Source organism: Cupressus sempervirens, chromosome 7 (genome assembly GCF_028749045.1).
Source record: "Cupressus sempervirens isolate cs-2001-9-10 chromosome 7, ASM2874904v1, whole genome shotgun sequence".
Taxonomy (NCBI): Eukaryota; Viridiplantae; Streptophyta; class Pinopsida; order Cupressales; family Cupressaceae; genus Cupressus; species Cupressus sempervirens.
The window spans coordinates 418088933-418222716 of NC_143124.1; the positions used below are offsets into that span (position 1 = coordinate 418088933).

Consider the following 133784-nt stretch of genomic DNA (forward strand, 5'->3'; position numbering starts at 1 on the left):
TAATAAGTAAGAAACCATCAATGATATAAAGAAAATTTAAAAGTCAAGAACATTTATCTAGTCTTTGACACATCATCGAGACAAGCACATAAATATAAAGCAATATTTTTTTTATGTTATAATTTCACCTTTGTTTTAAGACTTTGTGTAATCCATTTGTGAATTTTTATTTAGATGCAGTGTTGGGAAACACTTTTTTTTAAGGTTCATTTCTTAATTTAATTTAATTAGAGTGTTAAGAAACACTATAGGTTAAAGTGTTGAGAAATACTAGTTTTCAATGTCCAATATAAGAGTTTGGTGTTGAAAAATGTTGTTGTGTGTTTTGTGGGGGTATTTGTGATAGTTTTTTTCATGTTAGAGTGTTAAGGAACACTTGTCCCCTTTATCAGTGGAAAAATCCCCTAGAAAACAACCTAGGCACGACCAAGTTTGGTGGATCAAACCCAACTAACGAACTAGTCCTGATAATTGGATTTACCAGGAGATAGGTGTATAGTAAGATACATCATCCTAGGATTGAGATTTAATAGTATCTCAATTTTTCCAGTGATTGTGTTGGAAAAAAACAATAAGAAAAGATAACAAAGCTCAGATGAAACAACTAACATGTGAGACTTGACTGACTCACTCTAGAGTAGGGATTAATGTCAATTAGATTCACCTCTACAAGATGACCAAAAATTTGTTGATAGCAAGACATGATTGTCCAGAGGATGAGACACAAGTTGATACAAGATCTCACATAGCTAATATATTCAGGGAATAGGCCTCAGATTTGTAGTTTTTGAGATTTTAGATTTTTTGATTTGTATGGAATTTAGAGATTTTGATGTTTTTGGAATTTATCTGAGATATTTAGACTTTTTTGAGATTTTTAAGATTTTAGAATTTTTTTGAGATTTTTAAAATCTTTAGATGTTTTTGGATTTTTCTAGGATATTTTTCAATTTTTAGAGATAACTAGTTCTTAAGAAAGATTATTTTACCCCTAGTGTCTAGCAAGGTATAGTTTATGAAGGGTTAGCAAGATGATATCCCAAATGGATAAGTAAGGATACATGAAGAAGGTGAATGTGATCCTCAAAGACCATCTCTTCAAGATTTCCCAAGCTAGGAAAATGTAATATAGCAATATGGAACATGTTTTGGATTAGCAATGGTAGTTAATGAGATAGATAGCATATAGGATAATAATATGGCATCATGAAAGCATGTGGTCCACTAAAGATGGACATGTCAAGAGTTTTATTTGAATCTTATTTTTATGCTTCTTTCTCTTGTTCAATGTGATCAAGACCAAGGGGTCAATGGTATAAGATAGTTGATTGATAGAATGTTTAGGATAGAGCTTTTTTTGGAGACTATGCATGAATGACTTGGGAAAATAAATATTATGATAGGGTAACTGATAGATGAGGTAGCCAATGCTTACAGATAGCTCAACTTTGTCAAGATCAAAGGTAAAAAAGTGGACATGTGAATAATGGAAGAATTATGCATGAGGCATTTTTACCAGGTTTTCATCATGGTACTTGTCCAAGGTGCCACTATAAGTGGTTTTTTCCATAGGATGAATTCATTTATCTTTACTTTTTCTACCAAGGTGCTTGTTTTCCAAGTTTTCACCAAGGCACTTTTTCTCCTTTTTTCTTTCTTTTCTTTCCTTTTTTTTTGTTCTAGATTTTTCAGAACTTCAAGTATTTTTCTCTTTTAATAGTTCTCCTCCTAAAAGGATATGTCATAATGGGCCAAGGAAATTTAAACGTATGCTCAAAGATGTTGATAGGGTAGTGGAAGGAAGATAATAGAGAATATAGAGGAATATGAAGGATAAGCTTTTATGCATTGTCTATGATAAATAGAATGGAAAGATAGAAAGTAGAAAGATAATAGGTAGTGTAGGATAGTAGATAGGACATTGAAAGGATTCCTCAAGGATAGATGGAAAAGTAGCCAAGATCAACATTGACACACACTAGCTTGAAGGGTGGTGGAATAATGGAGGAAGCATGAATGGAATAGCCTATGGTTTTGATGTAATTTGGGGGGGGGGGGGGGTGAATAAGTTATCCAAGGTCCAAATGTGCAAATAATTTTTTTTAGTATTGCAACTTATTCTTATGTAAGCATGGACCATTCAATATATTAAACATATGCATATTTTTGTCCTATGTCAAAATAACTTTGTAGAAATGTAAACATGAAATAACACAAAATCAATCACACGTTTTGACACAAGGATTTTATGTGAAAACCTGATTTGCAAAAAACCACCAATAACATGATACCAATTTTCACTCTTTTGAAGTGAGCTTTGTGAGGATCAAACCCTGTTAAAGGTTACACTGCACACTATTATATGTGACCTGGTTAAAGGATTTCAATCACCCTATTAGGAGTGAGCCTTATAAGAGGACTTTAGAACATTCTATTAGAATGTCACCCTGTTAAAGGATTTACTAATGACTATTAGGTCAACCTTAACCCAAAGGATTTATCCAGACTAATACAATTGTTAGAGAGTAACATCATGACTTGATTTAATAACAATAACAACTCACTTGCAGATTACAAATCTCACATTTAATCCTCCATTCTACTTGGCATTTATTCTCCTAATCTTAGACAACTTGTTCACCCTTGAAGTGTACATCCTCTTAAGCCTTCTTGCTTTGTATGCCAATGTCAGACTCTTCTATTTGGCCACCATATGAAGTAACACCCTAGACTTCTTGTCTTCCTTAGGTTCACGCACATGACAACTGTTGCTTCTAGCTTCCTATCTCCTTATATAGAGAATTTAGGTCTTTTGTTGCTTAACCACAATTGTCCATTCTACGGTTAGGTAAGATTCGATGAATCTACCAACTTTTCTATTTTATCTCTTTCTAGAAACTTCCTCTACAATCCTCTTTGAATTCACCTCAAAATGGTTTATCTTTAATTATGTGCCACTAGCTCATCATATTAATCTTCCACACACTTTACACAATTCAAGAGATCATCTTTGTTGGCTCAGATTCATTAAATCTTTGATCTAACTCATTTTACTAGCACTCAACAATAACACTTTGTTTTCTCGGCAAACATTGTCTTCTAATGCTTAACCAACACTGGGTTGCTTGACATCCACTAAGCCTTTATTGGTGGTCAACATATGCTAACTTTCTTCACTTAGAACCAACTAGATTTATCTTGCTCCACTCATACTAACTTTCTTCACTTGATAGATACTGCACTTATTGCTCAACTTCAACTAATTTTCTACTCGGCTTGTACTATTTTTTCAATCAGGTTTGGAAAACACATTTCTTTACTTATCATTCTTTTAGCCTTTTCTCAAGTATCCTTTCATTATAGCCTTAAGTAGATAATCAATACACTATATCATTAATGTCTTGCTTGGTCTTAGAGTTTCTCTAGTTTCTCTTGTTATCCTTTCTTTTCAAATTCTCTTCATCAATCAAAAAAATGATAGCATTCAGACCAAAGTAAGCAATTGTCTGACCAACAAGTAGTAGGTTTGACATTAGTGAAAAAATAATGATTGTTCCATGATAGGTCTTATCAATCTTCTTCACTTCAATAATCTTTTTTCAACAATATCCCTCTCTGGCATTGATGGAAAAGCAATACCAACAAAAATACCAAAAATAAACTTAATAAATTTTATTGAATTCTCTCCCTCTATCAATATGTGTGTCTTCCTTTGTATATTTTGACCTTAGATTTCTCCCTCATCTAATCTTTGTCCTTCTTTGACAATATTTTTGTTGGAAATATAAGAGGAGTAACTGAGAGGGGAGGGGTGAATTAGTTACTAAAAAAATAAATCCCAGATCCCTTAGATGTCAATAAGAAAAAATAATCTCTAAAAACTGAACTCTATTGATGCTCGATAAACACACTAAAATTGTTGCAACTTGGTAAATACTGAGAATGCTCAACACACACTTAACATGTAAATCTAAAGATGTTATCTATGATTACCATTACTTTAATTTAGTTGCAAACACATAAAATAAATAGCATGAACACATATGACACCAAGATTTAACATGGACATGTTAGAGAAAAAGGATAATTTCATTTTATTTATTAAATTACCTTTTCTGCCTTCTTAAGATTTCGCTTTATGCATTTTTTAGCTTTCTCTGTTTAATAATTATTTTATAATTATTAAATAGCTTTCACCTTTAGGTTACCCTTTTTAATTTATCAGGTTACCATTTTCAAGTTTTGATTTCCTTTATAAGGACAATCTCTCATTTTAAACATTAACTTGAGATAATTCATTTTTTGCTCATCAAGAATGTCTCATCTATGGATCTAGCTATTCAAGCCTCCATAGTTTTTTGCTTCTCTCTTCTGTAATAGGTATTTGCATGCAGGTGATTCTTGGGAGCTATGGGGTTGATTGTTTATCAACTTCAACATGGTATCAGAGCTCCAGATCTTCATGCCCCTATTTTGTTTGTGAGAGATTTGGCTTCAGATCTGACATTGATTTTCAGATTTGAGCTTTCACAGGATTTATTATTGGATTTGGGGGGTCACTATTTTTTGAGGCACTTTGAGAAAAAACGGGCATCACTGTTGAGCTCAGAGCACTTGAAAACTCCTATTTCCATATAAAATATGTCCGATTTGGATGTTGTTGACATTTGAGGCAAAAAAAAAATTTGCACCCAAGGCTTTTTTGTTTTGGGATTGACGCAATTATCTTGGGTGTGTGATGCCCATTCTTGGACTCTCAATGTTTTTTCCAATAGAGTTTATTGGTGATTTTAGCCAATGTACATGCGATTTGGATGATTGGGACTATGGCGTGGAGTGTTTTTGGGCAGTGCATGGGAATTGGATTGATTTTCAAGATTATTTTGGGCATGTTTTTTTCAAAGCACTTGAAAACTCCTATTTCCATATAAAATATGTCCGATTTGGATGTTGTTGACATTTGAGGCAAAAAAAAAATTTGCACCCAGGGCTTTTTTGTTTTGGGATTGACGTAATTATCTTGGGTGTGTGATGCCCGTTCTTAGACTCTCAGTGTTTTTTCCAACAGAGTTTATTGGTGATTTTAGCCAATGTACATGTGATTTGGATGATTGGGACTATGGCGTGGAGTGTTTTTGGGCAGTGCATGGGAATTGGATTGATTTTCAAGATGTTTTTTGGGCATGTAATCTGCAATTTTGGTTTGATCATTCAATCTTTTTTGCTGCTTTGCAGGGGGTTCTTTTAGTCTTGGATTTTTTCCTAGTTACTACTTGCCTTAGCTTGTTCATTGGCACTTTGGCCTTGGTCTCTTCCTTGGCCATTGCTCATTTTCTTGGAGAGCCCGGTCTTCTTCCTCCATCCGCTGCTTTGCCATGTCAATGGAGGCCCGGGTTGCATTTGACTCACAACCCTTTGGGACCTACTGTTGTTCACACCCTATGTGTGTGCTCTTGTGGCCAGTCTATAGTTCCCCCTACCCACCATGCTTGTTGGTTCTGTGCTAGCTTGGCACCTTTTAGTACCCCTGATGACCTCCTCCACTGGTTGTTTCTTCTCCCACATGGTGCTACTCATTGCGAATGGGCTTTGGCCCTGTGTGGACATCGCCCCTTGTGGGTTTTTTTTGCTACCCATGGGATACCCTCTAGAATATAGTTCTCTCCGCCCTCTATGTAGTTCATTTGTGTGGATGCCAGTTTCAATTCAGCTTCCCCAATTTCTCGTGAGTAGTTTCATCTTGGTGGTTTCTAGTTTTTAACTTGGTGGATTTTTTCAGAGTTTGGCACTTCCTTTTGTAAGGGATTTTGTAATACATATGAGATGTTTGGCACCCTATTTGACTTGCTGACTGTCCATCCTTTGTATGGCAGAATTCGATCCATTGGCAGCATTTGCTCTATATTTGATGCTCCACCTTGGACTTTTTCCTAGCTAAAAGTGGTTTTGGGAAATATATTTGTAAGCACACATGGATTCCTTCCCACGATTCGTGGTCTTCATAGTCACACTCAGTGGTTTTGCCCAAGTTTTGGCATTTTTTATTTTAAATGCATGTGCCTATTGTAATTTTTCTTCAAACTGCAACCTGTGTTGGCATCTAAATTGTTTTTTTGGCACTGGCCCTTTGTCCGGCATTATGTTTCTGATGGTCAAATATTTTTTTCGATAGGGGTCATTTTATGGCATTTTTCGCCTCGATGACCATTTGACCATCAAATTTGGGCTCATCATCTGTTGATGTCAGTGCCATGTTAGCACTGCATCACTACTTCCTATCACCTCCTTGACCTCTTTTTGGACCTCTCTTCACTTTTTTGCTCATAACTCAGGCGTATAGACTTTGTTTTATGCAAAAGAGATATCACCAGAAAGTTGGTTTCAAGCCCGTCACAGTGGTATAGTTAGTATTCAATTTTGATAGCTTTTTCTACTGTCAAATTCTAGAGTTCAGTTTTGCACTCTAAGAGGTATATCTTGAGCATCTGATATTCAATTTGGGAATTCTTTACATCATTGGAAAGATCTTTCCAAGATCTTTCTAGTAATGCTAGTTGTTTTTCTAGATCTTGCTCTAGGCACATTCTATTTAGTCTTCTGCATTTTTGCATTCTGGTGGATAACTTGGTTGTTTCAGGTCTGGAGATCAATTTCTTTTCTTCAAATGATTTTTCATGACTTTTAATATCTATTGTATTACTTGTATGTCCTTTATAATTATTATTGACATCATTAGTATGCATTCTTGCAAATGCACTAAGATAAAGTGCCATACTGCGTCTATATTTTCATTTCAATTGTTTTCCTTGTTTTGTCTTCTAATTCGAGTAGTGTCATTTGAGGACACTCATACAAATTATTATCTTCTTAGGTTTCATTATGTCTTGTGCCCTATTGTACATGCACTACTCTGATAAAGTGCCATGGGGGGTTAATGTTTGCCTTTTTTTGTCATCTTCCTTTGTCTTGTGAGTGTCCCTTCTATGCCATTAGCCTCCTGACATGTCTAAAATAGATCACCTCAGTGCACACTTATGTACTCTTTCATGCATCTTGATCGTGGTTCCTTGACATGTAGTTCCTTTTCGCCCACTTTCTTAGATGCCTATCACCTCACCCTGTCTGCATTAGGGGGGTTCCTTTGTTGTTTCTAATGATTCCTTGGTTCATTGGAGTGAGCTATGTATTCAGTATTTGATCCTATGTACTAGGTGATTGTAGTAGCTAGATACCTATGCATTTCGGTGAGATGGATCATCTACCATATAGACACTCTTCTTTTCATTCCCACTTTGGTTGTAGCCTACCTTGGTTCTATTTTAGACGAGGTTCTAGAGATCAACAATTTCTTTTTTACAATGTTTGTAGCTTCTTCATGCTTCAGTGGTTTCCTTCACGCTCACTCTTTGTTCCTATTTTCTGGAACATTCCTCTAGTTAGAGGCTTTTGCAGTCCTTCACTAGATTTTTCAGCTCTCTTTTTGGAGGAGATATTTTCCCACTGGGTTTTCTCTATTTCTCCATTTCACAAAGATTTTTTTGTGATTGGGTACCTCATTAGGCCTTATTGCCAGGACCCAAGTTTTCTTTCAACATTACATTGTAGTTCCTTACTCTTTTTGCATTGTTTGTAGTTGCATTGTTGCTCATCTTAAGGGGGGTGTTAGAGAAAAAGGATAATTTCATTTCATTTATTAAATTACCTTTTCTCCCTTCTTAAGATTTTGCTTTATGATTTTTTTAGCTTTCTCTATTTAATAATTATTAAATAGCTTTCACCTTTAGGTTTCCCTTTGTAACTTATTAGGTTACCTTTTTTTAGGTTTCCATCTCCTTTATAAGGGCGATCTCTCATTGTAAACATCAACTTGAGATAATTCTTTTTTTTTTCTCATCAAGAATGTCTCATCTATGGATCTGGCTATTAGAGCCTCCATAGTTTTTTGCTTCTCTCTTCTATAACAAGTGTTTGCATGCAAGTGATTCTTGGGAGTTGTGGGGTTGATCATTTATCAACCTCAATAGGAAACCCAATTTGGGATATATTACTAATTGCAACTAGTTACTATTTTTCACTCTTCTAAAGTGAGCCCTGTTAGGAGCCAACCTTGTTAAAGGTTACAAAATACACTATTAGGTGTGACCCTATAAGTGGATTTAATCACCCTATTAGGAGTGGCCTTGTTAGAGGTCTTTAGACACTTAAGTAGAAATGCAACCTTGTTAGAGGATTTAAAAATAGCTATTAAGCCAACTCTGTTGAGAGATTTAGACCATTGCTACAATGGCTAGAAAGTAACAATGACATGACCTGATTTGAATGCAACTAAATTGTTGATTACAGATCTCAATTCTGGCTTATATAGTTGATCCTCCTTGATTAAATGTATCTTTTTAGCTTCTCAAGGATATACTTCTTATCCTTCTTAATTTTCTTCCTCTTAGCATCATAAAATCTTCAATTATCTTCCATGCATTCACACACTTTCTAACCCTCAAGTTGACCTTATATTTATATCTTTCCTATAGTCAATTTGACTAGAATACAACTTACAATAATTAATATTCATCTTCTCAATCGGCTAGAACCAATAAATAAATCAATTGAACTTAATATGTCAAAACAAAAAATCCTTTGTTAGCTAACCCTACTCGGTAGACACTAACTCAGAAATGATTTTTCTATGTTAACCAAGTGAACTCGGTCAACACTGCATACTCACAAAGTTCATTTAGTAACCAAGTGAGCTTAGTTAGCACTGGTTCCATCCAACATTTCCTTCATTAACCAAGTGAGCTTGATTAACACTCATCTTTCGCAGACTTTCCTTTGGCACTCGAGTGAACTCGGTAGACACTATCTTCTGAACTAGATAAACTCTAGAATGTTCAGTAGACATAAAAAATTGTCTTCAATGCCTGAGTGAGTTTGGTATACACTGACAAGTAATTACATGAAATTTTGTGTAACATCAAAGATAATACACAATTAATTAATTGTTCCAACAATCTCCCTCTTTGGCATTGATGGTAACACAACATGTCATAACACAATGAAATTTTGGAGCAATAATAAAGTAAGGAATATATCCTTAGTTTCATTTTGATTCTCATCCAAGAGAATGCCCTCTATTAGTGTGAACTTTTTCTACATTGTGTTTCTCCCTCTATCAAAAAACTTATGTCTACTAGCACTTCTACCAAGTTTATTCTCCCTCTTTGACAACTCTTTCTCTTTACAAAATTTCTATGATAGCAAACTTCTCCAAAAAATTTGTATGAGATATGATAGAAAACTTCTTCCTCTTTTACATCTCATGCCAAAGACAATAATCAAATAATATCAATGTACCTCAAGTATTGATTCATTTGAAATATGCCCTTGTTAATATTACACTAAGTGAACAATCTTCAATAATGCTCTTGGTTGATGCATCACTAAAATTCATTTAGTGAGCTAAAGATAGGGGAATGACCCCTAACTTACCTCTTAGATATAAAAATGCATCCTTAGGTAATGGGTTGGTGAATATGTCTGCAATTTGTTCTTTTATATTTACATTTTCCAATCTGACTTCTTTATCTTGAACCAATTCTCTTAAGAAATGATATTTTATAGTAATGTGCTTTGTTTTGGTATGTATCACTGGATTCTTTTATATATTTATTACATTGGTGTTGTTACAAACTATTGGATCCTTGATTTCTACCTTCATACCTGCCAACAGTTGTTTGAACTAAACAATATTAGAACAATCTACTACTCCTACCATATATTTTGCCTCTGCAGTGGACTGAGAGATACAATTTTATTTCTTGCTTGTCCAAGACACTAGTCGAAGTTTTTTTCTTCTCTCTCTATTCTATCTTTTCATTCATTTCTTCAATCTAACTTTCATTATCCAAAGCATCTTTAACATTTCTAAGTCCAAATTTAGCAAGTAAACATGTACCTTTCAATTTGCTTCTTGTCATTGTTCCATTTAATTTGAATCCAATGATCTGATTAGGTGCATGATTCCTTCTGACCTATCTTGCTAACACAGGTTCTTTGGATTTGGAATGAGTTTCACTGATTTCATCATGAACTTTAGTATCAAGATTGGGTCCCATTATCTGTGACTCGGGTCTATCAAACTCAATTTGCTTTGGCTCGATAGCCTCTAACTCGGGTCCTTTAGACTGTGACTTGGGTTGTACTATCTACAACTCGATAGCTATTGAAGATTTTAGGGACTCGGGAGCTGAAGCCTCATTTCTTTCAAATAGATTTGGTAGGGTATTAGGTTCATAGTAAAGAAATCTTCTGTAATCGTCAGGCTCTTTGTTGCTTTCTTCTTCACTCCTTTCTGCAAACTCATCAATTCTCACATGTGCACTTTCTATGATTTTATGAATAAACAAATTCAAAAACTTGTATGCTTTACTTCTACAAGAATATCCTAGGAATATGCCTTCATCACATTTGACATCAAATTTTCCTTTTCTAGATTCTTTCAAGATATAACATTTGCTACCAAGTACTTTAAAGTAACTTACATTAGGTTTGTAGCCATACCATAGTTCATAAGGAGTTTGGTTTGAGTCTTTCTTCAACTGTACTCTGTTTAAGGTATGAATTGTAGTACTAATAGCTTCCTTCTAGTATTTTATTGCAACATTCTTTTCTATCATCAATGTTCTTGCACAATCCATGATGGATTTGTTCCTTCTTTCAGCTATACCATTCGGCTCTAGTGTACCGAGGGCTAATACTTGTCTTTTAATTCCTTTTTCAATGCAAAATTCATTGAATTCATTGGAGATGAATTCACCACCTCTATCTAATCTCAAAAATTTTAAATTCTTTCCTGTTTCATTTTCTACTCTTGCCAAATACCACTTGAATTTTTGAAAAGCTTCTAATTTTTCTTTTAGATACATTACAATCATCATTCTAGAATAATCATCAACAAAAAGAATGAAAAAATTTTCTCCACTATAACTCTCTATTCTAATAGGTCCACATAAGTCTGTATCACAAACTCTAAGACTTCTTTAGAATGATAGTTCTTGCTTTTGAAACTAGTTTTTCCCATCTTACCAATTTGACAATTTTTGCATGGACCTATATTAGGTTTCCTCAAGCTAGGAATACCTCTTACTCTTTTCTTCTTACTTATTTTAACCAAGTTATCAAAGTTTATATGACATAATCTTTGTTCCATAACCAACTTTATTCTACTTCAGCAATAAAACATGAACTTTCACTGGGATCAAAATCGAATAGGTTACCTTTTGTTTGTTTGCCAGATCCAACTAGATTTCCTTTTCCATCCAAGAGTTTGGCCTTCCCATTCATAAATTCTACCTTGAATCCAATGTTATTGAACTATGCCACATTCAGTATATTATGCTTTAGTCCTTCAACCCAATAAGAATTATCACATATAAGCTCATTGGTTAATGCAATACAACATTTTCCTTTTATGCAACAAGGTTCAATGTTTCCAAATCTCACACTACCACCACCATAATATTCCATGTGCTCAAACTTTGTTTTGTCTCTAGTCATATGATGTGAGCAGCCCATAGACACTTAAAATCGTCCCAAAAAGACTATATTAATTTATTTAATATTGCCCTTGACATTATAATTAATTAATTATTAATTAATTATATTTGTCATATTCTTCTACTTATTTAATTAATTAAGTTCACTTCCCTTATGTATTTAAATTTAATTTAAATACTTCCATCCCTAATGTGTTAAATTTATTTAATACATGATCCTCCATAAATCCCCTTTTAAATAAATCTGATTTAAATCGCCTCCATCTCATTAATTTCTCTAAACCTATGATTAAATTAAATCTTATTCAATTTAGTCTTACACCTAGCCTAAAGCCTAGTCTACACCCATCATTTTCATCCTTCTAAGCCTATCCATTTCTTAATCCCACTTAATCACCCTAATCACCTTGTTAAACCCCTTTCTTAGCCTAAGTGTGTGCTCACACATTTGTGAGGACCACTCACACCTTCCACACCCCTCACACTTCTCACACCTCTTACAACTTTGTCCCCCACTCCTCTCTTCAAGTTTTCTCACACATGTGTGGGAAAACTTTGAATGTTGACCACTTGCATGGCTTGCTCACATGTCTCCTCATGTGGCACCTATGTGGATGCCACATAGATGCCACCTCGCTAAGCCCTCTCTCAAGCCTATAAATAGAGCCCTTGTTTCAAGCATTTTCCATCTCCCTCACATGCATTTTTATCATGCTAGTTTGAGTTTTGAGCTTGTTAGTGATCTTCTAGAGTTGCTTGCGTACTAACCTTTGGTAGTTGATAGCTTGAATTTGCATTGTTAGATTAGTTTGTTCATGCATTTACATTCTCATTTCACTTGCATACTAGCTTAGTTTCTCTATTACATTCCATCTCCATATCCTTGAATGCTCTCAAATGTGGCTTCCTCCATAGCCATTGTTTGAGGTGTTCTTCATTCATATAGTAGAGTTTCATCATCACACTTGCATTTTCACATCAAGAGATTCACCATAGTTGTGTTTGGGGAGAGCACACCAACATCCCTCCATTCTAAACACACCAACAATGCCTCTCATGGGTGCCTTTGTTGAGTTGTTTGAGGTTGCTTGAGGACTTGATTTATTGGTTGCTTGGAGTTGCAAAACTCAAGCATAATGTTAGTTGTGTTTCATTTTGTCTTGAATATCTTAATATCTATGTGCAACTAATGTTTGTTTGTTTGCTCTTGCTTCCAACAGGTCAAATTCTCTAGTATGCAACCATTGTCAATAATCCAAGTATCATTTTTACTAACATGAGAGATAAGTGCCATCTCATCTCTTTCATCATAAGATTCATCTTTTACAATAATATATACCATTTCATCTTCACTGTAATTAGAATCTTTAGCCATAAAACAAGATTTCTTACCTTTGTACTTATTATTTTTCTTTTCATCCTTGTTTTCTCTATTTGGATACCTAGCAGCAATGTGACCAACTTCTTCACAAGAAAAATAGATTAGAGAAATCTTACCTTTGTACTTTCCTCTTCCTTTGGAATATTTTCTTGTAAGTAGGGCTTCAACAACTTCAAGATCACTATCAGAACCTTCTTCTATTTCTCCTTCAATTCCTAATTGATTGGCCTTTTATTTCTTTTTCTTGAGTGAAATTTTGGCTTCAAATGTAGACTCAATACCTTTGGAACTAGGAACATAGTTATCATAGTTATCCAACTCAAAAGCTATCAATCTTCCAACTAGAGCATCAAAAGTTATTTTTCTATTTGGATCACATCTCATCTGTTGAATAGTAGACACTCTAATTGCATAAATAGGAAGAAGAGTTCTGAGTACCTTTCTTACAAATTTTTTATCATCAATGTCTCCTCTAGATGCTTTTATTGCACACACACTTGCAATATTTTCATCTTCTCTCATTTTAATTTGATCAAATGATCCTCTGAGGCTTTCTACTTTAGCTCTTCTTACATTGTAATCTCCTCCATAAATGTCTTTCAGCTTGATCCACATTGCATGAGCTGATTTGCAGTCTTTTACTTCATCAAATTCAGCATAACTAAGAGTAGATACAATATCAATCATCATGATGTGATGATTTTTCTTTTTAACAATATCTTCAACTAATAATGTTCCAGTAGGAGTCTGTATTCAGTATCAAGATACTTACAACCTAAATCACTGATAGTTTCTAGATGCAACCTCATAAGTCCTTGCCATGGTACAAAGTTATCTCGGTTCAACCTAGGAATCTTCTTTTGTAAGACATCCTAATCTTTAGCTTAGGTCCTTGAAACCTTCTCTGCAAGAACCAAATGCTTTGATACCAATCGTTGGAAATACAAGAGGAGTAACTGAGAGAGGAGGGGTGAATCAGTTACTAAAAAAAAAATCCCATATCCCTTAGATGTCAGTAAGAAAAAATAATCTCTAAAAACTGAACTCTGCCAATGCTCGATAAACATGCTGAAATTGCTATAGCTTGGTAAATACTAAGAATGCTCGGCACACACTTAACATGTAAATATTAAGATGTTATCTATGATTACCATTACTTTAATTTAGTTTCAAACACATAAAATAAATATCATGAACACATATGACAACAAGATTTAACGTGGAAATCCAATTTGGGAAAAATCACCAATTGTAGCTAGTTACTGTTTTTCACTCTTCTAAAGTGAGTCTTGTTAGGAGACAACCCTATTAAAGGTTACAAAACACACTATTAGGTGTGATCCTATTAGAGGATTTAATCACCCTATTAGGAGTGTCTTTGTTAGAGGTCTTTAGACACCTCAATCGAAATGCCACCTTGTTAGACAATTTACAAATAGATGTTAAGCCAACTCTATTGAGCGATTTAGATCATTGCTATAATGGTTAGAAAGTAACAATGACATGACCTAATTTGGATATAACTGAATTTTTGATTATAGATCTCAATTTTGGCTTATATACTTGACCCTCCTTTATTGAATATATCTTTTCAGCTTCTCAAGATATACTTCTTATCCTTCTTGATTTGCTTGCTCTTAACATCATCAAATCTTCAATTATCTTTCACTCATTCACATGCTTTCTAACCCTCGACTTGACCTTATATTTATATCTTTCCTATAGTCAAGTTGGCTAGAATACAACTTAGAATAATTAATATTCATCTTCTTAGTCGGTCGGATCAACAGATAAATCAATTGAACTTAATATGCCAAACAAGAAAATCCTTCATTAGTCAACCTTGCTTGGTAGACACTAACTCAGAAATGATTTTCTTGTGTTATCCAAGTGAACTCGGTCAACACTACATACTCACAAAGTTCCTTTGGTAACTGAGTGAGCTCGATTAGCATTGGTTCCATCCAACATTTCCTTCATTAACCGAGTGAGCTTAATTAACACTCATCTTTCGTAGACTTTCCTTTTGCGCTTGAGTGAACTCAGTAGACTCTATCTTCTAAACTAGGAAAACTCTAGAACACTTGGTAGATATAGAAAACTTTCTTCAATGCTCGAGTGAGCTTGGTATACACTGATAGGTAATGACATGACATTTTGTCTAGCATCAAAGACAATACACAATTAATCAATTGTTCCAACACTTTCTCCTTCCTTCTCTGATATGATCACTGTGATATCTCTATCATTATATTATATCTCCCTCAATATATTCTCAGTAAACTCTCCCTCTTTGAAAACAATTCCAAAGACTTGTCATCTATACATGTAGTTATAATCAATTTAGGTTCTCCTTCCATCACCTTGCATGTGACTACAAATCTTCTATTTTCAACTGCTTCCTTACTCCAGGCAGGTCCTAAAGTAAGATCCACTACATCAATTTTTCAAATATGTCATTCAACTTAGTTGATTTAGGGAACTACTCTTGCTTCTTAAGTAGCTTTGGATAGGGGTATCACCCCTAGTTTACCTCTAAGATATTCATGTGCATCCTTAGGTAAAGCCTTTATGAATATATTAGCTATCTATTCTTTTGTATTCACATATTCCATTCTCACTTCTTTGTTTTTAACCAACTCTCTCAAGTGATGATACTTGATTGCAATGTGTTTTGTCTTTGTATGCATCATATGGTTCTTTGATATGTTTATATCAATTGTATTGTCACAATATAGTACCATTGATGCAGGAGCATCCTAAGTGTAAGAGTAATCTTGCATGATCTAGAAAAATATTTTATTTTCAGTCTTTTCTATTTTAATAAGGACTAGTAGAGAGGGTGGTTACTATTTATGGGAACTTGTAATTTTTAGTAATTTTTTCATACAAGCTCAGAATGTTCTCATTTTCTATATGAAGGTTCATTTTAGAGTTATAAGCCTACCATAAAAATCTCGTTGCTCTAGCTTAAGTATTAGAGAATTTATTATTGATTTTTAGTGGACATATTTGCAGAAAAATCTTTAGGCTCACCATTGGAGGCTTTAGAGTGTCTGGATAAGGTCTAAAAACTTGACAGAAGGGTTATAATAGCCAATCAGAGAAACGGTTCAAGAGTTATGGTCTTTCAAAGTTGGGTTGCCTAAAATATCTAAAATAATTGTCAAAGATGTATTTGGCCAACTCTATATGTATTGTTAGGGTCTATCGGACCTAGGTATTAATTTTCAATGTCTAGAACCTTCCCAGGTGACATAAAATTGCCTATTTAAGAAAAGCCCGAACATTGTCTAGAACAACTCTAGGTGATAGTTCACAACTTGTCTTGTAGATTAGTATAATGAAGGCACCCAAGTGGGTTAGCATATTGTACTTGTGAATTCTATAATTCTACATTTGCAGTGCAAATAAGAAGTCCATATTTTATTCTCACATTTGCTATTGTTTCTTTATTTTTGTTATGGTTTCTAGTATTAAGGGGAGCATCCTTTGTCAACCACAGGTTTAGTATTTTCCTCCTTCATTCCTTTGAGTAACTATTTAATCCATACGGAATTTGTGCAATTGACTGCAACAGTCGGTTGATCCCACAATAATGGGTTCCACTTTTTGACCAATTTTGACACTGAAATCAATATTTTTGCAACAAACGTTACGTTCAAGTGACTATATCTCCAAAACTATAAATAATTTCAAGATGACATAAACTAGTGATTTTGAGTACTTTTTTCCTACTTTGTAACCATATTTTTTAATCTAAAAAAAAAATTTATTTATGTCAATTTTTTTTATCTCCTCCAAAAAGTGGTACATAATAAAATTCAATATTTTAAAAAGTGACAGTCTGTTTGAAACACATAACTTTTTTTCTAGAAATGATAATGGAGTAATTCTTTCGGCGTTGGATTTGTAACATCAATATCCAGTGTCTGCATTTGGTTTGATTTATTTTTGATGAATATTGTATAGTTTATGAAGTTTTGAAGTGACATGAACCGTAATTCAAACATACGTTCCGTTTGACATAGATAATTTGAAGTCAATTTATCATAAACCATTTTTATTTTTTTTTGAATAGAAAGGTATCTCAATAAGCCAGTGCCTCCATATTTTTCAAAAAAAAATTGACCTAATTTACTAATTTTCTTAAGGTGTCAAAGTCGGTTGATGTTTAATCGATAATGAACCTATAATGAGTTAAACTCATATTTGAAAGTCTTAATGATTAAATTACGTAATAAAATTATAGTCATTGGAAAGCTTGCTCCGAGCAGCACATTTTGAAATTTTTTATTTTACAGTAGGAGATCATTCTCTTGCAATTATGGCAGTCAAAAGAGAAAAAAAGAAAGAAAAAAGAAAAAAAGGTTAATTTTTTTGTGATTTTGCATGTTCGTGCGAACATGGCGTTCGCACGAACACTTTTACCATGTCCGCGTAAACGTATGTTCGCACGAACATACAAATCATGTTTGCGCAAACATATATATCACATATGTTCGCACGAACATACGAAATATGTTCGCGCTAACATGATTAAAAAAAAAGTTCGCGCGAACATATGGTAATCTAAATTTCTCATTTTGCAATTTTTTTCATTTTTGTTCATCCCACTGAAGTGGAACCCATTATTGTGGGTTCACCTAGTCACATATTCAGCTTCAACAATAGACTGTGAAATACAATTTTGTTTCTTGTTGGTCCAGGTGACCAATCGTTTTCCTAAGAAAAATGGTCTACCACTTGCACTCTTTGTGTCATCAATGTTTCTAGCCCAATCAACATCTATATAGGTTCTCAATTCAAACTTGTCATTTTTCTTGTAGTATAGAACATAGTCTTCTATTCCTTTCAGGTATCTCATGATCCTTTTAATAGCCATTAAATGATTCTCCTTAGAATTTGTAGAAAACTTTCCACCAATCCCAACAACTAATGCAGTTTTAGGTCTTCTATGAACTATATATTTCAATTTGCCAATCATATACCTATATGATGTTTGATTTACCTCAGCAAAATCATCAGTTTTGGATAGTTTCTATTCTATCACCATAGGAGTACTAATAGGTTTTGAATCCTCCATACCAAAAAAATTCAAGATTTCCTTCACATACTTGAACTGAGTGATGTAAATACCATATTTCATCTGATATACTTGCAATCCAACAAAGAACTTTATCTCTCCAAACATAGACATTACAAACTCTTCCTTCATTTCATTTGCAAATGTCTTACACAATGTATTTTGTCTTCCAAATATGATATCATCAAGAAATATTTCAGCTAGTAAAATTCCTTTACCTCCTTATGTCTTAAAGTACAGATTGTTGTTGTCATCAGTCTTATCAAAACCAATCTTCACAAGATAGTTGTGAGGCCTTTCATACTGATGCTCTAGGAGCTTGCTTCAAACCATATAAAGCTTTGTGCAATCTACACACCATGTTCTTGTTGTTTGGATGAAAAAATACTGCAAGTTGTTCTACGTAAACCTCCTCTTCTAGTATACCATTTATAAATGTTAATTTAACATTTATTTGATAAAATTTAAATCCTTTTTATGCAGATTAAGCAAGAAAAGTTCTTACTCCTTCCAATCTTACAACTGGGGCAAGTGTCTCTCCATAGTCTATTCCTTCTTCTTGTGCATATCCTTTGAAAACTAATCTTACCTTATCCCTTATGACTTCACCATTCTCATCCAATTTGTTTCTATACACCCACTTGGTTCAAATAACATTCTTGTTCTTCGGTTAAGATAGTAGATTCCATGTTTTGTTCTTCTTAATCTAATCAATCTCTTCTTTCATGGCTTTACTCCACTCTTCATTTTCTAATGCATCCTTCACTAACTTAGGTTCATACATGCTTAACAAAAATATGTCATTTCTCAACCTATTCCTTTTCATTGGTCTATCTTCTTTATCTCCAATAATTTGTCCTAGAGGGTGATGTCTTTTGATATACTTTGACAACCTTGACTCAGCTCTTCTTTCCACAATGGGCCTTCAATTTCAGATTTACTGTGCACTTCTCTATCAAGTAACTTGACATTCCTTTCATGTAAACTAATCTCAATATTAGAATGTACCTCGGCTTTTGACTACAACTTAGCTCCTAAGTGCAACTTGACATCTGAATGCAACTCTGCATCCATTGTATGTGACTCAACAGTCACTGAATCTTTTTTATTAACAATTTAGTTTGCAAAACTATCAACATTAGCATACATGTCTTCATAGTAGTACATAAGGGTTCTTTAATTTTCAGGTTCCTTCTTTGGTTGATCTTTATGCAATTTTGTATATTCATCAAAATTTACATTTGCACTTTCCACAACTTTTTTAGTGTTAGTATTTAAACAACTTTCTTATGGAATAACCTAGGAATATACTTTCTTCACTTTTAACATCAAGTTTACCATTTGTATTATCCTTAAGAATGTAAAACTTGCTTCCAAATAGCTTAAAATATTTAACATTGAGTGAGTATCCATACCATAATTCAAAAGGTGTGGAATTTGTACTTTCTTGACTTGTACTCAGTTCAAGGTATAGACAATTGTACTAATATCTTATCTCTAGTATTTTAAAGCAACATTCTTCTCCATCATTAGTGTTCTAGCACAATCCATTATAGATATGTTCCTCCTTTCAGCAATCCCATTTTGTGGAGGGGTCCTAGGTACATAAATTTTTCTCTTGATTCCTTTGTCATTATAGAAGTTTTCAAACTTATATGATGTAAACTCTCTACCTCTATCAAATCTCAGACATTTCAAGCTTTTACCAATTACCTTTTTAACTCTTGCTACATACCACTTAAACATTTGAAAAGCATTAGACTTTTATTTTAAGAACATTACTATCATCATTCTTGAGTAATCATCAACAAATATGATAATGTACTTATCACCTTTGTAGCTTTGCACATTAATTGGTCCACATAAATTAGTATGAACTAATTCTAGAATTTCTTTTGAAGTATTAGTCTTACTTTTAAAACTAGACTTTTTCATCTTGCCTAACTCACATTGTTTGCAAATCACAGTATCAGATTTCTTCAATTTTGGAAAACCTTTGGCTCTTTTCATCTTACTGATACCGACCAAATTGTCAAAATTTACATGACATAACCTCTTGTGCCATAACCACACATCATCGAATTGTACAAAACGATAAGTAGCATCATTCATATCAAGATAAAGTAGATTACCTCTTATTTGATCTGCATTTCCAATTAGTTTTTCATTAGTGTCATATATCTTAGCCTTTCTATTATCAAATTCAACTTTACAACTTGAACTATTCAATTGTGACACACTCAACAAATTATAGTTAAGTTGTTCCACATAATAATCATTGTCACACATGATATTATCTATCAATATTATTGATCCTTTTCCTTTAATCAAATAGGGTGCATCATTGCCAAATCTAACACTATTTCCCTTGTAATTCTTAAAGGTAATGAACTTACTTTTGTCTCCAGTCATGTGATGTGAACATCCACTATTAGCAATCCGTCTATCACTTTTGTTCACATAAGATATCAATGTAGTTGCCTCATTTTCATCCTTCATAGAAACATAGACAACTTCATCATCATGATCTTTACATTCTATTGGCTCCTGATTTAACAGTGTTCAATAACCAAGTATATAGGGTAAGATTGCATCTATGGGCAACTATCTCCAATAATGGACACAATTCACCAAGAACCCAGGCCAACTATAAGGCTACACTCCTTCTTCACTTTAGGCTCTGCAAAACCTAGGTGGGTATACCTGTTAAGATATGATTATGTGACCAATGCAATGAGCATAATCAGGATCTAGAATCACAGATGAAGCCCCTAATTCTTCTGTACTTAACCAAGAAATCATAAGCATGAAACAACTAATAACATGACTCATGAAACTGGTAAGCTAAGTGAGGGTTAAACTTTGAATAGCTTTCAGCATAAAAGGGAAAATGATCAGCAAGACCCAGGTATAAGCAACAAAACCTAATGATCCTATCGCTGATCAATGCCTTATCTATTGGGAAATTAAATAAATTACAACTGTACATGTCATTGAAATATTTGACATAACTCCTAGATTAAGATCCTTGATTTATCTTTCACCTTGTGAATAGACATCTACTTCAGATTTGAATCTCATACTCAAATTATCCCATCATGAAATTTTCAAACCCTGTGATAAACACCAAGCAATTACATGGCTCTTTGTTCCACCAGCAAGACATTTTAACCACATACATTCCAAAATGAAATGCAATCTAATTTATGCTCTTGGTTCATAAATTAGAAAATATTACATATCCATGAGCAGGAGACAAGATTCAAATTGAACTTAAAACCCTTTGTTGCACTTTATTCATTCTCCTTGAAAACAAATACATGAAAGATGCATAGAAACTAACTCACAAATCGCCCAACAAACCAGAATTATCTGCATAAAACATAAATTAATGTTCAATACAAGAGAGAATGTTGGGTGTGTGGTTTTCACAGCCTGAGCAGAGCTCCTAGAACTGGAAAATGAAAACCAACCAATAACCTTTTTCAGAGAAGAAGAAAGAATATGTATGAAGAGGGCAATTCCCAAATTGAACTTGCAATTGACATCTATCCTTTTAGAATTCTCCCTCAAGAAGCTAGAAAGAATCTCTCTACCTTCTCTCTATAACTGAATATCAAAATCCCATCATTTGGCCACTACAAGGCAAAAACATCTGAGATATTTGATTCATTGTCATAATTGATTTTGGTGCTAAAGTGAATTCATGGTAAAAGTGAAAAACTAGTTACAAATAACCTCAAGAAGCCAATATAACCTTTTCAAGATTGTTTTCTCGACATTCAGGCTTCAAAAGGTCTTCAAATCTACCCTCTAACAAACTTTGATGCTTAATGATCAAATCTTCTTATTCTATTGCCAAACCTCAGATTTTACAAATTGACCTATACCACGAACTGGTGAATACCTGTGCACAATCTGACCTCATATTCGAAAATTTTGTCTCATTCTGGTTTTGGTGCTATATTGGAACACCCATTTTCAATAAAAATAGCTCCAGTTATGGCCCTCTGAAGTTCTCAATCCTGGCTTTGCATTCAAAAATAAAAAATTTGAAAAATTTAAAAAAAGTTCTATAGTCAAAACTATAGGATATTCACTTTTCAACATTAAATTTTTTCAAATCTTACATGAACGTTCAAGTAAAGAGGACATTATTTAATCCTCTAAAAATTGGTCCTTTTCCTCTCAACCAATCATATGATGCCACTTGTCACCTTTCAATTAGCTTTGGTTTGCACATCACCACATGTCACACCGAGATTGGCTGATGACCTCATCCTTTGCTGCCATGTGTCATCACCACCTCAATGCTCGCTATGTCGCTAAGGTAATCATCATGCATCTTTCCTATGGAAATTGAGTGAATACCCTCATATCTGCCACATGGTATGATCTGGTGCATCACGAGATCTGCTTGCCACATCATCCTGCCTCAAAATTTGTGCCATGTGGCACCTTGTGACTAGTTCAAAAATCCACCTCATCATCTCGTCATTTCCTTCACTGTCTAGTTGCCACTTGTCACTCCTTGGTTCGTTGCTCCGTATCTAGGTGGGACCCACATTGCTTATTTGACTTTTGCCAAATTTTTGAGTTTTTTAGTGATTCACTATGTCGCTAGCCAAAAAACCTGGGATTTTCTAGCTAGCAAGGTGGTGACTAGCCAAAATTTGGATTTTTTTGGTCTTGGTGACGTCATCAATTCGTCAGGCATGTTAGTTCAAAATTTTATCTTATCACCTCCAGCTGATTGGAACCCACGAAATCCACTACTCATCAAACAACTTCCAAAATATGCATTGTCTTAAGACACTAATCATATTGAGTCTAAAAGTATTTAACGAATAAAAATACTCCCCTCCTGTTATATGTGGGATATTGGCCCCAAAACACTCCACGCATCTACTCCGTTATGCTTTGCCATGACTAGTTTGATCTGCCTTTTGCTTTGAAAAACATTTTTCTTTTTAATATATTCACTAAACCTCCTTTTAACGTATTGCCTTCAACCTGCATTTGGTGTGGGCTTCATCTTTTCTTTTGTTCAGGGTCTCCTTTAGAAATGGCACCTTTCTTCGCTTTGGTGTGGGCGGTTTATTTGTTCTCTTATAACACCTACACGGAGCTTGTTGTCTAACGTGGAGCCCCTCCTCATTTTGGCATGAGGCCCTTTTATACTTGATCTATGGCTCCTTTAATTTTCTCTCTTGCATGAATGCAGGTTTCTCTTGTTAGCTGCTCCTGCGTGGAACTTTTCTCCAACTCCCCTGCCATTTTGTGCTTCCCTTTCAACGTTTGCATTAAGACTACGGCTTCTATTTTTTGCCTTTGCTAAGTTGCCTAGGACTGGACTTTGACTTGACATGCTCCATTAGAAATCAGACTCCTCCCTTTCTTCAAATCATGAGCATCTTTGTTTTCTTCTTGCCAACTTATCGTGAGCTTTCCTATGTTTATGCATGACATTTTTGGACATGGATCTATACTTCCCTCACCAACAGCTTCTTCATTGTTGGGTAGACTCCTTGATATGCTTATGCATCGACTGCCCTTACCCTTAGCATGGAGCTCCTTTGTTTCAGCGTGTTGCTTGTCTTGTGTAGGGTCTTTCTACACAATGCATGTATGGATTCTTGCCTTTGACTGGCCGCTTCAAGTTGAAGCTCATCCTTATTGCTGCTTCCATCTTGCATAGGCAGGTTCTCTTTAACATGTTGCCCTCTTTGCTCAACGTGGGTTGATTTACTACTTTAAATGGTGGCTCCTTTCATCATCATGCCACGGGTTTCTTCTTTACGTGTTGGAGACTTAATCTTCCTTGCTTCTAACTTCAACGCCCCTCTTTCTATGGCTTTGAATGGCTCTTTTTTTGTTTTAACATGGGCATTGACCACTATTTTCATACCTTTTTTTAAGCAGACTGTGGCATCCCTTGCTACTTGGAGCTTCCTGCATGTTTGACTGCCTCAGGCCTCTCTTCATCAGTAGCACTTCGATACAATCCAAAGCTTTGAAATGTTTTTCTATAATCAGCAATGACTGGAGACCTCTTGACCATATCCCATATTCAAGCTGCATTTCAAAGCCAGTCATGTTCACTGATTGGCCTTGCAAATGGATAGTAAGGCATTGAGAGCACCTGATCACAGAGTCGCCTCAGCATGGACTCAAAACTTTCATTGTGAACTTTTACATAATCATCCGAGACCTTCAAGGGGAGAATGAAGAAACTCACTCCATAGAACTTGATCTATTGGTAGGCATCTCATGATATCTAACCTGTGAAGTGTTAAACATAGCATGCCCTGCTAAGCAATTCTCATCCTTGGATGGGCAAGAAAAGGCTTCACTCAGAACATCCAACTGACTATCATATTGGAGTTGTGATGGAAAATACTAAACAACTCCATTCCTCCTGAAAGATGATGTATTAAAATAAAGAGACAAAGCTTTCTCCAGACACACAACCCAAAAACAAGGAAGAGCTATGCATGATGAAGGGTCAAAAATAAGGACAACATCCTTTTATAATCTTATGAATCTGGCCTTTGACTATCCTCATTAAAGTTGACGCTTTCCCAATTCTAGATGTTGATGACATATAAAATATTTCACTTGACCTTATAATGATTATATTCATCTTTATTTTCTAATATCTTATCAGTCTGGTGGAAATTAGTCTGGCCCTAAAGTAAGTCTGGCTAAAAAAAAAATTATTTTCGAACACTTGAACTGCAAAACTATTTCACTGACCTTCTTGACTTATCTAAATTCCAAATTTGAGCACTAAAAATGAATTTGCAACTCATTTTTCATCTCTTTGCAAACTGTAATTTTTTGCTAACAGGGCCTGTCGGCTAGCTTTAAAAACTGACTCAAACATCTGACCAAGCTTTGAAATCAACAACGTTGATTCTTTGTTTCGCACACTTGCACCCCATCGAATCTCGTCCTATGACGAATTCAGGGTCAAAAGATATTCACTGTCAAAGTTGACCTCTCAGAACTGCCTGCAAGAAAACATGTCAAAAAACAATAAATTACGTTCAGATTTGGCTTTGAAAACTAGGTAAACAGACACTTGGGAAAATGAAAACTAGGATGTTGGTTCATTGTCATGAGGAGAACATGGATTTATGATTTGGGTTTATGACGAATAACATGATGAAAATGGTGAATGGTCAAAGTGGGCTACTTGGATTTTGCAGACTGGGAACACTGATAGAAAACATTTTTTGCACATGGAATTGACCTAGAAAAGTGTGCAAATGGATTCGTCATGACTTGCAAACTAGCACACTTAGAGTATTTTTAGAGGACAATTCAGTGGTATAATCCATTTGATCTCACCTATCATGGATTATGAGTTATGACATCACAAATAGGGGTCTTGACAAATCTGCAAATGCCGACACTAGTAAAAAGATAAAAATTACATTTGGAATCGCATTTGAAAACTAATCAAATGAATTCATCATGAGCTAAAACTTGAAACATAACAAGTCTCTAATGTCTGCAATGCAATGCAAAAGGAAATTTAGCATTTGGGTCAACTGGGTCAAAATTATAACACGTCAAACAGGGTCTTCCAGAATTAGGTGCAAAGTGCATCAGCATGAAAATAGTAAACTACCAACTTTGGAGGATTCAAAACCTAGTCAAACAGATTCAAAGCAACACAAAATTTGAAACATAGGCTCTTAGGTATGGACACTAGATACTCCCAAAGTGGTAGGTCATGACACATTTCTAGGTGCGAGATATTCAATTGCAAACATAGCCTCTTGTCGTTGTTTGACACAAGTGAAAATGCAGATTTGACAAATGCTCAAAATGAGACTTCATGAAATGGCTCGAAATGTCAATTTATCATTATGGAACACATAGATGCACTAAATGAAAGGTGCTAGAAGCATTAAACACCTCACGGGGCTCAAAGGTACAGCTAGGTACATGCACATTTGAAAGCTTTTATAGGACTCAATTTCTTCAATAGTGCTCAAATTTTGGGCTACAATTTTGAGCACCAACACTTTCGTCGTTGGATTCTTCTTTAGTAATGTAACAAGCCTTCTTTCCCTTGTCCTTGTAGCCTTTGTTACTGTCATCTTTTCTACCTCTACATTTGTCTTCATTCTTGTTGTTTGACTTATGAGGACATCTTGCTGCAATATGGCCAACCTCATGACAATTAAAGTGTATGATGGGTTGTAAGAATTTGGTATAGCTCTGATACCATATAAGAATTTTCCTTAGACAAAATGACGCCAAGATCAAGAAGCTCAAGAACAAAGCACAATATGGACCAAATAATGTATGATCATGATAACAATATGAAAATGAATAATGTTTGAATCTTTGGATATCAGATCATTCAATAATTGATGGTGTTGTTGTACATGTACGCTAGAAGTGCCTTTATATAAAGGCCTCTAGAATGACTAGGAGTTAGCAAAGTGATAACCTCACAACTAAGCACATGTCCACCAAGAGTGGATTATCCTCCATTGAGCACAGGAGTTAGTGCATTGATGAGAGGATAAGCCTACATAGGTGTGTCACTTAAAATTATGCTGTAGACACCGTGTGCTTAATTATAGTGCAAACAACTATGTTGTCTACATGACAACTCAGTTGATTATGCAAACTCTAGTTTTGTAGACACCATGTGCTAAAATGAGTTCCTTACTCTTGTGTTGTCAACAAGAAAACTCGTATGAGTATGCATACTCCTAGGTGTCTAACTAATAAATAATAAAATAATGCATTAACCTAATTAAAGTGTGATAATAATTAATTATTTACACTAACACCCCCCCTTAAGTGCAACTTAGGGGAATGCACTTAAGCTTAGGAAAGCTATGATGAAAATGCATGCTCGGTCCCAACTACGAGGCCATGTTAGGTACCCATGTACAAATGCAATGCAATCTCTCTGAAAACAAAGAAAGAGGGAAAACCTCATGGGAAAAACCCTCCCCCAAAAAAGAGAGATGAAAAACAAGATGAATGGATGGATGGAGTAATCAAGATCCCCCCCATTATGACATACATCATGCATATACAATAGAGATTTCCTCCATGAAATTTCCCCTTAGTGAAGGATCTCATAATGATAGGTGTTTGAAGACAAAAGAGAATCCAATGCCTACAAACAACATTTCTCCCTTTAGGAAAAAGATACACCAAGTATAGGTGCAAGTATACTTCCCATTGTGGATAGGAATATGGAAGAGGGATCCATATGTAGTATGTTGTGGATTCTTCCTGTTAAGGCTACTCATATGTTGACAAGTCCTTGATGAATGTAGATGCCATGAACCAATCTAGTGTATGTTGAAAAGAAGGTGGCAAACATGGTAGCATGTCCATGTATGAAAGTGAATCAACCTCTAAAGATAATGAAGCATCTTGATAGGAAGATATGGGAAAAGAAGCAATGTAGCCTCCCCTCAATGATGAATGCATACCCATGAAAGAAGCTCCTTGATGATTGAAGAAGCTACACCATGAAAATTGAATGATGTTCCTCCTTATAGGAAGAAATGGTGCCATAGTTGTAGTAGAGAATACTCCCCAACTAGGAGGAAGAATCCTCAGAAGATATGATTTCTAAGGAAAGTAGAATACAATCTCCAAAGACTAATATGTGTCCTATGAAGTAAAAGAGTTCTTCTCTATCTATTGTAAAGAAGTACCCACAATCATGTCAGTCTCGAAAGAAAGATCAAGTGGGTGAGGGTCGGAGTGTTCCCTTGCAACAAGTGAAGAAGAAGTCTCCTCAACAAAGAGAAGATGGATGTCATCAATGATGTCTCCCACATCTTCAATGTAAGACTCCACAAACAACACTGCAATGTTTGGAAGGAAGTCATCCCATGAAGCTGAAATAGGAAGACATGGTGTTTCCTGTTGCACTGAATCAAGAGCATCTATAGCTAGAACTGGATCAGTAGGAGCAACAAGAGCATCAAGAGGTAGGATCTCAACTGGAGTTGTAGGTGCCATAACTAGAGTGACTGGTGGTAGAATGTCCTCTACAAATGGAGGAACTATTGGATCTCTATATGCTTTCCAAAGAGCCGTCCAAATATCATAAGGGTCACTAAACTTTCCAATGACATCAAAGAAATAAGCATTGATACTAAAAAAATGGCTGACCCAATTATGTGATTAGGTGTTGGATCAGTGTAAGAGGGTAGTTCTTTGGAATATAGAAAAGGAAATACTTCCTTATGCTTTCTTAGATGATTAATGATTAAAGCACTCCATTTGTGATAGTTCCTCTTTGTCAACCTTGGTCTTATACCAAACTAACATGTGTGACAAAACTCCATGAGATCAATAAATGTATGCACACCCCAAAATACAAAAAAGAAATCAAAGAAACCCCCCCTAATGCATGATTTGGCACTTTATATTTATTGCAATTGTAATGGGCCACTTTCCAATTTAGAGCCTAAGTGGACTTCTGATTTTTCTGGTTACAACAATAAATATGAAGCTATATCAGACTCAACAAGATAAGACACAAGACCTCTCAAGGATCTAATTAATTACAAGTGCCAATAGGCCAAAATGAGACCAAATTCTAAAAGTACTGTGTCTATGAAGAATTAATCCGAACTTATACTAGATCTGGAAAGTAGACAAAAAATCTTGCACCCTCAAAAAAAATAGCACCTGAATATGTGTCCAGATGAGCCCGAACTAAGCCTTTGAAATTGCAAAAATTGGAATTTGCAAGTTGTAGAAAGATTCAGGAATAGAGATCTCAAACAACCTGCACCAATGTGTATATCACAAAATTCTACCCCAAAACAAAAAAAAATTCTCGAAAAAAGGAGTCCATACGAGGGAGATATCATTGTTTGAAAATCACCTCTGTAATTATTTTTCCTGAATCGCTGCCATTACACCTCCAAAAATCAATTGACTCTAGATTTCACCTTAGATGTCTAATTTTGATGAAACAAAATTCGATTTGGCAGTTTTTTGACCTTTTGAATATGATGCCAATATTTGATTATAGATTTGAAAATCAATTGCACAGATCTGAAGAGATCATACCAATTTTGCAAATTGGGCCTTTAGGTTCCAGTTTGCAAAAAAAAATTTCCTCAATTTTGACTATGGCCTAAGGTAGGGAAATTTATAGTCAAAATTCACCGAATCAACGCTTCAGATGCAATGGTGAGGTCCACTTTGGCTCTAGATGCTCCCAATGACTACGAATACTCTAGATCTGAATCGAGGTCCTCTGAGAGATGAAACAAAAATGGTCTCCAATGGCTATGAATGATGCTCCTATGACTCTGATGCCATGTAAGAATTTGGCAGAGCTCTGATACCATATAAGAATTTTCCTTAGGGAAAAATGATGCCAATATCAAGAAGCTCAAGAACAAAGCACAATATGGACCAAATGATGTATGATCATAATAAAAATATGAAAATGGATAATGTCTAAATCTTTGGATATTAGATCATTCAATAATTGATGTGGTTTTGTACATGTACACTAGAAGTGCCTGTATATAAAGCCTTCTAGAATGACTAGGAGTTAGCAAAGTGATAAGCCTCACAAGTAAGCACATGTCCACCAAGAGTGGATTATCCTCCATTGAGCACATGAGTTAGTGTGATGATGAGAGGATAAGCCTACGTAGGCGTGTCACATAAAATTATGTTGTAGACACCATGTGCTTAATTAGAGTGTGAACAACTGTGTTATCTATGTGATAATTTAGTTGATTATGCAAACTCCAGTGTTGTAGACACCATGTTCTAAAATGAGTTCCTTACACTTGTGTTGTCAACAAGACAACTCATATGAGTACACATACTCCTAGGTGTCTAACTAATAAATAATAAAATAATGCATTAACCTAAGTAAACTTAAGTTAAGTGTAATAATAATCAATTATTTACACTAACATGGGTAACTTACCTTTGCATTTTCCTTAGACTTTGTGAAATTTCCTAGCCAACATTGCTTCCAATTCTTCTAGCTCTTCATCACCTGTATCACTCTTATTAGTAGCGGGTTTGACCTTTTACTTTTTCTTATGTTTAGGTTCTTTTAGTGCCATCTTAGATTTAAAAGTATATTCAACATTCTTAGATTTGAAATTATCAAAATTTGAAAGTTCAAAAGTAGTGAGTCTACCAACTAGTCCTTCAAGGGTTAGATTAGTACTAGGGGTACACCTCAGTTCTTGTATAGTAGAAACTCTAATAGCATAGATAGGCAACAAGGTTCTCAATATTTTGCTGATCACAGTCTCATCTTCAATCTGTCCATTAGATCTTCAAATTGCATTAACAATATATTTGATCCTTGCACAATACTATATTGTAGTCTCAACATCTTCCATTCTCATTTCATCAAATTTTCCTCTTAGGCTTTTAGCTTTGGCTCTCAGCACATTCTTGTCTCTTCCATAGATCTTCTATGGGGCATCCCACATCTTCTTAGCATAATCACATCCTTTGATGTCATCAAACTCTAAGTAGCTTAGGGCACATGCAGTCTCCAATATTTCCTACTTGTGTTCTTTCCTTTGTTTCAATTGTTCAATAGTTGAGGCTCCAGTTGGATCAACATGCTCAATGGTGATAGTTGACTGTGCATAATCTCCAACACCTCCTAGATATAACTTCATCAGACTTTTCCAAATAGGAAAGTTTTTCTTGTTTAACTTGAGCACCTCCTTTATGTACATCTTGATCTTTATCTTTAAGTACCTTCAAACTTTCTCTTCACAAGCACTTGGTGCTCTGATACCAATTGTTGGAATACTTTAGAATAATTGAGAGGAGGATGAGGGGTGAATCAGTTATCCACGGTCCAAATGTACAAATAAAACTTTTGAGTATTGCAACTTATTCTTATGCATGGATTGACCATTGAATATATTAAACATATACATATTGCTTTCCTATGTCAAATTAACTTTGCAGAAATGTAAACATGCAATATTAAAAAATCAATCACACATTTTGACACAAGGATTTTACATGGAAACCCAATTTGGAAAAAACCACTAGTAATATGCTACCAATTTTCTCTCTTCTAAAGTGAGCTCTGTGAGGATTCAACACTTTTAAAGGTTACAATGCACACTATTAAATGTGACATGGTTAAAGGATTTCAATCACATTGTTAGGAGTCAGCCTTGTTAGAGAACTTTAGAACATTCCATTAGAACGTCACCTTATTAAAGGATTTACTAATGACTGTTAGATCAACCTTAATCCAAAGGATTTATCCAGACATATACAATTGTTAGAGAGTAACAATAGGACTTGATTTGATAACAATACAACTCACTTGCATATTATAGATCTCACATTCAGTTCCATGAAAGGTTTTGTCAATCTTATTCACTGTAAGAATATCCTTTCAACAAGATGGAGTTGAAGTATTTGGAAGTTTTGATATCAACTTTGATTTGTCTTTACTAATATTCAAGTCTATTAAGAGAGACTTGGGAATCCATATATCTTTTGATTTCTCTTTTCTTTTGGATGCTTTAGGAAGCATTTCTTCGATGATGGATTAAGGAACCCATATTTTCCTTGATTTTATTCTTTGCTTCATGGTCCTTTGTGATCTTTTGAATCTTTCTTTCATTTTTATATTCACATGTCTATTATATAAGACATGGTGATTTTTATTTGTAAATGGATTCTTGTATTTTTTGTTTTTATGGTGTACATCCAAATTGTTTCCAAAAGACTTGGGATTTGAGGATGAATTAGATTTATATGGAAATTTTAATTGGATGGGTGAATGAAAATTTCTCAAGGATGAATTTCATTGTTGATCTTGAGGTATAGGAGATGGAGGAATATAAGTTCCCAATATGTATGGAAGGTTCGAAGGTTTTAGCTTTGAGTTATAAGGACCAAGGATGGATTTACAAGATGCAAATGGATATTGCATGGAGATATCAACATATTTAGAGTGAGAAACATGATCAAGGTTCTCATCTTTAGGACACATCTTTATATCAATGGGCTTATGAAGAGCTTTTATAGGAGAAACTTTGATAAATCTAGCTGAATCTTGGAAGCATTTATAATTCAAATTGGTGATACTTAGTAGCCTAACTACTAGGTGAATTTTCCTCTACAATACCCTAGTTTTTTATTATTATGTGATATGAATTGGATTTTTGTTCATTTGCAAATTAAAGAAAAAATCAAGTACATTTGCACAAATAATTAGATGAAATAAAAGGGCATACTGAAAGAAGATGAAGAGCAACATGTGTAACTAGAACATTGTGCATGTATTCAACATAATATGAAATGTACATAATGAAAAGTGCATGTAATAATGATAAAATAAGGTTCATGGGCTCACATAGGTTGTGAGCATAGCCAAAAACATACATAATTCCTTAAAGATGAGTACATGAATACATCAAAGAACGAGAAAGATACAAGGTATCATACATTGCCTGAGTTGGTATGCAAAGATTGATCACTAGATGCAGTTTCCTTCCAACACCTATATTATCAGAATCTGCAAGGGTTACAAGAAGAGAATGAGTGGGATTAGATCTAGAAAGATATAAGAAATATTTTATATCTTTTAAATCTCATTCATACATATGGTCAAGGAAATGCTTAGTGACTATGCTCAAGACACGCACAGAAGAGACCATCAAAAGGATTGTGCACAAGGAGAGAAGCTCATGTTTTATCTAATGTGTTTGTTCTATGTCTAGTTACACTAAGTTAAATGGATTAAAAATTGCATATGTAGCATGCAAGAAAAACTTGTAGAGGAGACAAGAACTAGACATTATTCTTGTAGAAAAAATAAAAATGCAAAATGCAGGTCTGTTATCAGCGACAGGAGGTACCAAAAGTAAGGAAAAATAAAAAATATCAAGGCATTTTAAACCTACATTATTCATAACCTTAGATGCAGCAAAGAAATCCCCTACAAGCATTAATGAAGTATATTATAGTTATAAGTGCTCATGGATGAGTAAAAGGAATCATGCAACATATAAGCTAAGTGTAATAGAAACTATGATATTTTGAGTAGAATGCTAGGAAGACAAAAATGGAAATGTAAATCTAGCATCAAATAATGCATGCATCTTGTTCTCTGTTTCATCAAGACTTCATAAATGAAAATATTTTTGCATGCTATTATGATAAGAAAAAGAAATAATGATCATTGGCTTTCACACATGTATGCACATATACAAGTTACAGAAGATGCATACATGCATGCATGTCTGAAAGCTTAAGTATGTACATAATGGTGATATTGTTGCCTCTTGAGAATAATAGCATGCTAGTAAATCAAGTGAAATGCTAAAAGTATAAGAAATAAATACATATGCAACCATCATCATTGAACCAATAGAATATAGAAGTGTGTGCATATAGGTCATGACCATCATAATCTATAAGTGGATTCATGACACACATCTAACAAGTTCAATATGAAACCATGATAAAGAAAGTGCAAATGGATGTGCATCTAATAAAATCAATAAAATTGACATAAATCGAAAAGGAGGGATGAAAATAAAATAACATGTAGGCTATCTTTTTGCAAGGAAAATCTCATGCACATATGCATAAAGTTCATATACAACCATGGCCTGCAACATGGGGATATGACCAACACAAAAGAAAGAGAACAATAGATACATCCTCAACATGAAGATTCATGCATGTAGCCCCTACTGAAATAAAAAAAAATTCATATTCATTAGAGAGGAAACATCAAATAAGGTTGCAAAAATAAATATACAACCATGGCCTACATTTACATCAAGATAGAAGCACCATATCAATGGTGATGCCCTACCCATATATGCATCGTAAGGCCACAAAGATTCAAACCCTAATTGCATGCAGACATGTGACATGAAATAAAACATATATAGATTTCTTGTAGTTGCAACAAAAATAAACTAATATACAATTGCAGCCATATCAATGCCATTCATGTAAAGCAATGAAGAAATACATGAAAACTGAGTTGCAGGTCATAGCTATAAAAAATGTAAAGCCGTACAAGTAAAAATGAAGGAAAAAATCAACATGAATCATGTAGCCCGTAACCTTTATTTTTATTAGATCAATAAGTGTGATAGGAACAAACCATCCTTCTTGTAGCATGTAGAAAGCATAAATATTTATGTTGCTGCAACCTCCATAGAAATTCTATAGGAGCATGAAGAATGTGCATAAAAATAACAACATAAAGAAGCAAAATGCAAGTTGAGGCTTAGTAAAAAACTACAAAAAAATTTCTCAAATGAAGAAATGAAATAACATGAAGCTTACTTTCTGCAAAAATCTACTATTTCTGATTCCAATGCTATAGGAAAGTTGATCCAACTCACTACTCTAGGAAACTTTCCCTCTTTCTCTCAGTTCAAGTGCAAGTGCAGGCTAAGTTATTTTGTTTTCTCTATATATTTCCCTTTGGATTGATTTTTTCATGTGACTTTAGGCATTTCATGTTGTATTTGGGTGAAATGTTTTAAAGTATTAAAAGACATATTTTGAATATTGTTAAAAGAGGAGAAATTTTTTTATTTCATAAATGCCTAAGTATTAAGGGGGAAATTAGTTTAATCACTATTGTAAAGGGGAATGTTTTATTTCCTAAATGCCTAGAGGGGGGGTTTTATTATAAAGGCATTATTTTTGGGAAAATTGAAAGTTTACAAGGGGGGTTTAATTTTGCATTTGATGTTAAATGTAAATATTTAAATGGTTGATGTCAGTATAAATCATTTCATTTAAATATAATTTTAAAATGCAAAAATTATGGAGTTGGTGGAATTTAATTTTTCCAAATTCATGGGTACAAGGATTTTCATAAAAGGGCAAGTTACGTACACCTACCAACTGAATTTGGGGAAGATGTTAGATTTCAGATTTCAGCATGATCCATGGAGATGATACATTTCACCTACCAACTAATTTGAGGGGAATTATGGATATGCTTCCATTTTTAGGGGATAATGAAGATTGTGGGTTTTGGACCTATTTAAACCCCATTCTTAGGCATTATTATAGCTCTTAAATTCTACCTCCTTGTGAGTTCTTGCATCCTATCTCATTGCAGAGCCTTTGTTCTTTCTCCTTGCAAAGATAGTCTTGTAGCTCAAGTCCTATTTTGTGATGCAATTTTTGAGCCTTTCTCCTTTTGAATATGATATGAAAGTGATCCTCTTTGGCCCTATTTAAAATTTTTCATTGTCTCTTAAGAATTTCTAGCTTTAAGTTGGTGTGTTTTCATGAAACCTTGGCTTAAGTGTTTGAGAGGCATTTGAGAGATAGTTTTGAGTTAAGTGTAATTTGTGTGTAATTTTGGTTTGAAAGTTGTGAACAAGTTTCCTTCTTTTGAACCTCACACATTTTTAAATTTTATGCACCTAAAGCTAGTAGGATTTTTCTTTGATCAAGTTGTTATATTCATTTTAAGTTGTGGGTTTTCCATTCAAAGCTGTACCACTCTCATAATTTTGGTGGATCACTTTCATTTCAAGTTAAATTTATGTTATTTGTTATCTCTCTCCCCTTTTCCTACCAAGTTCAAGTCCAATTTCAATAGGCAATTCAAGGGAAGCTAACCCTTTGTACCAGAGGTTGATTCTTAACATGACATACACATAGACCAAGGATCATCCCACATTTCACTAGATTGCTGAAAGTTTATTTTCAACATAAGGGTGCAATCTAAGTGACAACAATACCAATTCCTCAAAATAGTTCATTGAGTTTTCCTTCAAGCTTTCCCATTACAATTATAATAGGATCTCATTAGGATAAAACAATACACAACACATTACATCTTTTCACAGTTACATAATAATGTTGGCTCACAATCTTTATAAATATTTCACACATGCAACCTCATACTTCACACACTTGCTAATATCATCATGATGATTTCTTCTATCTCTATCTAACTATGCTCAACCAGATTTAATGCCTATTAGGAGATATAACTCAATTACTAGAAACCACTTCGTAGGAACTCTATTTATAAACTATCTTCTATAAATCTTGAATAACTACTACTTGTGTTTTAAATTATGTATATTCTCATAGCCATGTTATTAGAATAGTCTGTAGAACATTTCCTCAAATTTTCTTGATCTCATCTTCAATCTTTGAATCATACAATATTTATCTATGTTTGCTACTCTACCAATCTTCTTAGTATGTTGACATCAATGACAAACATAGTCATGAATGCAATAGATAGTCATGCTACCAATCTCCCCAATGCTACAATAATGCTAGGATACTCTCCCATAGGAATATCATCAACATTCATGCTAGCAATCTCTCCCTTTGGCATTGTTGGTAACATAGATGAAAAATATTTAAGTTCCAAGAATACCAAATACAACGCTACTACTACTAGAATGGATAAAGATTGTGTTGAACTGAGTCCACATACAAAGATATGGTTAGAGGGCGGATCTATCAATATTAACAAGGTAATCATTCACCAAGTTATTGGTTACCCTACTTTGGATATACCAAAGATGATGAGAAGTGTCGCAAGGGATTTTGTTGAGTAGAAAACTAAGGCAAAATAAAATAGTCATGGCATGTTGATCAATGGGATTACAGATCTAGTTATTGAATTTTCAGTAGGTGTGATTGCACACAAATTCTATCAGTTGATCTAATTGAATAACATGCCTTGCATTGTAGTGGTCCTAGGATACAAGATTGTAAAGAAAGATCATAGTTATGATCTTGCTGAGATGCAATTGTAACAATTATGTGAGAATGTTCGACCAATAAGGAAAGAAAAGCATATTTCATGTAAGTTTGGTTCCCTACTTGTCTGTGTATTTTTCTATGTATACAATTCATTCCCCATTGTAGGAATAATTTTATGGGATAGGAACAGACCGAAAATTGAGCAAATAAGTAATTTCATCAATCAATTGGGAGAAAAATTTGAAGCGAAAATGGATAATTGTTTTGAAGAATTCAAGAATAAGATGGAAAACATGACGATGATACCTAAGTTAGTGGTAGAAAACTATTTTGATGATATATGTTTTATGGTACATACAAATTTCATCTATGCACATGTAGTACTACCAAGGGTTACGTGGCTAAGGCCGATGCGATATAAAGTTAATGTTGATGAAGTGACAACAATAGTGACTACATTGTTATTTGAATAGATTGACATGAATGTTGAGCCATTCAATACTTATGACACAACCAAGATTAAAATGATGATGGAAACAAAAGTGCCCAAGATGGATAGGAAAAGAAAGAAGATGATTACAGATCTTGAGGGAAAAATAGGTGACGGTCAACTTTAGATAACTAAAGGAAAAGGAGAGGATGATGAATTTGAAGATGAAACTAAAGCTGAAGAGTCTAAGGGAAAAGAGCTAGTTTTTGCCGAGCCCAAGGAAATAAAATAGAAGAAAGTAGTGGTTGTCAATCCAAAAGTGAAAGAGGATCTAAAGAAAAGTGTGAAGAAGATTGTTACACCACCATAGTGAAAGAGAAGAGTGATCATAAGGTCAAAGGAAGCTCAGTCTCCAGCTGTTACAGAAAAAGAAATCCCAACAAAGGAAGCTGACCAAAGCAAAGAAGCAAAACCTTCCTAAGAGGCTGAGGAGAAAACTGGTCATAACACCTGAAGAAGAGGAAGATGAAGAAGAAATAGAGTATGATGATCTAAGAAAACTTTAGATTGTACCCAAACTGCCTCTAATGATTGTTGACCAAGTATGTGAGACAATTAAAGAATCAGATAGTATAGCAACATTGAAGACAATTCATTATGATTCCTTAAATAAAGATGATCAAGTGAAGCTTGAAAAAGATAAGATAGATATAATGATAAGATTTAAATATATAACTATAGAATTAGGTGAAGGCATTCTAAAGGATTTATACAATAAAGTAGATGCTAAGTGGAAGTGGGCATTATCCACTGAAAGACAAATAAGGGAGACTTTAGCCTAGACAATGCTTGATTTGGGAAAGAAACATACGTTTATAGCCCTAAAAGATATCATAAAGAAATTCTTACCTAAAGAGATGACATACAATTTTCTTAAGAATAAGGCTCATGAATGTTGTGAAAGAGAGCATTATTATATGGAAGGAAGCATTTGGATTTCTTTTTCCATCAGCTAATGAAGAAGAAGAAGGAATAGATGAAGAAGAGCTAGAAGGTCAAGATGATGATGAAGAAGTTTCCAAGCTAGAAAAATAAATAAGGCAATTGGTAGAAGGGTGTGAACAACAAGATGTTGGCACCATTGAGGACATTCCTAATTCATCATCAATATGTGTTAACTGAGGAAGATTTGACAAATGCTGCACCAAATACCTCAGATCCCTCTCTACCATGCACCAATCTAGTTTTATTACAAATACAAGATTTTCCAAGGATTGAAGGTGCATAGACTGATGATTTTCAAGTTACATTAGTTATAGATATTTCTAACATGAGTGGCAAGCAACAGGACAAGGCAATAATTGTGTTTCCACAATTTACCCATGTCACAGATGGCACCACCAGAGAGAAAAATGAGAAAAAGGTAGAAGAGGAGAAAGATATGGCATAGATAGAGAAATCAAAAGAAAAAGAGGCTATTAAAGCTCTTATACAATTTATGAGTGCCATGCCAATAGAGACATTAACTACTACACCTGTACAATAGGTTAAGTCAACTCAACAAGAGAAGACACCTGGATCAAGTGAAAGGGGAATGAAACTGCAGGTATCTCTACCTTGTGATAACACCCTCAATCGAAGATAATGGTACATCAAGATGAAGCAACATAGGAGAAAATGAGTTTAGATGAGGTAATTGCATTGCCTATGTATGACTTGAACAATATGACACTAGAACAGATGCAAGAATTGTAAACCTTGTTGAGTTGCAAGACAAAGCAAGAACATTTGAGAAGAGAACACAAGAAGAAATGAGTATTAAAAAATGTCAAAGATATTTTTGTGATGCTTTTGATATTTCTAATATTAATGAACAACATCAAATTTTGGATCAATTAGTGTATATAGTTGATAAGGTTTAGATTGAAGATATTGAGACTAGTGATAAATTAATGCGATGGTCTAAAAAGAAATTTGAGCACAAATTTTTGGAGAAAGTCTCAATAGAACTTGCAATCAGGCATGTTCAGCTTCCTAACCTTGCCACTCAGTTAGAAGGAATTTTTAAAGTCAGCCATTCTTTGTATATGGAACTTTTTGATATTGAGTTCTTCACATTGGAGAATCAACGTTCTATTGAATTGATATAGGCAGATATGAAGGCATGTACAATTAATTTGAGCAAGAATGTAAGTTCAAGATCACCTTTATACAATAAGTTGACATTTGATTAGTAGAGATTAGCTGAGTTAATGGCTAGAGACAATGATATAAGGAATAAATTAATTTCAATTAAATTTATGCTACTACCCTATTTGGAGATAATTCAGAGGGAATTATATGTGGGTCAAAATCTTACAAGGAAAGATCCCCATCTTTCAACAACAATGAGCCTAATTGATCTAGTTGCTTAGCTATAAATTCACTCAACAAGAGACGGATAGAATAAAAGACTTGAAGAAATTTTGTCTAGTCATTGAAAACATTTTTAGACAAATATAAGCTAACTCTTGCAAACCCCAAGCCATAAGTGACAAAAACAAGGGGGAAATATCTTCATGACAGACACAAAGGGGGAGACAAACATCATAAACAACATTATTAGATGAGTTAGCATTAGAGTTTACAAACATGTATATATTGTACAGTAGAGTAAGTTTTGAAGACCGAGTTATAGTCTCAGGAGGAGTACTATTTTTAATATTTTGTATGGATTGCAAAGTCATGACAAAGTGTTTTTGCCACTAATGTCAAATGGGGAGATTGTTGATCTCTAAGCCCAAGTTTCCTATTAGTGTCTAACACTTAGTCATTTATAAGCAACATTGAATGATCATCACCATGACCGAGCCATCTAGAGAAGACCAAGTTACAAAGAACTTGTTTATATTTTATTAGATACCGAACAAGTCAAAGATTTCCAAGCACCCTAGTAGAGACCGATTCAACATACATGCTAAGTAACACAATGAAGATCAAGCATTTGGAAAGTTAATTAATGCTGAGTGAATCAATATATGTCAAGCATATAGAAGCTGAGTGACAACATGAATGTTAGTTATATGACCGAGCGTCATAACATTCAAATGCCAAGTGAAACTGTTTTGACATATGAGTTTGTAATGACACAAACACTTATGTATATCATTTTAGCCAAATTCTACACAAAATTTAAAGATTGCAGAGATAGTTAAGGAGAATATTATGCATTTTTTTAGATGGTATTAGTCCCAAGAACAATAGATTAACCAATCAGAAAATTAGAAGGGTGAAATGGTAAAAGGGTGAAATATGGATCATTGATTAATACTTAGAAATTTATACAACTATCAATTTAAGAAGGGTTCTAACCCTAAATCATTCTTAGAGAGTTTTTGTGAATGGAAGTGAGCATGAAGGAGTAAACAAGCTTAGAACATAGCAAGGAAGACCAAGTCAAATAAGAGATCAAACAGAACAATCTAGCAGTGAAGGACATAAGAGAGCATATCATATAAGGAGACCAAACTGAGATAGTGAAGAGGGGAGATCCGTAAACAAATTTTAGAGAAAATTGAAGGATCAGGTATTGAATCAATTTTGACAGATTCAATCAGGGAAAATCTCGTAACATAGTGGTTTTAATAGACTTAAATATTCTAATAGAGTCCTTACTTCATTGTAACTGTAAAATCCCTTAATCAAGGTAAGACCTAATATACTTGTAAATATTTTAATAGAGTAGACCCCTCACAAGGTAGATCATTAGAAGTGATCAAATTGTATCCATAACAAGTGAACTTTGTTGTTGTAATAGTAAAGATTTATGGGTTTTATCTTCATCTTAAAGTGTTTGTGGGTTACCAAAATATTTTTGTTATGAGTTTATATTTTTATAGATGTCATGCTTAGATAGATTTCATTTCAGCGTTACAAGTTTATAATTATATGGTATGAGATCTAAGATATGAGATGGATTAGGAGTGAATACAATTAATTATTTTAATAGTACAAAGTTTTATAGATCCTGATTCACCTTGCCCCCCCCTCCCTTCCCCCCTCCATGATCTTGTTTCCCAATAAGACTTCCAACAACTAAATCATACATACTAATCCATAGAGGAAGGATCAACATTCAAACTAGATAAACAATAGTGCTTTGTACCACTAGACTGTTGCAATCTCTACATTGTCTACTCTAAAGTAGGTAGTGACATAACCCTAAGCATGTCTCACAAATAATAAAATGTATTCTTAGGTAAAGTATTTGTAAATATATATGTGCTTCATCTTAAAATGTAATACAAGACTCTTAGACATACTTACTGTACTTGTATCATAACAATGTATTACAACAAGTTTAGTAAACTCAACTCCAATATCCTTCAACATCTATTTCATCCATATGATCTAATTACAATTGTTCACTACTGCTACATATTCTACTTCTACTGTGCTTTGTGAGATACAATCTTTTTTCTTTCTTAGCCAAGAAACCAATCTTCCTCCTAGGAAAAATGCTTCACCACTTATACTCATTCTATCATGCATGCTTCCTACCTAGTCTGCATCACTATATGCACATAGAATAAAGTCATTTGATCTATCATACCATGACCCTAAATCAGGTGTGTTGGTGTTTTGAAACAAAGATGGTTCCAAATTACCCTGATGAGAACAAGATACATCTAGGGGTAGCTAACTCCCATCTTTAACATACCCTTTTAGACATCAGGCCAACTATAAGGCTAGACCCTTTGTCTACTTCAGGCTCTGTAAGACCTAGGCGAGTGTACCTCCGATTCAAATTATTTGGTACCAGTGCTAAACATATTCTTGAATCTAGTAACAATAGATGAAACCCTTATTTCTCCTATTGACTCATGCAATAACATAAATCTATAGTAGCTAAATGCAAGACAATGCAATTCATAAGCTGAGTGAGGGAAACACTTTTCAACTCTTCAACATAAAAGGAAAATACAATTGATTAATGATGTTGAATATCAACACAACCCCAAATATGCAGCAGTATCAACAAGTGATCCTATAACTGATCAGTGCCTTGTCTATTGGGAAATTCCATGAATCAAGCAAATACATCTATGATATCAAGGACATATTTCATACACCCAAACATCAGATCTATCTTGTCACTTTGTGGATTAGACAACGATGTTCATAAAAACCTCATTCTTATGAAGTATCCTTCTCAAAATAACCAACAATCCTGTCAAACACATCAAGCATTTACTTGGCCCTTTATTCCAACAACAAAACATATCAGACATACAACATTAAAGGAATGCAAATGGGTCTAAGTTCTTTGTCCTTAAACCACATAAGATTGTAGATTACAGAGATAGGAGATGAGAATCAGAATGAAACTAAAAGATTCTTGTTCATTTGTATTCATTTCTTTGAAACTACACATTCAGATGCATGAAATCAAAACATAAAAACACCTAATAAATCTGAACTTTCTATATTATCTTCACTACTGTTGTTTTACAAGAGAAAATATGCTAAAGAAAATGGTATCACAGTCATGAAAACATATCAAGAATTGGAACCAACCAGTTTCACAGTGGAAAACTAGAACCCCTACAATGAATGAGAGAAAGAAAGATATAGAAGAGAATGAATTTTTGGATCTATTCTATGTCTGACATGTGTCCACTTGGAAAACGTCTCCTAGAAGTGACAAAACATCTCTCTAATCTCTTTCTGCAACTAGTAAATCAAATCCTCTATCATTTTGCCTCCCAAAAACATAAAGTAACTTAGATATTTGATGGAAAAGATAACTGATTTTGATGCTAGATCTAAAATCAAGGTAAAAGCAAAAAAAACCAGTTAAATGATCTCTAGAAGCAAAATAAACTTATCAGAATCACTTTTCTCCACATCTAGGCTTCAACAAGCTTTAATATCTGCCCCCTAACCAATTTTAATGCTCAATGGTGAATTTTTCCCATTCTATTGAGAATGCCCTAAAAATAGAAATCTGCTAATAGAGTGAACTATTGAGAATATGTACAAAATCTGACTCCATATCTAGATTCCTTCTCTCGATACCTTTCCAATGATATATGATACTTGATATTTTGGATAAAAACAATCCCTTTGGTGATTGTTTGAAAATTCAGGCTCCAACTCCAAACAGACCAATTAAAAATATGAATTTGAAAAATTTAAAATATTTCTATAGTTCAAACTATAGAAAACCCATTGTTTAAAACCAAAATTTTCAATTGCAAATTTGGACAGGCACAAACTGAGAAAGATATTCAATATTTTAATATGAAACCTTATATCTCCCTCCAACATTCAAACAACTCCATGTGTTGAATTTTGATGGCCTAGAATGCCAGGTGTCGAATGGTGATAGGCCATTTGTACCCAGGAGGGCCCCACAACCTTTACAACCCCTCACTAGATTTCTCAACTTTTTGGAAGGTCGCCATGTCACTACCGGCGAGATCCTCCCATTTTTCAGTGGTGACATGGTGACCACCAAAATCTGGTGACTTTTTGACGAGCCTCCATATCATACCTCCTGCGGTCAAAATAAGTTTGACTTCGTGCCAGTTGGTCATAGAGGGCTCCACCATATGCGGTACGACTTCTAAAAGTTGTTGTCTTGAAGACAACAAACATTGTGTGTGCTTTAGTATTTAAATGCTCAAAAATACTCACCACAATGAATGTGGGATTATGTATTTCCCATTGTTTTTGCCACTACTTCCATGGTGCTTTAAACTTTGACATGGGGATCCCTTCTTCCTTGTATGTCATAGCTCCTCATTAATTGCAGCCTTCTCCCACTCACGCCACTTCTTGCCTCTGACGTGGGCTCCTTATAATTTTCTATAAGTCTAGCTTCACCATTTTGACGCCTCCCCATCCCCTGCATGGGCCTCCTCTGTGGATTGGAGAAAAGGGGCTTCTCCACCTTTGTGTCTCTACCTCACAAACTTGTGCCTAGTACATGGATCTCTCCCCCTCTTACCATTGGCATTGACTCCCATGCCAGATCAACTTTATGCTATTCCGTGGCATCTTCCTCTACACGTGGGCCTCTTTGTTCTGCCATTGGTTTTCATTCCTTGCTTTGATGTGAGTGATTATCAACATGGAGCTCCCCTTGCATTTTCTTCCTTTACACTTGACAACACTCAGAACTATCATTGGTTGCTCCTTTGAAAACTCCTCTTCCATGTGTGGCACTACAATTTCAATGAGCTTCTTCCAAGCTTTAAAATGTTCTCTACATTGGCTTGGCAATTATTAACGATAAGTTCACTTGTGACTGTCTAAATCACAAGCTTGTTCAAATACTTCAAGAAAGGGTAGAAGTCAAAAGTCTTGAAAAAGATCTAGGAAGTAAAATGGTAGAAAAAATGAAAGATGAGGGATTCAAGTATTGGGCTATAGTTCGTGGTTGTCAGCAAGAGTTTTGGTTAGTTAGCTCTGCATTTACTCCAGTTGTAGTAATGATTGTGATGTCATGTGTTGTATTGGTGGCAGCCAAAGCAATATCCCACCAGTCTCTTCTATAAGGGAGTAGTAATAATGTGAAGTAGACATTGTGCTTTCAATGTGTCTTAATTGTCATGGGATGGGTTGTTCTCATCTAGAGATGAGCAGTATTTCTCTCAATACTATAATCCTTTACGATTAATTGATGCATCTTTACACATTTCATAGCTTAATTATTTAAGACTTACATCTTAAATTTGTGAATTCGCCAACATGTTGAGGATGAGACTTCATTTAATTCTTCTCATTTTCAACAAGAACTTGCCTAAAATGGAAGATTTTCAACTCTTCCCCTACTATTAATCAATTATGCAATAAGTATCATTCTATCCATTCTTTATTCATGTCACACAATTTTCAAACCCTATAATAATGAAGGCCTCTTTTAAAATATCTTCAAGTCCCTGGAGTTTGATCAATCTAATGCAATTAGTCGGGCCCGAAAGTGGGTCCGGCTAAAAAAACATTTTCATTTTCAAAAAATTGATTCCTTAAAATTGGCCTATTGAACATTTGGCATTGATTTGAAACAAATTTGAGCACTGGCAAAAAACTTTGAAATGCACTTTAAACCTGTCCACAAACTGTCAACTTCATGCTAGGAAGTCCTTTGATTGGCCTTAAAAACTGACCCAAACATATGACCAAGCTCTGAAATCAAACACACTGATTCTCTATTCCACATTCTTGAACCTTGCCAAATCTCATCTCATGAATAACTCTCAATCAAAAGATATTGACTATCAAAGTTGCCCTCTCATAATTACTTGCAAGCAAACATGTCAGAAAACCATAAATTACGTTTGGATTTGGCTCTAAAAACTGGGTAAACTGACACTTGCAAAAACCAAAGCTGGGTCATTAATTCACTATCATGAGGACAATATGAATCTTTGATTAAGGCTTATGACAAATAATGAGGTGAAAATGGTGAGCGTTCAAATTAGGCTACTCAGATTTGCAAATTAGAAGCAATGTCAATAAAGTGATTTTTGCAAACGGAACAGAACTGGCAAAGTGTGCAAACGAATTCATCAAGATTTGAAAATTGGCATTCTTGAAGTATTTTAAGAGTAGAAAATAGTGGTACAATCCATTTAATCTCACCTATCAACTTTTTTGAGAAATGACATCACAAACAGGGGTACCGACAAATCTAGATTTCTTGACACTAGTAAAACATCATAAATTGCATTTGGAATTGTTGGTAATCTGATTGAAAATATCATTATTGAAGAAGAGAGACTACTAAAAAGAAGGAGATTGTTGAAAAATAATATTTTCATTCATTGTTTTGTCACTGATGTCAAACCTACTATTTGCTGGAATGACAATTGCTTATAAGATCCAAGTACTATCACTTAGTTGATTGATGAAGATGATTTAATCAACAAGATGTAACAAAAGCACCTAAGGGAAAGGTTGATTTATGATTTTTTAATGAAGTACTAGGATAAATTAAAACAATGGTAAAATGATGTATTGATAGTATACTTGAAGATACAGATGTTGGCCACAATTAGAAACACTGGAAGAATAAGTTGTAACAAGGCTATCTGCAAAGCTCAACTAAGTTCATTAGTGAGTGTTGAGCGTCAGTAAAATGTAGTTGGTGTCGAGTAACATAGTATGTGTTGAGCACCATAATTTCAACAGTGCTGAGTTGCTACATTATTTGAAAAGTAAAAGATTCACCAAATTCGAGTCGACAAGGTTGTTACCTTGAATTTTGTGAACCAGATGGATGATAAGGATGATGAGTTGGAGGCACAAAATTTTAGATAAATCATTTTAAAGAAAATTTAGGAGGATTCTTCATGATGTTTTTGGAAGGAAAAAGATATGGGTTAGATTCGTTGAATCCAACCTAATCCATTCAAACAGAAATTAGAGGAAGGAATTGAGTGGGAAAAGCAATTCAAAACTTCTATGTAAGAAGTCATAGCCCAAGAATTTAGAGTGGCTGGTGTGCCAAAAATTGTGAAGTGGTTGAAGGGTGTCAAGGAGAAGGCATCAAGGTGAAGAAAGAACATAGCACAAAGACCCTACTTTGATAAGTGGTCATATAGAGATTGCACTAGTATATCGAGCATGGAGACTCAAGGAGACAAAGCTTGAAAGGAGGACAAGCTGTCAGAGCTGTAGAGACTGAAAGCCAGGAAAATTGTGAAGACTTGAACAGAGATCTGAAATATGCAAGTGAAGTTGTGAGTTGTATTAGATCAAAATCCCTTGTTGTTACTCTCTAACAATTGTATTAGTTAGGGTAAAATCCTATGGACTTAGGTTGGTTTAACAACCATTTGTAAAACCTTTAACAGGGTGGCATTCCAAGTGAATGTTCTAAAGTCCTCTAACCAGGTCCACTTCTAATAGGGTGGTTAAATCCTTTAACTAGATCACATTTTATAGTGTATTTTAGCCTTTCACAGGGCATAACTTTAGAAGAGTGAGAATTGAGTAGCATGTTATTGGTGGTTTTTCCCAAATTGGGTTTCCACGTAAATTATTGTGTTATGTGTTGATCTTTCATGTGTTATGCTTGCATGTTGATTTATAGTAACTTGTTAAGTAGGGAAATTTAAGCTTGGATGCATGAAAAATTTAATAAGGCTTACTTTACTTCATGAACAAGTTTTATTAGGACATTTGGACCTTGAATAACTGATTCACCCCTCGTCTTAGTTATTCTAAAGCATTTCTAACAAGAATCGCATTCGAAAACTTATCAAACAGATTCGTCAAAAGCTCAAAATTGAAACATAGAAAGTATCCAACCTCTAAAATGCAATGCAAAAGGAATTTTAGCATTTTGGTCAACTAGGTCAAAATTATAACAAGTCAAATAGGGCTTCCCAGAATTATGAATAATTCACATCAGCACAACATCAGTAAATGACCAACTTTGAGGGATTCAAAACCTAGTCAAATAGGTTCAAAATGACTCAAAATATGAAACATAGGCTCTCTGGTATGGAAAATAAACACTCCCAAAGTAGCAAGTCATGAAACATTACTCGGTGCAAGATATTCAAATGCAAACACGACTTCCTATCATTGTTTAACACTTAGGCAAAAATGCAGATTTGGACATTGCTCAAAATAGGACTTCACAGGATGACTTGAAATGGAAATTTATCTTCATGGGACACATAGGCATACTAAATGCATGGTGTTAGAAAAATTAAACACCACATAGGCCTCACAAGTATAGTTAGGTATGCATGCATTTAGAAGCGTTTGTAGGACTTGATTTTTCAATGGTACTCAAAATCGGGGCTTCAATTATGATTCCCAACAAGGTGTATCCTTTAAATATCTAAAAATCCTTTTTACTACTACATAATGTGCTTCCTTAGGATCATCTTGAAATCTTGCAACAATGTCAATTACAGTAGCTATGTCTAGTCTTGTATGAGCCAAATATTGTAAACCTCCAATCATAGATCTATACTTCTTAATAATAGGTGTCTCATATTTGCTAGATAACTTATGACCAGTTACCATTGATGTACCAACAAGCTTGCAACTCTATAAACCAAATCTCCTCTATAATTATTTCAAGTACTTATTTTGAGAAATACAAATACTGTCATTGTCCTACACAATCTGCAAACCCAAAAATTACTTCATCTCATTAATCATGCTAATCTCAAATTCCTTCTTCATCTCATTAGCAAATGCTTCACTTGCTTCATATTTTCCTCCAAAGATTATATCAGCCATAAATACTTCAATAATCAGTAAACCATTCTCAATTACTTTCAAATACAAGTTACTATATGTAGTACCTTTAGAAAATCTCAATTTCACCAAATATTTATCCTACCTTGCATACCAAGCTCTGGGTGCTTGCTTCAAACCATATAGTGCTTTCTTCAAGTTGCAGACCATGTTTCCTTTTCTTGTCAAAGGAAACCCTTTAGGATGATCAATATAGACTTGTTCTTCAATTTCTCCATTAAAAAAAGATGAATTCACATCCATCTAATACACTTTGAATTTATTGTTATCCGCATAAGCCAAAAATATTCTTACTACTTCAATTCTAGTAATAGGTGCAAATGTCTCCTCATATTCTATACCTTCTTGGTGTGAATATCCTTTGCATACCATTATATCTTTGTTTCTCAACACCTCTCCTTTTTCATTTATTTTATTTCTAAAAATTCATTTAGTTCCTATAATGTTTTTGTCTAGGAACTAATTCCCATGTATCATTCTTCCTAATATGATCTAAGTCCTCTTTCATAGCTTGAATTCAAAAGTCACATTTAGTAGCTTCATTTGTATTTTAGACTCTACTTGATAAATCATACACAAATCTTCATGTACTATGTTTCTTGCCATAAATCCTCTTATTGATCCCTAAGTCATGTTGTCTATTAGTGCTAAACACTTAGTCATTCACAAGGTAGGATTGTTCAGTCATCATTATGACCAAGCCATCCTATATAGGTCTAGCCAAGTATTGTAGACTTGTATATATTTTAAGTCATGTGTTAAGTAGTAGTCACTATTGAGTACTCTAGTGAGCGTTTATTTTATAAATGACAATAGTTGAGACTGAGTGATATAGAGGCTGAGTAATTGTTGACACAAAATTTTGCACCCTTTCCTGAGGTATGGCCCTCAAGTGACCTTGTGTAACATTGAAACAACCTCCAAGTGTGGGACTTGCACTCTAAGGTTGAATCCTTAGATAAGGTAAGCTTTCTCACTATTAGGGTGCACCTAAACTACTACTTGAGAGGAAAAGGGAGAAGGAGAAAAAAAATTAAAATGATGAAAGGGAAAGGGGTGGTGCACCAGGATCAAACTAAGATTACAACTGTGCCTATGACTACACAAAACATCAATGAAAACCTAGAATACACTAAACTTGATTCTAACCTATATCCCAAAATGACACGCAGGTTCAAAACTGATAAAATGCTAAAAGGAAAGATAATTTTTACTATGCAAAAATTGCCAACAAATTATACACAATATTTAAATCTAAGAAAATAGAACGGAAACATCCACAACAAGGAAATAACCATGCACAAATAATGCATGGCAAGAAGAGGTAAGAAGTAAAGCTATTTCATTAATGGAAGGCAAAAGTTACAGAGTATAACACTACTACAAAATACAGACAGAGAAGAACCTAGAAAACATATTTGCAACTACCTTTTATAGAGTTTAGGCATAAATTTGATGTTTAGATTGAGTTAAAACCTCAACCAAGGTGGAGTCAAATTGAAGAGGAAGCAATAACTAAAGAATTAAAGAGAAATGTGATCGTGAAGTGCAATCAGTATAGGAAGTGATAGGAAGAGCTAAGAACAATGCGTCTAGCTGTAAGAGGTCAAATCTCCAAGGATATGATCATTTCATGCATTAAAGAGGCATGGAGTGCATTGGCATTGTTGAAACAAGGCCCAAGAAGTCACTGGGAATTGAAGAATATGCCCTATTAGTGTGTCATGGCTACAAGAAGCTAATCAACCTACAAAATGTAGGGTTGACCATTGGGGGGGTGGGAATCTCATTTTCTCAAAATTCAATGCTAGTCGTCGATGAAGGTCTTCTCAAAATAGATGACCCATATGCATCATGAATCCTCCCCAATGAAGGATTAAAACACAACCATTGATAGAGATCTTCCCTTCTAGATGGACGACACAAATGCGAGAGAATCTCCCTTAATGAGAGATTAAAACACAACCATTGATCAAGATTTTCTTTATTTCTAGTAGATGGCTGAAATGCAACAATGAGACTCTAAGATGAGCTAGATCTAATGGCTATCATGCAATTCCAAGCTTCAGAGCCTTGTAGAGACTCTATGTAGTAAAGAAATGTTAGAATGGTGATGTATGGTAGCGTGAGAAAATTTTGGGCTTCGGAGTATTGAAGGAACAAGACAGTGTGAGGAAAAGCCAAAATGATGACACATGGAAGCATATTGTACCTTTCCATTTGACAGGATGAACAAAAATCTTATAATCTTCCATTGAATCTCTACCATCAATCTTCGCAATGTATGTTGTGTAAAAAATAACCACTGGAGATGGGACCCTCCACCACGTGGTGCAATTCTAGACTACGGAACCCTGTGGAGACTCTATAGAGTGAAGAAATGCTAGAATGGTGATGTGTGGCAGCATCTCATCTACATGTGTATGAAACTCTGGACCCTGCTAGGTGCTGATATGGAGTTTGTGGACCAATCACAAACAACAAGACTCTGTCACCCACAGGCCCACTAGAGAAAACTTTTTTGGAGTGCTCAGCATACATGGTGCAATTCTATGCCTTAGAACCTTGTAGAGACTCTGTAGTATGAAGAAATGCCAGAATGGTAACGTGTGGTAGCATCTCACATTTTTGGGAGGAAGGGAAAATGTTTCATGAAAACATGAGATCCATCATATCTTACTTGCATGGGTCAACCCAACCAAGAATAAATTGAGTTCACTTGGTCAACGAAGAAAGTAAGCTAATACAAAATATTAGCCGCTAATCTTAGTGGGTTAAACCAAAACAAGAGTCCAACCCATTGAAAGTTTCTTAGATCAGTTATCTCCGATGGACTGGATGGGGGGGACAATTGGCCAACATTCTTGGAGATTCAGAGGAGATGCTTTCTTGCTAAGCATGGATCAATCGCCTAAGGCAATCCATGGGGCATGGAGTCACCAAAAGGATAACACGATGTCTCGTTTACAACTTCACAAAATATGCCTCTGTAACTAGAAAAATAACAAAAATGCTATATCCAAGAGGGAAGAGTTGTGCTCATGCACTTCTTGGAAAGAAGAAAAATCACCTACTCTAATATGTACAAGAATTTAATAAAATAAAAAATGAAACAAAACCATTGATTGGATTGTTGAAATAGTTTCCCTTCCTCACAAGTTGATTTCTTCTCCAATGCACATGGGCAACTAGATAGATCAACAAGGATGACAAGCATATCAATGCACTTTGAAACACCTTTCCAATGCTGAGAAAAATGAAGCTCTCCAGCACTGGGACATTGTCTTCCTGTAGAAGAGATGCTTTCTCCTTCTTGTTATCTTCACCCTCATGCTCTAGAATGAGCATAAATGGGGACAACTTGCATTGTTGCAAAGATAGATGCCTAATTGGGCATCCTCTTGATGGAACTAGATCTAAGGAATCATCCTTGATCACGTTGTTCTCTACAACCTCCAAATTGTTATGGCTAGTAGGGGCTGGATTTGATGTTGTGGCTAGTGGTGTGTGTGTTTCTTAATGTTGCAGCTACAACATATGTTTCTCCCCAAGCCCATGCAAATCCTTGCAAACAAGAGGTTGCACCTCCTGCACTTGTGTAGGCTCTTGTGATGTGGAAGAAAGAGTAGGTTGTGTTTCTTTTGATGTCTCTATTGTAGTAGATAACATGCTCATCAGCTTCACTTGTAGTTCTTTCTCACACCTTTCTTTTTGTACAACCAACTCCTTTTCAAGAATTGTTGCATGCTCTCGATGTTGGGCATCCAACCACTTTGCAAGCTCTGCCTCAAATTGCCTCCATTGTGCTTCTAGCTGTTGTAACAATATTTCTCCTTTTGGAGTATGTGTTGGCTCATGACCAACAACTTATACCTCATGTACTTGGGGTATTTTAGGAAATGTTTTTTTCTCTATCATATCATGGTAGACCTCCTACTACAACACATGGTCTGGCTCTTCTTCTTTTTACAACAGGCCCTCAGGTTCCACCATAGGCTCAAAAGCCAAATTTTGTTCCTTAAGAATAGGAACAACCTCAATGTTCTTTTCCTCCATTACCCCTTGTTGCAACACATGCTCTTCAATTGGTAGTTTCTCCCTTTTTTTCTCTAATGTGGGTATAGGCATGTCCACTTCATCAATGATAAAGAAGGGACAGTAACCATTTGGGGTCTCATCATCATCAACATGGGGAGGCATCTGAAGTGTAGGATGAGACTCAAAGTAGATTGAAATGGAAATTTGAGGAGGACTGCTTTTTTTGAAGCTAGAAAAATTTCTTCTTGGGGGCTCTTGTGCTTTAGCTTCTTGCATTTGGGAAAGCTTAAGCCTTGCCTCCTCATATTTCTTCTATCTTAACTCTTCCTCCTACTACAAACTAAGGAGGGCTTGGTGAGCCTCATTAAAAATATCAACGGCCTAAGAAACCATGCTATAAACATGAGGATCATTCTTCCATATCTCCTTCTCATTACACAAATCATTAAGCCAAGAACTCATAATGAGCATAACATAAGAAAATTCCCTATAGTGTGTATCCTCGTAAGGATTATGAACATATTCAAAAATGTTATCTATCTCAACAAATCTAAGGCCCAAATTATTTATGTGATCATAAATCTCTCCTACCTTAGCCTTGGGATCATTGTAGGGTTCTATGGAAGACTTAGTAGGCTGATCATTTGATGTTGCAGGGGAAAGCAGACCTAAGGAGGGATCAACATATCGGCCTAATTTTTTCTTCCTCTCTTGTTGCTCTTGAAACTCCTGGACTAATATGAACTTGCAAGGGGAAATCTCAACACATTCATGGAAAAAAATAATACAAAGATTTGTGGTAAAACTAGCCTCTTCATGATATGGTGGAAAGTGGGAGGAATCTCTATGAAGTGGGTCCATGATAAAGCTTTTAAAAAACAATTTCATAGAAATCCTAAAGAAACATAAAAACTTGAAAATCATACTAGCACTTGGTCTATTGAACCAATAGATGCATAGAGTCACCATAGTGTTAGATGAATGCCTCTAAAACCTAATTTCACTAAGAGTACCACCCAAATTCTCAATGGATAGAGATCAACTGGCTAACCATCAAACTTATGTAGCTAAAATCTATCTCACCGAGTGTGCCCAAAATGGTGGTATGACTGGTGGAGGTTCAAGAAATTTATTTGAATCTTTTGATTATTTTCCTACTAGGCATGCCAGAAAAAATTGACACAAAATTATGTAGCCTTGCTTGAGGTATGACCCTCAAGTGACCTTATGTAACATGGACACAACCTCCAAGTGTGGGACTTGCGCTCTAAGGCCGAATCTCTGGAGAAGGCTAACTTCCTCACTATCAGGGTGCACCTAAACTACTACTTGAGAGGAAAGGGAAGAAGGAGAACATAAATTAAAATACTGAAATGGAAAGGGGGTGATGCACCAGGATAGAACTAGGGTTACAACTCTACCTATGACTACACAAAACATCAATGAAAATCCATAATACACTAGACTCTAATCTATATCCCAAAATGACATGCAGGTTCAAAACTAACGAAATGTTGAAAGGAAATATAATTTTCACTATGAAACAATTTCCAATAGATTAAACACAACACCTAAATCTAAGAAAATAGAAGGGAAAAATCCATAATAAGGAAATAAACATGCACAAATAATGAATGTCAAGAAGAGGTAAGAAGTAGATTTATTTCATTAATAGAGGGAAAAAGTTGTAGAGCATAACAGTGCTACAAAATATAGATAGAGAAGAACCTAGAAAAGATATTTACAACTACCTTATATAGAGTTCAAGCATAACTCTGATGTTTAAATTGATTTAAAACCTCAACCAAGGTGGAGTCAAGTTGTAAAGGAAGCAACAACTAAAGAATTAGAAAAAGAACGATGCATCTAGCTATAAGAGTTCAAACCCCCAAGGATTTGATCATTTCATGGATTTAAGAGGCATGGAGTACATTAACATCATGGAAACAAGGCCCAAGAAGTTGTTGGGCATTGAGGAACAAGCTCTATTAGCATGTCATGGATGCAAGAAGCTAATCTGCCCACACAATGTAGGGTTGACCGAAGAGGGAATCTCATTTTCTTGAAATATAGGGTTGACTAAAGGGGGAATCTCATTTTCTTGAAATTAAATACTAGCCATTGATGAAGGTCTTCTCAAAAATAGATGGCCTAGATGCATCATGAATCTTCCCCAACGAAGGATTAAAATGCAACCGTTAATATAGATCCTCCCTTTAAGATGGATGACCCAGATGCAAGAGAATCACCCTCAATGGGAGATTAAAACACAACCGTCAATCAAGATTTTCTTTATTTCTAGAGGACGATTGAGATGCAACAAGGAGACTCTAAGATAAGCCAAATCCAATGACTGTCATGCAATTTTGGGCTTCAAAGCCTCATGGAGTGAAGAAACATCAAAATAACAATGCGTGGTTGCATGACGCAATTATGGGCTTAGGAGAGTTAAAGGAACAAGGCAACAAGAGGAAACACCAGAATGATGACATGTGGTAGCATCTCATGCCTTGCCATTTGATAGAACAGATGAAAATCTTATAATCCTCTTTTGAATCTCCATTGTCGATCTACGCAATGCATGTTGTTTTAAAAGAAGCACCAAAGATGGGACCCTCCAACACATGGCATGATTCCAAACTTCACAGCCTTGCAAAGACTCCATGGAGTGAAGAAACAATGAAATGATGACGTGTGGTAGCATCTCATCTACATGGTATGAAACTCTAGACCGCACCAACTACTGATACGGAGTTCGTAGACCAATCGTAGACAACAAGACTCTGTAACTCTTGGGCCCACTGGAGCCAACTTGTTTGTAGCGCTCAGCATACATGGCACAATTTTGGACCTTGGAACCTCTTAGAGACTCCACAATATGAAGAAATTATGGAATGGTAATGTGTGGCAACATCTTGCACATTTAGGAGGATGGGAAAATGTTTCGCAAAAACATGAGAGTTATCAGATCTTGCCTCCATGTGTCAACCCAACCAAGAATAAATTGAGTTCACTTAGTCAACAAAGAAACCTAGCTAACACAAAATATTAGCTGTCAACTTTAATGGGTTAACCCAAAGCAAGAATCCAACCCATTGAAAGTTTCTTGGATTCGTTATTAGCGATGGGTTGAATTGGGGGAAAAATTAGCCAACAATAATTTAGTATATGTTGAGTGTAGTTGTGGTCAAGGAATAACATAATGAAACAATTTAAGCCAAGTGTTAGTATGGTGTTAGTACTGAGTAATACAAATTTTCATATTTTTTTGGAATGAAACTAAATATTATGTAAACATTTTTTATCAAGATGAAAGCTTGTTTTGAAGATCAAGGAGGTAATGAAGGAGTTGATTACAAATCAAATGGAAGATCATTAATCCCTATGTGAGGCAATCCACCAATTAGAAAATTTCAAAGACTAAGTGGCAAAAGGAATGAATCTAGATCATTTATTAGAATCTAGAAGGTTAATCCAAATGGTTATTTAAGGAGGGTGTATAACCTAGTTTGCATGTGTGAGTATGCATGAATGAAGAGTTTGGTTGCATGCAAAGTTTTGAAGGTGAATTAGAGTGTTAAGGATAAAAGAAACTGAGTAGTGTAGTGAATAGTTTTGTACATAGATAAAGAAGATCAATTATAGTGAGGTGATAATATATTATATTGATGAGATCTGATACCAACATTGTGATTGCATACTGAATGATCACGTGTTGAACATTTTAATAGGTGTTTCAGGGTTTAAATCTATTAACAAAGTAGCTTTAATAGGATTTTGTAAATTTTCTAACAGAGTACTCACTTAGCTATGATATAAATATCCTTTAATCAAGGTAGAACCTAGCAGTTCTTTCAGCCTTTAACACAACAAAACCCTCACTGGGTAGATCATAAGAAGTGATCAAACATTGTAGCCTTAACAAGCACACTTTATTACTATAATAGTGAAGATTTTGTGGGTGTCATCCCCACCGTAGTTTGACCTTCACTTTGAAGGGTTTCTATGTCACCAAATCTATGTGTTCATGTGTTATATGTCTATGAGTTTTCATTCATGCAGTTAAAAGTTACATATGATATTATGTTAATGTGAATGATTATGTTGATGTAAGGTTAATGATCAAATGAGGGTTTATGAGAAATATATCAAATATGTTTCATGTTTGAAGTGAGAAATTTTTTATAGATCCTAATTCATTCCCCCCCTCCTAGTATTGCAATTTCCCTATTAGATTTTAAAAAATTGGTATCATAGTAGTGTACTCTTGACAGAAGTCTAACCAAATAGGAGTTAAGGATCTTGAAGATGCAAGCCTACAAATTGGGAAAGATCATTGAAAACTATAAGATTGATATTTATCTTGCATATGGACAAGTCAAGGATGCAAAGGAGACATTAAGGCAATGCTTTAAAGGAATGAAAGAGATGGAAATACAACAAAATGACACCTAATACAAAGAACAAGCTATTGAAGAACTATTTGATGTAGGAAGTTCCAATAAATTTGATGTAGAAATAGCAGATCTATTGGAGAGGAACAACATTTTGAATGAAGAAGTCAGAGCATTGAAAAGAGAACATGAAATACAAGCAATAAGACTATGTAAAGTGGCCAAACAAAAGAAAAAGGCTGAGGAAGACAAAGGAAAGGTTGAAGAAGACAAAGAAATGGCAAGTGAAGACAAAAGACATATGGTTATATGACTTGATGAAAGGATCACTAAAAAGAGGCCATTGAAAAGAGATAGTTTTATAAGCTTAGTTCTTTCTGTTAAAAAGATCTCATCTATTCAATTATTTTGAAATGAAAGAGATTATTGTTCATCATTTAAGGAGGGATTTGTGCCTCAAAACATAGTGAGTTCAATCAAAAGATCTCAATTGCAGTGGAATTTTTCCTTATCTTTCTTTTTTGTATCTTATTGATATGAAGGAAAAATAATTCACTAACAGTTTTTGGTGACTCTACTAGGGAACCCTTTAGGGTTCAATATTGTCACAAAGAATGGTCTTACCTCATGTAGACATTTTTCCTGTTCTTCAATCGGGATTAGGATTTGTCAATACTCAAGAAGATATTATTTTAGACCTAAACACACAAGCCTGGAAATTCAAAACTAGTATGGAGTAGTTCTTTTAAGTCAGTCAAGTGCTTGAAAGAATAGAAGAATGAGTAGAGCTCATTAGAGGAATTCCTATTTCTCAAGAAGAAGTCATGGTTGGAAGATTAGCCCAACAATCACTTTGAATATTAGTAACCTAGAATCCTTTCAAATTTCAACAAACTAGCTAGCAGTAAATATACGCAGAGTGAAGAGAGGAAAGGATTTTTGGATCAATCCTATGAGTTTGCTAAAAGACAAAACTTTTCCCCCGATTTGACTCAAAGGCAAAAAAGGTTTGTTAAAAGTAAAAGTAGACCAACCTCTTCTGAAAAAACACCCCCTATTGTTGTAAATTTGTAAGCCTTAATCTTACCAGAGACATTAATACACACTTACTTCAACACCCTGCCTCTGAACCTCATTTTACCTCAAATGGCCACAAAACCTTAAGGTACCCAAGTTGGTCCTCTTTCTTTAGGACCTAATCCATACCCTCTCCCCAAGGGAGCCAAGGATGTCTTGCCTAGATTCAATGGAGATAGGAAGAAGTCTACTGATGAACATTTGAATGCCTTTAACAGTGCCTGTGGAGTTCTTATAGTTTCCACAAAAAATGTAGCCATAAGATTATTTGTACAAACCCTAATTGATGCTGTCGTAGATTGGTTCCACCATCTCCTAAATGGAGCAATCACTGGCTGGGCTTCTATACGAAATGCATTTGAAGCTAGGTTCAAATCAATAGATTATGAACATACTCTTTTGATACAATTGACACAACTTAAGAAGGAAATGCAAGAAGCAATGCATGATTTAGTGGTGAAGTTCAATAAGATACTTCATAAAATACCACTACTAAAATACCTAATGCTAAAAATTGCAAAGGCTTTTTTGTGAATGCAATGCCACCAGATATTAGTTTTCACCTAAGAAAGGATAGGGTAGCTAATATAGATATTGCTTAGAGGTTAGTTTTCAAGTTAGAGGATGATCTTCTATGGCTACTCAACTTTAAAAAATTATTCATATCACTAATCATATGAAATGAAAAACCACTATCTATGATCCACTTAGCTTTATTTTCAACCTATGAAAGTAGGGTTTCTCTTCTCTGACTTCTATTTTAGGATTTTCTTCTTTTATAGCTACAAATCCTAACTCATCATGACTTTCACTATAAACTCTTTCATTATACTCATCATCTTCATTTGCATACAAACAATCTCTAGGCCTTTTAGACTTGAAATTATTCTTATACTTTTTCTCTCTTTTAGGAAACTTAGAAGCATAATGAACAAATTCATTGCAAGTCCAACATTTAAAGATTCTCTTATTGTCTAGTTCTCTCCTTACAAGCAAGAAAATTCCTTCTTCAATCCTTTTATCCTCCTCAGATCTAGATTTGTTGCTACTAGCATAGTCTCCACTTGTGATGAAGGGTGTCCCCCTTAATACCATAAACACATAACAGAAACAAAGAAACAACAACAATTGCAAGAACAAAATATGGGCTTCTTATTATTGCCGCAAATGTAGAATTACAAAATTCATAATTACAATAAGCTAACCCACATGGGTGCCTTCATTACATTAATTTGTAAGACAAAGCTGTGAACTATCACCCAAAGCTCATATGCCTGACTTACTAAGTAGCAAGTCTCCATAGACAAAAGCATTGCATTAAGACAACCCTTATTAGAACAACTGAAAGGAAAAAAATTTTGGGTGATGCAAGATTGGATGCTTGATTTCTCTTACACCCAGTGTGCTCCTACATCAACTGATGCTTGCACTTCTTGATAAAGTAGGTCTATTCTTTTGTATGAAAAAAAAATATTATGGATTCGAAAACTCAATGTTTTGTTCTATACATAATTCTGATATCTCACCGAGAAACTCCATCTTTTGATACCAAAATTAACTCCATAAAACTTAAGACTTTATTTTATGAAATGACATGCCAATGAAATAAATTTAGTACATATTAGTCCCTCTTAGGAGACTTTGAATCCTTGTTAGGAGATTTCAACCCTATTAGAAGTTTTACCAACCTTGTTAAGAGTTGTAGAAGGCTAATAGACCCACTATCCAAACAGCTTCAGGGGCAAGACCACCAAACTTAGTGTCCAACTAACTTGTATATTATTCCTTTTAGAACAATACAAGTGAAACTAATCTTTGCAACTCTTTCTATTTCTCTTTCCTCTTACTATGCCAATACCGCACCAAACACTTTCTCAGATATCAATACTAGATCTTCAAACTCACAACACACTAATCCATTTGATTGCTTACACATATTTACCAACTTCGCATATCACTTGTAAAATTACACAGATCCACACTTCATCACAAGGGAAATAACCTTCCTTTGTATCATATCCTCAAAATAATTTACTAAGTTGTCATTGAGACTTTCTCAATTAATTATAATAGGACCTCATTAAGATATTACAATTCATCACATCTTTTTGCAATTACAAAATATTGTTAGCTCACATTAAATACAATTTCTCACACCTACAACCTCAAACCTTCTGCACTCGCTGCCATCATTATCAAACTGATTACTATCACTGTCTAACTTTGCTCATCATGATTCTATCCATGTTAAGAGATATAATCCAAACATCAGAAAGCACTTCTTAGGCACTCTTCCTACATAATGTCCTCTATCACTCTTGAATAACTCTCGCATGTCTTTGACTCTCTACATGCACACTTTTCCACATCATTGGGACATAATGTAAAACATATGCTCAATTGTGCTTGACCTCATCATCAATACAGAGTTTTTATGAACTCGTTCTTTGTATGCTACTCTCTTAGTCTTTACAGAAATAATACTATGTTGACATCAATTAAAAACACAATCACTAATGCAACATGCCAATCATGCTAAAAATCTCTCCAACTTTTCTAGCAATGCTTAGGATACTCCCCCAAATGCATACCATCAACATTCATGTGAATAGATAGTATTGTCAAAAAACTACAAAAAAATAGAAGGAAGAAAAGTAGTGGCCACTTTGACTCCCTATAGCTCCCAAAAATTGATCATATTTGAAAGCTTCATCCCAAATAATTCACCAAGCATAATGAATAGATAAGGTCAAAAATGGTCACCTTGTCTAATCTCTTTGTCAACTTTAAAGAAACCCTTGGGGACTCCATTCACTAAAATTGAGAATTAGACAATTTATATACATTCACATATGTAAAAGATAAGTTTATTATTAAAGCACAATATTTCAATAACTATAAAAAGAAAATCTCATCTAACCTTGTCATATTAGTTCAAGATTGTGATACTCTGAAAACCATATAAATAAAATATGAAATTTCTCCATTGAGTGAATTATCTTAGGCATGGACACCAATGCATCAATAATAATATTTCTTCTACGGACAAACCTTTTTTGGCTATACTTCATGAAATTGCCCAAAAAAAGGTGTAAACTTGTTCACCAAAACCTTAGAGAACACCTTGTAAATTGTATTGCAATGACTAATAGGTCTAAAATAAATCATTATTTTAGGCTCTTGGATTTCAGGAATGAGAACAATGAAAGCTTTATTTAATTTTGTAGTAGAACTCCTATCCTAAGAAAATTTCTACCAGTCATTGTAACATCATAACTAACAATTTCTTAGAATTCTTGGAAGAAGTTAGGGGCAAAGCATTCTAGTCTAGAGGCTTTGTAAAAACCCATGGAAAGGATAGTTGTCTTGACTTCTTTAGAAATGGGGGCCAAATTTGGGTTATTATCTTCCTCTCTTAGAGCATGTGGAAAATATCTTAGGAGTATATTCTCTAAAGCACACAATCTGAGATCATGAATTTCACTATAAATTTGTTTAAAATATAACACTTCTATCTCTCCATATGAGAATCATTAGTAATTTCCTAGTTGCAATCATCTATCAAACTCTTTGTAGTGTTCCTATTTTTATGTCTACAAGTCAATTTGTGAAAGACACAAAATTTATATCTTCTTTAAGCCATTAGAACATTGATCTTTATTTCCAATAGACCTCCTCCTTGCTTATACTAGCTTTCTGCTTTCTTATCCAATCTTCCTCCTCATGAAGGATCTGAGAGTACTTACCGATAATTATTAGATTTTGAATATTTTTTAATTTAGTATTTATCTCTTTTTTTATTAACAAAATTGTTGTCGAATGTAGATTCATTATTTCCTCTTACCTTATTTCTCATTAACTCCAATTTCTGAGGAACTTTGTATATGGCCAATTCTTGGATAGGGGAATTCCACCATCTCTAGATACAAGCTATAAATTTTTGGTGTGATACCCACATAATTTCATAGCAAAAAAAGATGGGTTCACAATGGAGTTTGTCTAATCAACTCAAAAGTATAGGGTTGTGGTTCTAGAAATGTCTAAGGAGAGTCTTAAAGGAGACGTTGAAACCAATGCCTTACCTTCCTGAAACAAGAAAGATATCAACATATCCTAAATAAGATGGCCACTTTTCAAATTGTTTTACCAAGTAAAAGAATGCCCCAACAACTCTTTGTCAAAAAGACAAGTCTTGCAAATAAAGTATGACATATTAGTCATGTTGGAAGAGTAGTACTCAATTAGACCACCCATCTTCTGAAGGGGGGTAGAAGAGGGATAAATTTACCAACTACCATCCAAAAAAAATTAGATCATTTAGGATAAAAGAGGAAATCTCATCCTAAATGACCTTCCTACAGGTGTCAAACACATTTCCCCAAAGTGCAGGTCATAGGAAGGAAATTATTGCAAAGGATAAAGATGTAACCTTTTATCTTGTTATGATTCCACGTCATTTCAAAACCTCTTGAGGGTCATGTAGCTTCAATAATAAAGTGAGACATGTTTGGCTAGATTATGTCCACAATCACTAAGGTATAGTTAGTCATTTTCACATCTTGGACTAAAATAATATCAATTCTCAACTCCATGACATAACTTTTCAAATAATTTTTCTTTTGAGGACTCTTTATTCCTCTCATGTTTCATGAAAGAGCTTCATTTCTTATTTTTTGAATTGGCATCGAGAGTCAATTACCTACCATTGGAATCTTACCTAGCAATTTTCCCTTTTCCTTGTTAATTTTACAGAAGGCTTTGTTTCCTTTCTTTCAAATCTTGCATCCACCACCTTATAAAAGGCTTCTTTTTCTTGGTTAACCATTCCTCTTCCTCAATGTTAAAAGTACTATTTGAAGCTCTATGTGAAAGATATGATTTACAAGCTTTTGGGGTAACATTAACATTTTTCACTATAGCATCATCAACATCCTATTCAAATGAGATTCATGTTACAATGGGCTCAAAGAAACAACCATCATAGCTCCTCCATTTTCCTTCTTTAGGGTACCATCCTACAGAACAAATACCAAGTAGTAGAAACTTTTGTCCTCCAAAGGGCCATTAGGCACACTCTACTCTTCAAAACTATTAATAATCTCATTGTGCATGTTATTACTCATTAAAGGAACCAAACCATCAATTGAGTTCTGTAGCGATTCTATATTTCCATGATCTTCACCTTTTCGTGCTTCCTTAATCTCACAAAACCCCATATCGGGAGGGCGGGTTATCATTCACATAAAGCTAAAGTTGGTATGCCTTAGGAAAAGAAAAAATTTCTCCTTCCTTTATAGAACTAGACTTTAATAGGTTCAACAAACCCTCTACGAAGGGATAATCCTCAACCTCCATGGAAGCACCAACCTCTTAATGGGTTTTATGTTTCAACTAAGTCTCCTTGGCCATAGTAACCTTATAGTCTATATAAAATGGCTCGATATAGAAAACATTTTGCAATACAATGTAGCTCTCTCATAAACTAGATCTTGATTCCACTTCCCCCAATTAGATTGGAAAATGATGAAGTAAAGGAGAATCTCATTGATTACATCATTGGTATAGAAAATCACAAAGATTGACTTGGAAATCACTTGTGTAAAAAAATTAGAAGTTAGATAATGTCCAAAGGTGTTATGCACCCATATGAATATTTACTTATCTCATACTTCAAATTGGAGACCAAGTATACAAACCCACATTAGTGGCATTCTATTGAGATTAGTCATTGGGTCAAAATTTGATTTCCATCTACATAAGGCCATATAGTGTTACCCATAAGACCATTAACTAGATAGAATCTTTGCCAGATCTTCTTCTGTTGTGAATTTAGAAAAGAATAGAATTCTAGACATAGCACTAGTCGATACATTACCTTTCAACTTCTACCTACAAACTACCCATCTTCTAGTCATATCTATAGTTAGTCTAAAGGGAAATAACTAACCCACCAAAGCATTGCTCATGGATGAAAAAATAAGATCCATAACTACATATGATAGTCAAATTTTCATTCCTTCTTATGCTCTAATATATTATGGCATAAAATTGTCTAATTCATTCTTGTGGGTTGTAATGAGCAACACACTTTTCTAGTTGCTTTTTTATTGCTCACCTTGGTCTTTCTTGATCCCATGATTCTTCAGAGAATCCCCATAAGGTTCATTTGGGGCAACCAATAGAATTCCATCTTCAAAATCCATAGCAAGGGTGCCAAAGGGTGTTTCCTTGTGTTTGGAGGAGGGTCAAGTTTGGGGGACATAACCCTCCCTTTGAAATGAGAATTTCTATGAGGAATTGTAGAACACTAGTCTTTCTTCAAGTAAATAAATTATTTTTAAAAACATATTTACAAATAAATACAAGAACATTTTAAAAAAGGAAAAACTAAAATAACAAGATTACAAATAATTACATCTTATAAACGAAGTATTATGAACATCAAAATAACACTTAATTTAAATCTTTTACAATAAGAAATTTATGCTTATATTTTAGAAAAATATTGATTCTAAATATTATTCTTAAGAAACCAAAACATAGGATACTTTTCCCCTCTTCAACCACTTAAACAAAGCGTAATGTTTCTCTCGCATAGGGCCACTTAAATTAAATATTACTTATGAATTGCAAGTTACTCTTCCACTATCAAAATCCTTATGCATGCATTTCCCATCAAAATAAGTACATTCATAATCAAGATCTACCATATTTTACACGCGTTTGCTCATCCCTCCTCTTTGGAAATGCTTTCGTCAGCCCTAATAATGACATTGCTAGTGACAAAGATGATAAACATACGTGTCATGTGTATTGTCACGTGCTCCCCACATCGCAGGTGGACGGAAAGAAAACCAAAAAAATGGACGTTGAATTTTGAGAAAGTTTCTTGGAGTATCAATCACTTGATAAAAGCGACATATGAAAGGGAAATATTGGATGGCATGTGTTTTGGTGTATATCCCAAACATTATCCATTATATTATATTAAGGATAGAATTGTCGAAAATCCACCCATGATGTCTAGGGAAGCGAGCCACTGACCACACGTCCTTAATATCTTCTCCTACATTGAATGTGAACAACCTTTGTTATATGTGCTAATATTTCGAAAAGATTATTTTTTTAAAATTTTTTTAATAGGAATAAGAATCTAAGAATTACAGAGCGATTAAAAGCATTAATGATATAGAAAAGACAACATTGTTACAGCACAATCACTTGACTATGCTCAGCACATCAGACTTGACCATCACTACAACAATGCTGGAAGAAAATGAGTCAGCCAACAAAATAGCATGATATGACGTTATGTATCTCTCACATCCCCCACAAATCCCTAAATTTCTAAGGAAAAACAAAATCCCCCACAAATCTCATGGGACCCTGCCTTAGTTCACATTTAAAGACAAGACCATGATGCTCAAACCATGGGAATAAATTGTTTTTTTTCATATTTAAAGATTTGCGTATACTTTAGAAGTATATAAAAAACATTTATTATGAATTCTCAATTTTCATTAAATTGTCATTTAAATACATTTAAATTTTTAATAGTTTTCTTAGATATTGTTTTAATATTTTATTCATTTTAAATAAATATATTTATTGTTTAATGTCTTTAAAAATTTTGGTTATTGAATATTTATATTCAACCAAAATTTGAGTCAATTATAATTTGGATTCATTTAAATTGAAATAAAATTATTACTAAAGTAATAATAAATATAAAAGAAAATATAGTGTAACATAAATTATATTTAATTATTTTAAGTATAGTGCTCATTTGTTTAAATAAGCTTAATATAGGACAAAAAAGAGATTTTTTTACTTACTAATTATAGAATATTTGTTTGCCTGTGTTAAATCTTACTAATTTCATACAATTTAACTTAAAGATGGTTAGCCAACCCATAAAATGCATATATAAGCTACTTTCACGGACATCTCTTAGGGACATAAATTGTTAGGATTAAACTTCAGATAGAAATAACAATTACATGCAAATATAAACAATATCAGAAAATAATAGGTCACACAGAAGAGAACACAAGACAACAAGATTTAAAGTGGTTCACCCAAACCCTGGGCTACGTCCACCAAATAGCAAGTCCAATATTTTTACAATCCAGTGATTACAATCTGTAATCCCTAACAGCTCAATACTGCCGCAAGAAACAATTTTTGCACCACATATTATGAAACAATCCCTAGCCCTTTTATACAAATATTTTTGTCGCTTTAGGGTCAAAACATATTGGCCATAAATTGGCGAATAATAGCCAAAAGAATTTATGAAGTATGTACAATACTTCCCTAATCAGTCACCACAAACTAACAATCTCCCACTTGGGGACTGATCAGACTCCACACTAGACAACCGTCTCCCACTTGGAGACTGATCTTGTACCTATGCTACTACTCCATGGGTTCCCACTAGATCAAACCACCCTGGACCATGTTATTTTTTATTTTGTTCAGTCTAGAAGACCAACTGAAGCTAAAGAGTTCAACTTCTCCCTTGTCACTACCTTTGTAAACATATCTACTGGATTGTCATATGTATGTATCTTGTCTAGCTTTGACTGTCCATCATCCAAAACTAACCAAATGAAATGATACTGCAACTGTATTTTTTTTGTCTTTGAATGCAGAGTTGAATTCTTGGCAAGATGAATGACACTGTGGCTATCTGTAGACAAATAATTATCCTGCTAAGGGTGTCCCAATTCTTCTAGGAAGAACTGAAGCCATGTCATCTCCTTGGCTGCCTCTATAGCAGCAACATACTCTACCTCTATAGTGGATAACACATTAACCTTTTGCAACCAAGAAACTCAGCTCACAACTGCCCCACCAATAGTAAATACATAACATGTAGTACTCCACTTGGTATCAATAACCCTTGCCAAATCTAAGTCAACATATCCTTGTAAATTAGTAGTAGAGCCCCCAAAATGTAGACACTTGCTGGATGTTCCTCTCAAATATCTGAGAATCCATTTAAGAGCATTCCAATGCTCAAGCCCTGGATGACTCATAAACCTGCTAATGACTCCCACTGCATGTGCAATACCTAACCTTGTACACACCATAACATACATCAAGCTTCCTATAGCTAAAGCATAAGGTACCTTGGACATCTTATCCTCATCTTCTTGTGTCTTTGGACACATCTCCTTAGTCAATTTCAAGTGACCAAGTAAAGGTGTGTAGACAATTTTAGCATTCTCCATAGAGAAATGTTTCACCACCTTCACAATATAATCAACCTGAGATAATGCCAATTTCATGTTCTTCCTATCTTTACAAATCTTCATATCAAAGATTTGTTTTGCTACCCCCAAATCCTTCATAGCATGCATGTGCTAACTGTCATTTCAACCCCTTAATGTGATCCACGTTAGACCCAGCTACAAGCATATCATCAACATATAAACATAAAATAATGTAGTTGTCATCATCCAACCTCTTAAAGTAAACACAATGATCTAAATAGCACGTACTATATCCATGCTCATGCATAAAACTGTCAAATTTCAGATACCATTGTTGAGGTGCTTGCTTCAAGCCATATAAACTTTTCTTCAATATGCATACTAAGTTCTTCTTACCCTTGACCTCAAATCTCTCTGGCTATGCTATATATATATATATATATATATATATATATATATATGTATATATATATATGTATATGTATATCTATATATGTATATATATATATATGTATATGTATATGTATATATATGTATATCTATATATATGTATATATATATATGTATATGTATATATACATGTATATATGTATATCTATATATATATATACATATATATAGATATACATATATATACATATACATATATATATATATACACATATATATATATACATATACATATATATACATATATATATATACATGTATATGTATATGTATATATATATATATGTATATGTATATATATATATGTATATATATGTATATGTATATATATGTATATGTATATATATATATATATATGTATATCTATATATATATATATATGTATATATATATATATATATATATATATATATATATATATTCATTCATTCATCCAAATCACCATGAAGGAAGGTTGTTTTAACATCAAGCTGCTCCAAATGCAAATCTTTAGCAGCCACAATACTTAAAATAGTACAAATGGAGGTCATTTTTATAATAGGAGAGAATATCTCATCAAAATCAATGCCTTTTTTCTGTGCAAACTCTTTTATCACTAACCTGGCTTTAAATCTTTTCTTACCTCCATCCTCTTCTTTCAACCTATAAACCCATTTATTCTATAAATCATGTTTACCTGCAGGCAACTTGCATAAATCCCAAGTCTTATTTTTCAGCAAGGAGTCCATTTCGTCTGCCATTGCAGACTCCCACTGAATCTTAGTATCCACCTACACAACTTCATCATAATATTCTGGTTCACCAACATTAGAAACTAAAATAGAATACAAAGAGGGAGAAAATATTTCTAGAGGTTTACTTAGCCTTGTTGACCATCTAATATTCACTGGTGTGTGTGGTATTTGTTGTTGTGGTTGTTGCACATCATGAGAAATTTCTAGAACATCATCTTTTGGAGTAGCATCCAACACTACATAATCATCTTCTTTCGTCTCATGTTGCTGCAATAGATCTTTGTACAACACTTTCTCAATGAATATGACATCCCTACTTCTTACAATTTTACAATTTTCAAAATCCCAAAGCCTATAACCAAATTCATCAATGTCATATCCAACAAATACATATTTTTTTGACTTATCTTCTAGCTTAGTTCTATTTTTAGAATCTATATGAGCAAAGGCTTCACAACCAAAGGTCTTAAGAAAAGAATAATTCACCTTCTTACCAGTCCATGCTTCCTTTGGAATACCACAACCCAAAGGAGTACAGGGACCTCTAGTAATCAAATATACAACAATATTGATAGCCTATGCCCACATGTTTAAGGGCAACCCAACATGTAACCTCATGCTCCTTGTAGGATCCATTATAGTCATGTTCATGAGTTCAACCACTCCATTTTCTTGTGGAGTCCTTGGAATAGTTTTCTGTCTATGAGTACCAATAGTGGAGCAAGAATCTTCAAATTCATGATTGCAATACTCACCACCATTATCAGATTTGAGACATTTTAATTTCTTACCAGTCTTGTTTTCAACCAAGCATTTCCATTTCTTAAAAGTTTAAAATATATTAGATATGTCTAAGGAAATAAACCTATAGTTTCTAGTTGTATCATCAACAAATATAACATAATAATGAGAGCCACTAAGGAAAGATACCTGAGCTGGTCTCCATACATTTGTATGCACAAGCTCTAATCTATCACTTGTATTTTCCTTCCTAGTCTTCACAAAACTCACTCTCTTCTATTTTCCATACACACAACTTTCACAAAAATCCATATTAACACATTTTAGACGTAGTAAAACTTTCTTTAAATGAAATAATTTCATACCTTTCTCACTCATGTGCCTAAGTCTGTTGTGCCATAGCGCTATATCAGAATCAACAATAGCTAAATGTTCTCCTTACTCAACTGCAACAACTGTTCCTGAACATTCATTCTTCTCTAAAATAATCAAAGTAGAGGGAACAATATGACCTATACAAAGATATAAGGTGCCTACTTTCACACCTTTTGCTACTACAAGGTAACTTTTTGAAACCTTCCAATTTTTATCATTAAAAGTAACTACACAACCCTCATCATCGAGTTTCCCTGCTGAAATTAAATTCTTACTCAGCCTTGGAACATGTCTTACCTCAAGTAGTAGCCAATCATTCCTATTTTGCAACTTAACCTTAACTTTTTGCTTTCCAACAATCTGATAGGGTCCATTATTCCCCAAATAAACAAGCCCAAAATCCCCTTGGACACAATCAATGAAATAACCTCTATGAGGTGTAGCATGAAATGAAGTGCCAAAATTTAAAACCCATGAATCATCAATACTTTCTAAAGATAGAAGAAAAGCATCCTCTTTAGATTTTCTACTTACCACATTTGCCTCCTTGTTCCCTTCTAGTTTATCTCCTTCATTTTTCTTTCAAGTCCAACAATCTTTTTTCTTATACCCTAGTTTCCCACAATACCACTAGTCCTTTGCTCCTCTTAATTGAGACCTCTTCCCCTTTGACTTTCCTCTTGATTTCTCACGATTTCTAGAATTATTTCTTGTCTTAGACGTTCTGCCTCTGCTTTGTGCATTCAAAACACTGTCTGGTGTAGATCCACCTGAGGTTTTCCTACGAGTTTCATTACTCAAAATAACATTGATCACATCATCATATTGTAGGGTAATAGATCTAGAGATATAATTATTCATAGTCATTACCAAGCCATTCCAGCTTTCAAGAAAAGAACACAAAATCAAGAGAGACCTAGTTTTTTCATCAAAATTAATACCCACAGAAGATAACTAACTAGTAATAGTATTAAACTCATTTAAATGATCTGCAATAGATCCACCTCTTTCCATTTTCATATTAAATAAATGCTTCATGAGAAATACCTTATTTGAAGTCGAGGGCTTTTCATATAGTGTCACCAGGGTTTTCATCAACTCTTTTGCCATCTTCACTCTTTTAATGTTAAATGTCACTGATGGTGCCAACCATAACTGAATGCTTCCAGGTGCCTTTCTATCTAAAAGATCCCATTCCTCATTTCATAGTTCCCTGGTTCTTGGTTTTTCCTTCCAATAGTTTCCATAAAACCTTTTGATAAAGATAATCCTCCATTTGCATTTTTCATAATTAAAAGCTCTGCCCATTAAACTTGTCAACCTTTAGCTTACCCTTGTCTACCATCACTCCCACTCAACCGTGAGATTTTCATAATCAACAAAATGCACAATGTCACAATCCTATTCCGTGACATTGTGTTTTCACAGAGCAAAACAATGATAAATCGATAAAATGCACAATGTCACAGAATAGGATGTCGCAAATAGAAAAAATGGTGTACCAAATGCTACTTGCTTCTTGGAATTAAAAGATTTTAGTGCAGGAAATCTAATGATATCTTCACTTGCATCAAACCTCATAATAGTTCACTCGTGTCAAGGCCTGCCACCCCAAACACATTGCTAACATATCATAAAAGTTAAACGTCAAATTTTAATATCTTTAATTTCCTTAAAGAAATTATGATGTAGTTATGGAAGGACATATCAGCAAGCACATGATGGCATTCATCTCATAAAAACAAGAAACTCAATGTTTACATGCAAAATTGAAATTTTTGAAAATAGAATATCCCCCTGCCCCCAACTAAGTAAGGGAATGGTTCCCACCAGGCAAAGAAATGCAAGAGTAGAAAATTAAAATGACACAAATTTCTAATAAAGAATGAATAAAGTAAAATATGTATGAGAGTATGTGGCATGAACCTAGAAAGTGTTGCAGGAAGAGTGCTCTAAAAAATATCACCTGCATTAATGGAGTGATGGGATGGTATCAAAAGATGGTTGAGAGAAGGTCAGGTAGTGTATTATGGAGAAATAATTTCACAAAATATGAAATGTTTATTATGGAGATTTTGAATGGAATCAAGATTTGACAAAAGTTTGGGTAGGAGACACAAACACTTCGGCTGCAGGAACAAATGTGTCTTCACTGTGATGGAACTATTGTAGGAATTCATCGCGACTGAATGGTTTATTATAAAGTTTGATTCTATGATCATTGACAAGTAGCTTGAACCGTACAGGATCTATGGTTGAAAGTTAAACTATGACATTATAAAATACTAAGATTATCTCATAGGGCCCGAGCCATCTGGTTTGAAATTTACTTGGCATGTGTCAATATTCATAATCATACAATAGTACCTAATCTCCCAAAGAAAATTTGTTTTCTTAGATGAATTTTTCATGCCATTGTTTTCTCTGTTGCTAGATCAATTCAATGTTGTGGAGTGCAAATTTCATGTATTCATCTAATTCATTCAATTGTAATAACCAATCTTCTTGTGCTCTAGTAAGATCAATGTTTAAGTCCCAGGTTGTTCTAAGCATCTTATGTTAAATTGAATAGGCATGGATGTTGATTTTCCATACACCAGCTCAAAAGGGGTGAACCTATTTGTGTTTTTCCACATTGTACTATAAGAACAAATGGCTTCAAGAAGACAAGTAGCCCAGTCTTTTTGTGAACAACAACTATCTTGGTTTAAATGGATTCAATCTCTCGATTATTTATCTCAACCTAACCATTGGCCTGAGGGTGATATCGTGAAGATTTACCATGATGCACCATGTATTCGTTCATCAACTCTAAGATAAGATTTGAGGTAAACTGTGCTCCTTGATTCGTGACTATTTCTCGGGGTACTCCAAATCTAGTGAATATACATTCATAGATAAATTCAACAACTTTATGATCCCTAGCATGCCTCATTTATTTAGCTTTGACCCACTTTATGACATAGTTATTACATACTAAGATATACAGCTTGCCATAAGAAGATGGTTCAATGGATCCAATAAAGCTGATACCCCACTTGTCAAATAACATGACCACTATCTGAGGATCGAGGGCATTTCATCAAGCTTAGTTGGGTGCCCCATGCACTAGCATCTATCACAGTGCCTAGTATGTTTTATTGCATCTTTATGCAAAGTAGGCCAATAGTATCCAGTTGTCAAAATTGTATAGGTTGTCCTCTTTGCTACAAAGTGGCCTCCACACGACTCATCATGACATGTCCACGAAATATCATAAGCCTCATCCTCTTGAACACATCTTTGGGTAACCTAGTCTAGACCTGTATAGAACATAAATCTTGAGATCCATGAGAAGTTAAAACTCTTCTCAACCAAAAGTTAGTGTTGCTTAGGTAAGAAGTGAGGCGATATTTTTCCCATAGCAAGGTAATTGGTTATGTCTGCATACCATGGATTGAAAGAATCAATATAAAATAGGTGTTCATCAGGGAAGTTGTCATCAACTGCTACAGGATTGTCTGGCACTTGCAATCTTAATAAAAAAATCAGCCACCACATTAGCTTTGCCTAGTTTGTCAATTATCTTCACATCAAATTCTTCCATGAGTAGTAACTAGCGTACTAATCTACCACTAATGGTAAGTTTTTTCATTAGGTATTTGATGGTGAAATGATCAGTGTAAACAAATACTTCATAACTTGTGATATAATACCTGAATTTGTTTAGGGCATAGATGGCTATTAACAACTCTTTTTCAATAACAATATAATTTAGCTCAGCACCTTGCAAGTTTTTACCAATATAGTAAATAGAATGTTCAACAATACCTTCCTTCTATCCTAGAATTGCTCCACTGGCATAGTCAGATGCATCAATGGTGCTAATCCTCAACAAAACTTCCCTATTCATGACATTGATTGATGCCCTAAAGTCAATTAGGACATTTTTTACTTAGAAGCCATTAATATGAATAGTGACTATTGGACTCCTTAGATTAGAGTACTTGGGCATTAAGACTTTTCTTAGCATGAGATCATAAAGTTGTCCCAAAACATGTACAATACCAACATCTTTTTTCTTCCTTCCAGACTACTTAATACAGGCTTCTTTTCTAGCTTTGTTATAAATTGGGACTTCTTTAAGGGCATTCAACAAGGGAGTTTGCACTATCATTTTCTTGAGTTGGTCCATTAGATCCTCTACAATAGGATTTTCTTTGGGTGGAGCTGATTGAGCCAATCTTTACGGATAAGGGGGAGTTGTAAATACTGGTGCAGATTGAGGAATATGTGGAACAATAGTAGGTTAGTTCATAGGTATGTCCTTAGTATCATCAAATTTAGTTATTATAGGCTCTTTGGGTATAGGCAACATAGTTCTTAATCTGAGATGGATATCATTTACTTGTATGGAATAAGCTTGTTGCTTGTTATTAGGATTTGGAGTTGATTGCATAGGAAGTTGTGTTGGCTTTTGAGGGTTATTAGTGGATACAAGAGGGGGAGGCATAAGAGCTTGTTTTTGAGGTGGAGGTATGAGAACTTGTTGTTGACTAGGCTGGTTAGGTCCCCACTATGGTTGTTGCTTCCAATTACCATGTGGTTGCCATTGGTTATTCTATTATGGTTGTTGATAGAAGTTAAACTATTGTTGGCATGGATTAAATGGTGTATTTTGTTGGGAGGCTTAGTTATAATGTGACTGTTGATTAGAACAATTATAATTCCAATTATGTCCTTGAGGGGTAGAATTTTGAGGGTTATGGTTTGGCCATTGAATACTATTATTATAACCAAAAGTATTCAAGGGGTCTTGAGGCATTCCTTGTCTTTGAGCCCATGGACACCTTTGAGCAACATAGAAAACTTCTCCATTCTCCTCATCTATGGCTTTAAACTCAGTGGGCATTGGATTAACGTCCACAGATGCAACTAGCTTGCACCTACAATTTCTCTTATTTTCTCTACAATGAGAGCAGAATCTGGTCAACATAACATCAACATCCTCCTACTTTATTCTAGCTTGGATACTATCCAATCGAGTGGCGACATCATTGATGATGTCTTGCTTGAAGTCGGATAGAATATTGGATAATTCCATCTTAGATACTCTTGAACCACCATTGGACCTATGTGGTAGGTCTCTAAATCCCCTACCTTTCTTCACAATAATCATTGAATAATTTAGACATATATTCTTTATGTCAGCCTAGTTTTTCTGAGTAATGTCTCCTCATGCCATAAGATCTAAGGATTCAATACTTCCATAACTCACACATTTCAAAAAATGATTTTTTTGATTTCTCATTCAGTTGGTGTTGTGTATTACACTGCAAGTTGAACATGAACCTTGAGACATAATCCTCCAAGGTTCCACCCTCCTTTGGGACATTTTGAAAATGTTGTCTCCTTTCAAATCTCTTCCCCTGCAATATTCTTTATATTTTGAAAGGAACATATTTCTCATTGTAGGCCAATCTACTACAGTGTTGGCACCTAGCCCCATGAACCATCTTAGAGCAGCTTCTTTTAGAGTAGATAGGAATAACTTCAACTTTTGAAAATCAATTGTATAGTCATAACTTTTGCAAAGGATTTTAAACTCAACTAGGAATGTCTTAGGGTCTTCTATGATGAGGCCATAGAATTTAGGTAATGTAGTGGTAGGTATGTTCTTCAAATTTTCGTTACCTTGATGAGTGGGAATAGGGAAATAAAATGTAGGCTAAGGTTGAGCTTCAATCATTCTTGGAGGACCTAGTTGTGGTGATTGATAGATAACAAGGGCAAGTAGTTTGTCTTGGTATTCAGGCTAAGTAAAAAGATCATTCAAATGCAATGATTCTTCAAAGGATGAGGGTATTCATACTTGAGCATCAGCAAATGAATTTTCAAAGGGTTCTTCTTCTTCATTCTCATTATGAGGTTCTTCAAGCTCAAGATTAAAAATACCCAATGGTTCTTCTTGATTATTACAAGAAAGAAATCTCCCAAGGAGGTCTCTCCTTCTATGCATAAAATGCTTACTTAAGACTAAGCTCTAGATCATTAGAACTGGAAATGCAACTACTAAGATAAGTTTAAACTAACACCATCCTCGACAATGGTGCCAAAAATGTTTGGCTAAATAATCGTATCAGAAACCTATAGCAATGGACTTCCTATTCAAGATTGGACACCCTAATTAGTTTCTAAATGAATTATTCAGTCTCATTTAATTATTGACCAAAGATGTAAACTTGGAATGGCATTCACAAAGTACATGCTTTAAAATTTCTCAATCTTAAGACTAATCCTACGAAATTAAAATGCTTGAGCTTTAGGAAAACTAAGCTAAAACCAGTAAATGAAATTACTCTAACAAAGAATGTAATCATGCATAAGACTTACTCTAACCTCCTATGTTGCAGAAACAATCCACTAATTTTGTTATCAATGGTTGCAGGAGAAACAGAGTTCTACCTTACTTAGAAATGAATAGGAAAATGAATTCTACTCTAACAGAATAATTCACTCACCAAGTAGAGACCCCTTGGATGAGTCAACAGAAAATACAATCAAGATAAAAGATATAGACTTGAACTGTGCATTCTATTCATTCATGGAGAAAGATTACACTTGATTGAAAAATACTATCACAATAATTCTATTATGAAAATTAATTCATTCAACTTCTTTCAACTCTCCGTAAAAGTTACAATAGTCATTTATTTGAAGGAAAACTTACAACTACCTCCTGAATCTAAAATCACTCCATAAATGAGGATCAGTTACAGACTCCAAGTTTCATAACAGAAACAACATTAAACATGAATAAATCCTCCAAGAATATAGCATGTTGAGAAAACTACATGATTCTTGCATTACATGCAATAGAAATTGATTTTCCCCACTTGTGAAGGTCTTGCAATCCACAGTTAGCTTTGACTTATTGCAATGTCGCAATGGTGGTCCTTGAATGCCCACAATAAACTCCTACAAAATAATCAATGTGCACACAACTTTCTATATACATATATATTCTTATCATCAGTATTAGGAAAAAGGTGTAAACTTCCAATTAACACTCTTACAATTCCTATGGCTACAGGAAAAAAACTACCCAAAACATAGCATAGACAGGGAAACGTTTATCAACATGTATAGCTATTGCATTATACCATTCGTGTTCATGAATTCAAGCAAATCTCTCTCTCTCTCTCTCTCTCTCTCTCTCTCTATATATATATATATATATATATATATATATATATATATATATATATATATATATATATATATATATATATATATACCATAAGTTCATATGCTTGAAACCCATAAATTCATGTTTGCTTGCAAAATAATTATTTGAAAAGAGATAAAAAGAACTAAGAAAGATGGCCTTTTGGAGGCCCATCAAAAGTATTGTAATAGGTCATATTTAAAGAATGAAGAGGTGTGTGTTTAATTCCTAGCCTTACAAAAAAATACTCCTTGTTGGAATCACAAAATCATCTTCCTTAACATTTACTTAGATCTTAGATAATTTCACATAACTTTATGTGATGGACTTTTATTGTCTTAATTTATAAAATTTGAACACAATTTCCCAAAGAAATATAAAAAGGGAGGAATGTGGCACAACAATTTGAGAGTTGAATTTCAATGTCTTTGTCATTATTTCATAAATGGTCCTTGATTCATTTATGTTTCACCTAATCTTCATCATGGGTCTAATCCTCTATTTGAACATATGATGGGTAGTTTTGCCAACTATAATAGAATAATATGATTGCCACTAGGAAAACAAAGTTGGACACAATAAGCCATAATATTGTCATTACTTATGCTAAAAGGAATTCTTGATCAAACTTACTACATTCGTTCAACCTTTGTAAATCTCTTATTTTTGCACAAGACATAATACTATTGGAATCATTTTATTCTCTTTTTTCATTAATTTAGCTAATCACAATAAAGAATTAAACTTTATTTTACCAAAATGCTAAACACTGGGTAATATGTTTATAAAAGATGTGCATTAATTAGTCGATAGGCTATGTTTTCTCATGTTGGGAAAAAAAATTTGTTGACTAGTTTCCATTAGACTAAAACAAAATTCTAAATTTAGGTAGAGCAATTTTACATTGTGAGTAGTCAAATTTTCAGTAAATGCAATAGAATATTTATCAAGGTGGTTGTATCTTATGTTTTTTATATTAAATTGCCTAAAAAAAGAAGTTGACCCTTGATGATCAAAATAATAGAAACCTCATTAACAACAAATGTCCAACTACATAATAACCAATACAATCGCAACCCTAACATTTAATTAAATCGTCAAATATTTCAACTTATTTTAGATTATAGAAGTATTTTTCTATATTTCTATTATTTGATTAATAGTCTCCATGTCAAATTAGTAAAATGTTCATTCCATATTTTCTTAATTTTCATTATTAAATTTTATATTAAAGTCTTTTAAAATAAATATAGTTTAAAATATATTCAATTAAACATTTAATTATATTAATTTTTTTGGAAACTCCTTTTTTAATCTATTAAATGTTATATTATTAATTTTGTTGATACTATAAAATTATTTTTTGTGTTGTATAATTTATTAATAAATTATAGTGAGAATATAAATGTAAGAAATTAATTGACTTAATCTTATTTCATGTGTTATGTAATGTCTTAAAATGTTCTTCAAAACATATCAAATAATTTTTTACTTACCCAAAATAAATAGTATTTATTTTACTACTATACACCAAAAATTCAAAATTTTCAACAACATAATAATAAAAATTCAAGCCTTGCCACAACAAAAAAAGAAGCTATCTAGTCACCTTGATAGTTATATCTATTATAGACCAGATAAATGACAACATATTATACATAAGTTTTCCTCTTGAATAATGTGACATAACAAACACGTTGCATGACATCACATGGGTATGGGGGCATTCAATTTAAATAACTTGCACCATAGTTATTTCAGAGTTTACTACATTCAAGAATTTAGTTTCTCTAAACATCTTTCTTCTTGCATAACCTTAGATTTCGAATGAGAAACTAAATAGTCATTTGACAATAGGAAGGATCCCCACACAAATCCATTGTACACCCTTCAAGAGGCTCCCTATGTCCAAATCTAACAACGATAATAACCTATTTTAGAGCTATTTTGGTGCACACTCCACCATTTCACACTAGCATATGGTATCACATATTACTAGATAAATAATGACAGTTACATTCTTAGTTCTTAACGTACATCAATTTTCAACAAAAAAAATGTGTTGTTGTCTTTTTCTCTACTTGATTCCATATAGTTATTGTTCTAGATTTTGGGTAGTAAAGTTGAGTGTTTTGGAATTTATTGTGTGTGCAAGAGTCAAGAATTGGTCATTGTAATGTGTATTTCTAAACATATTTTGTATTGCCTCATTACTCATTCACTTTCACAACTAAATATTTGTGTAATTGATTCAATACTTATGCACAAATTCCCTAGTAATTGTGTACTATTCATACAAAAAAGCCACAATTGATCTAAGAACTAGCTTCTTATTTGAAAATAGGTAGTTTTCGGCCTGCTAGATAATTTTTTTGGTCATATTTTAATCTACATAATTTAATAAACATGATTGAATCAGAAGTGGTAAAATGATCTTCTCCTAATGCTTAAAAATTTACTAAATGAAACTTATAATTTTAAGACATTTCCTAGAAATAAACTTTAACCTTTCCTTCTTCTTAGACATTTGTTATGAGTTTTAACTCCAAAAAGATATAGAGGATGTGATGAGGTGAAATTTCTATTACTGAATATCAAAGGACATCAAAGTATTACCATTTTAAGACATAAAAGATCTCACACACTCCTCGAATAAACTATCACCAAATCATATTTTCAAAATTAGTTTATGATGATGGTAGAAGCTTCCCCTATCCTATTTTTAGTCATTTATAGCTTCTAGAACCTTTAAATAAAATAAAAAATTCCCTCTTCCATTTTTATTTCTTAATTCCTTCATATTCATAGACATACAACACCATCTTCTTTAATGTGATTTGGTTGGAGATTTTGTTTTCTTTCATGATTATACTCTAGAACTCTCTCCCTTCACAAAGTTTTTCCTCAAAAATGTCTTAGCGTAGTTGTGTTATGTCTTGCATAATCATTCCCTACATTTTGTCTAGTAAAGTGTTGGATCCCACTTATCTTTTTTCTTTATCCCTTTTTCTAGGCTGAGTTTTATTTTTCTTTACTCTCCTTTGAGATCTAGGATCCCAGAGATCACTTATTGTTACCTTTGATTTGTTACATTTAATGATTTTTCCCTAATTGCTTTGTAAAAGTTCATGGATCATTTTGACCACCAATCATTTAGAAGTTATTTCTAAGAGCACCTATGCCATCAGATGTTTGACTCTATAATTTTTTGTGTTTTCTTGTGAATTAGGACTTTTGTTGGGTACTTTTGGAGAACCTCTTGGGTGAACTAGGACTTTTGTTGTGTGTTTTCTTGTATAGTGATGCGTAGTTATGGACATGTTCGACACTATGTCTTGATGACATGGTTGAGTGCGCATTGTTTGAGTCAAAGATGTATGGAAGATGTACCTAATTTATAGAGAGTAGTTCAAAGACAAAATATTGGAAAAGTAATTCTGGATGTTTTTTGACTATCTTACATTTGAGATGTAATGAAGAGATGTGCAGTCAAGTAGTGATAGAGGGCAGTCAGTTGATGATGTCATTCATGTGCTGAGAGAGAAAGCAACAAAAAGGAGATAATATTGGAGTATGTAAGCACTAAATATCAAATTGTAGATATCTTTATGAAGTCTTTGCCTAAAGGTACTTTTGAGTACTTGAGAGGTATGCTTGGGGTTATGCCCCTACCTACTTTTGAGTAGATGACGATGAGAGTGCATCAGTCCAGTGGTACACATCACTATTATTAAGCCTAGATTGAATGTTGATGCTTACTTAATGGGGGATTATCTAGTATGTGCTAAGTAAATTGAGGACTCTTGGTATTGGTATTGAACGGTATCTTTGACCACTTGAGTTGATTGAAGAGTTGAAGAAGTAGTTATAACACTCGGTGTATAACAATTCATATTTTTGTATTTTTTTGAAGTCTTTGATATTGATGTCAATGGGGGAGAATATGCATGAAAAATATATCTCCTAAGTATGGTGGAGAGATATCTCTTTAGAGAGATTTAGAAAGATTCATGAAAGGAAGCAGGAATATGCACCTGATGTATTGTGAATTATTTAGTGTGAAGTAAACAATTGATGTATAAGAAGAAGGAGTATGCACCTATGTGCATCTCTTGTGTTTGAGATTCCTTTTAGCGTGTGGACAACTAATGCTAGTCTCAAAATCCAAAGGATTTTAGACTTTCTTGATGGAGAGGATTCGAGAAGACGAGGATAGAAGTAGTAGTAGTAGTAGAGTATTACTTGGTATTCTTGAAACTTAGATATTTTTTCATCTATGTTTCCATCAATGCCAGAGGGGGAGATTGTTAGCATAAATGTTCATGATACTATATTTGGGGAGTATCTTGAGCATTGGAGAATATTGACATGTTGCATTCATGACTATATTTGTCATTGATGTCAATATAGCATGGTTTCTGTAAAGGTTGGTTGAGTAATAGATAGAGATCTTGATGGTATAGACAATGGTTTGAATGTCTAGTGATGCACAATTATGGACATGTTTGACATAGTGTCCTAATGATGTGGTCGAGTGTGCATTGTCTGAGTCAAAGACGTCCAAAAGATTTACCTAATTTACAGAGAACGGTTCAAAGCTAGAGTATTACAAAAGCAATTCCTAATGTTTGTTGGCTATCTTACATTTGAGATGTAATGAAGAGATGCACAGTCAAGCAGTGATAGAGGATAGTCAGCTGATGATGTCAGCGAGTGCGCAAACCCTAGTATCACACATGTGAAGTTTTTGTATAGACTATGAGCTGGCAGTGTTATTGTAATTGTAATTAATTAATTATCTTATTATAATTAATTGGGAAAGCCTCAAGGCCGACTCAAGGAATTATTATGAAGATATGGTATAAAGTAAAGATGTTTTTCTTGATTGTAAGTGTATTCAAGTATTGTGATCGATGATGAAGTGTGAAGTACGAGAAGGAGTAGAATACTTACTAAATGCGAGTAAGTGATCAAAGGGATTATTGGATGTGAGATTCGTGATTTGGTTGCAATATTAGAAGAGGTAGAGAGTCAGTTGATAGGACAGAGAAAGAGGGAGGAAGAATACAATACCATTCTATTATTCTACAAGGGATAGTATAGAGATCATTTGGATAGTGGGTTCATTGGTCAGCCCTTGAAGCTATTTGGGCAGTGGGTTTAGCTATCTTACACAACTCCTAACAGGGATTCAAAGTCTCCTAATTGAGACTCGTATGTATTGAATGTTGTAACAGACTCCTAACAGGGTCTATCCTCTAACAAGAAATATTTATATTAGTACATCATCTTGTGGGTACCATCCCCACCAGGGTTTTCCCTCTGATCAATGGTTTTCCTAGTTGACATATCTTGTGTTATTGTGTATGAGTATCTTGTTGTGGTTTGAGTTTATATTACTCATATGGTTAAGTGTGTTTAAGGTTGATAATTTTGATATTAATTGGATAACTTATTCACAACCCCCCCCCCCCCCTCAATTATATCAATGGACTATGTATTCTAATACAGGGTTGTAGTTGCACCAAAAGACTAACCTTTCAATGCCTGAAACAACCAATAAGCTTATTCCATCTCTAAAAACTTAAGATTGCCCAATTGTCTTTTATAGCTAGCTAGTAGCCATGTTTGACTGATTATGACTTTGACCAAGTTGACCTAAATGAAGAAATCATTTTTATGTTACATTCTAGGGGTAAGAGATATGTAATGTTCAAGATTTGAAATTTTGATGAATCTATTTGATTAGTTTGCAAATATGATTCCATTTGCAATTTCTAAGGATTTGTTGGTATTCAAATTCACAAATTAATTAGAGGGCTTGTTCAAGATGTTATAACTTTTAATATGTGATAGATGAGCTTATAAAAATCATGCCACTATGTTCCATCATGAAAATACTCCATGTGTGCCAATTTTCAAGCCTTGACAATTTCATTTTCACATTTTCCTAAGCACATTCCATATGCAAAAATCTAGTATTCGTCAGCATGCCCAATTCTGTAATTCCCACTAGCCAACATTTAATGGTTACCAATTACAACCAGATTATTATCATGAGCCCAAATTGTATCCTCTTATTCTCCACATATAAGTTTACAAATTCCCCAAGGTGTAAGTTCCCAATTTGTCGTTTGACTTCTTTTTTTGAAGTCAACCAAATGTAGTTTATTGTTTCTAACAAGTTTGTAGGATGTTTTTTAGATAGTCAACTTCAGTGGCTAATATATTTTCATTCAATAGTTTTCTTGAGACAAATTTTGATAGGAGACAGTACGTGGGCCAAAGAGTAATTGTGCCAAGTATCAACCCCACAAAAGATGATTTTATTAATTTCCAAGGGTTGTTGTGAGGCCTCCCAATATAGAGTTGACAGTTTGCAGAAAGGGTTGAAATTGAGTTTTAATGTTAAACCACTTATCACTCTTGTTTATAATAAGTGAAAGGATATTGTTTGAATGAGTTTGATAATCTAGTTGATTGAGTTTTATATTTTTTAGTTAGACTCGTCTTGGGGCTTGACTTAGCTTATCACAGTGAGTCATCAAAATCAACATGCATAATAAGACAGATCTGATATGTTGTACATTGCATTGAAGCATGGGGTGTCCCACTTTAAAAAAGGGATTCAATGCTAAGTACTTTAAAGACCATAGAAGGAATACCATTGTCCCAGCATGGGCATGAGAAAAGAAAACAACGGCCAGGAGGTAGATCACAAGCCTACGCACAAGTAGGGCATTTTTCTCTCAAACACAGTTAAGTTTTGAAGTGTGAATAGTGCCCATTTTGATCATCGAGGAGATGGAGAAGATCCATGAGAACAAGTAACAAATTCAAAAAGGGGTTAAATAGAGGCAGAGATCATGTAGGCATCTAAGATTGTATTGAGGAAAATTCCAAGTTTTATTTAGATGGCATTTTAATGTAATATGGGTTTATGTGATGTGCCAAGTGATGGTCCATGCTACGCAACATGCTCTAGCTCTTCATTCATTAGTATTAGTTGGTTTATGTTTTCACATGGTTGGGAAATGCTTAAGTACATCATCCCATATTTGATGTGCATTTATACTCAAACATATTTAAATATAGAAACACTATATATTTTAGCTGTCTACAAAAATGGCTTATGACACAAGGCATGTGGATGCTCGCATGGGCCTTAGGTAGTTAAGTACATGCAAACCAAATTTTGACAAAACGTGTAATCAACACAGTGACGACTATGCAACCAGATCAATGAACATAATGGTGCCACATGGCATAATCGGGATGCATGTCTGACTTCATAAAAGATGGAAGCTTAACTGGAAGGTAAGTGTCTAGGCTACAATATCAGTTGGTTGTGACATCATCAGTCGGAATAGGTGGTCAACAAGAAATACAAAGAGGTTATGTTGAATGGTGAGTGAGTAGTTATCAGATAGGTTTGCAAGGTTGCGCTAACCACTAGTGGTTAGTCACAACCTCATAGCAGTCAATGAAAATTCATGATTAATGGTTGTGAGCTTGCACTAACAATTTGAGTGTGACTTCTCTAAACACTAGGTAGGCCCTAACACATGAGATGCAAAGTTGCATGATTCTGCCACGTGGCAAGGCAATTTATGGTCAAATCAAAATGTGGCAAATAGCAATGAGATGACGATCAGGTGTTAAGTTATGGCTAGTCTAAATTTAATTAAGAGTTAAAATGTTAAAATATTTAATTTCCCAATCTAAGCGCTCAAGACGAAAAAGTTTCAAATTTGAATGGGGTCCACATTTTTTAAATGAATTTTATTCTATTGTAAAGTTTTGACTTTATAATAAAGTTATATGTTTTGTGAAGAGGCTTGTACATGTAATTTTTGGGCATGGTTTCCTTTCAAAGGAGAGTTGTCTACCTCAAATGGAGCTCGAACATATCAGTGTCATATACTGTTGGAAAGGGGAGAGAATGGAGTTTCCATTTGCGTAGTCCAAAAAGGTGCAAGTATTAGTAGTAAAGAGGTGTTCCAAGGTTTTTCCAGAAAGGGTATTTTTTTCAAGTGCATTGTCATGGTTGTTTTTGACTCATCAATGGCAGTTAAAGACCTCTATTTGCAAATCCACCATCTGGGTATGGACCTAATTTGGAGGAGAACATAATAACACTATTGTTTTTTTGTTGTGACATTTTGGAGGGTCTTTTGCCAGTGATTTTAGTATCAGATTTAATATTCATCCGAAAAGGGTTTTCATCATTTGAAGAGATATTTCTCAATTTGTTGTGCAACATGAGGAAGATTTGATTTTCAGTTGAAATAGGAGAGATAAGAGAAGATTTACAAGAACATTAGATGAAGAATAAAGATGAAAAGTGGTAGCTATAGATCAAATCCAACCCATATTCATTCTTCTACTTATTCTTTCTTTCTCTCATTGTATAGGGTTGGTTCTAGCACATTTGAGAAAATCTCAAGAAGAGAGAAGTGGTGAAAGTGATTATTCTTATGCAAGTGAAGGTATGAGCTCTTCTTCTAAATCTAAAAACAAACTTCCATTCTTACATTCTTCAAATTAGGTTGTAATTGAAATGTTGGAAGAGGAATTATCTACACAATATGAGGATAAAGAAATGATAAATGAATGCATTACTCACAAGGATGATTCACTTGATTGTGTAGAGGAATACCATGAGGTTACACATGAGATTCATGATATCAAATTATTGGATGAATCATGTCCAACATGTGATAAAGTTTCAAATAAGTATAATTCAATTTTTCCCTTGTGTGATGCATTTCTACAACAAGTGATTGTGACCTTCAACATGTTTTGATTTAAAGTAAAAATACATCAACACCCAGTAATCATTTTAAAGAAGACAATGTAAGTAATGTTGATTTAGATTCCACATGCTTGATTGATGAAGTCAATATAGTGTCTTCATATAGTGATGATTTTGAGATTTCTTCTTTTTGTGTTGAAAGTATTCATGACAGTGATGTTAAAATGGCTTCAAGATATTTTATAACCCATTATATGATGAAGACATTGATGTTGACCAACCCACCCTTTGCCACAATGTTTATAAAGGGTCTCTTCATGGTATTGTAAATCCTCTTTTTAAAGAATATGTAGAGGAACATGGGCTGAATGACTCTAATTTTAATGATGATGATATGTCTATTTTTAGTGAAATATAAGATTATACAACTTCTTATGTTGGTAGTGACAAAGATGTTAATGACACCTTTTGTGAGTTTTCCAATGAGTTACACAATGTTGATTGTGATGAAGGTCAACTTTATGGTGAATGATTTCATGTGATACCTAATTAGTTGTTTGAGGATTGTGTAGACATGTTGTGGAACCTTGGATTGGTTTCATATTTTGAGGCTAACAAAATTTGTGGTTAAAAATTAGCTTGCTCATTCACATGCCAGTCAATTACACAAGAAGTTTTATTGTATGTCTATTTTCATTCATGAAGTTGAGTAATAATCTTTTGCTTTTAAACTGGGTAGCTTGCATGAATCATATGAGGAAGAAGAGTTTCAGATTGGTTTTGAAATTCATGAGCATGTTGATCCATTCTTTCATAGTAAGCAAGATTTTGAGGCTATTTCTAGTTGGTCCATGCACTATGAAAGTGAAAATGAAGAGGTTGTTTTCTTTTTGCTTAATGGATTAATGGAAAGTGTTGATGTATTTGATGATATTGATGGAAATAACACTTTTATCTTACCTCGGGAAGAAAGAAATGAAAATCAGATTTGTCTATGAAGTTTTGATGGCCCAGGTCTATTATTTGTACAACTAGACATAGATTTATTGCTTTCAATAAAAAGTTGTTCAAGAGAGTTTGTTGCAATGATCAACTTCTTCTAAGAGATATAAATTCTTCCAATGCCCGTAGGGGCCATGCATCACTAGGAAAAGCTACTGTTGGGATTAAAAATTACAAGAGGATTTTGAGTACCATATTAAGTGTTGAAAATAGATTGATACAAGTATGAAAAATTTATTTCAATCATTATTTTTCCACTAATGTCAAATGTGCTTTTAACTAGTAAGACAAGTGCTTATATGATTTAAGTACTATCACTTGTTTGATTGATGAAGAGGATTTGATCAAAAAGATGTAACAAAAGCACCTAAAGGGAAGGTTGAGTTATGATATAAAAGAAGAGTACAAGAATAAATTAAGATAGTGATATCATAGTGTATTGATAATCTACTTAAGGTTACAAAGGTTGGTTACACTAAGCAAGTTCAGAAGAACAAGTCAAACAAAGTTTGTATGAAAAGCTTGACTGAATGGATAGTAGGTGCCAAGAAAAGTTAGTGCAAACTGAGTAGAAAATTAGTTGGAGCCAAGTAAAAGTTCATTTTAGTGTATGCCGAGTAAAGTTTAGTTGATGTCGAGCACCAGTACACTTTCGTTCTTTCTGAGTGATTTTTTAGAGGATGTCGAGCAATGGAGTATGTGTTAAGCATCAAAAACAAGTTAATGTTGAGTGATGACATTATTAGAAAGATCATGAATATGATTTATGTGAGTTGACAAGTTTGTTTTCTTGGATTGTGTGATTCACCAAGTGGAAGATAAGATTGATGAGCTGGTGACACAGAATCCATGGTAAACTATTTTAAGGTGAATCCAAAGAGGATTGAAGGAGAAGTTTCTAGAAGTAATATGGAATTATGGGTATATTCATTGAATCCTACCTAATCCTTCCTAACCTTAAATTGGATGATAGAGAATGAACGACAAAAGATCTTAATTCTCTATTTATAGCTATGGTTGGTCAAAAGAAAGGGTTGTCATGTGCAAGAACCTAAGGAAGATAAGGAGTCAAGGGTATTGCTTCAACAAGTGACCTAAGTGAAGAATTTGCATTGGCATGTTAAGTAAGAAGGCTTAAGGGTATGAATTCTTAAAGGGTGAACAAGCTATCAAAGCTAAAATGTGTGAAAGCCAATCAAAATAGAGGACTAAAACAGAGATCTGTAATCTACAAATAGAGTTGTAAATTGTTTTCAGATCAAAGCCTTACTATTAATTCTCTAATAATTGTATCACTTTAGGTTAAATCCTTTGGATTAAGGTTGACCTAAAAATCATTCGTAAATCCTTTAATCGGGTGACATTCTGAGTGAATGTTCTAAATTCTTCTAACAAGGCTCACTCCTAACAGGGTGATTGAAATCCTTTAATAGGGTCACATTTAATAGTGTGTATTGTAACCTTTAACAAGGTTGGCCTTTCAAAGGGCATCACTTCAGAAGAGTGAAAAAGTCCACATAAATCATTGTGTCAAATGTGTTGTTGAATCTATTATGTTTCATGTTTACATTTCTACAAATTGATTTGATAGTAACCTACAAGTTTTTAGTGATCACATAAATCTTATGGATGCATGCATGATGATAAATGTTTTATGGGTTCACTAAGATGTGAAAAATTTTATTTATACATTTGGACCTTAAATAATTGATTCACCACACCCCCCCCCCCCCCCCAGTTATTCTAAATAATTCCAACAATTGGTATCAGAGCCATCTTCTTAAGAGGACTAGTTTCAAGATGTCAAAAAGAAATGTACCCAAGCTTAATAGAGATAACTTCCCTGCATGGAAAAGTTTGATGAAGCTACACCTTGGAGGACTTGAGATCATGTACATCTAATATTACTATTGATCATGTTGATCCTGTTGGAGCTCTAACTATCGAGGATATGAAAAAGAAGAAAGAACACAGCCAGGCAATGTTGGAGATTGCTTTTTTCCTAAGCTATGTTGAATTTGATAATATCAAAGGTCTTGATAGTGCAAAAGAAAATGTGGGATGCTTTAAACACCATTTATGGAGGAGACAAGAATGTTCTAAGAGCCTAAGCTAAAAGTCTAATAGGTAAGTTTGATGATATGAGAATGCAAGAAGGTGAAAATATTGCTCAAGAATAAAAGATGTTGTTAATACAACAAGAGGAGATATTGGTACAATAGATGATGATATTATACTGAGAAAATTTTTAAGAACACTACTACCTATATATGTTATTAGAGTTTCTGCAACACAAGAACTAAGATGTATACCAAGGAATACTCTCTCTTGAAGGTCTAGTAGGTAGACTCACTAATTTTGAGCTATCTAAATTTAACAATTACAAACTTGAAAATATTGAATTTGCTTTCAAATCTAAGCTATCATTGAAGGAGCTTGATGAGAAGAAGAAGAAAAAGACAAAGTATGTGTCCAATGACAGTGGCACAGATGAGGAGGATGTAGAACAACTTGAAGCACTATTGACAAGGAGATTTCACAAAGGTAAAGGCAAATTTAAAGTTAAATTACCTATCATTTGTTTTAGGTGCAATGAAGTTGGTCATATTGTTGCTAGATGTCCAGAGAAGAAAAACTACAGAGGTGGTGACAAGTACAAAGGTAAAAGAGATGAAGACAGAAAAGATTATAAAGACAAAGGAAAGAAGTATTGTTGCATTGCTGAAGAGGAAACAAAAGATGAATTTGGTGAGCATTATGATGAAGTGGTGTATGTTGCAATGAAGGACAAATCTGATGAAGATGAAGCAATTGCACTTGTGTCTTGTATGAACAAGAATGATAGATGGATCATTGACAGTGGATGCTCACATGATATGACTAGAGATAAAAGTAAGTTCATTACTTTGAATTGTTATGATGGAAATAGTGTAAGATTTAGTGATGATGCACCATGTTTGATAAAAGGAAAAGGCTTTATCAAACTCACAGAAAATATTCTATGTGACGATGCTTACTATGTTGAAGGACTTAACTATATTCTGTTGAGTGTGTCATAATTGAATAATTTAGGATGTAAGGTTGAATTTGAAAAAAAGATTGTTAAGATATATAATACTGATGGAAAATTGAAAAGGGTGATCAAACTAGGAGTAATCTATTCTATCTTGGTATAGAGGAAAATTGATGATGTTTGGCTATGGCACAAAAGGCTATGTCATGTTAATTTTGATAACTTGGTCAGTATCAGTAATATGAGAAAAGTTAGAGGTTTGCCTAAGTTGAAGAAGCCTGATAATATAATGTGCAAACAATGTCAATTAGAAAAAATGACAAAGTCAATTTTTAAGAGCAAGACTCATACCTCTAAAGGAATACTAGAGATTGTTCATACTGACTTGCATGGATCAATTGAAGTGCAAATCTACAAAGGAGATAAGTACATTATGATGCTTGTTGATAATTATTCTAAAATGATGACAATTATGTTTTTGAAACAGAAATCTTATGCTTTCCAAATGTTTAAGTGGTACTTAGCAAGAGGTTAGAAGGAAACAAGTAAAATCTTGAAATGTTTGAGATCTGACAGAGGAGGAGAATTTACATCAAATGAGTTTGAGATGTTCTACAATGACAGAGGAATCAAAAGACAGAAATTTGCTCCTAAGATCCCTCCACAAAATGGAATTTTTGAAAGGAGGAATGGGTATGTAATGGACTATGCCAAGACACTCATGATAGAGAAAAATGTTGCATTGAAATACTGGACAGAAGCTATAAGTATAGATATCTATACCTTGAATTGTGTACAAGTCAAGAAAGGTACTCATTCAACACCTTTTGAACTATGGTATGGATACTCACTTAATATAAAATATTTTAAGGTATTTGGAAACAAATGCTTTATTCTGAAAGATTCCAAGAATGGTAAATTCGATGCAAAAAGTAAAGAAGGTATATTCTTAGGGTATTTCACAAGAAGTAAAGCTTACAAGTGTTTAAATATTAACACTAACAAAGTTGTGGAAAGTGCAAATGTGAAATTTGATGAATATACATAAGTACATGAGACTGAACCTATGAAAGAGCTAGAAGAATACAAATAATTTGTATACTTTTATGAAGGTATGTCTATTGAAGAAGATGTTGCAGATCAAGCTACAAACCGATAGCAAGTTTTAGTGACTATTGAATCACACAGTATGAACGTCGAGTTGCACTTAGGAACTGAACTAAATTTAGATGCCAAGTTACAGAATGAAGTTGAGGAATATTTTGATTCAAAAATTAGTGTACATGAGAGAGATTTCGGAATACCTAAAAGAGATGTACATAGTGACTCTAAAGTAGGTAGACCAAATGAAGAAACAAGAGTTGAACCAATATTGTCCAAATATGTCAAGAGACATCATCCTATTGCACAGATCATTGGAGATAAAGATGCTAGACCAATGAAAAGAAATAAGTTGAGAAATGATACCTAAATTAGTCAAAGATTTCTTAGAAGATGTGGATTGAAGTAAAGCCATGGAAGAAGAGATTAAAAAAATTGAGAAAAATAAGACATGGACTCTAGTTCCTAGACTAGAAGAACAAAATGTGATTGGCACCAAGTGGATATTCAAAAATAAACTAAATGAAAATGGTGAAGTCACAAGGAACAAGACAAAATTAGTCTACAAAGGGTATGCATAAGAAGAAGGAATTGACTATAAAGAAACATTTTCTTCTGTTGTTAGATTAGAAAGAATGAGAACTTTACTTGCTTATTCTATATACAAAGGTTTCAAAGTTTATCAAATGGATGTTTAATCTATATTTTTGAATGGTATATCAGAGGAAGAAGTCTACACAAAATAGCCAGAAGGATTTTTTGATGTTAACAATAAGAACATGGTGTGTAAACTATACAAAGCTCTATATGGCTTGAAACAAGCACCAAGAGCATGGTATGAGAGACTTCATAATTATTTTGTAAAGATTGGATTTGAAAGGCATGATGATAACAAAAATCTATACATGAAGACAAAGAAAGGCCAAGCTATTTTGTTGTTTGAAATTTTTGTTGATGATATCATATTTGGAGGTCAAGATGCTTTATGTAAGGCTTTTGCAAATGAAATGAAGCAAGAATTTGAAATGTCTATGTTTGGAGAGATCAAGTTCTCTGTGGGTTTGCAAGTACATCAGATGAAACATGGTATATATATATATATCACTCAGTCAAAGTATGTCAAGGAGATACTAAAAACTTTTGGATTGGAGGATTATGAACCAGTAAGTATACCTATGGTGACAAGCCATAAATTATCAAAGAATGATGATTCAGCTAAGTTGAATCAAATATTGTACAGGTCTATGATTGAAAAATTACAATATGTAGTACATAGTAGACTTGATATTGCATTATCTATACGGATAGTTGCAAGATTCTGTACTAAACCCAGGGAGAATCATTTAATGGTTGTAAAGAGAATAATGAGATATCTAAAAAGAACAGAGGAATATGGTTTATACTACAATAAAAATAAGAAATTTGAATTTGAGAGCCTATACTGATGTTGATTGGGCTGGAAACATTGACAACAGAAAGAGCACCAATAGAGGAGCATTTTTCTTAGGCAATAGGTTGGTTACATGGACTAGCAAGAAACAAAATTGCACTTCACAATCTACTGTTGAAGTTGAATATGTTGTTGTTGTTGTAAATGGTACAAACATTGTATGGCTCAAATAGCTACTCAAAGGTATGCAGGAAGAGATTAGTGAACCAGTGACACTTTATTGTGATAATACAAGTGTTATAAATATATCAAAGAATCTTGTGATGCACACAATGACTAAGCACATTGCTATCAAGTATCATTACTTGAGAGAATTAGTTCAAGATAAATAGGTGAAGATGGAATATGTTAACACAAAACAACAAATTGTTGATATCTTCACAAAAGCATTACCTAAGGATGCTCATGAGTATCTAAGAGATAAACTAGGGGTGGTACCCCTATCAAAGGTCATCTAAGTAACAACAGGAGTGTCCTACATCAAACATATATGTTACAAATTATTACAGCGAATCTTACTTAAGGAGCTGCCTAAAGTAATCAAAGAACTGAAATTTCAAATGAGTCAAAAGCAAGGTGACATAGGAGACACAAAAGAAGTTCATATCTACATATTAAGATGACAAGTCTTTCGCATTGTTGTCAATGAGGGAGATAGTTACTGATTAGGGAAAATTCAACAGATTGGAGATTGAACAAGAGGGAGAAATCCTAGCGCACAAGTATGAGGGAGAAATGTTGACTGCTGAGAAAGAAAGTGTATCTATAGATAACATCTATCTAGTAAGAGGGAGATAACTGTAGAAGGGAGATATGAGAAGTAATTTAGAGGGAGTTATGAGGATGACACAAAAGAATTTTGTAAACTATTCAGAAGATGAAAGTTGCTGATAAAGGGAGAGATTTCAATACAAGAGATTATTTTATTTTTGGTATTTTGTTGGTCTTACTATTTTAACTAGACAATTTGGTTGATCAGTTTGGTTTGCCATCATTGTTGAAAGAGGGAGATTGTTGAAAATAGATTGATTCAAATATGATAAATTTGTTTCAACCATTGTTTTGTCACTAATGTCAAACATGCTTTCTACTGTTAAGACAGTTGCTTATATGGTTTAAGTACTATCACTTGTTTGATTGATGAAGAGGATTTGATCAACAAGATGTAACAAAAAGCACCTAGAGGGAAGGTTGAGTTATGATATAAAAGAGGAGTACAAGAATTAGCTAAGATAGTGATATCATAGTGCATTGATAATCTACTTAAGGTTACAAAGGCTGGTTACACTAAGCAAGTTCAGTAGAACAAGTCAAACAAAGTTGGTCTGCCAAGCTTGATAGAATGGATAGTAAGTGCCTAGCAAAGTTAGTGAAAGTCGAGTAGAAAATCAATTAGAGCTAAGTAAAAGTTGATTTTATTGTATGCCAAGAAAAATAATGGATGTCAAGTAAAGTTTAGTTGATGTCAAGCACCAATAAACTTTAGTTTGTGCTGAGTGATTTTTCAGAGGATGTCGAGCAATGCAGTATGTGTCAAGCATTAGAAACAAGTTAATGTCAAGTGACAACATTATTAGAAAGATCATGAATTGGATGGATTTGAGCTGACAAGTTTATTTTCTTGGATTGTGTGAACTAGGTGGAAGATAAGATTGATGAGCTAGTAGTGATATGGAATGAGGGGCAGATTATGATGCAACGCAAGGTAGGAGTATCCCTAGAGGAGATGTCCTAGCCCCTAGCAATATAACCATGTAGCAAAAACACAACAACAAGAAACAATAATGCAAGATCTAATATCAAATTACAATAATTCATTCATAGAATATAATTGATTATGTGCAATGTGTCGTACTATAAGGCCTTCACGATTATAGCCAAATACAAAGCAATTAATAGTTCTGCAAGATCCCTCAAGATCCTAATCAAACCCTATCTAGTCTAGATCTACACTCTGGTAGAAACCCCCAAGGAAGATCTCAACTTGTGCTCACAAGCCCACCAAGCAATCTCCTTTTTTCCAAGTCGTAGCTACTAGCTCTTCTCCAAATTCGCTCCTTTACCACCTCCTTCTCCATGATGGATCAACCCTTACAAAAGGCTTCCTCACAACCCCTATTTATACCAATATAATCCATAAGTTGGACCAAAACACAAATTAAATACAAATACATAAATTAAATGCCACAAGTCGGCCTGCAATAGCAATTAAATGTCTAGAAATTGATATCTGAATAAAATTGTGATATCTCCTAGCTCCAATTGAATTAGAACCCATGCTTTGAACCATAGTTATAAATCTAGGTCCTCTACAACCCCTTAAATTTTCAAAGGCTTATTCCCCTAGGAAAAGTGCACATCCATCCTAAAATTCAAACACAATAGATTGTCGCACGAAACTACCAGAAATTGATACTCTAAGAGAATTTCCATATCTCCCAACCTATAATGAATTAGGACTTGTAATCTTGATATAAGGAATTAATATAGGCCCTATTCAATCCTTGAATTTCTCAGCCTCTTATTCACTAAGGATAATTAGTTATACACTCTGCAACAGGCACTCAAAAATAGATAAAACATAGTTTCAGCAGCAAGGTTCAAACAGCTCAAACTTCAACTCAATTCATCCAATCTCTATGAAATCATGAGGAAAGGTTCCCTAATGTGTCTCAAACACATACCTAACCATGAAAAGAATAGATCCACCAAAATCCAAACTTGATGCTCCTACATCAGACTCCCCAGGTAAATAGAAAAGTATGTCCCATACTTTGATGCCCAAAGAAAGATCTACAACCAATGTCATCTTTACCAAAGGCTTCCACTTCATCAAAGTCAAAAGAAAAAATCTAAAATTCCACCATCTATGCTTCATCCACTAAAACATCAGAATCAAATACATATCAACAACAGAATCAGGACGATCACACCCAAGAACAAACTGAACATAAGGCTTCATTAGCAAACCCTCATCCACATTAGCAACTAGTAAATCCACACCAGCAGCAACAAACTCCATATCAATAGCAATATGTAGATCTCCATCAACATATTCCAAACTCTCAACACCAACAACCTCATTTCTCACAACAAGATGCTCTACAATACATGACTCATCACCAACAACAATTGGATCATCCATGACCAAGTGCCCTGCAATTTCCATATCAGATCCAACTAACAGATCATTAAAACCAATCTCTGTCCCAACATCAACAAGGTTAGGAATATCTTCAGAAACAACCTCCAAATACTCTACAAGTTCTATATCAAGTTTCATAATTTGATCAACCAAACCAACATCTTCCATCTTAACCTTGTCATGCCATCTTCTCTCATGAACAAGTCTCTTAACCAACCAAACAACTCTCTTCAAGATTAATAGACTCCAGCTCCACAAACATCTACAAAATTCCTTCCTCATCCTGTCCTTATCTTGATCATTCGAACTAGTTTCAAACAGAGCAACCACCTTCTTAGTTTGATTAGCCAAACTAGCTTTAAACTAAGCAGACATCTTAGAAAAATTCCTCTCCACCTCATCATAGATATTTGCAATCATCTCAGGGTCCAGTCCTCTTGGAGCCATCTCCCAAGATCTTCATAAACCATCTACAACAAATCCTTCTCATGCTCCTTGTGACAATCTCAAATTTTTTGCAAGTTAGATCGCAACCTGCCACCTTGCATAAACAATTAGGAGCCAAATTACAAGTATAGGACCACAGATTTGTAATCCAAAAACTCTCTATGATATGCCTCAACAAGATCAGTCTTCCATCTTCATATCCATTAGTCCATTTGTAAGCCCTCTGCAATTACAAGTTAGAACCATGATCTTCCACCTCACAACCAAGAGATCAAGGACTCTAGAAAGAATACTACACCACTAGATCAAGATCAAATTAGATGTACTTCTCCAACCAAGTCCTGGTGCAAACTGTCTTAGCTTCAGTGATCTGTCTACACAATTAGGAACAACCTTTCACTTTGCTACCACCTAACGCAATGCAATGTAGGAGTATCCCTAGAGGAGATGTCATAGCCCCAGCAATATAACCACGTAGTGGAAACACAACAGCAAGAAACAATAGTGCAAGATATGATAGCAAATTACAATAATTCAAAATATAACTGATTACATGCAATGTGTCGAGCTATAAGGCCTTCCTGGTTATGGCCAAATACAAAGAAAGTAATAGTTCTACAAGATCCCTCAAGATTTAAATCAAACCCTAGCTAGTCCAGATCCACACTCTAGTAGAAACCCCCAAGAAAGATCTCAACTTGTGCTCGCAAGCCCACCAAGCAATCTCCTTGTTTTCCAAGCTGCAACTACTAGCTCTTCTCCAAATTCACTCTTTTACCACCTCCTTCTCCATGATGGATCAATCCTTACAAAAGACTTCCCACAACCCCTACTTATACCAGTCTAAGCCATAAGTCAGCCTAGAACACAAATTAAATACAAATACATAAATTAAATGCCACAAGTTGGCCTACAACAGCAATTAAATGTCCAGGAATCGATATCCGAGTACAATCACGATATCTCCTAGCTTCGATTGAATTAGAACTTGTTCTTTGAACTGTAGGTAGAAATATAGGTCCTCTACAATCTCTTAATGTGAAAAGGTCAATTCCCCAAGTAAAAGTGTGCATCCATCCTGAAATTCACACATAGCAGACTGTTGCGTGAAACTACCAAAAATTGATACTCCAAGAGAATTGCCATATCTCCCAACCTATAATGAATTAGGATTTTCACTCTTGATACAAGGAAGTAATCTAGGCCCTCTTCAATCCTTGAAGTGCACAACCTATCATTCATTAAGGATAATTAGTTATACACTCTACAATAGGCACTCAAAAACCAGATAAAACACAGTTTCAACAGCAAGGTTCAAACATCTCAAATTTCAACTCAATCCATCTAATCTCTATGCAATCATGAGGAAAGGTTCCTTAATGTGTCTCCAACACATCCCTAACCATGAAAAGCATAGATCCACCAAAATCCAAATTCGATTCTCACGCATTAGATTTATTGAATCCTACCTAATCCATCCTAACCCTAAATTGGACGGTGGAGAATGAATGACAAAATATCTTAATTCTCTATTTATAGGGATGGCTGGTTAGAAGCAAGGTTGTTATGCGCAAGAACCTAAGGAAGACAAGGAGTCAAGGGTATTGCTTCATCAAGTGACCTAAGTGAAGAATTTGCATTGGCATGTTAAGCAAGAAGGCTTAAGTGTATGAATGCTTGAAGCGTGAATAAGCTATCAGAGTTGAAATGTGTGAAGCCAAGAAAAATGGAGGACTAAAATAGAGATATGTAATCTGCAAATGGAGTTGTAAGTTGTTATCAAATCAAAGCCTTACTGTTGCTCTCTAATAATTGTATCAATTTAGGGTAAATCCTTTGGATTAAGGTTGACCTAACATTCATTTGTAAATCCTTTAACTGGGTGACATTCCAAGTGAATGGTCTAAAGTTCTCTAACAAGGCTCACTCCTAGTAGGGTGATTGGAATTCTTTAACCAGGTCACATTTAACAGTGTGTATCGTAACCTTTAACAAGATTGGCCTTTCATAAGACATCACTTCAGAAGAGTGAAAAAGAGTAGCATGTTACTGGTGGTTTTTTTCAAATCGGGTTTTCACATAAATCATTGTGTCAAATATCTTGCTAAATTGATTATGTTTTATGTTCACATTTTTGCAAATTGATTTGACAGTAACCTACAAGTTTTAAGTGATTACATAAATCTTATGGATGTGTGCATGATGATAAATGTTTTATGGGTTCACTAAGCTGTGAAAATTTTTATTTATATGGACCTTGAATAACTGATTCACCCTCCCCCCCACAATTATTCTAAACAATTCCAACATTAAGAACTTTGCAAAATGAGCCCCTATAAATGCCTTTTTATGTCTATGTGTCAAGATGATGTTTAGAACCAAATCATATGTCTCAAGAGCTTATTGGGTTTCATGTAGCATTTATACACTTCAAGTCATTGCTTGGAAGTTTTGAATCATTCAGTGAGGTGTCATTTGAGCACTTGTCATAATTTGCAAAATTGCCTAAGTGACAAACAGTGTTCAAAGGGCTAGTTTTCATTTAAATATATTACATCTAGTTTAGTGTCATGACTAACTACTTTAGGAATGTCTAGTATGCATATCATGGAATCTATGTTTCATATTTCAAGTTGTTTCAATAAGTTTTGATAGGGTTTTGAGTTTCCCAAAGTTGGTTGTTCATTGTTAGTAATAGATTTCCACTTGTTGCATAAATTTGAGAAGCCCTGTTTGACACTAAATATTTTGTGACCTGTTGAGTATTTTGAATAAATGGTCACACTATTTTGTTGTACTCATAAATTACATCCTATGTTTTTAATTTGAAGCTGTGATGAATCTGTTTGATAAGTTTTCTAAGCTTATTCTATTTGCAAAAAATTAGAATTGCACAATTATCTTTTATGATAGATAGCCAACAGTCTTGTTTGACTAATTATATCTTTTACCCAATTAACCTAAATGAATAAATTGTTTTTATGCTACATTCCATAGTTCAAAGACATGTAATGTTCCAAATTTGAGCTTGTGATGAATTTGTTTGATTAGTTTGCAAACGTGATTCCGTTTGTGATTTCTAAGCTTTTGTTGGTATTCATGTTCACAGATTGACTGGAGGGCCTATTCAAGATGTTATAACTTTTAATATGTGATATGTGAGCTTAATATAATCATACCACTATGTTCTATAGTGAAAATACTCAATGTATGTCAGTTTTCATGCCTTGAAGATTTCATTTGCACATTTTCCTAAGCTTCTTGCATATGCAAAAATCTATTATTCATCAGCATGCCCAATTATGCAATTCCCACCAGCCAACTTTGCAAGCCTAGATTATTGTCATGAGCCCAAATTATATCCTCATATTCTCCACATAGAAGTTTACAAATGCCCTAAGCTGCAAGTTCCCAATTTGTTGTTTGAGTATTTGTTTTTAAGTCAAAACCAAATGCAATTCTTATTTCTAACAAGTTGTTTGTAGGATTTTTTTAGAGGGGCAACTTCAATGGCTAATATATTTATATTCAAACAAAATTCATGAGAAAAAATTTGACAGGGAGAGAGTATGTGGGCTAGAGAGTGAGTGTGTCAAGTATCTACCCTAGGTTAGATGATCTTATCAAATTTGAAGGCTTATTTTGAGGCCTCCTGATGTAGAGTTGATAGCTTATGGAAAGGGTTGAAATTGAGTTCTAATGTTAAACCAATGATCTCCCTTTTTATAATAAGTGCAAGGATATTATTTAGATTAGTTGGACAGTCAAATTGATTGATTTTTTTTTTTAAATAGTGAAACTCATCTTGGGGCTTGACTTAGCTTGTCACAATGGGTCATCAAAATCAAAATGCATAATAAGGGATGATAAAGACCATGCAAGATATCAAGAAGTACTTCCATAATGCAAACAAAATGCCTTTTATGGAATTCTAACATAGATGATTAAATACATAAAAAACATAGTTGGAATCACTTGGTACAATTTGAGTATGATTGTAATGTGTTCCTAAATGTTTTCAAGGATAAAAAAAAAAATCAATTTATTTGAGGATGTCTCTAATAACTGCCCCTGCAAAACCAATGCCACATCAACAATCTTCATAAAATGCAAAAAATTTGATGAGAATCAAAATCTTTTGAATATTGACTAGTCAACTTTAGTTGATTAACTATTATTAACTTTAACAAAAATGATATCTATATATGTATGTATGTATGTATATATGCTCAAATCTAAAAGAAACCATAATTTCATTGCCAGAATATCGAGATGTACCATTTATGTTGACATTTTGACAGAAGCTCTAGAACCTGTCTAAGAACACAAGGCGAGAATATTGTAGGAGTGTTTTACCACCCTACCACAAAGTTGTTAAGCTTCCCCGGAATCTTTCCTAACATGAAAGATACCCAGCCCGACAATAAGGAAGACTAAACAAGAAAAACTAAGAGAAAAGTAATGGAATCATGTAGTATCAAGAAATCATATTCTAACTTTTATACTACACAAACACTCACAAAATCACATAGTTAGGCCAATATACATATGTAGTAAAATCCATATAAGCATAGTCACACACATATGCGTTACCTAGACAACATAATGAAATGTAATAAACAAGTGGCTTGGCAAAGCACTTACAAAAACATGTACCCATTCTATAGTACTAGTGGATAGAAGAAACTAAAAATGTAGTATACATTTTATCCTTCCCATTATTGCTACATTACACCCAGCCACAGACTTACTTCAAGAATACAGATTTAACTCAGATTGTAATGATTCCTATGCATTATTGTACTAATAGCCTCACTAATCAGTTTCATCCCTTAAACTGAGTGATAGGGTCTCAGCCTAGTACTCGTAATGCTTTATACTTTTACATCAATAGCCAAAGTAGCCATTCATTTCCTCTATGGTACAATCAAACACCTTGATCACTGGATTGAAAATAATCAAACTACAAACACCCTAAAATAATTTGTTACACTCCCAAAATGCTGGAATGATAGTAGCAGTAACATTATGAATGTTGAAATGGAAGTAGTAGATCAACAAAAAGACCTACAGCGAGTACATTTTATACCATGAATGCTGGAAGATAAAAACTAATTCAGATTATGTTAATGCATATGCAACATTGTACTTGTAACTCAACCAGTCAATTTAGAGGTTAGCATGCAATTAAAGTATGGAGTAGGTAACAAATCCAACTATACCTAATATTACTATTTACAACAGACCTTGTCACTGCTCTATGCTTCATATAAACAAGATGCAAGCGTCTTTACCCTATGGCTTGTAAGTGAAATGGAAAGTGCGAAGCCATTGATTAAGTGTGGAAATCATGGTTTGACAGTTGAAGTCACATAAATGCATGATTTAGAATATAACACAATGAAGAATGCATAATTTGGTACACAACACCATCTGGAAATGACGTCCAACACTAGGTAACTTTGGAATTAGTCTGAACCTTTCACTTAGATATGGGTGACTAAATTTGTTGAGTGAGTGCCTAGATTGGAGAGCCTTATAAATTCATTGTATGCATTGACCATTACACAACAGTTCACAAATGCCATTGAGGCGCATGTAGCCAAAGATTACGAGCTATAATCTTCCAGTTATTTCCCAAAAAAAAGTGTTAGATTCATATGTAAGTCGTCATCAATGATAGTGGGCATCGTTCTGGTTTCCTAAGCCTGATGGGTCTTGCCCTATCACTAAAACTAAAACTACACTGTTGCTGATATCCCCCCTCCTCCATCATCTGTCGTTGCCTTAATAAATGTGAATACGTGCAAACTATAACGATTTGGAAGTTATTTTCTTAAAAACAAACTTTTAACAAATTAGTAATTGTTTGATTCTAATTCAAGCAATTAATTTATTTGTTTTTGTCTAGGCAGCAGTCCCAATACCGATTTATTCGGTATGTGAAGGAGTGGGTTGTGACAATGTCAAAATGGAAAGACTATTAAGATAAATTTTGGGATTTCATACACTTATTCTAGATAAATATGTAGACAGATATTAAATTTAGGGGTCATTCGTATACCCTACAGAGGTGTTGATTTGAAGGAATGGGCTAGTGTGCCAACACATCTATATGAAGGCATTATTATGTAAAGGTGTTTCTCTTTTTTATCTGCAAGGTTTGAGTGGGAAAGGAGTGAACCAGAAAAAAATTAGGCAAAGAAAATATAATGTCACTTGACTTTGGGCAACATCTTTGAATGAGGCTCCTCTCAATTTTTATTGTTTATAGCAATATCTAGTTTACCGTTGGTCGGTGCCTTGTATGGAGGGGGTGTATGTTTCAAAAGTACGGGCCAATTATGAAGAAGTCAATGTTTTAATTCTAGAATATGAATGCTTTCCGAATATGGATGTAAGTCTACAATGGCTTTTTCCTGTAGAATGTTATCTAAATTCTTCCAGATGATATTATATGTTACGAGTTCTTTACCAACAGGAAACCTGAGCCAAAAAGGGAGTTGGGCATTCGACTCATATTTATTTACAAAAAAATCAAAGAGCCTCAATTCTTATCCTTGTTTTCTAGCTAAGGAATGAGATGAATGTATGGAGAGGTACAAGCCAACGATGAATGAAATGAGAAACAACTGAATATCAAGGATGAATACAGTTCAATCCTATTGTTGGTTTTAAATAGATCCCCCTCACCGCGATGAATACATGTATGAGAACATCGCTAAGTGTTAGCCTGGGTGGAATCAGAGCAAGTATCCATCTTGATGATCCCTAGTCACTACTTGCACGATCATTGTCTGTGTAAAAATACAAGTAAATAAATAACCTCCACCACCAATCTGCCAAGTATGCACTCTAGTTTGAGGTCAAATCTGATACGCTGGAGACCTTGCGATTTATAGAGGGGGCGAACATTGTTTTAAGAGGTAAAGAAGCACCTGAGATAGGTCTGATCTATTGGAGATTGTGCTGAAACATGGGGTGACCCACTTAAAATAAAGGGAATCAATGTTAAGTACTTTAAAGACCATAGAAGGAATACTGTTATTTCAGCTGTTGAAGTATAACATCAGTCGAAGTGATATACTCATTGCATTGAGTATTTGTATTCATGATTTATATGAACATTTATATATATATATAGAAAACAATGTTCATATAAATCAGAAGACTTAACTAATCAGGCTCTTATAATCAGAAGAGACTATTATGTTTTCGGGTTCTTGAATGCAATTGTTTTACCACCACATGATTGTCGATTGAGAAATAAACTAATTGTATTTCTTATACACCGACAGTGATTAGTTATGTCCACGTCTCTATAGGGACATGACTTTGTTGTTGAGGTTGTAACTTCTATCAGATTCATTTTATCATGAGATACCTTGTTGATGGTAAATTATCTTTAAGATAAATAACTTTTAGACATATTATATATATGTAATATAGTATATATTATATATATTAGACATTATATATTATTATATAATAATATATTACATATATGCTTAAAGATGAGTTATACATATGGTTATTTATTAACCGATGATGATTAACTATGGAAGTATGTCTCTTCCTCCTCTCATATTTATGAGTCTTCAAATCTACATTTGGAAAATCATCAATCACATTGGCAATGTTAGTACATTTGGGAAAAATGATCCATGTTACTCAACATGGTATTAGAGCCTAACTGCAAATATAAGAAAAAGAAAGGAGATGAATACAAGGGCATATGCACCGAGTTGTGGTGCCAAAAAGATGACAAGGAAATTTTATTTTCCTATTTTAAAAAGCGCGCACGTGCTATGGCTTGGGCAACCCAAGCCATAGCGCGTACGCGCTTTTTAAAAAATAAAAAGTATATATGATGGGCTGCAAACCCGCAACCCATCATTTTCGTCAGCATTTTCTTCTACTCCTACAGCGAGCAGCGCGTACGCGAGTTGAAGACTCAACATTTGCACCACCATTTGCCAAAATGCCTCCTCATCGATGAAATACAAGACCACAAGCGCACCCACGATGATGTCGTAAGTGATATAAACCTAACTTTGCATTGTTTGATATATTTTTCATATTGTTTTGTAAGTTTTTTATATTCTTTTGTAGGGTTTTTACAAATTTCATTTAGATTTGTTTATTTATTTGAATTTCAATTGATTTTTTATCAGGAAATGTTCATAATCAACCAAAAAATCCACAAGAACATCAAAACCCTCAAGAACCCCAAAACCAAAACCCTCCTCAAGAAGAAGAACAAATTCCACAACCCGAACCAAATTGCAAGACCTCCACCAGGCACATAAGAAAATATAAGAAATGAAATAGAGAGAGGCAAAACTCAATTAGAAGGAATCATTGCTCGGTTGAAAGAATCCGGACAAACCAATCCAATGAGGGCTCAATTGGCATCATCCCTTGAATCCATTAACACTCAAATAGCCTCAGTTAGTGGTCAGTTAGATATTTGGTGGGCTAAGAGGGATGAACAAAAAAGATTTTATGCAAATAAATTGTCATATGAAGATGTTAGAAAAAAGGAAATACCAAAAGGTACTATATGTGCATTATTTAGAAAACCTGGTGAGAAAAATACTGTTAGAGAGGGTACTAAACGATTCCCCATCCATTGGTGCATACATGATGCTATTAGAAATAATTTTTGGGATAGATGGTGGATGGTTTTTGATGCCCCTCCTTGCAACAATCACGAGGTCCCCATGTATTTTTTGAAAAAATTATATTGTGAGTTTGTCCTTGGGGAGATCCCCAATTATTTTGATATGTTAGACTCCCAAGGTAGAGGTGGGGTTCATCATTTGAGAGGCTCGGAGCACGTCATGACCCTAATGTAGTTAGGGCACCCGTGGTCCATCCACAGCGTGAGCATGTGATTATTCCTTTAGTTGTGAAGGAACATGTAGAGGCCAGCACTCTAGGGACCATTAATGCTTTGACTTAGACCCTCATCCATTCCATGAGCTCATTAGTTGAGGGGGAGTCTTCTATACGTCGTGGTCACATGTGCACTTCATGCGGATCCCTATGCACATTTGGCACTCATGTCAGAGATGGTGCAGATGATGGGCTTGTCACCGATCAGTTCCTAAACGAGACATTTGGCATTGACACACAGGTAAATTACTAATTTGATCACATTTCATACATATAGTGAATGATTAATTAATTAGGATTTATTGACATTGTTCAAAATTTAGGGTCAAAGTGTTCCTGGGCCTAGCAGCGATCCTCCAAGCCCATTTTTTTGTCCCTTCGATGAGTTCTGAGGTATGTATCAATTTAATCATTTTAATTAATACATATATTTATTACGTAATCATATTAAGGATTGACCAAAAAAATAAGCATGTGCATCAGTTCTCCACAGGACCCTCAACCTTTACCACAGACGCAGAGCAGAGACATCATACGAGCTTCACACAGGTACAGTTGTTTCATGTTAATTTAATTCATTTGATTATATTTATTCCATGTTTCATGTTAGATATAACGTGTATTGTATGACATGCAGCTCATGATGTCGAACACACCTCCTCATCTGCGATAGTCTGTTGATAGTGGAGTGGCTGCAGCTGTGGCTAGCTCACAGCCACTGACGGAGGTATGAAAGAATTTTCTTCGTTTTAGTTGTTGTTTATAATATTTAATCTCAAAATTTCTAATGTTATTTATAAGTGATTATATTTATTTAATTGTTGTAGGGTCTTGTCACGCCCGATCGTCCATGAGCATTTGAGGTGGACTTACAGAGTAACTATTTTTTGGCGGTAAGAAAATAATTGATTTTGTAAGTACATATATTTGATTTCAATGTATAATAAATATTGATTCATATCTACTTTCTTTGTATCAGTTGGACCTAGAGAAGAGCCTCAACAAGAGGTCAAGTGAGCGTGTCAGGAGGGCCCCGTCATCTCCACTGTCTCCCTCCACACGATGGCAGAGGACGTCGAGAGACTTGTTTTCTTCCCCTTGTGGGAAGGAAAAGATGTAGTTGAGATATTTGATACATATATATATATATATATAGAGACTTGTTTCCTTCCCCATGTATGTATATAGGCATCTGAGAGACATATTCGATACACATTTGATGTACATATGACATTCTATATTTGATGTATGACATATTTGATGTATGACATTATTGGTTAATATATGATATGTTTGTTCATATACGACATTATTGGTTATCATAATATATTATGTGTTTGTTAATGTATATGACATTATTGGTTATCATTTTATATTATACGTTTGTTCATGTATGACGTTAAATTAGATATGTTTGTGTATGACATTAAATTAGATATGTGCATGTATGAAATTAAATTCAATTGCTAGAGAGTTGCCATTATGTCTACCAACTAGTAGATGTTCTTTTTTGCTTTATTAGTATTTCTCAAAAACTGCAAAGAAGTTGTTTCTAGTGAATAGTTGTAAACAATTGTGATCATCGACTTCATATACTCATGGCTTTGGCTGCGAACACTTGTAACTTTGGCTATAAGCATCCATGACTTTGGCTATGTGCACTAGTGGCTTTGGTTGTGAGCATTTATGGCTTTGGTTGTAGGCACAATATAGCCTTGCTGTAGGTTGTCTTTCTTGTTGCATGTCGAAGTTACCTTCAAGAATATCATTAGTCTAAGATCATTACAATTAAAATACTATGACATAATACCTTGGAAATAATAGTCTTTAACCCATAAATTTATTTTTTTAAACATCATGTAGTATCTACTGTAGTCCTTCTACTCAAATATGTTTTCAAAAATACATAGTATGGCAAAGAAATGTCTATGGAAAGCTTGTCAAATAGGATATTGAAGAACTAAATGTGGATAGTAATTAGTACCCATCAATAAGAACACGGACATCTTTCTCAAGCAAGCCATATGACATTAGCAAGTAATTTATAAATTTCCTTTGCAAATAACTAGAAGATGCTATGAATCTTAATACAGAGTTAATCACGAACTCATTATTCCATCCAAGAAGCATATATCACCCTAAGCCAATTAACCGACAGGATAAAAATTAATTCAATTTCAACAAAATTTTGAGTATAACAAGCATCTTAGGGATTCTTACAAGGATTAACATGATGTTCACAAGAGCATTACAAGTTCTTGTAATGCTATTTCACATATTGTAATCATATTCAGTTTTGAATGGCCATTTGTGTTACAAGCATAAATGTTCTTTAAGGTCTTTTAATTCTAGACATGAATTTTATTATGAAGCTTTTTTATGACAACCCACTCAATGCATATATTATTGTTCCACATTATGCTAATTTGACTTTCATTGGTTGATTTGGGTCTAGACATGACGTTATTCACTACCTTTTTTATATATATTTTTTTTAGTGAGGTTCTGGCCTGAATGAATGTATTAATCATCGAAGTTGTGAACCTTGGTCAAGATCCTTACAAATATATTTTCAAATTGGACCTCAAATATTTTTCTCAGTCACCCCCTGTACATAGATACTGAAATTGTAGTTAATTACAAAATTAATACTGAATTAACACAAGTTTAATTGAGAAGTATTATCCTCAATAGGCTAGATTATTATTGACCGGGAAGATTTATCTTAGAGCAGTTGGTTTCCTAAATCTTTAGCGCAATGACAGTCTTATGGAATGTGGAATTAGGTCTACTAGCTAAGGAACATTCTTTAAAAGGTAGAGGAAACTCAAGACTCACATGTTTCCAATCAATATAAATGTTTAAATCACTTCTCTAATTTTTTCTATTTATGATCTTCTTAAAACTTAACTTTCTAAATGCATTGATGGGGAAATAAAGATCTTCTAGGAACTAAAGGCTAATCATGTTTAATACTTACAATTCTCTATTTTTATCTAATAATTTAAAAAATATTGTACAAGTGTTTTCAAAGAGCAACACTTGTCACTAATATCATAAGAAGGAATATCCAAGGAGTCTTACTACTGATCCCCCACCACCAAATTCAAGAGAAAACAAAATTCCACTACTAAAGAGATAGTAACAATGATCATCCCTAGTCTCTCCCTTATCACAAAATGATTACCATCAAAATTTGCATTTCCAATTGTGTCATGTGCGTTGAAGTGATAGTAACATTTTCACTCTCTTACCTAATGTCTCCCATTTCTAAAACTCCTGGGGAAGGGCAAGGCCATCTTCTCGGTACTTCAAAATACAACGAGTTCCATTTTTTCACATATTGATAATCGTTGACTTAAAGTATAGTTGAAGTATTGACAGCCCATAGATATGCCCCGTCAAAGATCGCAGCCCTATGGCATTTAGTGACCCTTAGGGACATTCTGGTTCAGTGTGCCTGAGAACGTTCGAGCACTGAAGGGGATAGGAAGAGGTTGGGGATAGGGTTTACCCGGCCACCTGAAGCTAATGGAGCAGACAGTTTGATCCCACGACGAAAGATGAGAGAGATTTGGCAGTTGGCAACTTTGTACTGGCCAACACTACAAGTTTCAACATCACCCGAGATGGCATTGTAGAATGAAAACGGAATGTGATCTCCAAAAAGTGAGAGAGGTTATTGTAGGTCTCTACAACACAGTCCTGTAGGAATTGGAATCTCATCCATATCTCGTACGAGCTCCGAGATATGCCCCGTCAAGGATCGCAGCCATGTGGCATTTAGTGACCCTTAGGGACATTCTGGTTCGGCGTGCCTGAGAACGTTCGAGCACTGAAGGGGACAAGACAAGGTTGGGGATAGGGTTTACCTGGCCACTCGGAGCTAATGGAGCAGATAGTTTGATCCCACGACAAAAGATGAGAGAGATTTGGCAGTTGGCAACTTTGTACTGGCCAACACTACAAGTTTCAGCATCACCCGAGATGGCATTGTAGAATGAAAATAAAATGTGATCTCCAAAAAGTGAGAGAGGTTATTGTAGGTCTCTGCAACACAGTCCTATAGGAATTGGAATCTCATCCATATCTCACACGAGCTTCGAGATATGCCCCATCAAAGATCGCAGCCCTATGGCATTTAGTGACCCTTAGGGACATTCTGGTTCGGCGTGCCTGAGAACGTTCGAGCACTGAAGGGGACAAGACAAGGTTGGGGATAGGGTTTACCTGGCCACCCGGAGATAATGGAGCAAACATTTTGATCCCATGATGAAAGATGAGAGAGATTTGGCAGTTGGCAACTTTGTACTGGCCAACACTACAAGTTTCAGCATCACCCGAGATGGCATTGTAGAATGAAAATGAAATGTGATCTCCAAAAAGTGAGAGAGGTTATTGTAGGTCTCTGCAACACAGTCCTGTAGGAATTGGAATCTCATCCATATCTTGCACGAGCTCCGAGATATGCCCCGTCAAAGATCGCAGCCCTGTGGCATTTAGTGACCCTTAGGGACATTCTGGTTCGACGTGCTTGAGAACGTTCGAGCACTGAAGAGAACAAGACAAGGTTGGGGATAGGGTTTACCCGACTACTCAGAGCTAATGGAGTAGACAGTTTGATCCCACAACGAAAGATGAGAGAGATTTGGCAGTTGGCAACTTTGTACTGGCCAACACTGCAAGTTTCAGCATCACCCGAGATGGCATTATAAAATGAAAATAGAATGTGATCTCCAAAAAGCGAGAGAGGTTATTGTAGGTCTTTGCAACACGGTCCTGTAGGAACTAGAATTGTATCCATACCTCGTACGAGCTTTGAGATATGCCCCATCAAAGAACGCAGCCCTATGGCATTTAGTGACCCTTAGGGACATTCTGGTTCAGTGTGCTTGAGAACGTTCGAGCACTGAAGGGGATAGGAAGAGGTTGGGGATAGAGTTTACCCGACCACCCAGAGCTAATGGAGCAGACAGTTTGAACGAAAGATGAGAGAGATTTGGCAGTTGACAACTTTGTACTGGCCAACACTACAAGTTTCAGCATCACCCAAGATGGCATTGTAAAATGAAAACGGAATGTGATCTCCAAAAAGTGAGAGAGATTATTGTAGGTCTCTGCAACACGGTCCTATAGGAACTGGAATCATATCCATACCTTGCACGAGCTTCGAGATATGCCCCATCAAAGATCAAAGCCCTATGGCATTTAGTGACCCTTAGGGACATTCTGGTTCAGTGTGCCTAAGAACGTTCGAGCACTGAAGGGGACAGGAAGAGGTTGGGGATAGGGTTTACCTGGCCACTCAAAGCTAATGGAGCAGACAGTTTGATCCCACGACGAAAGATGAGAGAGATTTGGCAGTTGGCAACTTTGTATTGGCCAACACTACAAGTTTCAGCATCACCCGAGATGGCATTGTAGAATGAAAACGAAATATGATCTCCAAAAAGTGAGAGAGTTTATTGTAGGTCTCCGTAACATGGTCCTGTAGGAACTAGAATCGCATACATACCCCACACGAGCTCTAAGATATGCCCCGTCAAAGATCGCAGCCCTATGGCATTTAGTGACCCTTGGGGACATTCCGGATTGGCGTGCCTGAGAACATTCGAGCACTGAAGGGGATAGGACGAGGTTGGGGATAGGGTTTACCCGGCCACTCGGAGCTAACGGAGCAGACAGTTCGATCCCACGATGAAAGGTGAGAGAGATTTGGCAGTTGGCAACTTTGTACTGGCCCACACTGCAAGTTTCAGCATCACCCGAGATGGCATTGTAAAACAAAATGATGGGGACACAACCCAAGAACAAAATGGACACAACAGAAAAGGGAAATTGTATTAACTGAGAAAATAAGCTATTACAAATAGTACAGCAAAAATAAACTTCATAACATGCCCTAAGGGCTTACAATAGCATAAATCTAGAGATAATTTCTCCTTTCAGTACCTCCTCTCAAACTCCACTCCGAACTGCCTTTTACAATGCCAAAAATCTCCTTAAATAGACCCCAAAGGGTTAAGGACTAGGAGTACATTCTAGAAAGTGCTAGTAGGCATCCACCGACAAAATAGAAGGTTCCAAAAGCTGTGTTAGAAGTCGGTGCAAATCTAGAAGAATCTAGAAACGGTAACCAAACTTTCGGGAGGCATAACTTTTGAACCGTAGCTCCGATTGACAAACCGTTTACATTTTCAAAAAGCTCTCAAAGTTCTCTATAGCCCTATGAAAAATCATTGCTCGTCCCCCATTTTTTGACCCTTTTTGAGGTCATTTAATGCCCTAAACTTGACTTTGAAGCATTCTTAGGAGGTCTCCAAAATTCGAAAAACTACAATAACTTTCAAACCGTGGGGCCTATTGACCTGATTCTTTTTTTGGAATGCTCTAAATCATGATTACATTCATCTAGCCAATTCACACCTTCTAGTTTACCAATTGATGGCCCAAATACATGCTCCTATTTTTTTAGGATTTTCAAACGCACTGATAGTGGAACTGTAAGAGTTGGAACCTTTATTTGACCCAAATGGGTATCCAAAAATGAAAACACATCAAACAGAAACTAAGTCTAAGTACATTTTGTTTTGAGTGACACAGGATTGCCCTTATACCTCTGGATGCTCCTACATCACAAAAATGGAGTGTGATCTCCAAAAAGTGAGAGAGGTTATTGTAGGTCTCCACAACATGGTCCTATAGGAACTAGAATCACATCCATACCTCGCACGAGCTCCGAGATATGCCCCGTCAAAGATCGCAGCCCTATGGTATTTAGTGACCCTTGGGGACATTCTGGATTGGCGTGCCTAAGAATGTTCGAGCACTGAAGGGGATAGGATGAGGTTGGTGATAGGTTTTACCCGACCACGCGGAGCTAACAGAGCAAATAGTTTGATCCCACGAGGAAAGGTGAGAGAGATTTGGCAGTTGGCAACTTTGTACTAGCCGACATTGCAAGTTTCAGCATCACCCGAGATGGCGTCGTAAAATGAAAATAGAGTGTGATCTCCAAAAAGTGAGAGAGTTTATTGTAGGTCTCCAAAAAGAGTGTTTAAAAATGCAAAAACAGCGGGGGGTCCTTTGTATGGTTTGGGAGTGTGACCATTAAAACTAGAAATTGTCCTAGTAGTAAGTGTTGGTAACAATTTTGAAATTTGATTGTTGAGTGTTGAGAAACCTCAAGTTTGGGATTTTTCTTGTTTTTTTGAGTCTATAATAACCATTTCCATCTGAAAAGTTGAGTGTTGAAACCATTTAAGAAGTATTTGCATAGTTTTCCCTAAAATTTGAGTGCATAAAAAGGGGTATGTGATTGCTCCCAAGGTGGATTTAGTGTTTTCTCCAAACAAGAGTTGCATTTTATGTTTGAAGTCATCTAATATAACCAAAGTGAAGGTGTTTGAACCATTTTGGGGTTCTAGAGACGTTGCAAAGTAAGAGTTCTAGTAATCCCTAGGGTAAAGGGGCTAGAAAGGAGGGTTTTGTAAAAACCAGTGTAAAGTTGATCATGAGAACAAAAAAATAGAAGAATCCTTGCATTTGAGTCGTGTCTTAAGAATTTTTTTGGTCATGGGAGTTCCAAAAGTCAAGGGATTGTGAGTTTCTTTGTAAATGGCCTCAAACTAGGCCTAGTTGGCAGACTGAAATAGCCAGTTTTGAGTGATATTTTACAAAACAAGTGTAGTTGGTTTTGGAGTATATATTAGAGTGAGGAAAAGGGTATTTTAATCACCCAATAGTTTAGGAAGTTCTATGGAAAATTTTGGAGAGAACAACAAATTAGTGACTGGCAAGGGCTAGTTGGAACAAGCCTAGAAGAGGCAAAATTGAGAAAGTGTAAGAGATGAGTTGATGAGAGTGTGCAAGGAGTTGGAACATGTTAGATGAGATGTTTTGAGATGATCCAAGGTGTTGAGGCCATGATATGATGCCAAGGACGAGTTTTGGTACTTGCATAGGGTGTTCCAACCAAGCTACAAATGCATAGGATAGGACCTTGTAAGGTACTTGCAAATTATGGTTCTAATGCCGAAAAAATAGAACTCCCACCAAACTTGGAAATTTACCTTATCTTTAATGTCAAGGACTAAGTTCAATATAAAGGTTCTACATTCATAGAAGGACAAACAAAATCAAAGGTTGAAGAAGTCACTATCCCATTATAATCTCAGCCAAAAGCTGAAAAGGTTATGGATTCAAGAATCAAGAAGAAGACTTGTCATGGCACCTATATGGAGCATCTTATCAAATGGAAGGATCAACCATAATCTGAAGTAACATGGATAGATGAGAGTGATTTTGGAAAGAAAGGTATTCCTACGAAATTCCTTCAGATTTATCCACCATGAGTTCTTTGTCACATAGTCAATTGGTGTGCATAGATCCTAGGGAAGGGGATAGTTGGGAGATATCCTCTTGGGAATAGGGTCAAGAAGAAACCCTATAGGATCAGAAGAAGTCATTGGTTAGTTTGGGCATAGTGGCCTAAACTAGCAGGGTGGGTCTCCTTACATCACTATTGGTTAGAGAATTCCAATTTTTATTTGTTCAAGGCTAAGAGACATATAAAAAACTACATTTTCAATTATGATATTAGATTAAGCTTGCTAATGCAAGATTCACAACCAGATTGGTTGTAGGAGGTTGTCACAAACCTTGGGTAACCAAGTACTTGTGGGGATGAAAATGTTTCCCTTTTAATTCCATCCCCACCACATGTTGACCCCAAGGACGTCATCTAATGCTTTGCAAATGGTGGCAACCATGATGAAATAAATAGTTAACAATTTTTTGATACCCAGGCCCAAAATGACTATGATGGAGATGTTTATTTTATACGTTACATGCCACTAGACAGAAAACAACATAGTGACTTACCCAGTAGATTCCTATAGCTACCAAAGAAAATGATACAAAATTCTAAGGAACAAGAGAGACTAAGAAGTTATTTGAGGCTAATGCACTTTACATGAAGGAGAAGATCAGGAATAGGAAAGATGGGAGAGAGGAAAAGATTGCAAGAAATGAGATCTTAGATGCTATAGAGAGGGGAAAATGAGTTGCGGAGAAGGTTGCACTAAAGGAATAGAAGAGGAAAGAAAGAGAGGATAATCTAAATGTTTGAAAGAGATATAGACCAAATATTAGAGGTGCACCTTCAACAACTATAGAAATTATATTTACAACACTAGTGGAAGGAGATGTAATTGCACTAGCCCTAGAATCAATTAGTATGCCCAACATACCTCTTCTCCCATAGCATAAATCACATTCTGATATGTTCAATGCTCTAATCCCTAGATTAGGAAATATTCTTACTTAATAAGTGTAACCCAAGCATTGTCACCATAGTTGGCAACAAATGGTGAGAGTCCCAATCAACTAGTGAAAGAATTGACTAAGTTGATGGAGTTGAATCCTACATTACACACATCTCCTAGTAGTGGACAGGAGGATGTTGGGATTGGGAGCATAGCACCTATTCCCTTTCCCAGTTTTATGGACAATTGATGGGAACTCAAGTAGATGGGAGAAATCCCAATTTTTTTGAAGCAATAAAGTTTTGTGATGTATTTAGAATATCTAAGATAGACTTATTTTTTATGTGAACTAAACCATTCTTACATTACTATTTAAATGTATTTGTATTGTTATAATAGTTTGATTGTTGGTCATGGTGTAAAATATGTAAAGTTTAGAAATATAAATAGTTCATCATAGAGATATTATATAATTAATTTATTTTAAATAATAGAAATAATCACAACAAATAGATAGAAATAAATAATAATAATTTTATACAAAAATTTTTAATTTATTTTAAATAATTAAATAATAGAAACATCGTAGAATTAATAATTCAGTATAATCATAACAAATAGACACTAAACAATCCCAAATTCAAACATACGAAGGTCCAACTAGAATAATGACTTTAAATAACCAAATACCAAAGCCAAACAAAGGAAATGGGACTTTTACCTTAAATGAATAAATTACATGAAGAAGGGTGGCTGGTTGTTTGGAAATCTACTTATTTTTCTTCTCTCCCTCTTGTCATCCAAGAGAACATGCAATGAAAGAAAAATATCATCACAATAAGAAAATATGAAAAATATTGTTCTAGCTTTAAAAAAATTGGAGACATCAAAACATAAAATCTAGATTCTAAACAAATCAAAACATAAAATCTATGATTTAAACTAAATCTCATCACTTACGCATCATAACAATACGGTCCACCTTAGTCATGTGGACAGTCTTGGGGAAGAGGTTGCAACAATGTATTTGGATCCAGTTGATCACTCTTTCTCTCTCTCCCTCTCTCTATATTCAATCTAATGAGCCAACTAGATCTGCTCGACATTTTAATGTCTCAAGTATTGCCTCGTGGTCTGACTCACGAACTCTCCAAAGATTCTTATTATGTGGTTTTCCACCATATTTTATCAAGTGGACATTTGATGCGACAACAAGATTTGAATAATGAAGAATCTTCCTCTCTGTTTGCCAATCCTCAAATAACCACAAGTTAGGGTTCTTCATAGAATATCGTCTAAGCCATGTGCCGGTTACAACCACCGCATCGACATGGTACTCTAAACCTTCACCATCTATAACCGAGTGATCCAATTTTTGTTTGGCTTGAACACAACAACACAAATAATAATATGTCCCTTCTTCATTGTCTTCAGGTGCAATAACAGCAAAAACATGGCCTGCAGTGACAAATGTACAAAATGCGGTCACTAATTCAGAAAATACTTGCGTAAAAGTTATAAAGTTACATATTGAAATTACAAAGATATATAAATATATATATTACCAGCTTGCACTAGATCAGACAAGCGATCAAAGTCAATAGACAATTCCATCTGTACCATTTCCAGTGCTTGTGGGGGACGATAGGTGTCAATTGGGTCCAAAACCCGTATATCCCATTTGTCCACCCATTCAGTCAACTCACAGTCATCCCAATTTTCCTCTACACATGATGGACAATAGCATGCCATTTTTCATGTGTGGATACTCCATGAACCTGCATCAGAGCTTCTAAAAGAGTGCAACTCACTGGATCTTGTTAGTGTGCAACAATCCTGATATGGTGCAATGTTAGTATTATCTATCAACCAAAAAAATCTACGAACTGTAGACTCACCTTCCTTACGTGGACCCATTGTCGTGTTACACCATTGGACGATGGATTTTGCATCTGTCAATATTGCTCCATCTTTGTACTTTAGTTCTTCGTGAGCTAAGGCTCTTTTGATGCATGCGCCTGCACCATCGTGATCTCCCTTTCCATAACCAGCCTCTGTGAAATTCCACATGTATTGAATTCTACACAACTTGTGCATCCTGCTCAACCAATAGAACATCTGTGCATTCTTGAATTGAGATGCACAATTGTCTGACCAAATAATGTGCTGACGATGTGTGATGCCCCTGTTAGCCAAATCTCCATAAAATAGTTGAAAATAACCATGTACGAACTTCGTAGAATGTGATCGATCATCACTGATGTAAAAATGGCACTCCCTCAAAATCTTCCTGTCATCCTCTGTACTTGTAGGTGAATGCATGAATGTTATGTGAACAAATATGGAAACCTGTTGAGAAGTATAATACTTTGCTTGCACCTCATTTTGTGGTTGTAGTGTGTAGTTCTCTGTGAAATCTACAACCGAAACAATGGTATCCAGTGGAAACGTATCCTTGCACAACTTGAATTGCAAATCCAGCCATCGAGCTCTATGGGTATGCCTTGCATACTCGTAAATAATATTTTCACGAAAAATCTTCATGAACTCATACACTGGAATCTTTTCAATGACTAAATCACATCTTTTACCATGTTTCCCATCTTTTAGAGCATATGTCACTATCTTAAATTTTCCATAATCTACTATTTCATTTCCAATTGCATGTGTATTATCCATATGTTGACAAGTTGATAAAAGTTGCAAAGAACCACAAAATAAGCATGTACCATCCAAGCATGATGTCTTGTAAAATTGTTGGTCGTCCCTTATTTCACATAAAATGTTGGATATGAATTCCCTTGAAGATCTTGGTGGCTCATTTATGTCACAATCCTACAAAACAAACTGAGAATGCAAAATTATGCATATGTGCCTAAAAACATCAAAATGGTTAGAAAATTCAATATGTATCCTACAACAACAAGTTGTGCATGTGTGATTTATCTTCACATAAAAAAGTTTACCCATCTCAAAAAATCTTTGACTTATTCAAATTTGAGGATACATACCAATAAATTTTGCAAAAAATTGTGTCTGAGTTGTGTCTAAAAACTGTTTCGCATGTGGCTCGCGATTTTGGCTACCAATCCTCCTTCTTACAACATCTCTTTGATTAGGGGAAACATGTGTGTTATTTTTCCAAAAATCTTCGATCAATGATTTCAAGGCTTCACTAATTTCTTTATCCTTTCGTGGTAGTCTACCGCTAAATGTCCATAACGCATTTTTTGTTGGATCTTCCAATCTCTCACGCCTTAGCATGGCTCTCCTTAGAGTACCTCTACCAATTTTTAATATTTTGCTTGTCTTTCTCATGAGTCGAGCTTTCTTCATTTGGCTACTTACTATTGTCGATGTAAGTACTCGTCTTGCGATATTACTATCTTTAGTGCGTGATTTAGAACCCACTTTGTCATAAGCATTCATTAAATTCTTTACAATGTTTTTTTCATTTGAATCATCCATCGTTCTTAGCCCAAGAATCTTCATGATAGGCCTAAATTTTAAATTCCTCATCATTTCAACAAATAATTGGCATTGACCTGTAATATTTAATTTATCAAAAAATAATCTCCACATACGATTAGCTTTTCTTTGACAAGTACGCTTGCTAATCTTGTCAGGCATTGATTTCAAAATGTTACTATCAATATCAATCAAATATTTTGGTCTTCTAAAACAAATTCTAGAAGGTTTTATAGTCTTTTAAATTCTCTCAACATTTTGAACATCAACATAAGGTTGAGTGTATTGCGTACCTTGAACCAAAGATGATGTGCCTTGGCAATAAGATGCAAAAGATGGAATATCACCTACTTGATGTGTTGATGTTGTGCCTTCAACATGACATGATGGAGTGTGTATATCGTCGGATCTACAAATCGGTGTCTCTTCAACATGAGAGGACGATATGACTTCAACATTGGAAGATGGTGTAACGGATGATATGACTCCAACATTAGAAGATGGTGTAGCTTCACAATTCAATTGTCTTCTTGAGCGTAACAGTCTCATTTGTTCTCTTTGTCTTTCCAATTCTTCCTCTTTGTTTCTTGGTACCGGTGGTTCTTGATCCTCTTCAAAAGTCAATTCTTCATTATTGCTTTGCAATTTTCTTTGCTCACGTAGTAATTTCATTTTATCTCTTTTAATTCTCAAATCTCTCTCCCTATCTTCATTTGTTTGATTTTTTAGTTTCTTCCTTAGCATGATGATGATTTCTACATGTCAAATTATTCAAACATTTGAATTACTTAAAATGTGTAAATTACAAATTATTCAAATACATATAAAAATTATAATTATTTGAATGAATACACAATATATATATATAAAACGACTTGTCAAATTTCTAACCATTTCGAAATAATATTTCATTGAAACATACAAATTTCAATGAATTCACTATATATTAAACATGTCAAATTATAATCAAATTTGTATCTATATATCAACAAACAATATTTAAAATAGATTGCACTAACCTTTTCTATACAAAGAATATTCAAAAAGTCTTCAAATCGTGTATCCAATGATTGAATTTGGTGTTTGCTAGCTTCCAAAAGTGTTTGCCACCTTGAAATAGTGTTTGTTAGCTTGAAATAGTGTTTGCCACCTTGAAAGAGTGTTTGTTGTGTTGAAACCCGTGATTTCTGTCGGGATAACAAAGTGCAGAATAGAACAAAAGCAGAGAATGAATGAAACGGGCCCCAAAGTTGCTTTTTGACCATTTTTAGGTGATTTCACATAGTGCGTACGCGCACTATATGAGAACACATCACTCTCCACCCTCCCTACTCTCTCTCTCTCTCCCTACTCTCTCTCTCTCTTCCTACTCTCTCTCCCCTCTCCCATCCCCTACACTCTCTCTCTCTCCCCTCTCCCATCCTTTACTCTCTCTCGCTCTCCCTCTCCCACCACCTACTCTCTCTATCTCTCTCACCCTCTCTCCTCTCCCATCCCCTACTCTTTAGATATCTCACACACACTCCCATCCTCCCTCTCCCACTTCTTACTCTCTCTCTGCCACCTCCTACTCTCTCTCACACTCTCTCCCATCCCCTACTCTCTCTTACACACACTCCCATCCGCCCCTCTCTCCCATCCGCTACTCTCTCTCTCTCTTGGGCTACTCTCTCTCTCCCCTCTCCCATCCCCTAAACTCTCTCTTTTGCAGATACACACTCCCATCCCCCTCTCTCTCTCCCTTCTCCCATCCCTTACTCTCTAGATCGCTCACACACACTCCCATCCCTCTCTCTCCTCCTCTCCCACTCCCTCTCCCACCACCTACTATCTCTCTCTCTCTCTCAAGTTCTCTCTCTCCCTCTCTACTCTCTCTCTCTCTCCCATCCCCAACTCTTACTCTCTCTCTCTCTCCAATCCCCAACTCTCTCTCACACTCTCTCCCATCCCCTACTCTCTCTGACACTCTCTCTCATCCTTTCACTCTGTCTCTCTCATCTCGTACTCTCTCTCTCTGCCACCTCCTACTCTCTCTCACACTCTTTCCCATCCTTTCACTCTGTCTCTCCCATCTCGTACTCTCTCTTTGCCACCCCCTACTCTCTCTCACACTCTCACACTCTCTCTTATCCCCTACTCTCTCTCTTTCATAGACACACACACACACACTCACACTCCCATCCCCCCTCTCTCTTCTCTACCATCCCCTACTCTCTAGATTTGTCACACGCACTCCCATCCCTCTCTCTCCTCCTCTCCCACTCCCTCTCCTAGGTCACCTACTATTTCTCTCTCTCAATTTCTCTCTCTCCCTCTCTACTCTCTCTCTCCCATCCCCTACTCTTACTCTCTCTCTCTCTCCCATTCCCAACTCTCTCTCACACTCTCTCTCACACTCTCTCCCATCCTTTCACTCTGTCTCTCCCATCTCGTACTCTCTCTCTCTCTGCCGCCCCCTACTCTCTCTCTCACTCTCTCCCATCCTTTCACTCTATCTCTCCCATCCTTTCACTCTGTCTCTCCCATCCCGTACTCTCTCTCTGCCACCCCTTACTCTCTCACATTCTCGCACTCTCTCTCATCCCCTACTCTCTCTCTTTCACAGACACACACTCTCTTATCCCCCCACTCTCTTCTCTCCCATCCCCTACTCTCTACATCTGTCACGCACACTCCCATCCCCCCTATCTCTCTCCCTCTCCCTCTCCTACCGCCTACTAGATCTCTCTCTCTCTCTCAAGTTCTCTCTCTCCCTGTCTACTCTCTCTCTCTCTCCCATCCCATCCCTTACTCTCACTCTCTCTCTCTCCCATCCCCTACTCTCTCTCACACTCCCATCCCCTAATCTCACTCTCTCTCTCCCATCCCGTATGAGCTCCTTCGCCACCACCTACTCTCTCTCACACTCTCACACTCTCTCCCATCCCCTACTCTGTCTCTCTTACACACATTCCCATTCCCCCTCTCTCTCTCTCCCTCTCCCACTCCCTCTCCCACTGCCTACTTTCTCTCCCCTACTCTCTCTCTCCCCTCTCCCATCCCCTACTGTCTCTCTTTCATAGACACACACTCCCATCCCCCCCTCTCTCTCTCCTCTCCCATCCCCTACTCTCTAGATTTGTCACACACACTCCCATCCCCCCTCTCTCTCCCTCTCCCACTCCCTCTTGCACCACCTACTATCTCTCTCTCTCTCAAGTACTCTCTTTCCCTCTTTACTTTCTCTCTCCCATCCCCTACTCTCACTCTCTCTCTCTTCCATCCCCTACTCTCTCTCTCTCTCTCTCTCTCTCTCTCTCTCTCTCTCTCTCTCTCTCTCACCCCCATCCTCTACAAGCTCTCTCTACCACCCCCTACTCTCTCTCAAACTCTCACACTCTCTCCCATCCCCTACTCTATCTCTCTTATACACATTCCCATTCCCCCCCCTCTCTCTCTCACACACACTCCCTCTGCCATTGCCTACTCTCTCCCATCCCCAACTCTATCTCTCTTACACACTTCCATTCCCCCTCTCTCTCCCTCCCACTCCCTCTCCCATCACCTACTATCTCTCTCTCTCTCTCTCTCTCCCTCTCTCTCCCATCCCCTACTATCACTCTCTCTCTTTGCCACCCCTACTCTCTCTCACACTCTCACACTCTCTCCCATCCCCTACTTTCTCTCTTACACACACTTCCATCCCCCCTCTCTCTCCCTCTCCCACTCCCTCTGCCATTGCCTAATCTTTTTCTCTTCCATCCACCCTCTCTCTCCCTCTCCCACTCCCTCTGCCATTGCCTACTCTCTTTCTATCCCATCCCCTACTCTCTCTATCTCTCTCTCCCCTCTCTCATTCCCTACTCTCTCTCTTTCACACACACCCATCCCCCCTCTCTCCTCTCCCATCCTCTACTTTTTCTCTCACTCACTCTCCCTCTCCCACTACCTACTCTCACTCTCTCTCTCACTCTCTCTCTCTCTCCCTCTCTACTCTCTCTCTGCTACCCCCTACCCTCTCTCACATTTTCACACTCTCTCTCTTTCTCTCTTACACACATTTCCATCCCCCCTCTCTCTCTCCCTCTCCCACTCCCTCTCCCATCACCTACTCTCTCTTCCATCCCCTACTCTCTCTCAAGCTACTCTATCTTCCCCCTCTCCCATTCCCTACTCTCTCTCTTTCACACACATGCACTCCCATCCTCCTCTCTCTCTCTTCCTCTCCCACTCCATCTCCCACCACATACTCTCTCTCTCCCCCATCCCCTACTCTCAATCTCTCTCTCCCAACTTGTACTCTCTCTCACACTTCCTCTCTCTCCCATCCCCTACTTTCAATCTCTCTCCCCCATCCCGTACTCTCTCTTTGCCACCTCTACTCTCTCTCTCTCACTTCCTCTCTCTTGCATCTTGTACTCTCTTTGCCACCCCTACTCTCTCACATTTCCTCTATCTCCCATCTTATACTCTCTCTGCCACCCCTACTCTTTCTCACTTACTCTCTCCCCTCTCCCATCCCCTACTTTCTCTCTATCTCTCTCACACACACAAATAGGCATTCCCTCACCCCACCCCCCCTAGCTCTCTCTTGGTTTTGGTTTGCAATTTAGGTCTCAATAGTGTGTGCACACTACCTCAAATTCACTAGCGTTTTAATAGCGTGTGTGTGCTATAGGGCACACACGCTATTCAAAGCTTTGCATTAAAACCAAGCCTAAGGCTTGGTTTTGCCTTGGAGATCCAACCCAAAGGTTTGGAGTTTATAAATAGGTCTAAGACGTGTTTTCCAGCAAACATACAAAAAATGATTGATTTTTCTTGTGTGCTCCCCTTCAAGATTCCTCGTGGTTGGGTATCGATAAGATCAGGTTACATAACATTATAGGTCTCTGTGTTAGCTATCTAACCATATAATTTATTTTTAATTTGAACTATTTTAAGTCTTTCATTAATAATTTCTTTTGAATGTATGTTCATCTTTTGTCAGAAATCACCATGTACTAATTGGGCTATAGATTTTAGCTCATTCATCAAATTTTGTAACAACTTAGTTTTTTAGAAACTAGACTCCATTCTACACACTTTGAAAAAAAGAAGTTTTGATTTTAGATTAGTTTTCAATCATTTCTAGGGGGAGTACACAGATATTTCACATTTTTGGGATGGGTCTAATTTAAAAATTCATGAAAAAAAAATACACATTATAAAATTACCCAAAAAATCTGGGATAAACTACATAGTGTTAGGTAAATTTTGACCAGAGCGATTAAAGAATTTCAAAAAAAAAGTTAAAATTTTAGGGGGGCCACACTTTGTACTATGTTATGTTTTTTTGGAATAAACAGTACCACTTTCTATGGCCCCCTTTTTTGAGGACCTAAAACTAAACCATTTTGAAAAAAAATTAGTAGTTTAGAAACTAGATTCAAAGGACTACGACTTTTGTTTTTGTCATATCTTAAAATTTTGAGCGTAATTATCTTCAAATTCTTGTTGAAGTCCAGAATTTGCTGATTTTAGGAAAAAGGTGTCCACTTATACCCCCATTTTGGCACCACAACTTGGTGCACTTACCCACAAGGATGATATGAAAGATATTACAAGTCCTTAGAAGAAGTGTGTTGAATAGATCATGATATCTCTAGAGATGTAGTCCATGGTTTTAATATCATGTTTGGTTGCAATTTTATACAAAACGTAATGATCAAACATGTGCTAGAAAGGTCACTCTCTTCAAAATTTGGATTATGAAGTGCAGGAAGTGATAAATGATATACCAAATGAGGCATATGATCAGTAGGGTTGTCTATCATAACGTTTATGGTGGATAAAATAAGACTCTGCCAAGAGAAGCGTATGTGTATAATATCGCTTCTACATGTTAGGACTACCAAGCCCACCGTCATGAGAACATCTAGAGAATATGCCTCTTATGCCTCTATTTTTTCATGTTACGCTTTACAAGACACTACCATGTCACACATGAGAAGCACATCAAAATCCATGTAAGTAGATAAGATAGTTAATAACTAGTTAATAACTCATTGTGGACGCTTTAGTATATAGCCTCAAACAAACCCTTGTTGGGTACAATCAATGTGAATATAACATCCTCATATATTGGTCACCAAGAAAATGGTGCCTTTCAGTGTGGTTAGACAATAGACCTCTCCATTTGATGGCCAAATTTTGGGGATGTCTCACCTAAGGAAGAAGGATTTGAGTATTAATTTATACATGTTGTCTTGCGATTCATTATAGTTCTCCAAGTTGTCCATTCCATTTGTTATATCACTAATTTATTTTTGAGACACTGGCACTGCAAAATTGTCATAAAAGTACATGAGTTGGAGGTGACTTTTGAGAAATTAAAGTGTAAACCTTAACAAGTGACCACAAATTGATAGTAGATCGTTGTGACAGTGCAATTTTGGTGGACAAAATTGTTATTAAATATTTAAAGAGAACCAATGATAACTACTCTCTTTATTTTACGGATGTCACACTTGATTTAACACGACATTCAATTCAAAACCTTATATTATCTGAGTTTTTCTTCGATCAACTCATCAGGTTTTGGGCCTAGTAATCATGGTGCACGTACCTAGTCACTTCAGTGATTTGGTGAAGAACTTTGTTGATTAACAAGATGGTGCAGACTGTTTAAGGATATCTTACATACATGGTCGATGCCTTCAATCCCTGTGATGTGCAATTTTATCAAACAGTTCACATGTATTATTCGTGCTCCGATAAGTGAAGAAATAGTATTGAAAATAACAAGAACCCCATCATATAAGTTGACATCATACAAAGAGAGTTATAGTAAATAAAGCATATATACTCCAAATTAGATAAAATATAAATGGAAAAGACCTTGAACCAACGCCATACAACAAGAGGTCGTACCAAATAATGAAGACAACCTCTTAAGGTAAGTAATGGTATAACAATTGAATTTTCACATTCTTATGAAATAGGTTATTATATGTGGTATTAATAAGATGTGTTGAAAATATAGATATAATTATCTATATTATATTAGAATGATGGGATCATTCTCAAAATAAGATAAGAGGGAATGAGGTTAGTTTATAATCATCTCTATTTGTTGGAAAGATTTTATATTGAGTATTATATAATTTTCTCTTTTAATTATACTAACTATAAAGAATTATTTTCCTTAATCTTTTCCTCCGAGGATGTTCTTGCGGGGAAAAAAAGGAGGATTAATATCAGATTCAAAGAAAGCCTAACACTTTGTTAAAGGGAAGTTTATTTTAGAAGCTTAGAAGATTTATGTTTAGAGGGATTCTGACACATCTGTTAGAGGGAGCAGATAGAGGATATGGTTTCATCAACCATCAGTGATATCGATCATATTGATTCAGAGGGAGTAAACCAATGTTGTGATGTAATCTTCAGTGATCGATAAATTGTAGCAATCAAGAGGATTGTAATTCATGCAACTATCTGAATGGTCCTACCCCTTGTGTACATCATAAGAAACTTATGACTTTAATTAAACTATCTATGAGTCTCTCTTTGATAAATGAAACTTGACGTATGAGTTGTAGAGTCATTCAAGTGGCACAATCATACTCAATCAAGATATTGGTATATTGTGGATGAGTTTGTGTTCGCTTCTACTATTAATCTTAATGAATGTTTGGAGCTTCAATGGATGAAAAGAGCAAGTTGGAACTTAGAAAGGACCTGTCATATTTGATACAAAATTGTTCAACAATATAAGAATGAGTAGAAATTTTATATTGTTGGGGGAATAATAGTCAATGTTTCATTCCCATTTGAACCTTATTTAGAGGGGAGATCTTCCATTCTCAAATAATATAAAAAGATAATTTTTGAATCTTCATGTGCAGATAAGTAGTATTCTTATATTTTACATTTATATACTCTTTATAGTCTCTCTTATTTGTAATTCTATACATACTATAAGGATTATTTGCCTTGATCTTTTCCTTTATGTTTGAGAATGTTCTTACAGGAAAAGAAGGTTGGTACTTTACATATGTTATAGATAATATTGTGCAGACTCAATCTAATAATAGTATCTTCAAAGACCCTAATGATCAAGATAGATAAACTAAGGCTCTTGAAGCAAACATCTTTGATGATTAAGATTACAATATTCTTCTACATTAAGAGGGAGTATTACACTTCTTCTAAGGCAACACATGAGCTTAGAAGATTGATACTCAAAGGGTGTTTAGAAATACATGTGGGTGATTGCATGATGTGATGGACCTGCTCCTATGTATATCATGAGGAAGTGATGGATTATCACCAGAAAATCAGACAATTGATTCAGAGTGAGTTCGACAGGCATCCTTGGGTGAAGAGAATTTTTGAGGAAGTAACTAGAGGACTTGACTTACCAAGATCAATGTTCAAAGGGAGAAATTTTGAGATGCAATCCTTTGTGATTGATATCTTCTCTATGAGAAGAAGTTCTAAATGAAATTCCTTGAAATGCATTCTTCTCTGTGAGAGAGAATTGAGGTGAAAGCCTTTGTACCACCCTCTGACTAGGTTCATGGTGATTACTATTTCACATATGATATGTAATGAAAGGTGACAATCTTTCATTGACATATATAAACAGAAGGTAGCTATTATAAGATGATGATCTTATAAATGGTAGACATATTATCATTACATACTTCATTAAACTATTGTCCCAGAGTGCTGGAAATCATTATAACGAATAGAAAAAAGGTAATTTTTGTAAGGTGACAATCTTGCAAATGATAGGGCTATTATTATGACAATTTTGTTCCGGATACACTGGAAGTCATTAATAATGAAAGCATTATGATTACTCTAGATAGTATTTTGGACAATTAGAGATCATAATATATGTTATGACAGTGTTCATAACATTGTGATTGTAGTTATTTGAAAAGTCACTATTCCAAAGTGTTAAAGTTAGATTATATGTTGTGTATAGATATCTTTGATACTGATATCTCATTAAAAAAAAAATTGTCACTTATCCCTTTCTAAGAGAGATTGTTGAAGTATAGCATCAATTGAAGTGATATATTCATTACATTGAGTATTTGTATTCATGATTTATATGAACATTGTTGTATGTCTTATATTATTAATAAGAATAATGTGTGTGTGTGTGTGTGTGTGTGTCTATTTATTTATAAATGACTTAACTAATCAGACTCTTATAATCATAAGAGACTATTATGTTATTGGGTTCATGAATGTAATTGTTTTACCACCACATGATTGTCAATTGAGAAGAAAATTAATTATATTTTCTTATACACCGACGGTGATTAGTTATGTCCATGTAGCGACATGACTCTACATGACCTTTAGCCACGTAGAATCATGTCTCTATGGGGACATGACTTTTTTGTTAAGGTTGTAGCTTCTGTTAGATCGATTTTATCATGAGATATTTTATTGATGGTAAATTATCTTTAAGATATATATATAGTATTATATATGTAATATAATATATATTATATATATTATACATTATATATTATTATATAATAATATAATAATATATTACATGTATGGTTAATATATTAATATTACATATATGCTTAAAGATGGGTTATACATATGGTTATTTATTAACTAATGATGATTGACTATAGAGACATGTCTCTTCCTCTTATATTTATGAGTCTTCAAATCTACATTTGGAAAATCATCAATCACATTGGCAATGTTAGTACATTTATAGAAAATGATCCATGTTACTCAACATCAGCATGGGCATGAGCAAAGTGAACAATGGCAAGGAGGTAGATCAAAGGCCTATGCACAAGTAGGGATTTTTTCTCTCAGACATGGTTATGTTTTGAAGTGTGAAGAGTGCTCATTATGATCATTGGGGAGGTGGAGAAGATCCATTAGAACAAGTAAAAAATTCAAAAAGGGGTTAAACAAAGGAAGAGATCGTGTAGGCATCTAAAATTGTATTGAGGAAAATTCCAAGTTTTATTTAGATGGCATTTTAATATAATATGGGAAAAAGTGATGCATCCAATGATGGAGTATGCAGTGCAATGTGCTCTGGTTCTTCATTCATTGGGAGCAGTCGGTTTATGGTTGTGCATGGTTGGGAAACACTTAAGTGTGTTATCCCACATTTGATGTGAATTTATCCTCAAACATGTTTAAATGTAGAAACACTACATCCTTTAGTTGTCTACATCAATGGCTTATTACACAAGGCATGTGATGTTCACATGGGCTCGGGGTAGTTAAGTGTGTGTAAACCAAATTTTGATCAAACTCGTAGTCAACATAGTGGTGACTATGCACCAGATCATCAAACATTGTGGTGTCAACTGGCATGATCAGGATGCAAGTGTGACTTTGTAAGTGATGGAGGCTTAGCTGACAGGTAAGTGGTGAGGCTATGAAATAAGTTGGTTGTGACTTCGCCAATCAGAATAGGTGGTCAATAAGAAATGTGGAGAGGTTACACTAAGATTTAAAGCTTAGTTGTGTGCAATATCTCAATAGTGAGTGAGAAGTTATCAGATAGGGTCACGAGGTTGCGCTAACCACTAATGATTAGTAGCAACTTCACAAAAGTCAATGAAAATTCATGGTTAATGGTTGCGAGCTTGCACTAATAATTTGAGCTCAACTTCTCTAAACTACAGGCAGACCTTACCATAGGAGATGTGAAGTTACACAGTTTTTCCATGTGGCAGGGTGACTTGTGGTTGAATTGAAATGTGACAAATGGAAGTGAGAAGGTGATGAGGTGTTAGTTTTTGTCCAATCTAGTGATGCCATGTGGTGTCTAGTTGAGCAAGGTGAATTAAGTGGTCATTTGGAGGGAAATTTAATTGAGAGTTAAAATGTTAAAATATTTTCCTTCCCAATCTGAGTGCTCAAGAGGAAGAAGTTTCAAATTTGAGTGGGATCCACAAATTTAAATTGAATTTGCTTCTATTGTAAAGTTTAAACTTTACAATAAACTTTACAATAAAGTTAACTATTTTGTGAAGAGGCCTACACATGTAATTTTTGGGTATGTTGTCTTTTAGAGTAGGGTTTCAGCCTCAAATGGAGCTCGACCATATCAATGTCATATACCGTTGGATATGGGAGAGAACAAACATTGTATTTTTTGTAGTCTAAAAATGTGAAAGTCTTAGTGGTAAAGAGGTGTTCCAAGGTTTTTCCAGCAAGGGTATTATTCTCAACCACATTCTCATGGTTGTTTGTGACTCATCAATGGCAGTTAAAGACCTCTCTTTGCAAATCTGTCATTTGGGTATGGGCCTAATTTGGAGGAGATCATCATAACACTATTTTTTTTTGTTGTGACATTTTGGACGATCTTTTAAAAGTAGTTTTAGTGGCAGATTTGATATTCATCCAGAAAGAATTTTCATCATTTGAAGAAATATTTCTCAGTTTGTTGTACAACATGAGGAAGATTTGATTTTTAGTTGGAAGAGGAGAGATGAGAGAAGCTTTTCAATAACATCAAATGAAGAATGAAGATGACAAGTGGAAGCTACAGATCAAATCCAACCCATATTCATTTATCTACTTATTCTTTCTTTCTCTGATTGTATAGGGTTGGTTCCAACACATTTGAGAAAATCTCAAGTTGTGATTCCACCTATTCTTCAACATTTTCTCTCTATATAAACAAAAAATAATGAAGTCAATGATATTTTTGGTCTATTTTGTGTTTATCTTGAATTATTTCATACATCTTGATGTATTTACTTCAAAGAAATGAATACAAAGCATCAATGAAAATAGTTTCATCCTAATTCTTGTCTCTTGTCTCTAAGTTTTGTAAGTTTTTGTATTATGGGGGCAAAGAACACATATCTCAATTACATCTTGTTTTGAGTTCCATGCCATGATAAGTTATGATGTGTAATTAATGAATCAAGTAAATGCTTAGCATACTTTGACAGATTTGTAGATCTTATGAAAGAATTTTGATAAGTAGAAGGTTCATGGATAGATCATAAGGATCTTGATGTATGTTGTGGTTTTTGTAACACCCAATGGATTAGGCACTGATCTCAATTGGAAGATTGCATACTTTTGTTGTTTCATATATGGGTTCTTGTTGAAATCATTTATAATCAAATATCTAAATTATTTTCCCTTTTATGTTGAAGATTTGAAAGGATAACCCTCACTTAGCTTATGAATGCATAGGTTATGTAACTAGCTACTGCATACCTATTGTATTGCATAAGTGAGGAAGATTAAAGGTATTATCTACTTTGTCTAGATTCAAATTTATGTTTTGCACTAGTGACATAAAGGAAACTAAGGTCAACCCACCTAAGTTTTGCAAATCTTGAAGAAAAGAAGGAGTATAGCCTTATAGTTGGTCAAAGTTTTGTTCATGTGCATCCATTATAGGAATTAGTTGCCCTTAGATGTATTTTGTTTCAATTATTTGGTTATTTAAATACTATTAAAGTAGGAGCCAACAAACCCCAAAATCTCTTGAACTCCAAATAACAACAACTCCCAACCATCCTTTTCATTCAAATTTATAATCACAGTAAAGTGAACTAGACCAATGGTGACAAACCAAAAAAATAAACGAACAACAACCTTCAAAAAAATACAAACATAATAGGACCACCTCAAGCATGAAACCATTTTGTTGTTGCCTCCTTTATGAAAATAGAGATGCCTCCATCAATTTTCTCAATGAACACCTCCACTCAAACTTTTCCATGTTGTTGACGATGTTTTAGAAGTGAAACATCCACCTCGTGATTTGTATTGTTGTCACTTTGAACAATACACTCCCTCTTCAAGCCATGACTATCATTTGCACTCCCTCCTGCTTCCTCTAATTTAAGATTCTCTGTGCCCCTATTCCTAACTTTTGCATTTACTATGGATTTTTCCTTCTCCCATCCCTCCTATGCCTTCAACAACTAGACCCACAGCAGATAAGAGGATGGCCAGATAATGAGTGGCTAAATTAGGGAATTTCCCATACCCACAATTCACCATGGACTATTGTCCATGTCCAAGCCCTTACCTAGAATAGCTTGATCCATTATGTCCATCACTCCCTCATATTGTGGCACCAAACATGCTTAAGCAATATACTTCACTTCCTCCTTGGTCAAACCCACCATTAACCCCATCACCAAAAATAAAGAAGCCACCTCAGCATAGAAACATAGCTTCCATGCATCATCCAGAAACTTTGGCCCAAATATAAATCTGAAGGCCTCCTTAAAATATTCATCTTGAATCTTAAAAACATTTCCAATCCTTCTTCCTAAAATATACCTAGATAAACTACGAATTTGCCTATCATTTTTTATGTAGAAATTGGCCTTTGTTTTCTCCTTCACAACTTCAAGCAAGAACTATTGTGATTTCCAATGCTACCATCCCCCTATAGCTCCTTGGAACTCTCTAGAATTCTAAAATAAAATATCTACAATCATTTCTTAATCATATTTTGGTAAAGAGCTTGCATGCCTCGCTACCCAAATGTATGCAAACTTGATCCATCCTCTCTACCTCCAAGTCTTCCATCATTTATCTACACTCACACAAAAAAGCTAGGAGTAATGATAAGGTTTCAAAAAATAAAATTGATGTACTTTTTAAACTCCATTCTCTATTTTGATGGATCACAAATCCTAAAGAAGTTTAAATTTTTCTTCCAATGATCCTGATGCTCCAACGTTAGCCAATTTATCTGCTATGGAATTGTCTTCTCTATAGGTGTATGTCACTCAGAAACTATCAACCTTTGTTAAAAGTGTTCTAACATGTTTTTTAAAATTATCTAATTGCCACATATCCATTGGTCTTTCAATAAACCATTTACCACAATCTGAGAATTACCTTCAAGGTGGATTTTTTTGACACTCAACTTGATTCCCATTAGAATTGACTCTACAACTGCATGTTAGAAAGTAAAGTCCACCAAGATAACTAAGAGAGGGGGTGAATTAGTTATGCAATTAAAACAACTCTCAATGTCCTTATTAATTCTGAAACATGTGAATAGTAGATGCAACAACCATAGAAAGATAACCATACACAATAATGTCATATTTGTTAACTAGGGAAATGCTTGATTAGAGGGAAAACCTTGATAGGAATGATGCTCACAAGATGATGCACTAATATAAAAGTTCCTTATGAAAGGATGGACTCTATTAGGATCCAATCAAATACAATTAGTACAGTGATAAAAGCTTGCACCCTTGCCCAAAGTCTTACCTAAGGACAACCTCGTGAAACATGGAAACAACCTCCAAGCTATGGGACTTGAACTATGAGTTTGAATCTCTGGAGAAGTTCGGCTTCCTCTACTATTAGGATGCACCTAAACTATTCTTGAAGAGAAAAAGGAGAAGGAATACATAAAATCAACTACCTAATCTATTCTAAAGAGATGATGCACCAAAATAGGGTGTCCAAATCAGTCTCTGCCCTTACATGCATAGTACTATTATTATGACAGTCTAAAGATATATGGATTCAAACCCTACATTAATCTATAAACTACACATAGATTAGACAACCATATGAGTGACACAAGGAAGATACTTCACTTTTTATCATTCACGGGTCAAAAAGATACAGAAAGTGCATATTATAGATATTTGTAGTACGTTGAAGAAAGGAAAACAAATTTGCATAGTGTAATGCCCCGCTCGAAGATCCTTGGAACAAGGACTCAATAGAAGTCAAGATTTTTTATTTTTTTTACAAGTATGAATGCACATGACAACATCATACAGGGATCACAAAGATCGCAATGGAAGACTTCACCACAATCTTGGCAACCAACAGATCTCTGAACGCCACTACCAAACTGACACACACGAACAAAAGCCAACAACCACCACATACAAGATGAGGGCTCAACAAATGACCATTCATCAACAAAACACCAAGCTGGGGTAAAATGCAGAAACTTGAAATTTGGCTAAGCCTGAAATCCTGAAGCCCTGAAAATTGGCTAAGTCTGGATTTCTAAAGCCCTGAAATTTCCTAGAATCTTTATCTTATCTTCGAGAGGTCTAAAACCTATCTCAAAAGATTCGTTGCATATATTAAAATATATCTTAAGTATAAGGAATTAAATATACGCCAGCTTATACTTGAACGATATATTTTAAACCCTAAAGGACTACAACACGATATATTTTAAACCCTAAAGGACTACAACACGATATATTTTAAACCCTAAAGGACTACAACAAAAACATGCAAAAAAGGAATTGAAAGAAAACAACCTAAATCCAAAAAGCCACAACATAGGGTCGAAGAACACCGAAAAGGGTATCCAAAATAACTCTCAAAAAGTTCAGATCAAATTGAAAAGTGCCCGATGTCGGCCCGCGCAGGTTTTTACAAAACCTGTGCGATACTTTAATACAGCACTAAAAAGTATCGCGTGACATTCCTTAAGAGGGAGGGCGACACTTTTAGAGTTTCAGTGACACTTTTCTCAAGGGCGTGCAATACTTTCAGGGTATCGTACAACATTTCTCCAAAAGAGGTGCGATACTTTCCAATATTGCACGACATTTCTCCAAGAGGCATGTGAGACTTTCCAAAATCGTACGACAGTTTCTATGGGCATGCGATACATTTTTATGTCACACCATGCTGATAAAATGTCACCCATAGAAACACAAAAACACTTAAGGAAAACACAAAAGGGGAAAAATAGAGAAAAACTGAGTTCAGAATCTCCACACCAGGGAGTAACGAATCCACATAGATCGAGGAGCGAACACTGAAGTGCATAATCAACAAGATGCAAAGATCAAGAAGGAGATACATCTATCCATCTAAAACTACAGCAGGAAAGGATATACTGAAAGCAACATCACAATGAACATAAGCAACATCGCAATGTACAGAGATAATATCACAATTACAAAACAACCAAATTAAGTACGCGGTTCCTCCCAACCATCAATAGCATCATAAGACCATCATGGATCCTAGCCATCCCAAGCCACCGATCGGATCGTCAGTACTGTCATAATAGGGATGTCACTACTAAACATGCTACCAACATAAGCATAAGGAAATCTAACATGCTACTAGTAAAGCATCAGATAATCCTACAAGTAGATAACATTACCTATTACATGTTGAACATCGTAATAAGGAAATCGAACATGCTAAACAAATAAGCACTAGATAAACTAATCTAGCAATTCACATCATCTAGGCATATGCTAAACATCATAATATGGGAATGCGTCAAATAAACTAACATCATCTAAACATGATATCCAAGCATTCCAATGAAAGCATAAATCACAAGAAATCATACTGTAAAACCTGAAGCATCAAGTGAAAACATCCAGCAACGGTCGCACTAGGACAAGAGACTGTCTCTGTACACCGGTCCCTAGAAATGGTGAAGGTAGCTACACCTCCCAACTACGTGGAACCTGTAGGTCCACACTTGCCATGCTGATGGAGATAAAGATCCAACCACAAACACACAAAAAGCACAACATCCAAGGGTAACACTCACGCCAAACAATATGATGGTTGTAACCAAGAACTTAAGACAATGCAAG

General features: G+C 34.9%; 1 pseudogene; it reads right to left on the bottom strand.

The window, feature by feature from the left end:
* Window positions 1-23957: 23957 nt before the first annotated feature.
* On the bottom strand, window positions 23958-95314 carry LOC149547323 (uncharacterized; annotated as a pseudogene).
* Between the last annotated feature and the right edge of the window lie 38470 nt (window positions 95315-133784).